The 144,179-nt window shown below is 31.9% G+C and overlaps 1 protein-coding gene across 1 annotated transcript; it reads right to left on the bottom strand.

The window, feature by feature from the left end:
- Window positions 1-64,186: 64,186 nt before the first annotated feature.
- On the bottom strand, window positions 64,187-111,164 carry LOC139484172 (uncharacterized). The gene is made up of 9 exons (XM_071267904.1): window positions 111,156-111,164; window positions 110,712-110,892; window positions 99,189-99,503; window positions 97,949-98,015; window positions 87,010-87,071; window positions 84,584-84,655; window positions 76,488-76,556; window positions 69,264-69,431; window positions 64,187-66,879 (listed from the first exon to the last, which is right to left on the bottom strand). The coding sequence occupies exons 1-9, from the start codon at window positions 111,162-111,164 to the stop codon at window positions 64,187-64,189; spliced, it is 3,636 nt and encodes a 1,211-aa protein (XP_071124005.1).
- Between the last annotated feature and the right edge of the window lie 33,015 nt (window positions 111,165-144,179).

Genomic DNA, 144,179 nt, shown 5'->3' with positions numbered 1-144,179 from the left:
TAAGATTGGTATTTCACTTGACCCATATATTTCATCTTTCATACTGTGATTTGTTTTATGTTATAAAGTCAACCTGTAGCTTTGATTATATAAAACTGAATCTGAAGTGAGATAATATATCAAATACTATTGTTTTGTACGTTTCAAAGACAAAATATACACCTCAAACACGCCAAAACGTAAGAAGGTGCACTCGATTTTTTTCTTTTCGATACAATTGTTACCCATTTTTTTTATTTTTTCTTGAGTCATATAATATAAGGACAGACACCAAAATTACTGAACTAAAAGATTGATATGTTCTCCCTCCGCAGTATTTTTTTTTAAAATCGGAAGTTATGCATTTTCTACATCCAACTTGATAGATACCCATGTCGTCGACTTGATATCTAATTGTTCTGCATTACTTTGTAATAGATAAATTAAAATGTTTTGCATATGGCGTTTTTGAAATAAAACACTTCTTAATTCATGTAATTGAGAAGAAAATTGTCGTTGTATTTGTTTCTTTTTACGTTTTAAATTTTTGTTACTTTAGTAAACATTGCAGCAAGCATTTATCGCCTTCTCTAACAAAAAGCTTCGATTCTTTTGTTCTATGTCAACGGGGTTTCCGCCTGTTACTAGAACTTTTAATTTGGATGAAAATTGTTATTAAATAAGGGGAGTTACATCAGTCAGGAAAGTATGGTATGTCCAACGTTAAAATAAAATAAACAGGAAAATTTATATATTTGATCAATATAAAATGGATATAATTCAAAACAAGTGTCATGTCTATCGTCCCGCAATAATTTGCTAGATCGAAAACAAGGGAAACTAAATGTGAACACCAAATCCCACTAATCAATCTGATACAACGGTTTGATTAAAATCCAATTTAAGATTCATACATATAAAACATAAAATAAAGTATACATTACTTTTCAAAAAAATAAAGTTGCAAAAAATAATTTAAACTCGAATTCAATTCAAAATGAGCAAACATTTCTTTTTTGTCTATCTTTAGTCTTGTCGTTGTAACTGTTTCATTCATATGTTGTTGCTCCTTACTTCTTTGCATGCACGTTTTTGTTGTCTTGTTCTTTGTTATTATAAATAATTTATAGACTTCTAGTTAGCAAGAAGAGATTATTGTGAACATGATGTAGTATCCATTTTCTTCCTTTCCTAACCATGTACACCAGAACATGTAGAATTTTTGCATTTAGATTAACTAATACACAGGTACGGGTCTTCTTTTCGAATGTCTGCTTACTTGTGATTTCTATCAATTTGAAAGACGAACGTCTTCATTAAGCCTGTGTCCCCAGGTTTGAGCACAGCTTCTTTTACTACATGGTGATAATTTGACTTCTAGTGTTTCTTGTTGAATGAACTTATATTCCGCATGCCATTTGTATGGAACGCCACAGCTGTCTTATGTGGAACTCTGATATTACTTTATGTTGTTTTATTATTATTTAATGATATTTTGTCTTTAATTAATATGGTTTTGACATTACGTAATGATGTTTTAATATAATTCAATATGGAATACTCATTACTTAATAATATTTCGATATAACACGATATGGTTTCGTATTGACTTGATATAGTTTTGTCATTACTAAATATGGTTTTGTCATTACTCGATGTGGTTTCACCATTATTTAAACATTGTCAATATGGTTGTGTAAAAAATCAATGTGGTTTTCACATTACTTGATGTGTATGTGACTTAAAGTAATTTAGTTGTTTCATTACATGATGTGGTTTTGTTATTTCATAATGTTGATTTGTCTACTCTTTATATGGTTTCATCATTTCGTAATGATGTTTCACAATTTGACGATTTTACACTACTTGATGTGTTTGTTTCATTATTTGATGTGGTCTTGTCATTCTTTTAAGTGGTCGTGTCATTCTTTGATGTGGTTTTCACCATAACTAGATGAGGTAAAACCACGTGACCAATTCGGAAAAACCTGTTCAATTTTTAGATAGATTTCGATCCATGTTTTATGTGCCTTGAATGCGTGCACGGTCATCCATCTAAATAGTGTTAAAAATTAAATTTCGGTTTACTTTTTGATTTAAACTTTAAGTTAGGTTTCGAATTAAAGTCATGCTTAGAATTAAAGCTCAAGTGGGCATTGAGTTTCGAGTTGGACTTCGAGTTTGAGTCACATTTAAAGGCAGAGTTCTAGTTACAACTTTGACTTCTTGAGGGAGAGTTTGAGTAAGATTCAAAATTAAGTCTCATTTAGATTTTTAGATTTAGAACTTTTTTATATATCTTTTTGAGTAAGTAATAAAATATTCAATTGCGAAACAAGTGCTTTTGCTCGGGCTTCTGAAAAGAGGCTCTGGGATATGCGTTCTAAATGAACAATGTTGCAGTATACAAAACGCAACACAGGAATTGAAATAAAATTAGATGTAGTGTGATTGCCAATGAGACAACTATCCACCAGAGTTTAAATGCAGTGGATGTAAGAAATCATTTATAGGCAACCGTATTGCTTTCAACACTCCGTGTAGTCAGCTACAATAGGCCACCATGCACTATGTAAAAGAAAATCAAGCGAAAAAAAACGGTCTATTTTTACAAACAAAAAAAATATGACAGATATGTTTACAACGACAACAATTAAACTTTATGCCCCTGACTTGGGGCAGGTACATAAAGAAAGTGCACGTTGTGGAGTTTAACATGTATGTGAGCGAACATCGGACTGTAACAGTAGTGTAACAGCACAACACGAGAAAAAAAAATGTAAACTAGACAAAGTGCTGCCCCCGCACTCAACCCATTTAACCGTTTATACCCCCAAAAAAAAACAAAGTTCAATTTATCTCCCATAAGAGGAAAAGAAATAAAAATAAAAACCCCTGTCCACATACACATCTTCAATACATGTACAAACAGCTAGCAGAGTGATAAATTCCTAGCATTCAAACTGTAGGAGGATTTATCTGAACAAGTCCTAGCTACTTATGCAAGTTAATTTCGAAAAGTTCAACTTTCTCCCAAAAGAGCACATATTAATTAAAACTAAACCCTGACCACATGCAGCACACCTTCGATATATGTACAAACAGACAGTCAAAAGAGAAAACTTCATAGGATTCAAACTGTTGAAGGAGTTATGCTGAATAACTATATACTCATAATGGGACGGAAAGATGGACGGACGGACAGAGGTTAAACACTTTGCCCCCAACTTTCAGTTGCGGTAAAGTTTCGGTGGCTTAAAAACAGTGTCAATTGGCTAACTCAATAGATCATTATGACTGGGTCATTTAAATCCATCGGGGTGATCTTGTGTTCCCCAGAAGGGTAAGGAGATTCTGCTCAACGTGTGGCACCCGTCGTGTTATTCGCGAAATTACAAACCGAGTGTTTTGGTTTTATTTAGAAGTTCACATTCGAGTAAAAGATGAAGTGATTATGGTTACGACAACGGGAACATGTTCGTCGTCACATGTCTAACAGATATTCCAAAAAGTTAATTTTTCAAAAAGTGCGAGGTAGATCAGAGAATTCAATTGATTATAAGTAAAAGATTGATATTCGTATATATGTTCATATGATCATTAACGCTAAAAAAAAATCCGGAGAATCCTCATTTTATAATATTGATGCTTTGTCGCTTAGTACAAGCCCCCCCCCCCCTCCCCCCTCAATTTTCCTGTAACTTAAGTGTGAGTTGATTTGATGTGTCTCATTTGTTAACAAAAAGTATTAGTCTTCTGATTTGTGTCGAGTCTACGACATCAGTGTAGCGGCAGTGAGACACAACAACGTCGTCAAAAGAGGCGTCATTTCGGGACCTTTTATAGCTCACTATGTGCTATTGGTTTTGCTCATTGTTGAAAACCATACAATTTTTTTTTGGTTAAATAAAATCAAATTAAACTGTTTTGACAAGATAAAACTATTACCTCCACGAAGTGTTTTATAACTTGTATAGGAGTTTTTCCTCAATATCAAGAAAAAGAATCTAAAGAAACAAATTGTTTTTAATTTTTTTGACCAATTAATGTAAAGCCGATCAACATTATGCTTTTACACTGAAAGCAGCAATATCCGGCGAGACACAGCGTTCAGTGGAAAATTTATAATACTGCTTCTATTTGAGAACTAAGAATCAAATAACAGGACCAAGTGGTTTGGGGAAATCCCAATTATGTCTGTAAAATATTTAGGATTTTATTTTTTATTATTGTCTGCCGTTCCCCTTTATCATACCAAATAACTCTGAGCAACCACTCGAACTTTAATTTGATCTTTAACTTTGGCGATACCCATCTAAAGCCCATTACACAAACGATATATTGAAATCTGTTAAAAAAATAGATTTTTGTTTTCACATAGTGCATGGTGGACCTGAGATCACCCCTAGTTTTTGGTGGGGTTCGTGTTGTTTATTCTTTAGATTTCTATGTTGTGTCATGTGTACTATTGTTTGTCTGTTTGTCTTATGCATTTTTAGCCATGGCGTTGTCAGTTTATTTTAGATTTATGAGTTTGACTGTCCCTTTGGTATCTTTCGTCCCTCTTTTGTACGGATGCCTATATATCTGACGTCTTACATCCACTGCATTTAAACTCTGGTGGATAGTTGTCTCATTGGCAATCACACCATATCTAACTTTATTCCATTTCCTGTGTTTAGTTTTGTATACTGCAACATTGTTTATTTAGTACGCATATCCCGGAGCCCTCTTTTCGGAAGCCCGAGCAAAAGACCTTGTTCCGCGATAGATCATTTAATTGCGTACTCAAAAAAAAAAAATAGCTCGAATTTCAACTCGAGATCTAAATTAATCTAAATGAGACTTAATTCGAATTTTATTTAAACTCTATTTCAAGAAGTGACTCAAATTCAAAGTTGTAAATAGAACTCTGCCTTTAAATGTGACTCAAACTCGAAGTCCAACTCGAAACTCAATGCTAGCTAGAACTTTTATTCTAAGCATTACTTGATTTCTGAAACTAACTCAAAGTTTAACTCAAAAAGTAACCCAAGCTTTAATTTTAACACTAATAAGATGGGTGGCCACACGCATTCAAGGCACATACAACTTGGAAATCTATCTAGAAATAGAACAGGTTTTTCCGAATTGGTTACGTGGTTTTACCTCATCCAGTAATGGGATACCAACATCAAAGAATGACAGAACCACCTAAAAAAAAAAATGACAAGACCACATCACATAGTGAGACAAACACATCAAGTAGTGTAAAATCGTCAAATTGTGAAACATCATTACGTAATGTTGAAACCATATAAAGAATAGACAAATCATTATTACGAAATAACAAAACCACATCATGTCATGAAACAACTACATTACGTTGAGTCACGTGCACATCAAGAAATGTTAAAACCACATTGACTAATGACACAACCATATTAAATAACGTTGAAACCACATCGAGTTATAACAAATCCATATTGAGTAATGACAATTTATATCAAGTCATTACGAAATAATATCGTGTAATATCGAAATATCGTTAAGTTTTAACTATTCCATATTGAGTTATATTAAAACATCATTACGTAGTGTCAAAACCATATTAAGTACAGAAAAATATCATTAAAGGGAAAATTCACGATTTTTTACTTATGGTTTAAATATGTTCATTATGACATAATATATATATTCACAAAGTTTTATCGCTATATGTGCAGTAATAAAGGAGAAATTCAATAATTAATGAAAAAATATCAACTACTTCCTGTAGGTCGTGACGTTTTCTCCTGATTTTTGCATGCCGGGATTTAAAATACAATCATTAAAAGTCTTGGTTTTTAATCATATTTTAACGTAATCGTAAGCGCGCCGATGACTTATGCTTTATCTAATAACCATCCGATAATAAGAAGATAAAACGCACAGACGTTCAATTGTACTCATTCGTGAGATAAATTATCTATGTTAAACGTATATATTCGAATTATTTTTGTAGACAACACAAAAAGTTATAAATTTATTTTTAATAAATGCATTTTCGGACTGATAAGGTGAACAAATTAAAGTACAATAATCTGTAAAGACAATATGTTGGTGTACTATTATTGACCTTTTACTATCTCTGCTATGGCTAGGTTTATACGATGTGTGTATTCACGGTTCTGTGGCAATACTCGTAGATGGCTTGTTGAAAGGTAAATTGTTATTTGCACTTCGGTATTTAACCACGCCTCTAGGGCACACCTTGCCAGGTGTGACTGTCTATTCGGATCAGTGGTAGCATTTAATACACACATTAAAAATACATATTCAAGTTGGTGACAAATAAAAATTGGTCGACGTGGAATTATTTAATTATATTTGGTGCTATTATTTATTTGAATTCAAATAAGTTAATTTACTAAGAAATACACAATTTTCGGTTAAAGACGGGAAACTTAATTCATATGTCAGAATGAAATGATATACAAGTCTTGTCCTTGATTTATGTCTCATAAAAAAGGGGGACTTAGAAATTAGAAATAGCTTTACTAAATCATTTTTATTTATTTTTATTAGGCGAAAAAATGTACGAGAACACTTACATTTAGACTTTTGAAAGCCATGTATTAATTAATATATGAAACTATCTGAAGACAACTCTACCGAAGCGGAATATAATATGTACGAATAAAGAAAAAAATATTTTTGTAATGGAATCGAAAAATTACGAATAGATATTCTTTTCAAGTGTGATAAAGGCAACCAAATTTATTCATAATGGGGAACGTCCTTATTAAAATCTGAGACAACTATAATAATCGTCGTCTCCCAACGTATATATATACTTAAATAACTATTTGATCAACGATGTTTAAAATTAAAAGACAACGAATTTAATGTTATCTTTCCCTATTTTTGAATGTTATTATAAGTCTGTTCAACTTGCAAGAATACCCCTAAAGCGGACAAATATCCGACAAGCAGTTTATTCTTTAAATTGCTGTCATTGAATATCAAGAAAGAAAATAAATCCCGAAATTGATACTCAATAGTTTTCCTAGAAAATATTCACATTCCTTGGGGATTATTAGTGTACGTCCAGTTGCATATATTTTACATGAATGTTGGAACAATTGTGATGATGACGAATTTCGTCCTTTATTCGAGAACAATTTAATTGATATATAAATCTGTGAGTTTACTATGTTCTTAACTTCGATGAACCAAAGCAAGTTATAAATTGACCTGTATTTAAATCAAATTGTTTCTTTTTTTTCTTCTTCTTCTTTTGGTATACAATAGTCTATCGAATTCGTTGATTACATACTGTTGGCATACATGGACTAGTCTATTTACAAAACTTTTACCACAATTTACACAAAATGTATGTTTCTTTCTTATGTTCAATGTATACATGTATACATATTTTAAATTGCGCTACTGACTATAGTTCCGTAACTTTCTACCAGGCGTATGTATACACGAATCGTCGACAAGTGCGCACATTTTTTTAGATCAATAATTCTGGTATGTTCCAATCTGTCCTAAACTATTGACAACGAGTATATATTACATTTTCCCAAATTAACCCTTGGAAAAATATGTAAATAGATTTGTATTTCTTCAATTATTTTTTTTTTGTATTATTTTTTTTTTATAAATAATATTCTTTACACCAGAAATGTTATTTATAAACAAGTGTATGAGTTCAGTAATGACTAGTATATTATATCACTTTCGGACACGCAAGACAAAAATGTATATTATACATGCACCTGATAGTTCAAAATGGAAAGTTATAAGTAACGGTCGTGTACACTGATCAATACCTACAGAAGTGAAACGATGCATGAACTTGCAAGCCCGCCGGACAGGAAATCGATTGAATACCTGGACGTGTCACCTTACACCCCTTCCAATACCTTTGGGAGTAATACCTTTAGCCATGCTGGTGATCAGATAAGGGAAGATCCGAATTTATTTAAATAAAGTTTATTACTTGAAAGAATTATGAACGAATTAGATTTTCGAAAACAATTTCCACGGAACACTTATTCATGATTTGAACTTTGACTTTTTAACTAATTACAATATAATCAGTTTAAAATTAACAAACTATATGGTTATTTAAAAATAAGACCATTTTCCGTATCAAGTTAGTCAGTCAGATAAAACAACCGTACGATTGACAAGATATCGACACGCAATTACGACTACATCGTTTACTGTAGTTTTGTTCCTTTGTGGTTTATAGACATATCGGGATTTTTCATCGGAGAAGGTGACAAGATGGCGGAGAGTAGAGAACTGATACTCAAAATTTAAAATCGATGGTGATCTCTTATTTAGCGGAATAAAACTTTAATATCTATAAATTTGAGCATTTTTATACAGAATGGACATAATATCAATTTTTGATTTTTTTGCGAAGTTTCCCTTTAAGTAATACCATAACAACATTAAGTAATATCAGAGTTCCACATAAGACAGCTGTGGCGTTCCATACATTTGGCCCGTGAGCTCGTGGTATAAAGTTATTTATCAGTAAGCAGGAAATTAAGGTAAAGATAAAAAAATGTGGTATGCTGTTCATCATTTAATTTTGAAATGTGTTGGTTCGGAGAAACTGTTAAAGGTATCGACATAAGGTTTTTGGTAAAGTGTAAGTTGCGAATGACGCCTCGCCAATACTTTTAGGTCGTATCGGTCTAGTTACTTTTTAAACGAGTTTTACTTCCCTTTATATATTTGAAAAAAGCTATTTAGGAGGAAAACTTATTAATCATCCATACATGTATCTCTTTTACCTTTGACAATGAAATTCAGGTTAAAGCCAAATTAAATATGACAATTGAAATAACCTCAAACCTGAACCTATACAAGCAATGCGATATTTCCCATAATACTGAACAAAAAATAAGCTATAAAATTCAACTTAAAGTGATCTTGTGTAATTTCGAAATAATACATTTTAGTATATTTGTAAATGTAAAAATACAATGAAATGAAATATTTTCAGAGTCAGTGTGAAACAACCACCATATAAACCGGAAGTGTTATTTTTTAAAACCAGAAATAGAAAATGATTTCCTTGATTTCAAGCAAAAGAATGGAAATCCATAAACTTGTTTTGTGTGCAATCATTGCAATGTAACTGAAGTCTTCACGTTTTCCATTGTATCCGTAAAGAAATATATCATAGAACTCATACTATTTTCAAAGAATTAGAGAAAATTCACCAAAAAAGCACAGAAATCAAATGCTAACAATATACAAAAGTATTGTACATGTTTTATGAATCTTAGTTATCTGCTTATAGAGTTTTTCCTGACGTATGTTACATTTTTGTATGATAAAAGTTTCTGCTAAATTTTCAACATGTGATGGAAAGGCTTTTTAATTATTGAATTAAGAATTGGTCTTTTCAGTTTTATTATGTCTATATTGCTGAATTGACATAAATAAGAACAACAGGAAATATTCATTATATCAATATATAAATAGTATTATCATTTCCTGGATGTTATGCATCAAACTATTTGTTTATTTCCTTCATGAAACTGTCATAGTCGATATTTATGATATTTCCACATGAAAGTATGGCATGGGTTGTACTGCATAATTTAATTTTTGTTTTCTGTGTTGCCAAAGCCACCACTCCAACTCCAGGAGTTTGTCATAAATACAACAGGTACGTGATTTTAAAATGCATGCACAAAGTAGCAAATAAAAAAAGGAATAATCTAAATGTTCAAAAATGAATTTCGCGATTGATTGTGTGTTGACATCTTAATCGTGTATATACAATACTATATGGGTACTTAAAGATAGAATTGAAAGAAAGAAAAATTCGAAACTTCATTCTGGTCATCATTCACTGTTTTTCTTTGTGTTGATTTTGCACTTTTTTTTACCGTGCGCAGTGTTGATATGCTGTTTTGTTGTTTTGTTTCATTTACCTTTCTCTGCTACCATGTGATAAATTACGAGTTTATACAAATTATGAAAAAGAAATGAATAGATAAAAAGCTTGTTAATAAATCACAGTCACTTCAAGTTATTGTAGCATGTTAGATTTCCTATATTTACGATAATTCTGTTTACTTTTGGAGTGTGAAACAGAATTGAAGAGACACATAGTCTCGCTTATTTGAACATGTGCATCCAAAACCTATGAAGAACAAAACAAGCAAATATTGAATGTCTTACCATATCGTTATCATTCATCATTCATTTCATGTTTAATAATTGAGACACAATACTTAAAGATTATTAGTAAAAAAACAGAATAAAAAAACAACATAGAAATCTAAACAAAAAAATGTAATCACGAACTTAAAAAAATTAGATAGGGATCGAAGATAACCCTGAGGGGTAAGCAGATCCTAATATAACATTGTCTAAAACCGTCAATCAACACTCTATCCGTCTAACTAAAATATATTTGAAAAAGGATTGTTGTTTCATATTATCCATATATAAATGTATAGATAGCATAAAACAAAGTGTGTGCGTTACTACGTTCTAATGATTGTTTCAAACCAATTATAAGCTTTTTACCGCCTTATAAGCTTCGAGTGATCACTATATAGGAATATACACACTTTTAACTTTCTGAGCACGGAAAATGTGTTGTTTTGCAAACTCAATAAGAAAAATAGAATTTTATTAGATTAAACTTGAATAAAAACAAAAATATGAACACAATTACAAATATGAATGCATACAGTCCTAGGATAGTGTTTACCTCCGACCAACACCATACAATATTAAACCATTCACCATTTGTCCTTACAGCAAACACTTTAAAACTTTGCACCATGCACCTTAGCCATTACACCATCAGAAATTACCCATAATTCAATGTAATTGCAAAGAAAGAATGCAACTATAAAATTATTTGATCACAATTATATTGAAAATTAATGTATAAAATTAAAACTTCCTTGATCATGGTAATATAAACAATACAGATTAAATACATATATTTGTAAATAAAATACGCATACAACTTTGATTGTAATACATATGCATCCATGATCTATCAATTAAAAACGATATGGGTAAAAATGCTCTGATCGTTTTAAAAATGTAGTGTACATCTTATTAACTTGGTTTTCAGATAAAATCGACAAACAATGCCAAAAACGAATAGTACATAAATCACCTAAAATCATCATGTTATAATGTGATTTTAAGAACAAAAATTGTTTTGCTTTATTGTTCAGCATCTTGTGTTGAGGTGTTTATATATCTAGAGAAAATGCATGCTTTATTCTATTTCAATGCATGTGCATTTATAAGATCACCGTAGAAGTGTATAAACAAACAAATGGAGGATGTGCGGGGTGCTATTTTTTATACCTTTAAGACTCTACTTATTTTATGTATATATTTATAACATGTATAACAAAACATGGATTTCTGGTATTTGGCATATATATGAATATTTTTTTTCAGGAAGTGAAATATTATGAAATCAGTCCTGATGTCTTGCATGAACTATTTTTTCCTTTGTTTATACAAATATCATACTTCACAGTTGAAGAACAAATTTCATGATGGAAGGAAAAAACATTCAAATAATGTCCTATAGTTGTCAAGGACTTCACATGAAGGAAAAACAGGGTGATATTTTTGATTATCTTAATTCAAAAGATTTAAATATATATTGTCTCCAGGAAACACACTTTATAGAACAAGATGAAGTTTTGATAAAACAAACAATGGAAAGGCCATTGTGTTTTAAATTCATTTGCTTCAAACAAACGAGAAGTTGCTATACTGTTAATTTTGACTATAAAATACACAAAGTTAAAAAAGATGGAGGTAGCAATCTGGTAGGATTGGATTTTACATGTAACATTGAAGACAAGAGATTTACTCTGATAAATGTTTATGGGCCAAATATTGATACTCCCTGCTTCTATGACAAATTAACAGAAATTATAGATCAGCTCTGTATTATTTGTAGGGACTTAATGATTAATTTAAGAAATTTTATACAAGGGTTAAAACTTACTTGGGTTAGAAGATTATTTAAGTCAAAATCTAAATGGATTCAATTATTTACTTCCACCCAAAATATAAATTTAACAAAGTTGGCTGATTTGGAACTATTAAAAAATCAAAAAACAAATGTTGGGATGAAGTTTTTCATCCCTGGAAAACTATGTCAAAACTCAGACATCCATTTTATTTTGAGGAAGTCATTTCTACATCTATACGACATAACAAACATATTAAAATTGATAATGTCAGCGTTTACTATAAAAATTGGGCACATCATGGGGTATGGACTGTAACTGACCTGTTAGATGAACATGGAAATATATTAACGTATGAATAATTTGAAATTATGTATAATTTCAAACCCATGTTTCTACAGTTTTATGGACTTATATTAGCATTAAAAAAGTGGCTACAAGACATTAAAATCAACACTTGAAAGAGAAAAAAATAACATCAGCCTATTATACCTTTTCACATTAATATTTTCTTCAAATCCGAAAAGGACATGTATTCTATTTTAAATCAAGAAGAAAAAAAATGGGAAGGTATTCTTAACAATAGAAAACAATACACGTGTGAGTTACCAAGGTTTCAAAAAACACTAGGTTATGTTGGTTTCACTATAGAATTATTCATTATATTTTAGGGACAAATGCTTTACTTTTTAAAATGAAGCTTGTTAATTGTAATGTGTGTACATTTTGAAAGGAAGAGCCTGAAACTATAGAACATTTACATTGGGGTTGTCATATTGTAGCCGATATTTGGCACAATCTAAATTTATGGATTTTCGATAAGGTTCTTCTCATCGAAATTCCACTTAATTTGAAAAATTGTAATTTTTGGCCTCTATGAAAATTATAAACTATAATTTATTTAAAATAAAGTTATCGTACTGACGAAGTACTTTATTTACAGATGTAAGATGCAAGATATAAAACCTAATATAAAAGGTCTTCAAAATTACATAAAACATAACTTGATTTTAGAGAAACATATTTCTTCAAAATATTTAAGTGTGGAAGAACACAACTTGTACATGTTGTACTGGAACCCCTGGGATAAGGTCATTAATTAAATTTAAACATGTATGTATATGAGCATTTGAAATTATTTGTATACTGTTATACCATACCATATGTATGCTCATATATTTCTTGCATTACTATTATTATATTAATGAAAATGTTATTACTATACTTAATCCTTAGATTTCTGAGAGTTATTTCATAGAATGCTCATTATGCTTATTTATTTCATTTGCTTGTTTATTGTGCCACAAGATGAATATATGTTGATACTTGTAAATTCATGAAGAAAAAAAATAAATTATAAAAAATTAAAATCATCATGATAATTGAAAGCTATATTGGTGTACAGTTTCAGATATCAATCATGTTTAAGACCGGTGAATTATTAATAATAATTCTTTTTATGCACCAATCAACAGTGCAAGTATGTCCTTTAGTATGAAAAAAATGGAATCATCAACAAAAATCTGTAGTTTTGCTACCTCAGGCTGACTCGCACAAAAAAATTATTTGAACGCATCAACCAAAACTAACCATATTTGCACCGTATTATAAAGTTAAGAATGGAAATGGGGAACGTGTCAATATTTTTATTTATAAAGCCGCCTTAAAAAAATGTAATTTTGTTTGTCAATATAGATTGTACAATACAAATTAAAATAATAATAATGACATCAATTTTGGAAAAAAATTACAAATTACAACAAAAACTTTTCCCCATCAATCTGGATTGCCTGCGTGTTCTCCTTTTTATTCAAAATATTGTCTCGCAACAAAATTTCCGTAGTTTTGATACCTCATGCTGACTCGTATAGCAGAAATATTTTCACGCATCAACCAAAACTGACCATCTTTGCACTTTATTATAGAAGTCTATATAGCCAAATAATAAATCAGCAACATTTGTATGAACTTAATGTAGATCATTGGTATATGTTTCCCGAGATAGAATTGTTTAATCTTTGCCAAAATGATGATTTTGCTTTGCTCTTTTCAAAAACATAAGAAAAAGGATGGGTTACCTTGCTTTTTTTCAGGCTATGAGTTGTTACAAATTGCCTATATTTTCTTAGAATGATCATGATAAACTAATTTTTGTGCATAAAAAAATCTAGGAAATATAATTTTGAAGTAAATAGTGAGAAAATCGGTTTTATAATATGTTTTAAGAAAGTAATCAGAAAAATTGGTGTCACCGAAATATAAATATTTTGAATAATGCAATAAATCAGCAAGTTTTCTTCATATAAATAAACAGTCTAATCAATAACATTGCACATATGTCAACACATTTGTAAATTTGGGCAAATAACTAAACTGATTGTGTACTGCAATAATTCAATCCAAGATGGCGGTATACCATGAATCCACCTTAAGAAACAGGACGAAAAGCGATGCTCCGCCGAGATTTTCTCTCGTTTCGAAGCGAGTGCAAATACATTATATATTTTACGACAATATATATTGTGTTTATCCTGAAATTACTCCCAACACTTGAAAATTTAGTCATTAAAATGTGTTCATTTTCTCTAAATCGACATAGTTGCTATGCAAACGCGAGAAGACCCTGAAATGAAATGGTTGGGAAACATAAATAATCATATCACCGCTTGCTTAATTTGGAAGTCGAGTAACAGGAAACTTTATTAGTACAAGTGCAAATAAAGGAAAACAATATTTGTATACCTGTTATTTATACAATAGATGGCTAATTGCAGGTCAAATATAGAAATCATTATATTTTTAAATTCAAGAGGGAACGCAAATTTTCTTATTAAACTTGCTTTATTCCCATTAGCTAAAACAAGATGTAAGCATTTATGTTACGTAAGTTTACTTTATTATACATTTTATGTATACAGTTTCATGTTTTTTTTATTGATATGGAACACTGATGTTTTCTATAGTATATGTGGTGTTAATTGTTTTATTACAATGATATCTCGAAGGTAAAGTGGCTACTGTCAATAACTTGATTATTATCTTTTTTTTTTAGAATAAAGGATAGTGGTTCTTACAAGATTGTTAAACTTGCGATTTGTTGCAACAATTATTACAGGAGCAATGATGGAAAGTGTGTTGGTTAGTTTAAAACATTCGACATTTAATGTCAATTGGTGACATCGTTCAATATTCATTTTTGTATATACTTATACGATATTTTTTCAAATCAATTCAACATTTATAGTGTTGTTCGTCAAAAAACGTGTGTAAAGTTGTTAACCTGCTATATACCGAAATTTAATGTAAACCAGATATTGTAAGGTACATAGGGTTGTCAAATACCCGGTGATACGTTGTGTTAAAAAATCGAGTTTATCTGGGTAATACTGCATGTACTGGGACAAACTGTTTTGTATCAACATTCAGTGATGAATAACAAAGACAATATTTAATATACTTGGTAGCTTTATGCATGATAAATACAAATAATTTACTTTTTACTACAACCAAGTCGATGTCAAGTTTCTTCCCCGAGGGCATCATTCACTTGTTAAATTTGTGCATGATGAACACAAATAATTTTGTGATTTTATTTTTCTCATATAAGTGCACTTTTATGAGAGACTTTTCAAAATAAAATTGACTGAGAGAGTACAAAAAAAATACATAAATACTATATACTTAAATATAAAAACAGCATATGTTAAAATTAGATTATAGGTAAAACAACTTTTCCAGCATACCCTATGGTAAACGTGCTTTTTAATACCATCGATTATCAGAACACAAATATTTCAGAGACAGCATTCAAAATAGTAGTTTCCTCATTATTTCGCTTTATTAAAGAAAACACACTTTGGCAATTTTTAAATCGTCTATAATTTATTTTTCAATACATTCGTTATAATATTGTTACAACGGGCTATCATTCGAACCTTTTTTTAGGCAATATAGTCCATATTAACCATAATTTCAATGAATGAAATACCACAAGGTTCTTATAAGATTTTACTTCAATACAGCAAACCATCTTATCAATAATTATAACATAATCTAATACGTAAATTGTTAATTCCTGTTTAACTTTCAATATTGACATTCCTTTCACTTTATTATCTGAACATGCAATATGTATGCGTAACTCATTTCAAGCTAAGGGGTATTTTTGAAGGTCACATGAATACAGCTTCATTAAAATGAACTTGCAAGTGAATAATTCATCACCGATGTTTCTAACGTGTAGTTTATTCTGACAAATTTTAACTCGGCCTGCTGCTCAAGGCGAATTGTTATTTCATTATTTCGTTTTCATCAGAGTATTAATGATTGAGCAAAACAAACAAAAAAAAGCATACTTTTTTTTTGTTATATCTCGTCACTAAAGCTCCTTCAACTTATTAAAGACGGATTCTCAGTATTGTAATAAAAAAAAGTATTATTAAAATGTATATGTATAGTTGAATACAGGGGTTTCACGTCTCTACTTCATTCTAAATATTTTCAAATGAAAAGCGTGTCCCTAAATACATATTTATACTTTCTATCAATTCGAAGAGGTCACATGAGATGTATAAAAAATGGATGTGTTATGCTTTATGTAATAGAAACATATATCTTGTACAAAGCAGACTAAAATTAATTAACCAAAGACAGTGGCCGAATAGTACTTTTTCATTTAGCTACATGTATTTATTTTCAGAATGTTCAATAGGTTACTATTCGAAGGGTGTAGTATGCACAAAATGTGAGAATGGACTTTTTGGACAAAAGTGTAGTTTTACCTGCAGCTGTAACACCACTGAAAGGTACAATCATGATCAGAAAAAAATATGAAATAAACTTATAGATTATCGTTGATCATCTCAACGAGATTGATTTTCTCGCTTGAGCCATACGGCGAAAGCGAGAAAAGCAATCGAGTTGAGATGACCAATGATAATCTGTTTATCGCTATTTCACCTATGACGACGTTGTCAATTCCATGTAAATTTTATTAGCAACGCCACGTGCCTCTTTAGTTTTTTACGATAATTACCCATCTCATGCGAGTAGCATGATATGAAAAATTATCATAAAAAAAAAGACCTAGAAAAATGCACAAAATAGCGATAAATACATTTATATAAAAGGAGTAGGGGCATTAAAGCCTAGTTTTGGCCCAAGAAAATAAAATATTTGATAACCATTTCAAGTTGGCACATAATGTTTAGAACATGTAGAAATGCATCGGGTAAAGAAATATAAATGAAAAACATAAAGATTTTTATCTGATGACGTCACAATTACGTCATTATGTTTACTGTTTTCACAAAAACGATGAAAAGATAGAGAATTTATGCAGTCTTCTATCTTTATTCCCGTTGAGAAAACATCCTGCGCAGCCAAGAAACAACAAAATGATTTAACAGCAGCTATATTATAACTATTGGCATAATCTCACCAAATATAAAGTTGTTTCTTGGGTGCACACATACTTTTTCAATCTAAAAATTCGGTAGGTCACATTCATGAAAGGGAAGGGGGTTGTAGTTACGACGTAAGGAACATATCCGATATCATTTGTGAAACGGTTATTCCATAACGATCAACCAACTTGTGATGGCGTCCGTAAAATTTACGAAGGGATGATTTCAACTTCACCATTTGGAACTCTTGGTTTAATAGCTTCCTTGTAAGCACCAACCCTCTATCAAGAAAATCATGACAGGAAATGCAAGCACGGGAATATCGTATCAATTGGGATATATATACCCCGTATGCAGGTGCTGCTGGAATGTTGCTACTTAGAAATGGAAAGTGCACAATTGGAAAGCTGAAATCGTCTCTTTTTGTCTCTAACTGCTTTGATTTTTTTAGATACAGCAAAACAAAAGCATGTTCAATTTTTAGCAACTGCTGCTATGTTTGTTAATAAATCAACACTTTGAATTATAATTTATAAATCAGTTATCCTAACGAACATTCAGTCTCAGTCTTGCTGTTTCAGAGGATAAGATTTTTTAATGATAGCAAATATGACGAACAAATTGTGTAAAATTTCTTTAAAGGGCAATACCTTCCCAGGGGTCCAATTTTTGCAGTTCTTATTTCTCTGAAAATTTTTGCTATTTACACTTTATCTTTGATAAAATTCAAGATAATAACCAATTGTCTTCAAATTTCTAATTTAGTAGCAGAAACCCAACAATGGGATAATCGAATAGTCTGCAAATGTCAGAGATAATAGTTAATTACCTGTTGAACATTTTTACTAATACAGTACTTATAACCTTGGGCGTTACTAGTTGACGTGAACTGGATTGATTCGTTAATGTTCGGTGGCGGATGTTTGACTGATTGGTGACTGATCGGTGATCGGTGACCCTTACAATCCGTCAGATAAGTAAAATAAGCTATGAGAGAGTTACCATGACAACGGTCAGTGATATATCAGTAAATTAATGTTATTCACGGATAGGACGGATATGATATATTTAGAATTCTTAGGTAAACCGAAATCTACAGGGTTTACATTCGACGAACGCGGACCTCTTCGAAGACACATTTACTCTTTAATTTGTAATAAACTAAGTTGAAATAACAAATAAAAATATACATTATTTTTCACACATCATATGTATGTTTTCATATTCTTTAATTTAAATGCTATATAAATAAATTGCATAAGTGCAGAATATCGATATGCTCAGAATGTTTATGTATCACTTATAAGCGATAACATGTTATCATTTAAAATATGAGAACTGTATTTAGCAATTTTATGTCACTAGATGATAAAAGTAAAGATAATATAACATTAGAGATGTTTAGAGCTTGATTTGTGCTGAATTACCTTAATTTCTTCTTCTGATAAAAAAGTAAGTACTGTACAATGTGTATTACAGATTTACTCTTAATGCTTTTGTTCTTGAGATATTAGTAAAAAAATGCATTTTACCTCAATGTTCTGTGTTAAGCAAAAGCGGCCATGCGTATAAACGGATCACATGTTCAAATAAAATGTTAACTAGATACCAGAAGAAATTAGTTTAAGTTTGTAGGTATTAGGCCCAGTAGTTTCAGAGTTGATTCTTGAAATAGTTTACGACGATGACGACGGACTCCAAGTTATGGTGTGAACTCCTATCGGGCCCTTTGGGAACAGTAAGCCTGAAAGGAAGGCGAACACAATCAAAACTCGTGTGTTGTTTTAAGATATATTTACAAATATATCAACTGTATACACATGATACACTGGAATTTAAAAAAGAAACATTTACAAGATTAGTATAGATTGCAGAGAAATTTATGAAGGTTGTTTGTTTTATCACTTGATTGTTTCATATACAGATGTGATCATGAAAGGGGATGCATTTTTAAAGATGATGGTAAGACTTTACTAATAGATGCATGCTAACATAACATTTGCTGAGTGTTAATAGCTGTAACGTTAAATAAGATTCTAGTTACAAGTGGATCATGCAATTTTCATTATTAATATTCTGAAAGTATTCTGACTGATAACTGACAGTTTTCAAGCACTTGATGGAAATGTGAGACGTCAAAGCACTGTCTATGTATAAATAATGCATGTTGCCCTTCAATACTTTAGGCGGCACTTGTATGTGTCGTAATCGTAATTAAGTCAATCCCTCTAAAGTCCGACTCCTCGCGTGAACATATTATTAATTGACATGTCGAGTTTATGCTATTAGAGATTTACAATAGCTACTAGACACCGAGTCTGAGTACGAATTCGACTACAATTTATTCAGGTAAGCTAAAGGGGTGATCTATAATTTGTACACTAATAATTTTACCGTGTCAAATCTTACATTTGTTCTCCCATGGGACTTAACCATTTATCAAATAAAGTTTCTTTACTTATGTTCTGAAGGGTTGAAGTAAGTGTTTATCATGGTCTTCGTAACAGAGTTGTATTATCAGAATATAAACATTGCACAACTTTAGTGCTCGTGTAATCTGAGCACGTCTCTATATTTTTTTTTTTTGGGGGGGGGAGTTTTTTTTTAAATATCATTTAAATAAAACTTCTTTTCCATTGTATAAAGTCTTACAGGATAGGGTAAACATTTTTTTACAGAAGTTGTTTTGAAATTTTTTTGCGATTGATTTGTAATGGATACTCTATTCGCAATTATTACAAAGAAGAAAGAAAAAAACACTACAAGTAAATCAAAATAAATATCAAAACAAATAAACCTTCTAAGTCATACTGGTCATTCTCCTTTCAAGTTAGCTTGCGATAGTTTTTTGTGTCTGGTTTTAGATGTGTACAAATATAAGTCTGACAAAGATCAAAACGATGATATTTTTTTTTCCAAATTGACAAATTAACAATAACTTTTACCTTTCATCATTTAAATTACCATTTTTTTTAAAGCTTTTAAAAGTATGTTCTATGTTAGATGTTCCTCGAACAATTACAAAAAGAAAATATAAATTTGAGAAGAAACGACACAAATGGAGACTGCCGTAAAATAATGACCAAAATCACTCTTTAAGTGGATCAAAATGAAATAAAACAGGAAGAAAGAATCAAACCACGGCACGGAGCAGTGTGTCGGATTTATTTTGACTGGAACTTGAGTTTGATGTGGTTATCGCAGGTATTGAAAAAATGAAAATTTATGGTAAAATTGCCTGCAAAAGGAATGATAATTACAATATTTGAATAATATCAGAAAGTTAACCACCCTCACCTCACCAAGTAGCGAAAATTGTGGTTTTGCAGTTCATTCAAACAAACTTCAACCCTTAAGGAATGTTTTAACATAAAAAGTAGCTTTACAAAACAGAATTTGAAAAATGAGAAAATAGGGGGGCCAAAAACAGGCCTTATCATACCTTGTCCTTTTCATGTGTGCTAGGTGCAACCAACAGATCATCAACAGAAATATATCTTCATCAGACATACCAACAACTCTATTTTTCTACCCCCAGACACTTCCATTGCATTCACAAACAGGTTATTATCACCAATCAATGAAAATACTTTTAGTCAGGTTATCTAGGACATCAGAACTATTGCGAACAGTTTAAATAAATGCGTCACATCGGGACAAACGAGAACATTTCTTTCCCATTTAGTAAGTAAGATCCCGATACTAAGGAAGAAAACGACGCTTAACTGATGTACAAGTGGTTCCCTGTTAAAATCTTAGGATATATCGCCTATATTTTTGGGTCACGGTAACCGTTCCGTTGTCGTCTGTCGATAACGTATGTAAACAAGTTACAGCTGATCGTGTGTGTGAGGTATAGATAAAGCTTAAACGTAAACTATAAATACTTGTGTTCTTTAAAAATGAAGAATACGAATAGCTTCAACTTATAAGATCATATGATACAAGTTTTTGTGAGTTGAAGACATTATGTATCCCCTGTGGATACTGTCTGCGAACGGAAATACGACTTTGGACCAGGAGTAGAAAGCCATGGAGCCTTTTGTCCATACCATACCGCAGTAGCTGCAGTGCATGTAAACTGCATATCAAGCCTGTGGAACAGCGAATAAACGAGGAAAAGAAATGGGACTGGTTAATTTGTTATCAGTTCAAAAGCTGCACATGGTAAGAGATTTAAATTTTCCCTGTATGTTCTCTTGACACATTTCACTGGTTGGAGAATGTGTATGGTTTCATGTCTTGTACAAATGAACCTGATCCACACCTCTTTTTTTCCTTCTTCAATTTAATTCCCCTCTATTATGGTTTGGGGTTTATGTGGTTTGTGGGTAAACAGCATCATTTTGAGTGGAAAGTGCTGACCAAATTTTTTATGAAGCTGGACTTAGTATTTTTTCTCAAATTTGCCCCTTGAAGTTATTTATCATTTTTGCAATGTACAGAAAGACATAGATCTATGCATAAGGGGCTTTTTGGTTCTGCACCAAAAAAGGCGAGTATTTTTTTGTAACTAATTATTTGGTAACAATTTATCTTAAATGAAATAAGAATTGAAAAAAAAACAAATACAGTTCACAATAATGTCTTAAACTCAAAATATTAAATCATATTAGTTCATGTTTTGCATGTGATCATAGACCAAGTGGTCTGATACCTTACAGATTTAGTCATTTAAAAACACACCTAAAATGATGTGTCGGATACAGGAAAATGCCTGAAGGCAAACAAGAAAATGATGAATATGATTATTTTTTTTCAGATTCAATGTGAGTTATTTTTTAGTTAATTTATTATTAAATAAAGGGCTAGTTTATCATTATTTTCATTATTTCCAATTTGTTATTGAACAACTAAAGTTGATAACAAGTAAAATAAAAATATCACTCGTTATAAATCCTATAGATATATAAATTTACTACATTTTTATTTATATTTCTCATCCATTTCAGGTATTATGGTCATCCTTTAACAGCAGGTTATTAGCAGTAGTTTTATAGAAAAATGAAGGATATAAATGGCTGTTTATGGTAAATACATACATTTAAGAATAATTACATGTAGTTACCTTTGAAAAATAACTTGAGGCTTGATTTGACACTGAAAATTGTGTTTTGCTGGCATAAGCATTTTTTTTGGACAATATAATTAGTAGATTCAACTTTAAATTGTAGGATCATGTAAACTTTGACACAGATGTCACTGACCTACATTATTTTGCCAATTCACTGACTTCAGTTATGTTAAATATCCAATTTCATATTTAACTCAGCAATTATAAGGTGTCAGATCATGCAAACTTATAAACACAGGTGACTTTCAACTGTATTGATTTAAGGTAAATGAACAAGGTCACAACTATTAAATATAAACATTGAATTTGCATTTGTATAAGACACTAAAATGCTCCCAATATTGTTACTTATATTTCATTCCAAATTGACATTGCACTTAAAAACACTAAAAATGATGTAAATCATCATTATATGCAGAAGCAATATACAATTGCATACCCATCAAGTGACCTTATTAGTGCAGTCACTTCAAAAACCTGGCCATATATCACATTATGATAGTAAATGCTTACATGTAATGAGTGGTTTTGTTAGTCGGGTATATAATCTTTTTAAATTGGTGTTTTTATGCATGTTAGGTTAATTTTGCATTGTAATATTATATATTACACTTTTTCATTACAAATGCATTAAACTTTCAGGTAAATGCAGCATCAGATGATCCCCAGGTAAATTTATGTTGAAAGTTTTTAAAAGCATGAATAAGAAATTAGAGAGGCAAAGAAATAACCAGAATACACAGAATTTTAAAGAGAAGAATTGAAATGAAAAAGAATTGAAAAAAATGAAAGAGGCCCCATATACATGTAGTTCAAATGTTAAAGAAAGAATAACATATGAAACAGACATTGAGGTAAACGCTTGCGTTATTGCTTGTGCCATTCAGCAAATTCCGTCTCATATTCTTTAATATAGTGAAGCCCAGGTGGTCGTGTGATCTAGCGGGACGGCTACAGTGCAGGCAATTTGGTATCACGATATCTCAGTAGCATGGGTTCGAATTCCGGCGAGGGAAGAACAAAAAAAATTGCGAAAGCAAATTTAAAGATCTAACATTGTTGGTTTGATGTTTAGACGATTCATATATATATACGAGTCTAAATTGAACACTACGTTCAGCTCTATGATTGCGTTGGATAAAAACCGCAATTTTTATACGTGTGTATGTAAAACAAATTTCGTTGTAGAAGGGTCTAAATACAGCACAAACAACATTTTCCAAAAGACCAAAAAAGTGAAGAAGTATATTTAAACAAAACGCATTTGACTAACAGGTCGATCGAGTGATGTTCTTTAACCCTGCTGACTGCTATTGGCGATTGCCAAATAAAATTGATCACAATAAATGTCTCTTCAGTGATGTTAGGGATCGAAACGGTATTTGGAAGGCATCTATATATAGATCAATGTCTAGATCGTGATTTTCGAACAATACGTCCTTCAAGAAATAGTAACATCACCCAGGTAGCAGCTGTCAGTGGATCAAACCTATTTCCGGGATTTTGTATATGAAAATGTGACATTTTAAATGAAGCTAGCAAAATAACTGATATTTTCTGTTCGTAATGCCATTGATAGCAATATATGATATATTTAATTTGGTAGTAATCTGTACTATTCAATATGGAAGGATTGACAATTTGGACTGAGAACAAAGTGAACTCTTATTATGTTTTGACTATCGCTATCAATCAGTATTTGAATAAATCAGTAGAGTAAACTATATACATATTGTTTAATAAAACAGTCTATATGTTTGCTTTATTCTTGAGGAAAGTTGAAAAATCTTTGAAAAAAGATATGATTTCATTATTTTGTTTTTGTTTTGTTAGTAACACAACTGAAAATATAAAAAAAATATATAATATCATTATGCTTTATCAAACTTTATAATTAATTATGAACAGGATGACAAAATCGTGACATTTTTATTTACCTATTTACTTGCATGACTGGTCAGGTATCTATTAATCGATAATTGAAAGAAAAAAATATATGGTGATTTTCGCTAACTGCAGTGTAATTAATTTTGCTCATTTGAGACCACAGTATATGCTTATATAAACTGCATTATCATTATATTGGTTTACATTTACATAGAAACCATGTGTTGTAGCTCTGAAATCATGGTATTTGATCTCTTTTTGTCTGTTAGTAAGTAAGTCTTGCACATCACAAAAATGCATAAACCTGATTTTTCAAACTTCTTGTCCTGTTGCCATGATAACTGTTGTTCATAGTAACAAATAAATGCTTTCATTTGATTGTCTTGTGAAACTATATTATTCTGTGTATTTTTAACAAAGGGTATGACAACATGTGTCACACTTTGAACACACAGTTTTAAAAGATATACAAAACACAGCTATTTTCACTGCGTCGTTAGGGTTCACAAAAAAGTTTTTAGGTAAAACAATAATCTGGCGAACAATTTCTTTTTTTTTATAAAGCTCATTGTTCTGACCATCTTATGTCAAATTAAAAAAAAATCAATGGACAGTTTTTTGGAAATTTAAGAAAAATGGAAATTTTTAACAAAATCTGTGCTTTTTGTATGCAGCAGTATTGATGAAATTGAAGCCGTTTTTGAATGAATATAAATAAAACTGCCATTATTTGTGTTTTAATTACATTTGTAATGTTAGTTTTGTAATACATGAAGAACAAATCTTTCAAAATACTTTCAATGGCTAAAAAAAAATACAGACTTTGTACATCATGTATGTATTTATGCAAACACGTGATGTACCAACTTTGGTGACCGTTACCATGGAAACAAGTCTGGTGACATACTATTTTTACCTCATTTTTTTACAAAGGCCATTGCATAGTATATGTATGCAAATTTTCAGAAAAATTCAAAGATTGAAAAAAATTGCTATATTTGTAGGGAACCTTAAGTATATACTAGTGATAAATGATTTTCAAAATGCTATCCATTAAACGCTGTTGATTTAAAAAAAAAAAAAAAATCGGAAGTGAACACGACATTGTTGATAAATATGCCGTCATCACTTCACAAATAATACATGGTGTCTTGAAGAAAAGATTTTAGTTACTGAAGTCTTTTTTATTTTTATTTTTCAGTACATATTTTTACCTTTCTGTTATTTATTAACTTTTGGTACTACCCTCTGCTCGATACTAGCGTTTCCTGTCAATATGTTTTTGTGATCTAATCTTTTCTGTGTGCTTGCCTTTTATTTTTGTTAATTTGCTGCGTTAAATGAGTGTCAACATGTCATTTTTTTTTATTTATTTATTTTTTTTTAATTGATTGCGATATGTTATCATGAAAAACAGCTAGCAGTCAGAGGACAGGTTGCACATCGACAAATACTAAAAGAAAACTAAAATGAGATGTCGTGGCATGTCATATTATTTGTGTGGTAATTTTTCAAATGTTAAAACAAATCTTTTTCAGTCAAAAAAGCCACAAACGATACATTTCAAAGGTATCCTTCTGGTGATCAGGACACAAGTAAGTGTATAATTTTTTTTGTACTATGTAAACGTTTTTAAACTTTCCACTTATTCGTCTTGATAAAAATGATTCATGTCGCTTATACAGGATTGTCGCCATTTCATGTCATCAGAATATACATGGCATACTTGTCTGTAGGTATCCTTAAAAACTACTAAAAAAGTTTATCTCGAGTTTTGTTCAATTTTTTAATGAAGCTGCTAGAAAAAATAATTGTTAATTATAAAATGTCATTTAAATCCTTTATGGCATATTGGTTCTAAGCATTAGAAGATCGGCCGAGTTACATTGATGCTAAGTTCAGGGTATTCAAAGTAAAAAATACCAAACTAAGAGGAAAATTCAAAAATGAAAGTTCATAATCAATTGACAATAACTAAAACTTAGTACACATCAAACAGATGGATAACAACTATTATATACCTGACCTTGTTCAGGTATTATCTTATGGCGAAAAATGGAGATTATACCTGGTTGTATAGCTGTTCAATTTTATAAGGAAGATTTAAAAAGTGTTTTCTTCTCAATTTCCTATAGCATGTATATATAGTAACAAACATATATATATCCAAAGTTCTTATAATTGGGATAGAAATAGTCATTCATTTAGTTATTAAATGAATGAAGTTTTAGTTAAAATTTGACATGTACGCGGATACAATAATGCCAAAAGAACCAGCTGCAATATCATTTTGAAAGGTTTGAATTTACAATTTACTTTTTTAAAACAAAAAAAAATGTGCATAATATATATTGTGTTAAGGATATATACATAAACTATAATAAGTGATAATAGAAATATTTTTTGCACACTTACAAATGTATCATTTGCTGTTTAAGATAATACACATAGCGTGGGTCTCTACTTAAATATATATATATTATGCTACTGTGAAACGTTTTGTTGCTTGTCTTTCCTTTTTTATGTGCTTTGTCAATATGCCTTTGTATGTTTCTTTGTTACATATATGTGTTTTTTAGTGATTAAGATTATTACACAATGTTTAGTTTTTTTTCATGCATCGTTGTTAATATTATGAAATTTGATGCGACTGTTATAATACACGTAGAACGTTAAGCTAGGTATAAAACCAGATTCAATCCATGATCTTTTGCATATGAAAATGTTTGTACTAAGTCAGAAATGTGACAGTTGTTATACATTCGAGTGATGTGTTTGAGTTTTGGATTTTGCCATTTGATTATAACCGCATCATTTTAAATGATGTTTTTTAATTAGCAGATATGAAATCTTCCAAAAAAAAAAGTACTGTCCTACCTTTTGTTGTGATTGCAACGTATAATCCTGACCTTTACATTTTCAAAGATTATTTAATTGTAAAACTGTCATTTTGGTTTCTATGAGGATCCTTAATTAACATAACATTCGTTACTCTACGGTAATGGCGTTGTCATTGATGTGATACAGTTTCCCACCCTTTTTGCATGAAGCAATAAAACTGACGAAAAGATCCGAGTGCTTCGAGAAAATGATTGCACGTGGAACTCCATGGTACAATGTCCTGTCATAACAATGTTCAAAATAATCTTGGATTATGTGATGGTCAGGATTATAGTGTGCAAAGATAATAAAAGGTATGACAGAAGTTGACGTTTAGAAAGACATCTGAATCCGCTAATTGAAGAATGTTATCTGAAATGAATGCGGTTTTCGTTTCCAAAACCTATATTGACTGAATATTCACGCATCCTGTGTTATCAAACATGTTAAATGTGATGCGTTTTTTTAAATTTTCATTTATCCTGTCATTTTCAGGTTTCTGAAAGAATAAAAAAATGTCAATCGAAAAATTTGGTCATTCATAGATAACCTTAATTTTTACTGCGGTTAAACTAAAAATCAAGTTAATTTACCTGTAGGTTTTGGAGAATTCAAACATCATAAAAATGGTCAGTAATACCTTATAAGGATGTGAAACATGTATTACTAATATAGTTAATATCACTCAATTGTCTGCGTGTAAAGGTCAACTGACTATGCAATGTAATCAACACTTTGATGTTAATTTCGTACGAGCGATAACATGCACTAAAAATAAATCATTTTGATAGATAATGAGAGAAGCACACCATACGTTACAGACGAAAAAGAAGATGGCATTTTGATTTGTAAGTATGTGAAAAGTATATATTATATATATATATACAAGGCCTGTATTGTTGTCAATGGTATAGCATTAAGCTTAAGCATTTACTGTTTATACATCAATTGCAGAAAGGTAAAACCATAATCCAATTAAAAATCACTATTTAATGTCCAAGCATCCCTTACATCGGTCTGACAACAGTGCCTTTTACTTAATTATCTGATTATACATATCTTTACATCTGCTAACACAATTATTGTTATTAAATTTTATAGATGTGCATTATTGCCACAAATTAATGCAATTATAGTGTTCAAGGTTCAAACGCAAATTATCTTATAAGTCCTTAAATGCAAAATGTAGAATGACAAGTTGCCATTAGATTAGTTGTAGAACATTTACTAGAGAAAAAAATGATATTTTACTGGTTGTCTGGTGTAGTTTTAGGTAACCAATACAGAATAAGGACCTTCAAGTATTTACAAGAGGCATTAAGCTGTTGTATGGTTGTGGTACATGTTTGTTTGTTAACAATATAACTCTCAGTGGAGCGCACAAACTTGAATTAAAAATGTTATTCTTCCTACCGTTTGTATAGAATTAACGGCATATCACCACCACGGCTATTTTATCGGCCGATATAAACAGAACCATTTTGAAATTTCAAGAAGTTTCTTATTCTAGAAATAGCTGTATTATGTATTTATTTATTTATTTTTGAATTATTTTCAAAATGTGATATTCGAATATCCACAACATTCGAATATTCCTCTAAGTAGGAATCAAGATATTGCATATCTTTTTTAACCGTTTGCACCATTTGTAAGAGTGTTCTGAGTCTATCTGTTGCAGCTTGTTGTGCTTCTCATGTGTTATCCATCCAAAATATGTTCATTCATTGTCTACTATTCGTCTCCAAGTTTCCTTTGGTTTTTCTACATTTCTCTTTCCTGATGGTGTTCATGTCAAGGCGATTCTACAATCATTTCATGGCTCCATCTTCAAGATTTGACCAGATCAACTCCATCTCCTGGTCTTAATAGTGTTGGTTATGCTGCGTATGTTTTGTTCTTTGCAGCAGCTCGCGATGTATATCTTAGTTGGCCAAAGTATCTTGAAGATTCTACGCAAGTTCCTGGTGTTGAACATGTTAAAGGTCTTAAGTCTTTTTGCATATCTCATGTATCTTTTGCTCATCTACCAACATTCTGCCCCATATAACAATACAGGTATTACTTTGCTTTTGTAAATCTTCTTTTATGGTTGTTCTACTGTATTTGGTTTAAGTCCATAATTTTCTTATTTTATAGTATGCTGCTCTTGCTTTTTTTTATTGTATACCTCATGTCGGCTTTTGCCTCGTCTATGACCGTTCCACGGTATGTAAAGCTGTATACGATCTCTATCTTTTCGTTGGGCAATGTAATAGGCTGGATATTGTTTGCCTTTACACACATTTATTTACTTGTATTTCTTATTTCTTGTTTATTTCTAATCCAGTTGTTTTAGCTATATTTTATATATCGTCTGTTTTGCCTTGCAGTTGTGTACTTGTTTCTGACATGAGAGCAATAACATCTGCAAAATCAAGATATTCTAACACTTCTAGTCTGTCCCAGTAGATACCATGATTTTTCTGTGTTGTTTGCTTCATTGTCCAGCCTATAACTAGTAAGAACAGGAATCTAAACATTATACATCCTTGACTGACTCCGGATTAAATGTTGAATAATTCCAAATTCTTACCCTCATGTTCGACTACACAATTGAAGTGATCATAAAATGTTTGTAACATCCTGATTATTTTACATGGGATTCGATAGTTTTCAATGATCGATGGATAGTGTCGAACGGACATTTGAAGTCGATGAAGTTGATAAATAGAAAGACGTTCCTTTCAATGCATGGTTCTACTATAAATCTCAGGATAAATATTTGGTTGATACAGCCACGACCTCTTTGGTACATTCGTTACGTAGAATGTTCTCAATATCATCTCTCATTGTGTTGATGCAGAAAGTAAGGTTATTACTTTCCAGTTGTAACATTCTTTTAAATTTCATTTTTTAAGAGTTTGATTATAATTCCCTTCTGCCAGTCTGTAGATATATGACAAACAACGTTTGCTGTTGTGCCAGCATCAGTTTCAATATTTCAGCTTGCATGTAGTCAATACATGGAGCCTTACCATTACTGAGTGCAATTATACTCTACATTATCTTTTCTATGGTTGGTGGTTCAATATTCATAGCAAGAACATCGCCAGCTTGAACATCTGCTAGTACTTGTGGATCTTTTGAGTTTACAATCTCTTCAAAGGGTTCTTTCCATCTCTCTAATTGTTCCTTATTGTTGCTAAGTACGTGTCCATCTTTTGAATTTACAGGTTTGTTCCTTCTCGTGCCACTGTTGGATTTTCTTGCTCAGCATATATAGCTTGTTCTGTTCTTCCTTATTTGCTGTATTGTCTGCACGTTTTGCTGTATTATCAATATGATTCTTTTTATCATCTCTTGTATTAAATTTTACCCCCTTGTTCTTTTCTTTATCATTTTCTCCAACTTTTCTTTCTGTCTTGTGATCTTGTAGCATTGATTTTTTATGTTATCCGTTTACGTTCTTGTATTTTGTGGATTATTTTGACAGTGATCCATTCTAGTTGGTTCCTGTCTTTAAATCCTAGTGGTTGCTCACCATTATCACATATTGCTTGTTTGATATCTATCCACTAGTCTTCTTTGTCTTCCTTCTGTGTTTCTTAACCTGTTCATTAACTCAAGTTGAAACTCTTGTGCGACTTCTGGTATCGTTAGCTTATTGTGTCATATCTGTTCTTGCCCAATTTACTCTCTGTCGACAAACTTTAAGCTTTACTCAGGAAATCAGTAATTCATAATTACAACCAACAACAGCACCTCTTTATGCCCGTACATCTTACATATGTTTTCGAAATCTTTAGTCCATCGTGATGTGTTCAATTTGAATCTTGATGTTTCCGTCTGGACGTCAATTTGTATTTATGAATATATGCATGTTGGAATATGCTGGAGGCAATTAAAATCTAGTTCTCCGTTCTAATTGATAACACCATACCTGTTGATCCCCATCACATCTTCATATCAAACATTATCAGATCTATCTTTGCATTCATATCACCCATTACTTATATCATATGTTTATGGACGTTTGCTGTTCCGCCATCCAAGGTTTGATAGAATTCATCTTTCACTCCATCGGTAGCTTCGTTCGTTGGTGCATAATTCTGTTTAATGGTCAACGTTATGCGTCTAGAAAACAATCGATCTCTTATAATTCTCTCATTAATAGGTTGCCATACCATGAGTGTGTTTCTGTTTGCTTTGGATATAATTGGACAACTCCATACTTATGGTTTTCTGTTGTATTCAGAGTATAACATAGTCTCACCACCTATGAGGTTGATCATTCCTGTTGCAGTCCAACTACATTCGCTTATTACCAATACATCAGTTCCATTTTGGTTAATTTCATGTAATACCTGGTTTGTCTCTTCGGGTGCATACATTATTCTAACATTCAAGCATCCAACCTTGATCTGTTTTAGTTTAAACATATTTTTTTTTATAGTGGATTGGGAAACAAGTTTTGTAACTTATATTAATCTCTTTCCACTTTGCGGGTGCGAGTGCTGCTTTTAGTGGCATTAGTCTGGTTTTATTTTTCTAAACCTACAAGGGTGTCCTTAACGTGCAAGATATATGAGTCTCTCTTAACACGGGTCAGCCATTTATTGTCCCCTACCGACAGACTATCATCGTTTCCTCAAGACCATAGTCACAAATGGTGTCAAGGGAGAGCCGAAAATCAGTCTCTGAAATTTTCATCCCGAAACGGAAATCGAACCAGGAACCTTTGTGTTAGTAGTCCGATGCCCTAACCACTACACCATGGCTCTCTGTTTTATTCGGTGAACCAAATGTTATCTCCTGATGTTTGCTTCAAACTGGTTCTGTGTTGGGCCAACATAATTCATCGAACCTTCTAACTGATTTTTGTTTTCTGACATCGGTGCTAAAACCCATCAGAAAAGTCGTTCTCCTATTTCTGGTTACTTTAACTTTTAAGGTTTTTTTACAAGAATAAGGTGTTGGCATATCTCTCAATTCCCAACCTTGAGAACTAGACAATTTTTACCCAAGGTTCTTTCAATTTGATCCATTGCCGATCATGACTGACGAGTCAAAGTAAACCGGAATTTCACATCAGAGTGTTATTCTCCTAGATGAATTGCCTTCCAAGGCTGACGACTTTTATCTATCCAGCTATTTACCCATAGCTGGGACAATGTTGATGACTGTTAGGACATGACCACACGTCGGTGGGCGTACACACTGTAACTCTAGGAAGCTTGCTACTCCGTTATTCACTACAGTTAAGCCTAGGACACAACATCATAGTTACCATGTGGTGTCGCGGAAAAGCACGGTAGAAGTCTTAGTGGAGAGTCTATGTACAATCATAAAAGACTTACGCATTCGGCTTACGTTTCGTCTATTAATATAAGCGATCCAGCGGCAGTGAAAGAGTCTATGACTTCCATCTGCACTAGACGCATACACAAACATTTGGCAACACCACCAGCACATGTCCTGTGTCACACTCCTTCAAATTTATTTTAGATAGAGGACGTTATAAATAAGTGTTAAACCTCTCTATTTTGGACTATATTGAGGTCACCGTAATAACATGATCAAAGGGATAATATGTAAACTTCGAGGGTTAAAAGTTTCAAGTTAGAGATGTATTGTTTTCTATATATTCGACCGATGTACTGAAGTATAATTAAATATGAAATTTCTGCTAGGTTTTTAAATGTGTAATGAATGATTATTGTTTATGTGTTATTAATATAGAGAGGTTACATTTTTGAAGGGTAGAGTCATTGAATACACTCGATAAGTTGATAAAACTATAATCCTGTGCATATATTTAATTTTCAAAAATATACACAATAAGATATTCAGGTTTATCGATATGCTGGACTGCCTATGGTGGCAAAACGATGTAGACATAGTAAGAAGCTGTGTCATACTCCTTGAAAATAGCATGCAATTAACTAATTGGTATTTGACCTAGTTTTCATAATAATTGATGCCTATCATTGATTTAAAATAATGATAAAATATTATCGAGCGTTTAATTTATACGACGTCTAGTTCGTTGATATCTATTGATACATTTGCTATGAGACCTGTTGTTACGTTTTCTTCTTTTTTCCGACGTGGTGGAAAGCAAGTGAAAAACTATAAATATTTGAACTAGATCTTACAAAGATTTATATTTTTATTAAAATAATTGTTTCTCCAATAGCTCTTTGCATCCGTGACAGCTGTTTATTCGGGACAATTATATAATTTTTAATGTAAACTTTGTTGTACGAACGTACATGACTTTTAGAACGCACCTACGCATGTGAGATTTCCACGGGGTTTTGGTGAATGTAAACAGAAAGATATACGAGGACCGAGAATACTGAACACAAACAGAGAAAACGTTATTTAAATGGTATCTTTGTGCTTCTGAAGGTTATGATAGTTTTAAACATATACTGAAATTTAAATACGTCGGATATCTTTTTTAAAGATAGTTCTTGTTTATCAATATTCATGATATCAATAAAATAAGTTTTAGAAATGTATCTTTGCCAACGTATATTGTGATTTAGACCCATACGATAAGCTGACTGAAGTCGTTTTAGTCCACGACAGTTCGACAATTTTCCACCCGAGGATATTCCCACGTATCGATAAACCTGATGATTATAATCGGCTTTTTCTGATAAAATTGATAGAAGATTATCAAGTATATAATTCATGCGATGTTTAATTTATTTTCAATTGACATGCTTGCCATGAGGCCAACATTGCCTTGTCTGTTTTCAACAATTTTTATGATTATAGATTGAGTTTTTAAAATAATCCCTTGGTCAAGTATATTGTCATTTAGACCCAAGGGATAAGTTGACTGAAGTCATTTATTAATCAAAGAAAGTTGGATAATTTTATTGGAATCTTCAAATTGTTTATGCGTAATATGTAGTCATAACAATACTTAAATCGAGACAGGAAACGTTTTTAGAAAATAATACAGACTTAGGTAAATGTCTTATACATGAAGTACTAAGAAACATGTATTGATGTAGATAAGATTGCATGCAATACCTCAAACTAATATGCACGGGAATTGTACGGTTGAAAAGACGCACAACACAGCAACACAAGGTCTTCTTTTTTCAATTTTAAATATATAAACAAATCCAAAAAAAAATTAAATGAACACCCGTTCCAATTTTACAAACCGATTATTTACATTTGAAGATAAGTAGTGCTGTAAACTCTGTGTTTAACAGGACTCAATCAAACAAAACCAGTAGCTTTTGATATTGATTGATGAAAATCAGAACAATACACGAAGTACAAAAAGGAGATAAGTTCAAAACTTGAACGATTGAATGGACAGTATGTGTATTAATCAATTATCGTCGTTTACCTTTCATATGATCAATATGAAATCACCAATTTATATATTGACTGATTTTTTTTTCGAATGACTCAGGATTTTCTAATCAAAGAACATATATTATCTCAGATGTATTTGTAAACTTTCGGAATATTTATATGGTTCATAATGCTCTTCAACTTTATTGGACCTACTAACTTTTTATTCGAGCGCCACTGATTCATTCGTAGACGACGAAACATGAGATGGTTTCTATAATAGCTGCAAATACATGTATACCGATATATTATAAAAATCCTTATAATGTAGCATAATTGCCAATTTTTATGACTTTCCCTTTATATCATTTTTATGTTTGGGCGTTTCATGCTGATTAATGCAACAGCGCGTATCCAAAAACAAAACAAAAATGTAACCCTTATTCGATACATTAGTTTCTGGTGTATTTTTACAAGCTAAAATTATATTTACTTAGATTTAAACCAATTGTGTAGAGAAGTTACATACACACACCTCGCATCAACAAGGAAATATTTAGACTAGAATAGTCTGTGATAAAAAGTGTAAAAAAGTGTACATTTGTACCTTTCACAAGACTATCTAGGTGTCAATACTTTTTTTATAATATACAGTAGTTAAGTGCAATTAACCTGCGAAACAACATACATTTATATGACTTCCCACATTGAAATTCTAGATAATCGATTAGCAGATAGATGCGGTATACCTAAAATTAATATTGGTGTCCAATCACGGGTTTCTTCATATTGATTACAGGAAACATATGATTTCATTATATTTTGTCTGAATTAATGACTTTATTCGCTAATTACGGTTTAAAGAAAATGTTCCTTTCGGACTCATATTATATCTTAAGAACACTGATTACAAAAAGATATGGTTTATAATTAAATTTGCCTAAGAGTCAATTAATTTTGAAATATAAGTGGGCAATAAAACACATATACAATGTCAAAACGCTCATTTATCGAACATTTATGATATGCGACATGCAGTTTAAATAAATGTGTGTTACATATATTATCGATGTATGTTTTACTCATTCTATGGACAAGCAAATAATTCAATGAGAAAATTAAATACACGACCTTGATCTTTTACTTTGACCTTATTTTTTTTTAATCGTGGTCCAAGGACTTTACAAAAGAAATAGATTCTAATATATGTCATTATGTTATTGTTCTATTATCAATTTGATGATATTTTGAACGACAAACGACAAAATTATATTACTCCCGTGGTGGTATAGACCATATATGGATTCTTAAAAATTCTAAAGAGTTTTAGGATAAATTTAAATCTTGCTCTGTTTCTGAAATTATGTCTAACATATTTTTTTTAACACGGAACACCACCATTCCCGATGTGAAATTATTTTTGAATATACATTGCACGACAAAATTTCTTCCTATGCGACGTTTATATTTTCTGGTGCCAAACGATTGTGTTTTTTAATTTGATAGATGATTTTTGTGCTTTTGTGTGGTGTTTTTTAGAGTGTAACACAGTGATGACTGCTGTAACAATATTTTGACTATGTAACCGATTATGTCTGTTTTGTTCACGAATCGTTGTAAAAATAACGGAATTTGGTGCGACTGTCATACATGTGAGAGGATTAGCGCTAGAAAATCTGGTTCAATTCACCATTTTCTACATTTGAAAATGCCATTACCAAGTCAGGAATATGACAGCTGTTGTCCATTACTTTGATGATTTTTATCATTTGATTTTGCCATTTGATTAGAGACTTTCCGTTTTGAGTTTTCCTCGGAGTTCAGTATTTTTGTGATTTTACTTTTTTGCATTTCTGGTTTGTGAGTTTCTATTATATTTCACTTGTTTCAATACAGAAAAGCAAATGACACTCATATTTATTTTCCAGATCGCTTTGGTCAAAGTTGTTTCCGACAACCCAGTCAAATATTTTATTCGTATCTGTTAACATGTTTAAGGCTACGAAGAAGAGGGAATCACAAGGAAAACGTATTTAGGGAGATGACTCTTAAATAGAAAAGTGTTCGGTTAAACTCTGTCAGTTTCAAAATTTTCAGCTGTGCGATATCATATGTGAAATACCTGATCTTTCGAAACCAAATCTTCTCATAAAAAATAAAATTGGCCGGAGAAAAAAAAATAATAAAAACAAAATCAATATGTCTTTCCAAGAAACCGTAACAGAAACTCAAACTATGACTCCAATACTTGAGGGAAGTTTTTATAAACAAGGGGGTGTACCGTTTTTCAAAATAAAACGATAAACTGAAAACCCATACAATATTTTTTACTATTTTTTTTAACAAAATTGACTGCGACTGCAAAACAGATTATGTGTTCAAGCTTTGCCCACAGGAGCAAGACAACGCAATATTTTACTCTTTGTTTTCGTAAATATTACGTCAGTTAAAGGAATTTCAATCAACAAATTATTGATGGTTAAAATCAATCAGACAAAATAAAAGGAATCTTGAAGGATTTTAAAACAGAAAGTATAATGAAGCATTATCAGATCCTTATACAACTTGGACACATTTTAGGTATTTAACTCATATAGCTTTTGAAAGTCACGAACATGTTTGTGTTAGGAGGAGTCTGTTAAGATTATTACAAAACACTGTGAACAATATATATGAATAACAGATTTTATTTATATGATTCGTTATACTTTGCTTTTAAATTATTATTGTCTAAATTCGTGTTACAGTACTGGTTTTAGAAATCAAACATTACTGTATCGCTGGGTGAATTTTTTATACTATTTTGGACAATCTAAACTACCGATGAAATGAAAAGCGTCAACCTTAATATATGTATATATAAAAGCAGGTTAAGCCCACAACTTCCTTTTGAAAATGCACTGTCCAAGTAAAAACAATGACAGTGTTTTTCACAAGATCATTTGACGGTTAACGTTTAATTTTGTTTTCCTTTTTATACTTACCTTCAAGTTGGTATTTGGTACCTTTGTTTACTGTTTGTTCATTTTATGTATATTCAATTTTATATCAATTTTGGTAATCAAGCAACATTGTAAAAATATAAATAAAGTTTGTATCAACATAATTGACCATTCTGTAAATCGACGATGAGATACGACATAACTCATGCGACAAGACAATGCTTAAGGATTATGTGCACTTGTACTGCTTCAATGCTAAACATATGGAAATTTTATAGAAAATCCACATCCTTTATCCTTGTTCTATCATATTTGGCAATTTGATGACCGATGGATATAGGATTATTACATGCAGTGCTAGCATTGATTTCCTTAAAACAAGTTTATTAATGTAGTTATTGGTTAGAACAAATAAAAATATGGACCAAATCAAGTACACCTTTTAGGGTGCGCTCGAATTTAGTTACTCTGCACGAGGTATTTTGGAATTTACAGGTTGGTTAGAACTTTTTGTAAAAAACAAACACTAGCACATCATAGAAAAACAAGTGAGTAATCTATGTTTCAAATTTTATAACAAAAATCTCTGTATTAAAGGCTGTGGATTTTCTATAAAAATCTTGGTTTATTTGCCACAAAGTACTCCTTTTCTATTAAATGCAATGCAACAGTAAATAATAATGCTTTGCATCAAGTTTCCCCCTAGTATATGTTCAAAATGGCCTGTCTCTATTATTCGTTATATCTGTAGTTTTGATACAATTGATGTTTTAAAAAATCGTACAAAAATGGCTACAGAAGGGTACATAAACCTTAATGATTGCATAGGTCTCGAATAACTTCGCATACATATAGATTTTTGTATATACTGAATTCTTTTCATTATGTTACCTATATACCTTGTTATGTTAACATGCCGCTAAAAATGTTAATTGTGCCTAAGTATCGCTATACGATGTTATCCAATTGGCATATGAATGAACGAACCTTGTATACATGACAAATAACTTACACAGTAATTTTCTAAAATAAAGTGTAGACTCGAAAGTCGCATTGCCTTTTATTAGTAAAGACAAATAATCAAATATTGGTACAAATACAATTTAACATGGTTACCTAGTGAATTTACTAAAACGTTTACAAGAAAATCAAAAAGATGTAACAACAATTGGTACAGCATAACTAAATAATTCATAATATTCAGTTATTCGTGTGTTAATGTTGGAGACTTTCTTATTATTTAGCTTTTGGAACGAACGATGAATTAATTATATCTGTTAGTTTTTTTTTTTAATTCAAATTGCCATGGGGTTATCCTCTTGATTGATTTCTCAATAATTGATGATGTAGGTGATATTTTTTCTAGACTAAGCATTTATAATTATATTAAATCAATATATACGAACATGTATATTCTATTTTCAGCAATAACATTACGCGAAATCATAATTTTTGGAATTATTATATTTATTGGTCTCCTGATTTTTCTTGGATCTTTACAAGTTTGTCGGAAAAGACAAAGAAGGATCTTAATAACTCCGATTGAAAATAAGGAAATGCACGCTATTAAAGTAAGACAACAACATATAGAAGAGAGAAGTGAAGGTGTGTATGACGAAATAGACGAATCAGATATGTCAATAAAGGAAACACCGTCAACCGTCAAACAGTCCTTGCATAGCTCTTATTTAGACGTAATAGATAGTCCACGTAACACGATGAACACCAAATGCAATCCTAGCAGCCTCTCAGTGGCAACGTTTTCGTCTAAGTTCGAACCAGTCAGACAAATACGTTTACGACAAAGTCTAGATGAAAACATTGTTGACCTTAATATACAAAGTTTGGTAGGAAATGAATATTCGGATGGTTATTTAAAGCCTAAGGTCATTACTAAGCATATTTCTATTGACAATATGTTGAAAAATCAAGGAAGATTGTTTTTAAACACGAACAAAGTGATAAAAAGAGAAAATAGGGATATAAGTTACGATTTACCCTCTTACGATGGCATCAGTAAATCGGTCAGCTATGACAGACTCTTTTTGGTGAACAAAGTTGGAAATCAAACAAACGGGAGTGTATTCATACACAATCCAATTGAACCTACAAAGGTTCATCTTGACAAAATATGTAGTCAGCCCAAATGCAAAGCACTGCCTTCAAAGCGAAAGACTGTCTAATTTGTAAAACGAACGCCATTTGATGTTTAAATTTGTTATCTATGTTCCTCGTCTCAAACATGTGCGTCGCCAAATGTGACTAAACAAATGAATTATAAATGGAGATTTCAAAATGTGTCAATATTCAACGGAAAACTGATAATCTTCCCTGAATATCTGACACCATTCCCTTCATTTGAACCAATTGGTAATTTATTTATGATTTTATGAATTCAACGATTTGTCACAGGACATCACACTAAAATGTTTTATATTACTGGTACCTTGATAAATAAACATTAAGCCAATATATTATCAATAAATTGACAGTAGTCATCTTTTATGAAACTGTTTGTACATAACTCATTTTGTAGAACAAATGATATTGTCTATGGTATATGTATCAATATGTTCTTGTTTCTACTCGGAATAACCAAAAGGGAAATGTACAGTTTAAGTTTCAAAGACGTTATTGAATATAAATAAACTCATCATAGATACCAGGACTAGATTTAGTATATACGCCAGACGCGCGTTTCGTCTACAAAAAATTCATCAGTGACACTCGAATCCAAAAAAGTTAAAAAGGCCAAATAAATACAGTAATGTTAAGAAAACAACAAAAACTTGTGTTTTCATATGACATTTCTTGATGTTACGATGCTATATAATTAATTTATTAAAGCTTAGAAAATTCTCATTTAACTGTGCATATCTCCTGCAAGCCACCAGTATTTAATTAACGACAAAATTGTAACACAGGAGGTGCAAAGATTGTCAACCATTGACTCGGAACAGGTTATCTCCACATAACACCTAATGTCATTTTATTTTGGTTGGGACTCATGTTTCTCAATATTTGGTTTTGTTTGTTTGTATTATACTGACAGTTTCGTAACCTTAGTATTATAGAACATTCATTGGTTTTACCATTTGAAGTGTTTTTCAACAGTCATTTGTGGGGCTATTAATAGCGTGTGTTGAAGATCATACTTTGACCTATAATGCTTTACTTATACACATTGTGATTTGGATTGAGTATTGACTAACCGACACTCATACTACAAGTATAAGTACTTATTTGATATAAATACGTTTAAAAACGAAAGTCGTTTTCTACTTTTAATGATATATATGAACAAAGAAATTAAATTCAAAGTTAAGACAATATGTAATACTGTGGATTTTTTTTTTAGGAGTACCAATTTTCATGGATTATAGAAATTTTTCAAGTCGAAGATATTTAATTTCGGTGAAAATCGAGGAATCCACGATAATTGATATACAACCAAAAATAATGAATCCTAAGTATACACCGTGTCCTTTTCACATGCATATACCAGTATGAATCATGTTACACTTAATATGCAGCACTGCTTTTTTGCATTCGGGTTTTAATTTAGATTTTACATTATATACATCAATAGAAATGTATGCACGTCATGAAAAATAAAATATTCTAAGGAAATATATTTCTTCGATAATGTACATACATGTTTGTGGTAGGAGCGTTACTCGCTGATGAAGGCCGTGCAGATACCTATAGTTGTTTATGTTCGTGTCATTTTAACACGTGTGAAGAGTTGTCTCATTGGTATCATACCAAATTTTCTTTTTATGTGTATGCTTACTTCTGACTTTTGAGATCTGTATAATTAAATTGCTTACTGACAATTTTTCTGAAAAGGAACTGAAACAACTACGTAACAATGCAAGCAAAACAATAAGTAAGACGAGAACCTGAAAATGGCGAGTAAAACTGTTGTCAATACATATGCGTATTGTCAATGTACAATCTTTATTTATGACTGGGATCAAGCAATCAAAACATAATTCCATTGCTTGTATCATCAAAAGAGGTAAGTCTATCGTAGATAGTCGATCTTTCGATGACATCATAATCAAGGTTATCGTAAATATGTTCATCATATTCTCTTTGTCCTACTTTTTTCTTGTTTGCCAGACATTTTCCTTGCTTTTCCATCGGTTTGTAAATTACTTTTTGATTTTCAATAGACATTACCTTCCACTAAGACAAATTGGGAACACATCTTATTTGCACTAAATAATCAACCTTTTAGGCACACATAGCATGAATTTATCCCACGTGGTAGTGCGTCGATTGATAACAGCGGAAATACCTGTACAGAACAAAACATTGGTTTCTTTCCCCCTTACTTATATTCCCTATAAAAAAATGTTCGTTGTTAGAATAAAGTACAAAGAACTTCTGAATGATTTTCCTTCAACTGCAATTATATTGTATGCTGGCAAAACAAAACTATCCATAGCCGCTGCATGTTTATGCACCTGTCCTGATTGATTCAGGGGTCTGTCGTTCATCATTTCTCGTTTGTTGATGTAGGTCATTGGTAATTTCCCGTTTGGATATATAAATTAGATAGATGGTTTTCCTATTTGATTTGTGTACACTTATAATTTTTGGGTCCATTATAGCTTGCTGTTTGGTCTGGATCAAAGCATTGTGTAAAAGGCCGTACTTTGACCTGTGTTGGTTATAATCAGGTTGAGAACAGCCCTCCCTCAGACAAGGGGTCATTTTACTGTTGTAGAAAAGGAAATACAAATGTGCTACTATACAAACCTTTGAAAACTAAGAAATTTTTACTCAAAAAGAGGAGAATTACATCGTATTTTAAACATCTTTTCTAAAAGAGGGGTCCACTTATTTTGAATAATATGAAAATGTGTTAAAGTTAATGTGACTGTTAACATGGTTTAAGTCCAGAAATATTACAAAATTCTTGGACATATTTGACCATTTAATACAAGATAGAGATATAGTTCTTTGGGAAAATATGAGCCCTGTTGTACTAAAAAGTGTTTTTTACAAAGAAATATATTATAACTTATATTGACCCCTCATGAAACGGATATCTATAACATTAAGGGGTTGTTCCCAAACTGATTATGACTTAGATGGAGAATTGTCTCATTGTCAGTCACACATACATTGTACATAGACCAGATTTAATTATACAATTATTTCTTGGTGAACAGGGTAAACATACTTCATAAATTAAAGAAATGTCAAAGTACAAGTGATCAATCAAGTTTTAATATTTTCAAAACCTACTATTTTATGTTTACAAAACAAAAATATAATCGCTCGCCTTTACTTTTCAAATTTGACAATTGAATATTTTTTTATTAAAATTTACAAATCGCTCGCTCGCCCAAATTTTTGGAGTCTAAAAATCCGTAGAACAAGAAATTAAATTGATGTGGCCTTACACCAACTTTCAGCTAAACCCCACTGCCGTGCATAGTTATTAAATGGTGAAAAACTGACTTTAATTAGAGAATGGTATCATGAAAAATCTAGAATATAATATGTTTAACAAGAAGTCCCCTAATAGATATTCCTGAAGAGTTCCTACTATTATCGCTTCGGGTTTTTTAACGCTCTATCTCTCTCTCTCTATTTCTTTAATTTGCCTTTTGCGTTAAACAGAATATTCTTTAAAGTATATATATATATATATATATATATATACAACTCGTCTAAACATCAACCCAACAATGTTAAATCTGTAAATTTGCTTTCACAAATTTTTGGTTCTTCCTTCGCCGGGATTCGAACCCATGCTACTGTGATATCGTGACACCAAATCGCCTGCACTGCAGCCGTCCCGCTAGACCACACGACCACCTGGGCTCTCAAGAAAGAGATATATATATAACAATAACATAACATCTTCATGCCTTATATATCATGTACAGTAGTACGCCGCTAGATTAAAACTGACGAGGAAAGGTAACACACGGCCAGCGAAAGCTATTTTTTGAGAGCCCAGGTGGTCGTGTGGTCTAGCGGGACTGCTGCAGTGCAGGCGATTTGGTGTCACGATATCACAGTAGCATGGGTTCGAATCCCGTTGAAGGAAGAACCAAACATTTGCGAAAGCAAATTCACAGATCTAACATTGTTGGGTTGATGTTTAGACGAGTTGTATATACATTATGTACACAGCCATGTATCACCATCATTGATGGCGATCCGATGGATACATCTGTTGTAGAGTTGTCACTGACTCAGACGTACCTATAAATATAATTATTTTCTGTGACTGTATATTACATTAATTTGTAGGATCCTTTACTATAGATAATTTAGCTGATCTGTAACAATAACATCTTCATGCCTTATATATCATGTACTGTAGTACGCCGCTAGATTAAAACTGACGAGGAAAGGTAACACACGGCCAGCGAAAGCTCCTTTTTTGAGAGCCCATGTGGTCGTGTGGTCTAGCGGGACGGCTGCAGTGCAGGCGATTTGGTGTCACGATATCACAGTAGCATGGGTTCGAATCCCAAAAAATCCAGGGAAGAATCTAACATTGTTGGGTTGATGTTTAGACGAGTTATATATATATACGAGGTTAAATTGAAAACTACGTTCAAACCTATGATTGCGTTGGATAAAAACCGCAATTTTTATACGTGTGCATGTAAAACAAATTTCGTTGTATAAGGGTCTAAATACAGCACAAACAACATTTACCAAAAGACCAAAAAAGTGAAGAAGTATATTTAAACAATATATATACATAACGAATCCCGGCGAGGGAAGAACCAAAAATTTGCGAAAGCAAATTTACAGATCTAACATTGTTGGGTTGATGTTTAGACGAGTTGTATATATATATATATACATACATTAACGTAACAAGTCTAATTTGAAACGCTTATAGCACAAATGTAGTGTTTATGAGACCAAATATAGACATCTAGTAAACCAAAAGAACTTACAAACGCATTATACTTTGCAACCTTGATAAAATGAGGATACGTCTTTACACTTTACCGATAAACTATGTATTGATTATGTGTATTACTACCATTTAATACACGGTAGGTATAGTGTCCTATTAAAATCGTGTTTTGTTGGGTTAATTGATCTTTTTTTTTTTCGAGTGTAATCTGTTTTTCGAGTGCAACCTTTTGTGTTTTTTTCATTTTTTTTTACGAAACTTTTCATTAATACCAGTTGAATATGTATAGTATCGGTGAAATATGTTGATTTTCTGCTTCCAATGAAAATCATCCATTTTCGTAAACTATAATATATTATTCCTTTTGGCTACGACGCATTGTTTTTTTCCTGAAAATCATGCAACATGATATATTATAATAATGACTTTTTTTAAATATATCATATCTCAATTTAATTGTTCGTGTAATCCTCTAAAACTATGTTTCGTTTAGATATACAGCGAGTAACATTAATGCATCATTATTCTTGTACATTGAGAAAAGCAGTATACATGTATGTAGGGCACTCTATGTTATTTTTTCCAAATTGTATATAACATTATTTACAGTTCGTTTAAATATTATTTTTTTTTGTATCCTTTTGATGTGATAAATTATTCCAGTAGAGTCAGCTTAATTTCAGCAGCAGTGCTGAGACATTATCTTCATAAATTGTTTTTTGAAAAATAATTTTATTTAATTGTGTTTTACCAAGATATTCCGTATTTTCTTTTTTTTCACCATTTTTGTAAACTATTAGTTAGCGTTTGTATTAATCAGAAATAAGTTATAACTTAATATTTTTTTAACATCTATCAATTTTTGTCAAAAGAGAATTCTTACCAATTAAACTCATTTGTTATTTAAACTTTACCGTAAATATAATTTCAATTCTAGGCCGTGTTCACATTGACCTAAACTCGGTGTTGTGTAAGTGTAATTCACACTTATAAACAATAAGTGCCTTACTTTATTGTGTTAGGTAGACGAAATTGACTTTAACACGATCGTATTGACTTTTGATATCCAAAAATAGGCAGATTGGACATAGTTTGACTTTTGATCACTGACTACATAAGTTTGGGATTAATTGTTTTTGATATATTTCAATGAGACTGAAAAATGCTTTTTTTGTTAGGACAAATAATAATTTTACCTGCCGTAGCCGTGCGTTAAAAGTTATTTGGCATTTCTCTTCGAAAAATAGCTTGTTTAATGAAATTAAATGTTTAATTTGTAAACTTTATCTTTTTTTCTCTACAATAGGCTTTAAAAAAAAATATATCAATGTACTGTGTATTCGAAAAAAATTGTGAAAATAGATGAAATGGCAATTCTTACCGTTTATACCTTAACATTCATTGATAAAACATAATATTAATTCGTCCAGTGTCCAGTTTGAAGGTCAATTAAGTTACCGCACACATTCATGCACGTTCTGATTACATGTAATCAATAGTCCTGTATTACTAAGGTTATTTCATCGGATCGGACGGACCTTACGTTTCAATTTGCATATGGACAGTGCGTATTGCTGTGTTTTTGTTTATTTTACATTGGCTCGCGAAATAGAAGGAGGTTTGAAATCTCATTGAACATGTTTCACCCCGCCGGATTTTTGCGCCTATCCTATGTCATGAGCCTCTAAACTTTGTTTGTCCTGAATGTTTTTTTTTTTTGTTCATTTATATGATTCGAAGTTCATTGTGACGTCCATTCTAACTTAACTAGTACACATTTTAAAATAGTATTTATATGCCAGCTGATGCCCTCCTGGTGTCTCACTGTTTTTCAAACCCACTATTCTTCGGTGAAAATGGCCTGTTTTCTGCTCTTTGGGTTGTTATCCCTTTGGAACATTCCTCATTTCCATTTTCCATTTTGTTTTAAGTTTTAGATATTATTTTTCATATAGGTAAAATTACAGAAGCATAGATAAGTAATAAATTTATACCTTTAACATTACGGTGAAAAAAAAAATCCAGAAAATTATAGACCGTCCACAATTTTTAGATGTTAGGGACAATTATTTACCTCAGTTCTGATTTCAAAACTTTCCACATTTTGGGAAGCTATTTATTGTTGAATAAAAATCATTTTTTTTTTATAAAAGGCTATGCTACCATGACTTTTTCTTACATAATTTTTTTTAATGATCACTCGTGTGTGCTCTTATAGTCTTTGTAAATTCAGTTTACGTACCAATGGCATATATGTATATTTACTATAAATCTTGTTCAATATCAAATTTTCTGTCGATAAACCTTTTTGTTTTATTTTGATATATTTCTGGTTCGTTTTGATATATCATTTTTTTCCCGCCTTACAATTTTGTTACGCTGTATTGATTTTGGCATCACCCCAACACTGCGTTTTTTTAGTATACGTCGCAACCATGAAAGACTATAACAAAATGATTTTAACATATAATAAACCTGAGTTTTTCCCTTTATGTTTTCGACGTAAGTGAAATGTAATAGTATCTCATTAACTCATCAACTAGATGATAAAAACACTTGGATCCTTTTTATTGAGCCCCTTGGTCCACCAAAATAAAGTCAAGGTCACAGGTCAAAGCCATATTTCATGTATTTGCTTTGCTTGTACACACATATTCTTAGGAGCTGCAGTATATAGCGAGAAAAAATGTTCTTTTCACGAAACTGTAAATTGCCATATGTCCTAACAGGAAATGTTTAGACCGAGTCGATACGTTTATATTTTGTAGAAGTTTTTTCACCTTGAATTAAAAAAAACCCATGTATGGTTTTATACAGTAGTTAATAAATACTATCAGATAATATAGTTCAGATCTAAGATCTTTTAATATGATGTTATATATTTTGATGTTTACTATAACTTAATATTGATACATATGATACAGGCATAGGGTGTTTTGCATTTAAACGGGATTACACTTCGAAACAGTTAACCTGAAAATACTTGAAGTAACCCGAAGTGTCAATGATTGCATTAATTCAATATAAAAGTATCAAGAATCATGTAGTTTTGGATCAATTTCAAGTGATCTATGATATAACACTGGAAATAAAAAATTTCAAAACCGAAAAACCAAATAATTTGCCTCATTTTAAGCAAAAGTGTACAGAAGCCATATATATTCTGACGATATAAGTCAATACCTACTCTACCGCTGACGACTGATCGAAAAAATCAACATTACTGTGCATAATAAATGTAATTATTCGTCTAACGAGTGTTGAGCTCAAATTTGAAACAACGCAAAAAAACAATTAATATTTCAGACCCTAAACATATTCGTAGATATATCTTTGCGTTTTAATTTATTTAACAACTTGTGCAATTGACTATTTTGCAAAATGAATGATGTAAATATATTTATACACATGGAAAAAAGTATAGCAACACCGAATTGAAATTTAAATTAAAAAATCACTCTTTATTTGTTTGTGATATAATTGATGAAATAGAACAATTTGAACATTATTTAACTTTCACCTATGTTTTATCAATAAATAGCGACTCGATAAGTTCTTATCTGCACATGCAGCTACTGTACCCGTAAACAATAAAACACGTCAGATGTTTTATCCTCATTATTTTCAACACTTCAAATAACCAAGTTTATAAAGTTTTGTGATTGACACCTTGTAATGGGTCCTCCACAACTCTTAACTGCAGCAAGATGGCAGATTATCAGCATGCGAGAAGCAGGTATGTCGGTGTGGCGATTGCACGTATTGTTGGGCATCAGCATTCCACTATAAGTCGTTTTGAGAATAACAAGAAGGCAACAATCGATGTTAAAGTCCTTCCGATATCAAGAAGACTCTCTATAACATCTGCTAGGGAAAATCAAACAAAATGAAGGTTGATCATGTTGATCGGAAAGAAACCCATTGCAAACAATACAATTCTAAAAAGAGAGTGGTTGCCATGCAGGAGACTTTGAAAAAGAACTGTTTGAGATCAACTCATAACTATTGGTTAACGTGCATAAAAGACATATAGTGGCCCGTATCCAGTGTAATGCAGAGCTCCATAAAATTGGAAATTAGTGTCGTAGAGTAAGACCAATTGTTCCAATGGAATTCGTTTATCTTTCTTGGCCCTATCATAGCCCGGATGTGAACCTCATCGAGCGTATATGGGACACTATTGGGCGTAAAGTGCGCAAAAAGACACCCCAAGTTCAAACGGGTCATGAAATAAAGAAGGCCCTTCATCAGGAATGTTTGCGGTTACCTCAGCAACAAATTAGTTGACTGGTGGCAGGAATCAGAAGACGTTAAGAGGCGAGTTATCCGTTTGAATGGAGGTTGCACCAAGTACTATTTCTTTGGCGAATTTTGATCAACTATGATGTCAACAATATCAATCATCTTAAGATAAATTTTAAAACGTCTGACATTGTAAAGTTCGACTACAGTTAAAGTTGTAAAGTTAAACAAAACATTTTGTTCATTCATTTTATTTTATTCGTTTTAATGCCAATGTTATCATTAACTATGTTTCAATATTATTTTACAAATATTTTATCATATTCTATCCAAAATAAGAGGCTGATTTTTCAAGGTTTAAAAAATCAAGGTGTTGCAATACTTTTTTCCATGTGTATACATAAAATAATTATATTACGTCTTGTTTTGGTTTAATTTTCAATTCATCCACTGCACTATTGATACAAATGCTCGGTCATAAAAAAGGTTGAAATTTTCTTTTTCTTTTATGTGTAAAAGAGGGACAAAAGATATCAAAGGGACAGTCAAACTCATATATCGAAAATAAACAGACAACGCCATGGCTAGAAATGAAAAAAAAGATAAACAGACAAACAATAGTACACATGACACAACATGGAAATCTAAAGAATAAACAACATGAACCGTCGTATTGCTTATGTGATAACAAATTCGGTAATTAGTATAATTCGGTAGTTCACATTCATGAAAGGGAAGGGGATTGTAGTTACGACGTACGGAACATATCCGATAAAGCTTTGTATTATAAAATATAACTGATATTAAAGTAAAGCTTTAATGTAAACTTATGTCAAAATCGTTTGCATGATTGTAACAAAATACAGATAATGCCCAAAACCACCTCGTTTTAAGTGTTCATCGCATTTCATTAATCATTGTGTTAAGGATGTATTCTGTTGACGTTACAGTCTCGTTGAAATCTCGTTCTGTAATAATTTCTAAAGCATGTGATACACATGGAAAATATCAATGAATTTTAAAAATATTATAATCAAATATAACTCTGTAAACAAACTGTGTATTTACAATGAATGCTTTTTTAGTAATCCAGTTTTCACATTTTGCGACCAATCAAGTCAGTCTTTTTTTATCCAAAATTGTTAAAAAATAGGTGAGGTATACAAATATTTCCCATATGAATTTTGTCTTTTCCTTAGATAGGTATGTTTTCAATCATTTATAACAAAAAAAGTTGAAATGCATTTTGTTCTTAAACCTGAGGAAAATCACAAATTGACAAAATTGACAGAAAGGTAAATTTGACACAAAAAAGCATCAACATATGATAAACATTCTTATATCAACACCTACCTATAGTTTTACATGTTTTAATAAGTTAGATTTATTCAGATTAGTCCACGTCATCATAGTTGAAAGTATTAACACAAGTTTATTTGTGGATTTTTTTCACGATAAAAAGCCAAAAATTAGGTAAAAAATTATGAAAAATGAGAAAATCATCAAAATTGGGTACTTTCAAAGCGCCGTAGCAAATAAAGAAGTATACCACCATAAGTTTTTTTTCACCAATTATGTTTTTACATTCACTTAAACCCACAACTCAGGTTAAGAAAAGAAAGTTTTATTCTAGAAATATTTGGCTCCTCAGAGGTGTCAATCCTTAATTACTTGACACATGAATAAGATATTGACAATTCATTTGATAAACTCAATATTAGCTCACGACACTGACTGAGAAGGAAATCCTGGATTCTCGTAGGTGTGTTTTATTTTCCTTCGGAATATCAAAGTTGAACAACTGCATCTTTCTTCACTGTATTGGATACATGAATTACAGAAAATAAACTCATCATAAATACCAGGACTAAATTTTGTATAAACGCCAGACGCGCGTTTCGTCTACTAGAATACTCATCAGTGACGCTCGAATCCACAGAAGTGTCCCGAATAAGACTTATAACTGGGTTTGTTCTACAAGAGCAACACGCGGAGCCGGATCTGTTTACCGTTTATTGGCATCTGAATATTCCCGGTTATTTGGTGTGTTGGGTGTTGTTCCGTCTTTAGATTTCTTTTTTGTGTTTATATATTGTTGTCAGTCTTTTAATCTGTTTCTTTTTTCACCAAGGCTTTGTCAGGTTGTTTGTTTTACTAATGGATTTGAATTTTCTTTTCAAATCTTTCCAATCTCTTGTTCATGAAATAAGAGACGTACAAACACTTTCATACCTTGCATGACAAAAATGTGCCATATTTGTTATATTTGTTTTTTACTATGTTCTGGTCTGTAAATTTTAGCTGGTCCCTTTTACATTTTGTTTTTCAAAATTTTAATAAATTCAGAGGAAATGTAAAACAATACCCGAAAATTTCAGAAATTGTCATTCAAAAAGGGGGACGAAAGATACCATAGGGATAGTCAAAGTCATAAATCGAAAATAAACTGACCACGCCATGACTATAAAGGAAAAAAAAGACAAACAGACAAACATAGTACACAATAGTACACATGACACAATAAAGAAAAAACTAAAGAACAAGCAACACGAACCCCACTAAAAACTAGGGGTGATCTCAGGTGCTCCGGAAGGGTAAGCAAATCCTGCTCCACATGTGGCAATCATCGTGTTGCTTATGCGACAACAAATCCGGTAAATAGTTTAATTCGATATCAGTAGGTCACATTCATGAAAAGGAAGGGGATTGTAGTTACGGTGTTACAAACATATCCAATATCATTTGTGAAACGGATATTCCATAACGGTCAAACAACTCGTGATGGCGTCTGTAAAATTTACGAAGGGATGATTTCAACTTCACCATTCGGAACTCAACGTTCGTGATAGAGAAACAATTATATGAGTCATTATTATCTAAATTGTTAGTAGTGTCATTAAATTTATAATTAAAGATAATGCCATATGAGCTATTGTTATCACTTAGCGTCCATCTTCTTTACTTTTAAAGCAAATCATTTCCTTTGACTTTGAAACAAAAAGATGAATCTCACCTAAAAAAATGTGGTTAAAGATCCTTGTATATCTAATGATAAGATTTTTTTAGGTCAATAATAAACCATGGCTGCCATGGCTAAGAAAAAATAATTGGGAAAAACATAATTCTTGAAGAAAAAAAAAAGAAAAAAATGGCCAGAATATCAAGATTCACCTACTATTTATATTCCCGATTATTATCAGAAGACTCACGAGGGAACAGCTATGTAACTTTAACGAGGGAGATATGTGATTTTTTTATATATGTGTTGAACTTAACAACAGATGGAACCACTTTCTTTAAGTATGCGAATCTATTAGTTTTAAACGATTAATGCCATCGTGATATTATAACCAAACACATATTGGTTATCATATGTTGTTGTATGATGTTGGAAAGTCTTTTGATTTGAATGACATATAGAATTGCACACATTTACAATTTTGAATACGGAAAAAGACAGTTTGTTTATACACAATTCGGAAAGATTTCTGATCAATAAATACCTTTTCATATACTGGTTCACCTTGCTATACAAAATTGGAAATGTGGAATGCATATGTATGATATAATTTCGCGTTAACCTGTATTTATAAATAGACGTTTACAGTTCATGTTCCAGAATGGATAATGTATCTCATACGAACGAAAATATTAAAAATTACAGAATGGATACAGCACATATTTACATAACTCCTTTGCATTGGTTACTTTTGTGAAAATCCAAAACACAATTATAAAAATCCGTTGGGTAGGGATTGTACTTGAAATTGGTACAAAGCAAAAAAACAAATACCAATTCAAAAGTCACAAACTATCGATCCAAGATTAGTTATATTTAACGTAATCTAGTTCAAATTTTAATTTCCACTTATTTTGTAACATGTCCTTCACGACTTAAGCATCAATCAATGCATCTGCAAAGGATTAAACTTGGAATTCGTTTTTATAGTGATCAAAATCATATCACAACCTTGACTGATGTACCTCTATTTTTGACATTTGTACAGTTTATGTTTGTTTGTTTTGTTTACAAATCTTTGTCAATATAATGAAATATTATACGACTGTCATACATGGGACAGGCTTAGCTAGTTATAAAACCAGGTTTTTATCACCATGTTCTACATAAGAAAATGTTTGAAGTGTGACAGTTGTTTTCTATTAATTTGATGTGTTTGAGCTTTTGATTTCGCCATTTCTTTATGGCCTTCCCGTTTAAATTTTCCGCTGAGTTAATTTTTTTTGTGATTTTTTTGTTTCGAAATATAACCATGCGCATATGACTTCATTCATTCATGACTACATTAAAGACCCAGAGTAAAAGTGAAATACATCAGATTGAAAAGAAATTTGTCGAAAAACTATATTCAAAAGTAAACAAAATTATCGCAAAATCATGGGAATATATTAATAGTACAGAAGTAAAAGAATAATTATCAAAACATGAAATTCAGACGTGTGACTACCATTTTCCAAAAATGATTCACTTTATCTTTCAAATAATAGGTCAATCTCCTTATTAAATTTAAACTTTACAATACTATCTTACACATTAGCTCAAAGAATAAAAAATATACTTAAGTTATTCATGTTATTAATAAATGCAGACCAATCAGGGTTTATAAAAAACCAATAGATGGGTTTCAACCTCAGACAAATACAAGAAACCTTTGCAATATATCATGGGAATATATTAACAGTACAGAAGTAAAAGAATAATTATCAAAACATGAAAGTCAGACGTGTGACTACCATTTTCCAAAAATGATTCACTATATCTTTCAAATTAAAGGTCAATCTCCTTATTAAATTTAGACTTTAAAATACTATCTTACACATAAGCTCAAAGAATAAAAAATGTACTAAAGTTATTCATGTTATTAATAAATGCAGACCAAACAGGGTTTATAAAAACCCAATAGATGGGTTTCAACCTCAGACAAATACAAGAAACCTTTGCGATATACACTGGTTCTCCGTTAAAGCGCCCATTTTATGACGTTATTGTGCCAACCATTAGAAAGCAAACCTAACAACTTCGAGTAATATACACTACAAACTCCTCAGAGTCTGAATTGACCAGTTTTTGTGCTCGACCAGTAAAATCGAGCACACATTTTACTCGACTAGTCTCGACATTGTCTCGACTGTACTTAACTGTACTTAAGTGTACTCGACTAGGTCTCGACTTTACTTAATTAGTCTGATTCAGTACTTGATGATCTTTGTGTAGTCTGAAATGGTCTTGACCAAGGCTCGACCTGTCTCGACCTGTCTTGACTAGTCTCCACCTGTCTCGACTAGTCTCGACTCAGTCTCAACCAGTCTCGACCTGTCTCGACTAGTCTTGACCTTCAAATTTAGTTTTGACTGGTGTAAATTAGCCCATCTAACTAAATTAAATATTGATCTTACAAAATTCAAGCTTATTAGGTAGTTTGATTTATTGCTGTGAAATGAAAGAATTTAATTTTACAATATGTAAAAAAAAATAATTATAGAAAAATTCAGATAGGCATCTTTAATTTTTTTTATAACTTTTTCAAATCAACTTGGATTTTCATCAAACTATGCAGATATCTTAGATATATATCAAGCTTACTGAATCCCATCTCATTTAGTTTTTTGTTGTATTGCTGTAAAATTTAAGAATTAAAGTAATTTTGGTAAAAAAAGCTAGGATTTGCAATTCGGACAAGATAGAGATAGTACACTTTAATTTTTTTAATAACTTTTTCAAATCAACTTGGATTTTCATCAAACTGTGCAGCTATCTTACATATATATCAACCTTACTGAATCCCATTTCATTTAGTTTTTTGTTGTATTACTGTAAAATTTAAGAATTAAAGTAATCTTGGTATAAAAAGCTAGAATTTGCAATTCGGACAAAATAGAGATAGTACACTTTAATTTTTTTAATAACTTTTTCAAATCAACTTGGATTTTCATCAAACTATGCAGCTATCTTACATATATATCAAGCTTACTGAATCCCATTTCATTTAGTTTTTTGTTGTATTGCTGTAAAATTTAAGAGTTAAAGTAATCTTGGTATAAAAAGCTAGGATTTGCAATTCGGACAAAATAGAGATAGTACACTTTAATTTTTTTAATAACTTTTTCAAGTCAACTTGGATTTGCATCAAACTATGCAGCTATCTTAAATGTATACTAAGCTTACTAAATCCCAGGTCATTTTGTTTTTTTGTTGTATTGCTGTCAAATTTAAGAATTAAATTAATCTAGGTCAAAAAAGCTAGAATTTGCAGTCCGAACAAAATAGAGATAGTACACTTTAATTTTTTTTATAACTTTTTAAATTCAACTTGGATTTTATTGAAACTATATAGCTACCTTGGTGATATATTCTTCTTACTGAATCCCAGGTTGTTATAAAGTTTGTTGTATTGATGTCAAATTTAAGAATTAATTTAATCTAGGTAAAAAAAAGCTACGATTTGCAGTTTTGACAAAATAGAGATGGTACACTTTAATTTTTTTCATAACTTTTTCAAATCAACTTAGATTTTCATCAAACTCTACAAATATCTTTGCAATATATTGATCTTACTGAATCATCGGTTGTTATTTTGTTTGGTGTATTTCTGTCAAATTTAAGAATTTAATTAACCTAGGTCAAAAAGCTACGATATTAGAAATATATCTTTTCTCATAATTTGGGAAAAAGTATATATAAAATATTAATATAATTCCTTTAATGTTTTATTCCTTTTGATATACACTATATAAATATATCAAAAAGGGATGAAACATTAGAAATTATTAAAATATAAATATAAAATTTGTGGTGATTTATAAAGCAATACCTTCTGCTTGGGACAAACTTATTAAAAAGATCACATCTACCAGAGAGTTTTAAATTCTAAATAACATTTATTCAAAGTTGCAACATCCTGTTAAATCTAAATCGCAGGGCTTTTAATTCACTAGATAAGTAATACACGAGTTTAAGAAAAGTTAGGGCTTTCTTTTTACCTGTAAAACTCATGTGTACTGATGTAATTAAATCATGTATACTGTCATGTCATTAAATTTGACAAAAAAATATTTTAAAACTTCATAACAACCTGGGATTTAGTAAGATCACCAAGGTAGCTATATAGTTTTAATAAAATCCAAGTTGATTTGAAAAAGTTATAAAAAAAATTAAAGTGTACTATCTCTATTTTGTTCGAACTGCAAATCCTAGCTTTTTTGACCTAGATTAATTTAATTCTTAAATTTGACAGCAATACAACAAAAAACAAAATGACCTGGGATTTAGTAAGCTTAGTATACATTAAAGATAGCTGCATAGTTTGATGAAAATCCAAGTTGATTTGAAAAAGATATAAAAAAAATTAAAGTGTACTATCTCTATTTTGTCCGAATTGCAAATCCTAGCTTTTTTTTTACCAAGATTACTTTAATTCTTAAATTTTACAGCAATACAACAAAAAACTAAATGAAATGGGATTCAGTAAGCTTGATATATATGTAAGATAGCTGCATAGTTTGATGAAAATCCAAGTTGATTTGAAAAAGTTATTAAAAAAATTAAAGTGTACTATCTCTATTTTGTCCGAATTGCAAATTCTAGCTTTTTATACCAAGATTACTTTAATTCTTAAATTTTACAGCAATACAACAAAAAACTAAATGAAATGGGATTCAGTAAGCTTGATATATATGTAAGATAGCTGCATAGTTTGATGAAAATCCAAGTTGATTTGAAAAAGTTATTAAAAAAATTAAAGTGTACTATCTCTATTTTGTCCGAATTGCAAATCCTAGCTTTTTTTACCAAAATTACTTTAATTCTTAAATTTTACAGCAATACAACAGAAAACTAAATGAAATGGGATTCAGTAAGCTTGATATATATGTAAGATAGCTGCATAGTTTGATGAAAATCCAAGTTGATTTGAAAAAGTTATTAAAAAAATTAAAGTGTACTATCTCTATTTTGTCCGAATTGCAAATTCTAGCTTTTTATACCAAGATTACTTTAATTCTTAAATTTTACAGTAATACAACAAAAAACTAAATGAAATGGGATTCAGTAAGCTTGATATATATGTAAGATAGCTGCACAGTTTGATGAAAATCCAAGTTGATTTGAAAAAGTTATTAAAAAAATTAAAGTGTACTATCTCTATCTTGTCCGAATTGCAAATCCTAGCTTTTTTTACCAAAATTACTTTAATTCTTAAATTTTACAGCAATACAACAAAAAACTAAATGAGATGGGATTCAGTAAGCTTGACATATATCTAAGATATCTGCATAGTTTGATGAAAATCCAAGTTGATTTGAAAAAGTTATAAAAAAAAATTAAAGATGCCTATCTGAATTTTTCTATAATAATTTTTTTTTACATATTGTAAAATTAAATTCTTTCATTTCACAGCAATAAATCAAACTACCTAATAAGCTTGAATTTTGTAAGATCAATATTTAATTTAGTTAGATGGGCTGATTTACACCAGTCAAAACTAAATTTGAAGGTCAAGACTACATTTTAGTCGAGACAGGTCGAGACTGGTTGAGACTGAGTCGAGACTAGTCGAGACAGGTCGAGACTAGTCAAGACAGGTCGAGACAGGTAGAGCCTTGGTCAAGACCATTTCAGACTAATTAAGTAAAGTCGAGACCTAGTCGAGTACACTTAAGTACAGTTAAGTACAGTCGAGACAATGTCGAGACTAGTCGAGTAAAATGTGTGCTCGATTTTACTGGTCGAGCACAAAAACTGGTCAATTTAGACTCTGAGGAGTTTGTAGTGATACCCGTAGCTTGTTATACTTATATCTGAAAATGTTAGATTTCTTTATCATCTATATTTTTAATTTATATAAAGTTTAGTATAGTTTTCACAACGATAATGATCGTACCGGCCGTCCATAATGTTTTCTTCGTAAACCCGAAATTTCTGTAGATGGATAAAAGACCAAACAGTACAAAATATTTAGTACAACACAGAGTGTGATATAAGTAAAATTTGATCATAAGGTTACCATAAATAGTTTTGTTTATAACAATGGTCATTTATTCCAAATTGTATCAGTCTGAAAAACTAAACAAAGTTGACAACTGCAGATATTTGTTAAGCATGTAATCTCCGTGGAATGGTCAATTTTTAACAAACACCAATTTTGTAAATTAACTCCACATCCAACAGATCGATAACAGTGTCAACATTTAAATTTAGAACAACTTTTATCTTCAGATACTCATATTATGGTTCATATATGACGAAATCGTCGAAATGTAACCACCGAGGAATGTAATCTCCGTTGACGTTTTGGTAAAAGGTGCTTTTTATCACGTCCGCACTTTTTATCGAGTATGACAAGCCAAATAAACATATTAGATATTTATAACGGATGGTGGATATATCACCTAGATATCAATAATATATTGTTATCAGAAGACATACGAAGACACCATGTACCAATTTTTATTAATCAATTGTTTGAGTGTAATAGAGTTGCTTATTTCTCAAATCTAGAAGCAGAAGAAGAAAAACGGACGTTTTTATAGCAAGTAAATAATTTAAACCTGTTATCAATATTCAAGATATTAAACTTCTATGAATAATATAAATTTGATATTAAATTCAACAAGATTTAACAATTATGCAACTGCAAGTAGCCATACAAATTGCTCTTCCTTATGAGTGTTTTCGTATTGCACAAGGAGTGAAGCTTTAAATTACACAACAGCCCGGTCGGATTTTGCTTTTTCCATCGGCCCACCGTGGGCAGCCTACCCTAGCTATAATCTCATTTTGTGTACGGTAACCTATAGTTGTTAATGTCTGTGTCATTTTGGTCTCTTCTGGACAGTTGTCTCATTGGCAATAATACCACATCTTCTTTTTTATATTATCTGCTTTTTTCAATTGACTGCACTTGCCAGTCTTTTAATTAAACAAAAGAAATTGCATGCCCACTCCTATGGTTGAGCAGAGTTGACAAGCTAGAATTTTGTCCACCTGGTGCCCACTCCCACTGTGAACGGGTGGACAAAGCAAAATCCAACTGAGATGTATTGTACTTTCTGTCATTAATAAAATGAAATTACAACGTCGGCCTAAAGGGCATTATATATATTATTAACAAAACCTTGTACAACATTCTTTTCGAAAATAGATTAAACAAATTCAAAATTTGGTGACTATGTGGAACGCATCTATCCCATCGAATTGGAGATAAAGGATACTACAGATACAGTTAAGTCAGCTTCATATCTTGACTTACATCTAGAAATTGACAATGAGGGTCGGTTGAAGACAAAACTTTACGACAAAAGAGATGATTTCAGCTTTCCAATTGTGAACTTTCCATTTCTAAGTAGCAACATTCCAGCAGCACCTGCATACGGGGTATATATCTCTCAATTGATACGATATTCCCGTGCTTGCATTTCCTATCATGATTTTCTTGATAGAGGGTTACTGCTCACAAGGAAGCTATTAAATCAAGAGTTCAAAATGGTGAAGTTGAAATCATCCATTCGTAAATTTTACGGACGCCATCACGAGTTGGTTGACCGTTATGGAATAACCATTTCACAAATGATATCGGATATGTTCCTCACGTCGTAACTACAATCCCCTTCCCTTTCATGAATTTGACCTACCGAATTAGACTATTTACCGGATTTGTAATCACATAAGCAACACGACGGGTGCCGCATGTGGAGCAGGATCTGCTTACCCTTCCGGAGCACCTGAGATCACCCCTAGTTTTTGGTGGGGTTCGTGTTGTTTATTCTTTAGTTTTCTATGTTGTGTCATGTGTACTATTGTTTTTCTGTTTGTCTTTTTCATTTTTAGCCATGGCGTTGTCAGTTTGTTTTAGATTTATGAGTTTGACTGTCCCTTTGGTATCTTTCGTCCCTCTTTTAAACAAAACTACCCGTTACAATGATACAATGTAAATATATTACGGTCTGTTTTAAGTGAGGGATCTACATTTCTGAACTTTGTAATTCTTTTAGCCATTTTTCTCTAGTCAGTAAGAAATATATGCACTTTTCTGTAAAATTCTTATGTTCACTTCCTGTATTTGAAAACTTCTGTATACAATAAAATTTTGACAAGATATATTGTATTGCCTGTATCAATAACACGTATGACGACACTACTCCATATAACCCCCTTTTTATTCTGTCGCTGTACTGCTTAAATGATACCATATATCAATTAGAATTAAAATCAATCTTGGAGAAAAAAACACCAAGTATTTCATTTTTTTTCGAAATAAGTTGGAAAGCTGAGATAACTTACAAAAATAAAGATTATATGAGATATATTTGATCATATTTTCATTGTGAGTACGAGTAATGTGGAGCTGAACGTTCAGAGACAGTACCGGTGTAGTTAACCGATATGAAAGATACCTGAAATCGGAGAGAATAAAAATTTGATCATCAAAAATAGATTGTATCCTTAATTACTTATCTGTCCAACACAATATAGAAAGAAATATTGCTTTACAATCAATTGTTTCGGGAGCATATTAAAATTTATCTAATATTTTTGGTACTAAATAAAAGAGTATACCCCCAAAAAATCGAAGACAATGTCAGCCGTCCTCAAGCAGCAGTATGAAACTGAGGACGCAATAATATGACAATGTTTTGATTTTTCAAATCCCTACAGTTCCAATTAATTGTCCATTAATATGTTTTAGAATTATGAAGATACCTAAGGTTTCACCTCAATCAATCAATGTTACAATCGACTGATTTGACTATTTTTGTCACAGTCCTTTTCGTCATATTGCTCATCAACTCATTCATTTCTTTGACATATTTATATTTCAAATACTCGTCGCTGGGCGTAAATGATGAAGATAAATTAAAAAAAAAACGCTTCGGACGCATGGAATTTATATCTTGTTGTTCACCAACTATTGCAGATCTTTTTGTTGCTTATGCTTATCGTGGTCTGACATCTGTCACAAACTATTTTGTCAAAGTGTGTAAAACTGTAAAAATAATTGTTGACACAATGCAGGCGGATGATGTAAGGTCAAATTTGCCTGCAATAGGAGACGAAATGATACTTTAACTCGTGAAAGATCGGGAGTTTAGCGAAAAACACCGATGCTTATGAATGTATAAAATAAGCATCGTAATTGCATTTGAACGGTTGCGTTTACTGCCAATTTACCTAAATTTGTGTTGAAGAGATAAAAGAGACTTATATAATAATGAAGACATGACTGAATATTATGCTTTAAATTTAAACTAACAAGAAAAACGAGAAACAAGAAATAAAAGTTTACGTGAATTAATAGAAAACAAATTGTTGAGCAATTTGGTATTGAAAATCACGACGTCAAAGGTAATAAAATGACGTTAAATATATCTTTTTTTTAATTTTCTTTCATCTAAACTGTCGTGATCATCATGATCATTACAAATTAACGGTATAATATTACATGCTGAAATTTATAGGGTTGGTAGAATACACTATGAGGATGTTCTACGTTCTTTATAAACAAGTTTTGATGCAATTTATATTTTATCATTGTTTACTCTGACATCGGGCGCTTTAACGGAGAACCAGTGTATAACGCAAACTTTGTCGTGATAACGTAAACATCTTTATTTCAATTTTTTATGTTTTGTTTATATGAACGTCTCTCATTCATTTCGGTTGTGATTAATTCGTCAGCTTATGTTTTTTTTAAACAAAGCACTAAACATTTTAAATATCTAGTTTTGGGCAGGAATTCAGTTTACTTTGTGAAAAATCATGCAGATCCAAACAAAAAATACACCGAAGAAGATATCACTGCCATGCTAGACATTTTATTTGACAACATATTTGATGAATTTGGAGGTTATTGGAGTCCAAATTGGTACCAATTGCGCTCCTCTACTTGCAGATTTGTTTTTGTATTCCTATGAAGCAGAATAAAATTGAAAATGGAAATGGGGAATGTGCCAAAGAGACAACAACCCGACCATAGAGCAGACAACAGCAGAAGGTCACCAACAGGTCTTCAATGCAACGAGAAATTCTCGCACCCGGAATGTATGAAAGGGCTTGTACAGAAAGGAGAAAAGAAATTAGCCAAGTCTTTTAATTTCACCTTTCGGTATATTGATGATATTTTGTCTCTTAATAATAATAGATTCAGTGATCACTTACATTTAATATATCCAAGTGAATTTGAAATTAAAGATACTACCGACACAGATAAATCTGTTTCATAGGTTACATTTTTCTCGAAATGAATACTGATGGTAGTTAAATACCAAAATTTATGACAAACGCGATTATTTTAATTTTCGTACAGTCAACTTTCAATTTCTGTGTAGGAACATCCCAGCGGAACCAGCATATGGAGTATATGTCTCTCAATTCATACGTTACTCTAGAGCTAGCTCACAGTACGTTGATTTTGTTGGACGTGGAATATTGCTTTCTCAGAATTTGCTAAGACATGGCTATGAATAAATCAAATTCAGGTCATTACTCAAGAAATGTTACGTTCGCCATCATGAGCTGATTGGCCATTATGACAAAAGTGTGTCAGAAATCTTATCTGATATTCTTCCTCAGTCACAATTACCTTCCGTCATTATTGAACTGAACAAAGTAATAACACGACGGGTGCAGTATACGGTGCAAGAAATGCTTACCCTTGTGGAGTACCTGATTTCATTATAGGTTTTAGTGTAGGTCGTGTTGTTTCTTATTTATTATCTATAACTGTTGATGTAAATGTTCTTTGTGTGTATACTAGTTCGGTGGTAAAGAACGTAATACTAAACTCCGAATCATACACAAGAAGCTAAAATTAAAAATAATACAAGGCTAACAAAGGCTAGAGGCTCTTGAATTGGGACCGGCGCAAAATTGCGTCGGAGTTATACATGTTTTTGAGATCTCAACTCTCCCCCTTTACTTCTAGCAAATGTAGAAAAGTAAACGCATAACAATACGCACATAAACAAATAGTTCAAGAGAAGTCCGAGTCTGATGTCAGAAGATGTAAAAAGAGAAAATAAACAAATGACAATGAATAGCAACAGATTACTAGCAGTTAACTGACATGCCAGCTCTAGACCTCAATTAAACTGACAGAAAGGTTATGTCTTCATCATATAAATATCAGGCATAATCCCTCCCGTTAGGGGTTTAGTATCATACTATCAAAACATATATGAGACAAACATAACCCGTGTCATGCCAACAACTGTTTTTTTAATAAATGTGTTTAGTTTCGATGCAAAGACCCTATAAGTGAATCAATAGTAAAGTCAAAATATGCAATTTTTATGACCTGACAACAGTAACGTGACTATATCCATTCTAAATAAGTCTGTTGGTTTTGTAAGCTTTTGATGAGAATGCTGACATTTTTATGCTTTGAAAATATATTTACATTCGGTTATAGCTATCTTAGCAGGGTTGGTTTTTTTTTCTACGGTTTACTCAATTTTCTTTGTAATTTATATACTAGTAGTATCATGTTTATCATTTTTGTGAGCCTTTATAGTTTTCTGTTCAGTATCAGCCAATGCTCCGTGTTAAAGACCGTACATTGACCGATGGTGTTTACTTTTACGAGGAGTGACTTAGATGGAGAGTTTTCTTATTGAAACGCATACCACATCTTCCTATATGTGTTATTCTGCTCATTATTAGTGAATGATATGTTCTAATTATTCAAGCATTTTACTTTGCAATGAGTACAAAGGTGATAAATTGTAATATATACAGCCTCCTCTATCAATAACGCTGTTTCCGTTGAATCCTAAATAAAAAAAATAAGATCAAACAAATGTTTGCGTTATTACACAAGTGTTTGCGCTATAACGAAACAGGTTTGTGATATAACGCAAAAGGTTTGTTCTATAACGCAAATGTATGAGTTATTTCGCAAATGTTTGCGTTTTAACTGCTGTTTCCTTTGAATCTTAAATGAAACATAAGTAAGACACAAATGTTTGGGTTATTACACAAGTGTTTGCGTTGTAATGTAAACATTAGAAGAAGTTTCAAAAACAAGTTGTGTGGCGCTCATACGCCTCTGTCAAAAACTCGTTTAATCAATACATAATAAACATAAAACAAGCAATCCCATGCATGATATAGTAAATGTCTGTCATTTGTAATATTATCGACACAAAATCACACTGTCATGTCACACCATGAATGAAAATCAAATCTGTTGAATTTAAAAAAAATCATGTAAAGTTCAATAACCTGTCCATGTATTTTATGATGCAGTCTCTCAATAGAAATCAAAATTAATATGTTGTACGCTGAACGAAAGTTTGGCTACATGTAAATCGAAACAAGGAAAAGAAAAGAGAAAATGACTGTGCTAAACCATTTGGTGCTGCATGAATACCTACTTTCGAGAAGACAATCATAACTATGTATACTACTTCATATTGCATAGTGTGCATCTTCACACTTGTAAAGTTTTGAAGTCATATAGTGTATCTTCAAGTAATGTGCACTGTACTGAATGTTATTATACATGTGATCAGCATAATCAAGTTCGTAAATAAAATTACCATTAATATATTTATTCATTTCCTCAAAGTTAACATTTTCGCATTGTTACTGTCCTGTATCTATTCTAATTAATTTTCTGATATTGTCTGAACACTTCAACAACATGTCTATGCCCATTTCTTTCAGCAATATCTATTGGAGACACCCCTGATGTATCACGTATATCGACGGATGCTCCATAGCTGAGAAGGATCTCTACAATTTCGATAAATCCGTTGCAACTTGATTTAAACAGAGACGTTTGTCTAAATTGGTCAGCAGCGTTTATATTCGCCTTGTTTTTTAGCAGTTCCAAAACTATATTTGTTTTATTGTATGTGCATGCCGTATGAAGAGGGCCCATCATATATTTGTCGGTCAAATTTATTTCAGCACTGTATTTCAATAATAATTTAACCAAATCTATATTTCCGTTTATACAAGCAAAAATAAGTGCTGAACGATTATCTTTATCGCAATAATTAACATCTGCCTTTGAACGCAACAATACTTCTACCACATCTGTGTGATTCTCCTTGCAGGCAATCATTAGTGGAGTTATTTGATCCTCATCAGAGATGTTGATATGTGCCTTGTTCGCAAGTAGCAAATCAACCGTGCTAGGAAAACCTTTAGAAGAACTATAGTAAAGGGCAGTCAACCCATGGTTGTCTTGTTTATTAACTTTTGGTGTATTGTTCAACAGTACGTTTACAACATTGTCATGCCCTTTCATGCAAGCTTGATGCAGAGGTGTTATTCCTTCTTTTGTTTTGTGATTTATTGATGCTTTTGCTTCAATCAAGATGTTTGTTATACTCACATTGCCTACTTCGCATGCTTCATGTAAAGCTAAAATGCATGATTTATGACTGTTGACTTTAGGTTTTCTCTCTAAAAGCATTTTCACAATGCTAATATTTTCATTTCTACAAGAAACACGAAGAGGTGTCATACCAATATTAGTTTTGTGATTAACTACTGCTTTTTTGTCGAGTAATTGTTTCAAAACACATTCATGATTTTTCTCACATGCAATATATACAGAGGTGTTGCCTGAGGAATCTTTTGCTTCGACGTTTGCCTTACCATTCAGTAAAGCTGTAACTGTTTTGGAATGACCGTTGTAACAGGCCAAATGTAATGGTGTACATCCATCCTCATCTTTAGCATCTACTTCTGCATTGTTTTTAAGCAATAATGTAGTAAGATTCGTATATCCATTTGCAGAAACCACGTGAAGAACACATCTTCTTTTCTTTTTTGTATATCTATCATTTACTCTTATTCCCCTATTCGAGTACTGTAACAAGTACTCTACAACTTCGAAAAATCCATTTTCGCAAGCATAAAAAAATGGGCTTAAATCCTCATTGTTGGGAACATCAATGAAAGATTTTTTATTAACAAGGTCTTTCACAGTTTGTAAATGCCCTTTAATGCATGCCAAATGTAATGGTATGTTGCCAGCGGTGTCCCTTTCATAAATCATCTGTTTTTCTTGGATAAAAAATGAAGAGTATTCATGATATCCTAGAGCGACCACAATATGTAGGGCTGTCATTCCGTTTTCTGTTTTTTTCAATTGATCACGTGTTTTATTTTGTTTTATATGTTCCAGAAACTTTACCCGGAATTGTGGAATTAAATTTTGTTTACTTTCGAAAACCTCTTTATAAAATCCTTTATTCAATTCAGAAACAAGTCGTTGGAAATATGCATCCTCACTTTGCGCTTGAACATGAACTGCATGAAAATCTGTTTCTCCATTCAAAGATTCTAACTTAATTTGATTTAAAAGTACTCCAATTTTACAATGTTTAATAACTGATTGGATGAATGTTTTTGCAATACAACACAAAATCATGTTTTGCATAGTTTCATGGACAAACTCAAAGCAACTGTCCGATTCTTTAACATATTCTGCCTTGAAAGCAGATAAAGTCGAAATTAATATTTTTTTAGAAGGATATTGAAGGAGCGTGGATTCATGAAATAAATCTTCCAGTAGTTCTTTATGCTCATGATTGTCGATAGTGAATGAGTTCGTTGCAATCCTTTCCTTTATGGCAAGAACAGCCAAAGCAAATAAGCTAATATGGGATTTGGTCTTGAAATTATTTATATCGTCTTCAATAATTTGAAAAGGAACTGTAAAGAAATGTTTAAGAGGGACTGTTCGCGAAGATGAATACATCGAGCATAACAATGGTAAACAATTAAACATCATAATTTCGTCATCGTTTAAAAATGTTGCATCATCTGTGTTGATAAACAATCTGAATATATCCCTTCTCTCTTCCAGTGATAGCTTCAGTTCTTCCGATAACAAATCGCAGGTACAAAATGGTATACTTAAACATGTATACCGTTCTGGTTGCCAAATATATGTTCTGATTGTTAGAATAAGTTTTGATTGGTTAGTATTACTGAACAACATTTTTAATAATGGTCCATTTTGTTCCCATAAAACTACATCCGTTTCATCAACAACATACTTTCCGATAAAATCATCAATGATAAAAACTTGTTGTGTACCTGGTATATGGTAGTTTATAATGTCTATCGGTTTTCTGACAGGAATAATTGTATAACCATGTTCCCTCTTTAATCTGAATGCAACATCATACGCATTTGCTGACTTACCACTACCAGTTGCCCCTACTATTAGGACCACGTTATTTACCAGGATGCGAGTAAATAAAACGTTTGTCGCTGTTGTATTCACAAACGTTTGAAGCACACTTTTCCAGTCTTGAAGCGTTTTAATTTGAAACTCTGTAAAAGAAGTTTATAAAAATAAAAACTATGATTGGTAATATATCAACATATCATAACGAAATTAATACTTCTGGTATAGATATGATAATGAAATTGCAAAGTGTTCCTTGCGCTTATTTCATATTTGATGTCTTTATCAAAATAGGGAGATTCGGTATGCAAACCATTGAGATAACTATATGCCAAAATTGAAATGAATTTGATAGGCAAACGTACGGTCCTCAACAATAAAAAAAACTCCGTATATTTTCTAACAAAGGACCCGTGATGAAAATTAGAAAACCATTCTATTGAGAAAACTATCGACCTAACTTATATCAAATTGATTCGAGCGTCACTGATGAGTCTTTTGTAGATGAAACGCGCGTCTGGAGTATATACTCAATTTAGTCCTGGTATCTATGATGAGTTTATTTATATTCAAAACAATTCACGATAAAACAAATATGACAAACATGAACCAACGACAACTACTTAACTACGGGGCCCTGACTTGAACAGGCACATAATGAATGTGTAGGTGTTAGCTATTTTTAGCGCTCAATCTTCCCCTAAATTGGGACAGTGGCGTTGCAGCATTACGTTAGAAAACTATAGAAATCAGTCTTTAAGGGTCTAGCACATCAGATTGACGCAAAGGAGAAAAATGTGTTACAAAGACACACACTTGACGTGGCAGGATATTTATCAATCCCTCATCCCACACAACAAAAATGGCAGTGTACTCGTACTGACAGCTTATCTAAAGCCAATGACAATTTTATAAAACATCATGTATTTTGAAAAGAAAACATCAAATAGATAACAAAGGGGGACGAAAGATACCAGAGGGACAGTCAAACTCATAAATCAAAAATAAACTGACGACGCCATGGCTAAAAATGAAAAAGACAAACAGACGAATAATAGTCCACATGACACAACATAGAAAACTAAAAAAAACAACACGAACCCCATTAAAAACTAGGGGTGATCCCAGGTGCTCCGGAAGGGTAAGCAGATCCTGCGAAAAACCTATATCCAATATATTAAGTGTAACGACGTCATTTGAAGAAAAGAAAAACATGACCTAGTGCAAAACAAATATATGTTTATCGAGAGATTATAGTACCGTAAAATGCATACGGATATAACAATAATATTTAGTTTGGTTTAATTTTCTGATAACGAAATCAATATCTTTACCAAAAACAAAATTCAAAGATCAAATTAAAGTGTTACTCGGATCGTCTTTAAATTTCTGAGATCGGTTAATTACATCACCTTGGAAATACAGTTTGCTTTTCCGTCAAAAAAATACGTTATCTACAGGTGCGGTCAAACTTGCAATCCAAATATTTGTGTTTATGGAACAGCTTGATAAAGTTTTGAGTAACGTTTGGTAACAAAAGCACTGACTTAATAGTTTACCATGAATACAGTTCACTAACATACAACACGTCACTACATACACGAGCATAGCGAACGAGTTGGGATGTATAAACACCGTCAGACAATAACAAAGTAACATCGTCCTCCAGAAAATGAAAATTTACAATAATATTATATCGAAAGAATTTGTGGATTTTCCCGTTAAAAAGTGAACATAAGATATCTTACGTGTCATGAATATAACGGCAAATTAGAACACTATCAATATACCTCTCCCCAAGCTTATTGACAGACGAGAACGTGAATGTATAATGTATATCTTTTAAAAAATCAGATGTGACAGAAGGATTATTCGGTTCCATTTATTCCAAATATTTTACAAGTAACAAATCATTTGATAAATGAAATATAACAATTACAATTGTATGTAAAGGTGCTCATTGACTATTGTTGATCACATCTGTTATCTTATTGAAAATATACCGTTCATTTACACGCATAATACGAACATTTTTAATACAATATTTACGTCTAAACGATCCGTAATGTTTCAAGATAAAATGATACATACATTTAGTCAGGATAACCAAAACCTCCACATATCAAATATGTTATCACCAACCAGAACGTGTGTGTGTGTGTGTGTGTGTTTATAGTTGTTAATGTTCAGCTTTACGTTATCAAATACATTAACTTTTATCAAAATGTCCTATATTTCTATTATGATATGAACACATTATGTTACAGTTTTAACATGTTTCAAGCGTATATAATTAGGTTATACGAAGACAATTTTCGAACGCGGTATACTTTGCAAATAGAAATATTATTTGATATGTGATATTTAATTTGTGGTCATTAAATGTGATCGAACACAAAGGGAGTGTTGACAAACTGGCGATACTGTAGATTATTTATTAAGACATCTTGGCCATTCCAGCAAAAAAAAAGCAAGTGTATTATGTACAATAACTATTTTTTAAAAGGTATCTTATGTTTTTTATCTATACCTTGTAAGTTTTCAATTTCCAGGTTTCTTATTCTGTTATGTATTTCATCTTTTACAGCATCATTACTTCTTACAAACTGATGATTTGTTTTGTTTATAGCATATGCAACAGTTGGAAAGTTATCCTGATTTTCTTCGTCAATATAACTAAGTGGTATGTTTTCTAACTCTGTGAAATACAACAGATTTTACATATTAAATGCATTAAATAAATTATACAATAACCTTAATTCTATACATTTGAACTATATATTTTTTTCTTTAAAAAATGCACAGTAAAGAATTAAAACATAATAGTAGTCTAGGAGTATTAAAAGTTACCCAACGGTCACTGAAACTATGATACTGGTAGGTCGATTTTGCAAAACTTTTTTTAGTGCTGCTTTTTATGTTAAAAGAGCGGAGAAGGTTCAAGAGGGGTGATAATGGCCCTAAATATTATATGTTTTTAAATTTTGGGACACACGTTTGACAAATTTCATATAGAAATACTTGTGATAATACTATTAATACAAATGTATATTTTCTTCACCTGTTTTGGAAATTCATGAAACATTACATGTATTTAAGTCAATATTGGTAATTGTTTTCCGCCTTCCACGATCCAGAAAGTTTTTTTATATTGATGAATTATATATTAAAAATGGAATCTTTTGGTCACAAACCATTTTAATCGTAGGTGACGGCTAAGGTTTTCTAAGAGCTTTTAGGTATGCAAATTGCACAAAATCATTATATTATGACAAAATGTCCAAAATAGGCTTACTTTGGAGGATATATTGTACTGATATATATATAAAAAAAAAACTGAATTATTTAGCATTAAGACTTTTAAAAAGACCCATTTAAGAATCAAATTGTGACCTTTGGGTTGTTTTCTGATGAAGGGGATATTTTAGGACTTTTTGTGTCATAAGCCCAAATTAATGAACAAATGAAAGAACATACTAACTTAATATAACAGTTGTTATCCCTTTGTTTGAGTGTTTGAGCTTTTTATTAATTTGATTAAGACTTACATCTAGAGGTTGACGGTTGGGTTTAACACAAAACTTAACGACGATAGAGATGATTTCAGCTTCCGAGTTGTGACCTTTTTTATTTTTAGACCAAGAGTTCCAAATGGTGGAGTTGAAATCATATTTTCGTAAATTTGCGGAGGCAATCATGAGTTGATTAACCGCGATGGAATATCCGTTTCGCATATGATATCGGATATGTTCCTTACGTCGTGACTGCAATCCCGTTCCCTTTCTACGAATTTAACTTGCAGAATTACACTATTTATCAGACGTTGTAATAACATGAGCAACACGATGACACTAAATTATTAAACCATCAAAGTGAAATCCAGGTTTGTAAAATTCTGTTTTAATACGTTTTTCATCTATTTGTAATTTGTTGTATAAATTTTTGTTATGCAAATATTTCGTATGTGTTATCACACATAAAGCAGTAAAGATATAGAATACGTGCCAACTCTTCTTCCAAGGCACAATTTGTAAACCATTATTGCTAATAGTATGACCTTTAACATGGAGCCTTTGCTTTCACTGAACAACAAGTTGTAAAAGGCCCCTCAAAACGACTTGTATAAATACATCAAATCAGAAAAACCAACAGTCTAATCTATTGTATCCAAAAAAAGAGAAAAGAGGAACACAAATAATTATGAACCACATGGACAAACGAAAAATTCTGAAAAACAAGTTTGTGACTTAGGACGGATGCCATCAATAACAAGCGACATGTAAAACTACTGTTTTTTTTAACTTGAACAATATTCTATACAACTGTTCTTTAGTCTGATGGATCCAATACATCAAGAAAAAATTCATCAAAATAATAGTTTAAACAAACTAAGTTATCAATTGCACTGCCGATCTTGTGACTAATTGTTTGATCTTAAACTTGACTAAATTAAATTAAATCACAGAAGCTTCACGTCAAGCAGATACACAAATGTTAACGTGATGTTTTGTAAATGAACAACCCCTTAATGAGACCTTCAAATTCAACTAAAAAGTCTCGCAACCATAAATTACAAATTCCAGTCAATCTTACACCACAGTTAGTAATTTATTAACAATCTTTGTAACTGAAATTTTATCCGAGTGGTCGAAGTTTTCCCTTACGCTCAGCTACAAAGATACATAAATCTGGAGGATGACATGCACAATTTGGCAGAACCCTAAGAATTAAAGAATAATTTGATATCAAACCAAATGGACATCGAGGAGGACTCGCGTTTTAAAAGACAGGTTCATGCGTTGAAAAACCTAGCAGCTCTGCTCCACTGGAAAAGCTTATCATCAAAATCAAACTGGATTTTTTTTCAGCTAGCTACAAACAAGTACTTTCGTTTCATAACACCTTGATAAAACATCCATACAATCCCAGATGATATTGAGCTAAAACCAGTAGACACATATCGATGTTTATCTTCTTCCCGTAAACAACCCATGTTGATAATGTTACGTGTATGCTTGTTTTATTAAATGCTTTGGATTTATTGAGGGGAGGAACTGTTATTTTATATAGATCAAAATTAAAAGAAAAGGTAAAACTGAAAAAGACTACATATTTCTTCATCAGAAAACAGATTATGATTCAAATTAAACTTTGTCTTTTTTTGGTTTCAACAAAGATGTTTACATTTGTGCATGCATTGTTCTTACTATAAGATCCAATTATTATGCTGATTGCTTGAATCTAGAAAATGAAATATGTGATATTCCAAAGACATTTAATAAACTATTTCTTGGTGATTTAAATGGTTGTAGAGAAAAGATACATTCTATTGATAATGAACCTCTCATGTGACTCTCTTCAACATTTGTGTCTGATGATTATAGTGAAGATTGTACTATTCTCAGATATGATATATACGAGATAACATTTTTAACACCAAAGTTAAAGGTCTCATATAATTTTTCAGCTCCGTTTAATTAATGGTCACTTCGTAAGTGATATTACTTAAAAAGAAATTAATAGGTGTATAAAAAAATTAAAACTTGCAAAAAGTGTATGACAAGAAATAATTGCAAATGAAGTCATGAAATGTATTTTTTAAACGGGATAATACCTAATTTGGAGAAAGTCGTACACAATATTGATTTTAAATCTGGAGACAGTACTGATCTTAATAATTGTAGTGGTATGCCTCTCCAAAATTGTATTGCCAAAGTCTTTAACTCTTTTTGGTCCTCAATGCATTTCAACTTCGTACTTTATTTTGCCTTTTAAACATCGACCGTCACTGAGGAGTCTTTTGTAGACGACACGCGCGTCTGGTGTAAATATAAATTTTTGGTCCTGGTATCTATGTCAGAGATGGGTCTGATTACTTTCAATGTAATTGATTAAATTACAATAATTTTGTCATTTGTACGATTAAATCAAATTACCGATTACGTCATTTCTGAAAGTATCTGATTAAATTAATGATTACATTGGCAAAGTAATTTAATATCACAGTAGCAATTTTGATAAAGAACTTTTGTTTATATATTATAAAATGATAACTACAAACTGTATCTTTTTAATAGATCACAAAAGTTCACTACATATACATGAACATTGTGTCACTGGTTATGACCAATTACATATTTATCATCATTGATCTCTGAATTGTTTCGACTTCAATTGTATGAACATGATAAATGTTAATTTTTTTATAATAGATTCTATGATGAGTTTATCTGCAACCACTGGGTCGATGCCACTGCTGGTGGAGATTTATTTTCCTCGAGGGTATCACCATCCCAGTAGTCAGCACTTCTGTGTTGACTTGAGTTATCATTGATATGTTCATAATCATAAATAAATTCATCATAGATACCAGGACTAAATTTAGTATATACGCCAGACGCGCGTTTCGTCTACAAAGGACTCATCAGTGACGCTCAAATTCAAAAAAGTTAAAAAGGCCAAATAAAGTACGAAGTTGAAGAGTATTGAGAACCAAAATTAATAAAAGTTTTGCCAAATACAGCTAAGGTAATCTATGCCTGAGGTAGATTTACTGTAAACAAAACTTTGAATTTTTGAAAAACTAAGGCTTTTCTACTTCAGAAATAGATTACCTTAGTCGTATTTGGCATAACTTTTAGGAATTTATGGTCGTCAATGCTCTTCAATTTCGTACTTTAATTGGCCTTTGAAACATTTTTTTTTATTCGAGCGTCACTGATGAGTCTTTTGTAGACAAAACACGCACGTCTGGCGTAAACATAAAACTTTGGTCCTGTTATCTATAATAAGTTTAGTTAACTCTTTAGCTCTGCATTAAATAATAGACTTATTTACATTATGAAAACATTTGTGCTCGTCTAGTTTGAATTATGAGTCAAACATAGAACCACATATAGTTTGTTGTTACTTAAATCTTGAAATTTAAAATATGAAGAAAAAAAATAAGAAGAAGGATCATAATATTTGCCTGCTTTGATGATTAACATAGAGCATTTGACACAATGGGTTACGATAATAGAAACTAAAAACAAAATCGGTTAAGAATAATAAAAAAAAATGATTAGTGATATGTATAATTTAACTGAATCGTCAATTAAAATTGATAATAACATTTCTAAATCCTTTACTTGGAAAGAGGTGTTAAGCCAGGGGTAGTTTATGCCCTACTTTATTTGATTGTATTATCATTAATATACATCAGATTTTTGACAATGTTTATTAAACCTTTATAAAGTCCTTCAAAAATCTAAATTCACAGATTTAGTGTTTGAGATGGTTTTGTAATAATGTCAAGTTCACATATATGAACTGATGAATGAAAAATTCTATAAAAAAATTAAGAAGGTACTGCTGTTAATTGCCGGTAACAGTTGATACTAAAAATAATAAAGTTATGACTCTTCAGAATAAATCTTCTCACACCCTTGTGGTAAACTATAGAAACATCCAATTAAATGAGGCTAAATTATAAAATTATTTCGGAAACATTATAAACTGTAAAGGGCATTTTAAAACAAGCTATCGAGGAACTTTCAACAAAGAAATTGATGGTCATATTTGCTTTAAAATGTAGATTTTCTAACTTTCCATCCATCCCTGTAAATTTAATATGAAAACTATTTGATGTCTCAAAAAGACCTGTTTTATAATATAATAGTAAGGTATGGTTTATAGAAGAATATTTAACTATTCCTAAATCTTTGAAACGACAAGAACAACATGGATATGGTAGTGGTTCTTTGTCTTTAGAAGATAAATCTTGATATTTGACCCTTAAGCCCCCAGTCCCGCCTGTAGGCGTGATGGCGACAACCATTCTTTGATGGCCCGTATGACCCTACATACTTTTTTGGAACTGCCGCAGCTGAACTGTCATGAAAGTAGGGACATCAACCAAGCAGGTCATGGTCCATAAACTCATCCCTGATGTCTGTCCATGAAAATATGGCACTTTGAAAGCCGTTTTAGAGTTCAAAATCGGAAAAACCGTGAAAAGTATCCAAACATCAGGTGGGGTGGGCATCTTTTGATGGCCATTACGTAACTGGAAGTGACTGTAGGTATAAACTTTTTTCATAAATGCATGCATAGGTGGTACATGGACACAACGAGGTATAATATGGCCAATAGGAATCTAGTCTGTAAATCTAGGTCACCGTTTTGTCAAACATCAGTAAAAACGGACATTTCGGCAGACCCGACTCGACAATTATAATTCCCCAGCAAGACCCTCAAGTCCCACATACTCCCAGTTAGCATATATGGACTGCTGTAACGATAGGGTAATACTTAAATGACAAAAAAAAAACAACAGTGTTGTCAATGTTCACCTCTCAAGGTTGTTTTAAAATCAAAAAATAGACGGAAAATTACCATTTTTCAGTGGGGTGAGATATTCCACCTCCCACCCGAACCCCTTCCCATGCCCTCCGCCCCCAAATCCCAATATATAGTTTAATAGATAAGCATCAGTTACAGCATCAAGAGTCTGCTAATTTGCATATGATTGCAAATTTTCGAAAATGCCTGATTTTCCAGAAATCTCTTGGGGACGAATGAGTTAATAGTTCATAATAAATACGTTTAATCTTCCCTAGTGCTTAAACAAACTGTTGTTAATATTTCAGCAAAAACAGATCTTGACAGATTTTTTTTGTTAAGATATGAAAATCTTCCCGGAGTTCAAAGGTAATATAAACTTTGTAATAGACTTGATGATGAATACCATTTCTTTCTATATTGCAAACTGAACTAAACTCTAAGAGATTGCTTATTTTCAAAGCTAAAACAACTTTTAAGTCTTGAAGATGAGATTTTGACATAAGTTGGTAACTTTATAAACCAATCCTCAGAGAAACGAAATTTCCGATCATGTCAATCAAAGATTAATTTACCATTTATTACTATGTTTTTGAAATGTTTAAATATTTAATTACGGACTATCTGTATAATATATACAAAAGAAGATGTGGTATGATTGCCAATGAGACAACTCTCCATATGAGACCTAAATGACACATAAATTAACAACTGTAGGTCACCTTACGGCCTTACGGACAATGAGAAAAGCCCCTACCGCGATATGACAATTTATATGTTTGCATTTGTGTTTGCTAGAAACATATGGGTGTTTTTGTTTTTCGAAATATAATTATTATTATATAATACGTTCATAATATTTTGACTCGTTGTATTTAGACTCTTCTACCAAGACATTTGTTTTGAATACAGACGTATGAACATTGCTGTTTACATCAAACGCAACTTCAGTCGTAGCTGTAGACAAGACAAAAGACACGTTTTAAAATAATAACGTGAAAAGGATGGTAATTTACTACGATGGTGATTGATACGGAAAGAGACTCTGTATTCGACGTCTGTTTGAACATAAAGAGTCTTTAAGTATGTATATGTTATATTCAGAGACTCTGTGCCAACATAATAGTTTCGCCAGAGCTAATTGAGGACCATTTGAGGAGGGTGTGGAGAGGGAAATGAACAACCCTTTTATATAACTACAAATATAGTGTGAGCATATAACTGATACACAATCCCTTATGTTGTTTTGTTAATAATCCGCATTTACACGTATTTTAACGACGAGCTTTGCACTGTATACATATAAACGAAGATCTAGTTTATCCTGTACAATGTACGTAACAGGTACATTTGTAACAGAATTTTAAAAATCAAAATCATTTAGTATGTTGTGTTTTTCAAATTTGTTCATTATAATGCTTATGATACATACCTTTTGAGAGATTTTTTATTCTAAATGCAACATACTTTGAAGCCAGAATCCAAAATATCAATGCAATAACTGAAAAAAAATAAACAGAGTTACTTTCTGGAAGTTTAAAAATAAGTTTTGTCTTTGATTTGTTTTTATTACCATGCTGAATGTACAGCGCCTTCGAGTGATTGTTATTGTTTATATAGGGCATTTTATACAGTTTCATTATTTTTATGAGTTAAGTAGAAGATGTGTGGAGAGAGCAACGTCTATAGCCTGATTATGTTACAGCAATACAATATCTGAAATTACAAAGATTGTAAACTAAGTTTGCATGAATAATGCACATCTTTAGATTATAGATATAAATATTCTCTTTTTAGCAGGTCTTTGTGATTGTTATTTTAGTCTTCGATACATGATTTTTCAATAATTGTTATTTGTATGAAACTTTCGTTAGATGTCAGTAAGTTTAAATACTCTCAAATGTGTACCCAGTGTCTATTTGCTGTGGCGATTTATAAATACCCTACAACGTCCGGTCTGTGGTTTTGTTATTTATTTTTCTTTGTATCGATATTATATGTTTAGACTCTTTCAACTGAGTGTGCTTTTATATTAAAATTAGTGTAAGACAGCATCTCCAGTACCAGTTTATTCTAAAATAGTTTCTGTGATTTAAACTCGTCAAGGGGGGGGGGGGATTTTATTTACACTTTAAAGAAGAGTTTTGCTTAGAACCATATCTGTTAAAAACAAGGCGGGGTCATAGAGTAAATATATGTAAATTAAGGGTAAGTAATACAAAGTCTCCCATCGAAACAGGAAGATGGAGACGTGTACCACGAAATGAGAGAATTTGTCCTCTTTGTAAAGCTGGTATTTGGGGATGTATACCACTATATATGTAAATGTACCAATTGTGAAGTTAAGGATTTAAGGGGGAAGTGCATACATCTTTTACCTCCATATTATTTAAAATATCCAAATGATTAAAAAGTACTTGACATGCTTAAATATTGTAATAGTAACGTGCTGTCTAAGCTGTCAATTTATTCAAAAGGTAGAAAAGATGCTTGTCTAACTTAAAACTGTAATAAATACAGATTTATTTCTGAATATGTTTAATCTAGAAAATAAAATTGAGAATGGAAATGGGGAATGTATACTGTTTGTTTTATGAACTATGTTATAATAAATATTGTGTATAATATGTTCCTGTTACGCAGTCTTCTGCGGCTGGGTTTTCTTTAATAAACTATAAACTATGAAACACAACCTCAACATTATCATGATCAATGACAACAAGGTCAAGGTCTAATAAATAATTTCAAGTGAAGCATGTATATCTTCCAACCTTAACTTGGTAGGAATATTGGTAACCTATTGCATATAGTATCTTAGAATCAGACTTTTAACAGGTTTTAAGAAAAACCTTTTATTGACTATTTAGCCATGACAATGAGGTCAGGGTCAAATAATGGAAAACTGATATACACACTATATAATCATTTTATACACAAGTATTGTTAATCTATTTTTACAGAATTTATGAAGAGAATACAACCAACTACAAAAACTTGTCACTAATGAAAAAAATATGAAATGAAGTCAATGACCAGTTATGAGGAACAATTAACAAGCAGCTCAGGTCAAATAAGCCCTGCCATACTGACCTTATGACGCATTATTATCATTCATATCGTCCAATTCAATTTACCTACTAGTAATACTTTTTTTTTGGAAACTGACGAAATTAATTAACGATAGCCTTGATAATTGATTCATACAATGATATCGAGGTCATTGACATATGTACCATTTATTATAGATAGAAAACCCTGCAAGGATCCCAAATAATAGATCCTTTATATTTGAATCAGATTCACAAACAAATACATTGCAACGAACCAAACAAGAGGCTCTCAAGAGCCTGAATCGCTCACCTGTAATTTTTTGCTTAAATCTTTCATTGATGGTTATTTTTTATGGTTTTTCAATATATATTAATGGATGGCTTAATAATACCATTGAAACGTTCTTTGTATCTTTTTATTTTCTTCAAAATCAAAGAAATGCGTTTTACCACTATATTCTACTTTAGCCATATTTGCCATGTGTCTTGACATTCAAGAAAATAAAATACGAAATTTACACTAGAGACTCTGAAATTCATTCAGCCAAAGTTTGCCTTAAATTGATACAGCAGTTGCAAAGGAGAATATTTTTTAAGTAAGCAAACTAAGTGAACAAATTGTGAAAAAATGATTTTAGAGGGCAATCACTCCCTAGAGTGAAAAATTGACAATTTTGGTCACATGCACTTATTTGTAGATCTTACTTTGATGAAATTTATTGCTGTTCACAGTTTTTTTTTCATTCAGAATATTCAAGATAATAACCCAAAACTGCAAAATATCCTCAAAATTACCAATTTATTGGCAGCAAACCAACAATGGGTCATCAGATCCAACAGAAAATTTTCGGGCTGAAAATGCTTTGGTTTTTGAGATATAATGCAAAAACTGCATTTTACCTCTATTTTCAATCATAAGCCATAGCAACAATGTTTTTGACGAAACAGTAAATAAAACACCAGCTTTATTCAAGATACTCTAAAGATTCGTTAACTAAAGTTTGGTTGGAATTAGGCAGTAGTTTCAGGGAAGAAGATGTTTGAAATAGTACACCAAACAGACGACGACGGACGACGACAGACGATGACGAACGCCAAGTGATGACAAAAGCTCACAGCTCTAAATATTCTCTGATTATCAATTTTAAAAGGAAGTATTTTTTCTTTCTGTAATGCATTATTATAACAGAATACATTTGTAGTTTCATCCAAGAGCAATTTATATAACAAGGCTCGACATATTGAGTACTGCTAAATTCTGGTGTATGTAATGCAGATGTTGATGTTGACTGATGTCTGCCATACTTGTTATTATCAAAGCATTTACATGTTTTCGTAAATCAGATAGTTTGTTGCTTTGTTTGCGTAAATCAGATATTTTGTGGCTTTGTTTTCGTAAGAAATGGTTACTATTTTGTTTATTAGTTGGCCTGCATCCTTAACTATACTGTAAAAACTTTGCTATGTTTTGTATAACATGCGTTGACCTATATAGCATCTCACACAATCTTCTTTTTTGTCTGCTGAATAGTCTTTTATAGGAAAAATACATACTACATTTAATCATGTTTTTGTATTTGTATGTTATATGAAGATCAACACGTAGTAGAAGCTAAGTTGACATAAAGTACACATATATATGAGTTATGACCAACGATGATGGGACGAATAACTACAGCACGTTTTATTCCAGATAAATTTGTCTTCCTGTTTTTTATTGCTTTATTTATCATTTGGTTAAAGGAATGCACATGTCCTTTTGTCCCGGCGACTGGCAAACCGTTTGATTTCATGAATTCATGGAAGCCATAGATTTGTTTGAAATTTACAGATGGCTGGGCCGTGATATTCGAATTTAATGTTGACTTGCTGAAATCAGCAAATATGCGAATAATGCGATAACATAGAAAATAAAACAACACTTACCTCAAAAATTAATTTTCGTGTAATATTTAACGAATTTCGATGGTCTCAGGTAACGGAAAAACCTTCAGCTTTAGCGTTTTCATTTGTATGACGTCATGTTTTGAAATGACTTAAATGCGCGAAAAGCATTAATAAACTTCGGAGGATTTCTAATTTGTTTTGTTTTGTAGATTTCTCCGAGCTCTTGTGCATTAATTCTTTTTGTCATGCATCCGAATAAGAATAAAAGTTCTGTAATCTTTTTTCAATTGTAATTTTTAAAACCATAGAATCGGCAGAGCGTTTATAATAGGTTCCGATACATACTCTGAGTCTGCGATAGGTATAGATATATCTGTAATGTTATCACGGTGTTGTTAATGCGGGGTTCACACATTGCCGATTATTGATGCCGTTTGAGATCAGACAGCGATACGACACGAAAAGTGAAAAAGTCGGATTACTGTCCTCAATTATCTGGAATATCATATCATTGCCTGAACGCAGTCGTTTAAGTTCGTAACAAATTCCTAAGGGTCGGGAAGGGTCCGAATAGTTCGGCGAAGCTCCCTGACAGTACGGTGCGTCCCGTAACTCTAGTTTTTGTCTAGTCGGGTTACAATCGTGCCTATGTCGTGACAGATTCTGCTGTATCGGATCAAAATCCTAACAATGTTCTGTGTATTTTTAACGGTGTCCTGTGGAACGGGAATGCTCTGGGGAAATTTGTCATTGCGGTTTTTCTGCCGATTGAGTCCAGATTGCATCCAGATCTTGTAGATTGTGAACCGCTTTTGCCGAAACCGTTCCGAAACAGTCCCGTTATTAATACGAAATTCGTCAATGATACCCAAATCAGAGTCCCGACGATGACAGAATACAATACGACTGAGACCAGATAAAACCGTTTTCAATACAATAGAGTGGACCGTGATAGGATTACGAACCGGCAGTACCTAATCATCCCGAGTATGCTGACTGTTTTAGGACGGATAACTTCCGTCAGCGTCGATTCACTGTCTGTTCACTGTCTGATCTCTGTCGGATTACATTCGGTAGAATCGAGACGCAGTCGTGACAGACTCGGTCGAATTTTATCAGGCGAAAGATACAAATTGGATTTACAGCGGATTGAGAACGGGATTATCGGGATAAATTCGCTTGGAAACGGTTGAATATCGACGCTTCCTGAACAATAACTGATTGTTGTCGTGATTAAATGATTTTTTTTACAAATTTTAATTAAAATCTGAATTTCCATCCAGCCTATTATAATAGTCCAAGTTTGGCATTTTAAGGCTTGTCTGTGAGTATTCCTGGCGAAGTTTGTTTTATAATAATCCAATAAATAGTATCTACTATCGTGTTTGTTATAACATCATATTAAAAAAACCTTCTTGATCTTGTTGAATTGAAAACCGATGATTTCTTTATTTTCTCTTGATGTCTCAGAAAGTAATATTGAGTGATTCAGTTTGAAATGACCAATCCTGTAACTCGAACCATTGAATAATCTCAACTTGATTTATAACATTCACGATGATTTGCATTTCACAATTTTCGTTTCAAGTTTGACAAATATAAAAAAGAAGATGTAGTATGATTGCCAATGAGACAACTATCTACAAGAGATACACAAAGCGTGTACGATTGAGGTTGTATATTCGGATGTTGGTCTACGCAATATTAGATACAAAATAAAATAATGAACTAAATTGCAAAATATCATTTGATTGCTTATGTAAAGTTACTGTTTTAATTATTATTCTTATTTGTATACTAATTGTGTTTACTTAAGATCTTGCACCAACCTGATAGACAAATTGTCTAAGTTCTAATAAATTTGCTGTTTTTCGGATTATTAAAAACAGCAATCAATATACTGGATAAAGAAAGGCAACAGCAGTATACCGCTGTTCGAAATTCATAAATCGATAGAGAAAAAACAAATCTGGGTTACAAACTAAAACTGAGAGAAACGCATCAAATTTAAGAAAACTACGACACAACAGAAACACAACATTAAAATGTAACACATACAGAAACGAACTATATTATAACAAAGGCCATTTCCCTGACTTGGTACAGGGCATTTTAAAATAAAAATTGTGGGTTGAACCTGGTTTTGTGCCATGCCAAACCTCCCGCTTTAATGGCAATGCTGATGATAACATTAAAATGACAATATTACATGACAGGACTACAATACAAATAAATTGGAGGAAATATAGGACAGAGAAACAAATGAATTCAACTAATACGCCTGGGACAAGATCATTATTATTATTTATAATTTAGAATAATTCATACCTTTGTGAAGAGTAAATTATATAAAATGACTATATAAACGATCTACATGATTAAACTAAAGTGGTGACTAGCTATAAGCCTATAGAATAAAAACGGACACATTACAAAAATCCACAGACGTGTTAACTGAAACTCTGTGTAACGCTCAAAATGACGTCACATTTGAATTTGTAAAACGGAACCCATATGCCTGGGACAAGACCATCATTATTATTTAGTTATCAAAGGTACCAGGATTCTAATTTAGTACGCCAGACGCGCGTTTCGTCTACATAAGACTCATCAGTGACGCGCAAATCAAAAATATTTATAAACCCAAACTAGTACTAAGTTGAAGAGCATTGAGGATCCAAAATACCAAAAAGTTGTGCAATTTAGAATAATTCTTTTTGTGAACAGTAAATTGTATAAAAATGACTATATAATAGGTCTACATGATTAAACTGAAGTGGTGACTAGCTATAGAATAAAAACGGTCACATTACAAAAATCCACAGCCGTGTTAGCTGAAACCCGGTGTAACGCTCAAAATGACGTCACATTTGAATTTGTAAAACAAGTTCTCAAGAATATGTTTAAGATTAGATTTGTATGACTATCTAATATTTATTATTAACAGTGAAAATTACAATACTAACTGATATGAAATTGAAGTAGTAATTAGATAATTGATAGTATTATCAAGTTATGTCGGTGTTTCTTCTAAAATAAACTGTAAACTAAATATATCGTGTAAATTTCGTACATCCAACTAAAATTTAATAAATGAACTGAATGATCAATTATCATATACTTAGACTAAATAACATATGATTTTTACCGTATGATAATAGCATTCAATTAAAGTATTTTCCATATTTTTTGAATTGGTGCTTAGCGGGCTGATATGAAAAGTTTATCACATGCTTCGATTGTTATCACATGCCTTTCCGAAACGTTATCACATGGCATTCCGGTGATACTCGGCAAATTCCGGAAAATACCCCTCAATGCTACGTTTTCAGTGAAAAACATTACAAAGTAGTGTACAAAACAATTATTTGAATACTGGAAGTATATTGTGTAAAATAATTAAATTGTATTAAAAAAAAAATTAAAAAAAAAATTAAATAAATGCATTTTTTAAGCTTTTCTGAAACTTTATTTAGAAAGTTACTTTAAAAAAGTTGACTTTTCCAAACAATGTTCATTATGTATATTGTTGAATTATTTTTTTGTCGATTCGTCCATATTAAAATGTGGTTTTTTTTTCTCTGTTGAGGCATATGATAGAAAGATTTCATATTGACTATCAAATTTTGGGTCCGACGTCGGTGAACTTTTTACTCTTTCAACTTCTTTTCGGGAACCACGTAGAAGGATCAATATATGAATCTGTTATTTTTTTCTATTGTTGAAGCATATGATAGAAAGATCATAACATGTCATTTTTCATATCGCATGTATTATCAGCCCTCGGTCAATATCAGCCCTCGAGCCATGCGGCTCTTGGGCTGATATTGAACCTAGGGCTGATAATACAAGCGATATGAAAAATGCCATGTAATAATCTGATATTATCTTTACCATATCAAACGAATACAACAAAAAAATAAGATTAACAACTACAAACGTCAAGACATTTGAGAAATCCGATGACCATTACAAATATAACATCAAAACTAAATAAAATAATGACAATTGTTTTGTCAAATAATTACCACGACGATTGTTTTGAAATAAAACAGAATTTTTTCATAATTTCAATACACATTTATCATGTTTATATCCAATCTATTAAAATTTTTAAAAAATGCCCTGTTAACCCGTGAACGTATTTTGTATGCGATATTCGGTCCTTCCGACGGTTAAAAACATAATGAATATGGTGGTTGATATTCATCTACGACAGTCAGTTTTGATAAACTATCGCTTTTTAAATTTGACAACACTTGTTTTTTGGTTAAGGATAGTAACAACATAATTATCACTTAAAGCATTAACACATGAACAAGACGTAAAATAAATATAAAAAGGGATAGTCTATCAAAACTGACTGTCGTAGATAAATATCAACCACCATATTCATTGTGTTTTTTTTTAAATCAAACGTTATCAATCAATAAAACAAGGGGGAAACAGCTTGCAAATTCAGGTACAGCCATTTTCTGAAGTTAAGATTGATTAAATTTGCGTATTACAGCAAGCTAAGCTCTACAGGAATTTATTTATTTGTATACCAGTTATTTTAAGTTCTGTTTTATTACATAAAAAAAATACTTACGAATACTTGACCAAAAGAGCACAAATACTGCGACACCTGCTCCCTTTCTATACTTTCCAATACCATAGTAAACTGTATATGTAAAAGAATAAACACATATATTGGATATTAAATTGTTATAAGCAGTAACGAAAGTTTATTTTAAAAACCTATTAATGAAACTTTCACAGTTACGTTCCCTTGTCACCATCTTATGGTTTTTATAAATCTCAACTTGTACGATTCGCTCGTGTATGTAACAACGTATTAGATTTAAGCGAGAGAAATTTGTGTATTACTGAAAAATTATTACACCAGGGTTTTCGTTATAACAAACTAGTCAAAACATTCATTAAAGAAAAAAGTTCGGTAAGGACTGTTTTGGCCTTAAATTTCCGGTTCATCTGATGTAATATTTTGGACACTTTTTAAATACTTTAGTGTCTTCTGCAGTCGATTAAATTAGTTATTGAGAAAGATCCTAACTGATTTTGTCATTAAATATGCTCATTTTCAAGCTAAGTTATCAAAAATGTATCAAATTTGCCATAATATGTCACTTTTCAAATGTGTTTTGTTAAACATGAATGTGGCCGCATGGGAGTTCACTCTAAACCTTTATATATGTTATGTATTTTCCTAAAACACAACTTACATTTAAATATTAAGAATGTACACAAATGCGAGCACTACCATTTAAAATGAAAACCGTTTACAGTTTAACTCAAATGATAAAGACTGCAGTAATTTAGCATGACTTAATGATGATAGTACCTGATATATGTGCATTATATTATCCCAATCAGCCAATTACTATGTACATGTAGCAGAAGTATTCTACTTGCAAATAAATAGCTAAAAGTTTACCTTTAATCAATTTTGAATAACTGCTATACTTTTGGGCCAAAAAGATGTCTTACTGGACCTACTAGTTTTATCATCGGTACAAGGACATCATTCGTAAATATAACTCAACATGTAGACATCTTATATGTGCTGGTATTTCACATCCAATCTTTTATGGTAATGTTCTTTACAAAGCACAAAAATGTCAGTATTCACCTCAAAAGCTACTAAAACCTTTAAACAGACTTATTAAGAAGGGATAGGGGAGGATTAAGATCTAAAAAAAAAAAAAAAATGTTAACCCCGTCGCATTTTTGCGCCTGTCCCTAATCAAGAACATCTGGCCTTTGTTAGTCTTGTTTGATTTTAATTTTAGTTTCTTGTGGATAACTCGGAGTTTAGTATGACGTCTATTATCACTGAACTAGTAACATATTTGTTTAGGGGCCAGCCGAAGGCCTCCTCCGGGTGTGGGAGTTTCTCGGCGGCCTTCGGCTGTTGTCTTCTCTATGGTCGAGTTGTTGTTTCCTTCTTACATTCCTCATGTCCACTCTAAATTTTATCTGAAGCGGTAATTTTTATCAAAACAGCTCTAAAACAGTGACGAATGTAAAATAAGCCGTTCTAATCTTTAAATAAAATTTAACGACTAACTAAATGTAAATAAAGTACTGTTTAGACAATTCAACCAGCTGTTTAAACATCATCATGGCACTGTTTGGAAAATCCTGAATTTATCATAAAAGATGCGACTGCATATCGACGCGAATAATATTCAAGACTTAAACATCTCAGTCAAAAACATAATACTTGAAGCATTATGTATAACCATATAGAATAAAATTGAGAAAGGAAATGGGGAATGTGTCAAAGAGACATATATGAAATAAACAACAGCAGAAAGTCACCAACAGGTCTTCAATGTAGCGAGAAATTCCCCCACCCGGAGGCGTCCTTCAGCTGGCCCCTAAACAAATGTATACTAGTCCAGTGATAATGAACGCCATACTAATTTCCAAATTGTACACAAGAAATTGAAATTAAAATAATACAAGACTAACAAAGGCCAGAGGCTCCTGACTTGGGACAGGCGCAAAAATGCGGCGGGGTTAAACATGTTTGTGAGATCTCAACCCCCCCCCCCCCCCCATATACCTCTAACCAATGTAGAAAAGTAAACGCATAACAATACACACATTAAAATTCAGTTCAAGAGAAGTCCGAGTCTGATGTCAGAAGATGTAACCAAAAACAATAAACAAAATGACAATAATACATAAATAACAACAGACTACTAGCAGTTAACTGACATGCCAGCTCCAGACTTCAATTAAACTGACTGAAAGATTATGATTTCATCATATGAACATCATGCACAATCCTTCCCGTTGGGGGTTTAGTATCATACCATCATAACATACATGAGAAGAACATAACCCGTGTCATGCCAACAACTGGTTTTTTAATAAATGTGTTTAGTTCCGATGCAAAGACCTTATCATTGACTCAATATTAACGCCAAAATATGCAATCTTTAATGACTTGACAACAGTATCGTAATTATATCCCTTCTTAATAAGTCTATTCAAAGGTTTACATACCTGATAAATGAGGTCTCAACAATGGAGTAACAGTAGATAATATTTCGGGATATTCTGGCAACCTAAAAAAAAATTATCAATACGATACAGATATTCAACAAATAGTCCCTTTACATGAAATACAACAAATAATGTGTGTTAACTCTATCCTGAATGACAGAGACAAAGAATAATAGACTACCCACTAATTTTTAAACAAATTGTTTATTATATGATATTATTACGTAAGTATTTCTGTATTAGCCTAGTTATTGGTCCGCGGCTTGCTGTATTAGCCTGAGGCCAATACAGAATTACACGTAATACATGCAATAGTATCTTTATTAATTAACTACAGTGTTACAATATATTTTTTTATTTCATTTCCCAAGAGATAAATATTTTTAAATCTATATTGGCCGATTTTTTTCTGTATTTGCCGAATTTACACCTTATATTGCTTATGCAGTTTTCATTATATTAAGTCCAATAACATTGTAGTTAATTAATAATATGAAATAATAGAATTTAATTCAATAATAATTAAATTCAGTTATTGTAATTATATAACTTGGTATGCCTATTATTGATTTAAATTGACGGTGTGTTCGATTCATTTTATACTGGTCACTTTAATATGCTAATTAGTTTAGCCCGCGAAATGTTAGTCCGTGCAATTTACCTCGTGTGGTTTGGTCATTTGAATTCAAACCTTACACGGAGCTTGACCAAAGCTATAGAATTTAAAACGCAGAAGAAAAGATGAGTATTCTTTTTTAGTTTTAGAATTAAGCAACATTTTATAAAAAATAATAGCTCAACAATTTGAACTGTTAATCTGGTTTTTCTTTCTTAAATAATTTTAACTTTGTTAAATGCTTTAAATAGTCGTGAACTTTTTCTTTGGTGTTATAACTGAATTTAAATTCTATCATTGTGTAAATTGTCAATCTTTTCTTGGATATTATTTTATATTTATATTTGTAAATTGAGTAGATGGTTATACTTATTGTGCGAGTTGTTATATCTAATTGTTTAACTGTCTTAATACGCAAATGAACATTTACCATGTTATTTATTCTTAATCCAAATCCAAATCTTGCAGCGCGAAGTAACCGGTGAGTAAGCCACATACTAATTTCAACATAAATGTATATATAAATTCTTTAAGTCCTAAATATGCATGAAATAGGTGCCACTGGACATAAAGAAAAACAATCTATGAATCTAGGTATGGCAACGAATGCTATTCACATTCAATGCATTTTGAACTTCAGTCCTGAATGAGATTGGTTTACAGATTTCACTGCATAAATATTGTAACTGATATACAGATGAGTTTACTTTACTTTTATACATACAAGAATTTTAATACAGTTATCTGACATAATTATTTGTTTGAAATTTCTGGAATAAGAATATTGTTATATTATTTTCATTGTTTTTCAGTGCAAAAGGTATTTTAGTCCAGTAGAATAATTGTTAAAAGGTTGTTGTTTATCTTTATTTATAAGCATTCACTATACATGCTATATAAGAATAAGAATATTTCATTAAATGTTAATGAAAAGGGAACATTCTAAAACTATCATGACAGTACAAAGACAGATGACATATTTCAAAACTTTTCTTGTCTCTCATGGTACAACTGATTTTTATAGTTTGTTCTTATGTTGTACTGTCACAGGTCAAAAGGGGGGGGGGGGTGGATTGGGCGCCTGCTAACATGTTTAACCCCACCATGCACATTCTGTATGTATGTGCCTGTCCAAAGTCAGGAGCCTGTAATTCAGTGGTTTTCGTTTGTAGATGTGTTAAATATTTGTTTTTCGTTCATTTTTTGTACATAAATTAGGCCGTTAGTTTTCTCGTTTGAATTGTTTTACATTTGTCATTTCGGGGCCTTTTATAGCTGACTATGCGGTATGGGCTTTGCTCATTGTTGAAGGCTATACGGTGACCTATAGTTGTTAATTTCTGTATCATTTGGTCTCTTGTGGAGAGTTGTCTCATTGGCAATCATACCACATCTTTTTATACACACACACAAACATATACATTTGTATATAAAGAGTAATATTTCATATTTTGTTTCTTTACATTCAAATGTTAATAAAGTTTTACTTTACATTTTCAATATACCAACTGATGCTCTGAAAAAAGGAATAAACAAAAATCGTCATGTTCTGTGACTTTGGACGATAGAATTTCATGATAGTGGTTGACATTTTCATGCTTTAAGCTTCTATTTTGACCAAAAAACTTAATATGGAGGATTGAAATTGACTAACAAGATGTAAAAGAAGCAAAATAAACAAAAGCTATAACCCAAATGATTAAAAAAAATATATATATATATATATTATTAATTTTTAAAGAGGCAACAGTTTTTCCAGAGTAGTAAAAAATTACCATTTTGAAAATTTGCTATTTCTTCGTTGTTATTATGTGTATTGATAAAAGTGAAACTGTTTTGAAAATGTCTGACTTCACAATGCCTTTAAAATGAGGTCAAGTTTTCTTAGATCAGTTGATTAAAAAAAAAAAAAAAAAAAAAAAAAAAAAAATCACTTTCCGTACCTAATGAATCATTTCTTTTTGTAAACTTTTGCGAGCCATCAAGGATGTTAGTTGACTATTTAAATATATATACTTTTCGATTTAATTGTTTCATAGTTTTCATGTATTATAGTCGATTATAGGATAGGAATATTTCTCATTAACGAAGGCCACTTCAATTGATATTCGGTAGATACAATAATTATTTTATTTTATGACTTTCGTTATCAATATGATATTATCATTATGAGTATACTTGAAATATCTGCCACTGGACATTGACAGCCACAATCAAGCATTTGCGGCTTTTTCTACTTTGGTTATTGCCATTGTATCTTAATACTAATTAGTCAATGGTAAAAATTGAAATATTTGTATTTCAATATTGATTGAATTGTTTGATTAAGGGATATAACATTGACAAATGATATAATATTTTACTAATGCATTGACTAACATTGTAATTATTTGTTTAAGCCAGTATGCCGAGAGGAAAAGGGGAGAGGGTGCTGCCAAATCGTGCTGTACGTAGGCAAAATCAAATAAAGCTACCGGTAAACAGAAGGCTTCGCCCAAAGAGAGCTGAAATTGTAAGACAAAATATAACCATTCCACAACAGCCGTTAATACCACCACAACAGCCATTAATACCACCACAATAGCCATTAATGCCACCACAACAGCCATTAATGCCACCACAACAGCCATTAATGCCACCACATCAGTTATTGCCACCACATCAGTTATAACCACAACAGCAGTTATTACCACAACAGCAGTTATTACCACAACAGCCGTTTGTACCACTACAGCCAATTCTACAACCACAACTCATTTGAACTTCAAACTTCCTCTGCAGCCCGCTGAACAACAAGTTCCTGATCAGGGATGTGTACACCCAGGGCAGCCCACAGCTCGTAATTCTGTACAAAACGGTGAGATTTTAGTTATACCTACTAGTAATGATGTTGATGTGTTTGTACCACAAAAAAATTATAAACCAAATATGAAATTTAGAATATGTTGATTTGGCACAATTACTTTACAAAAACATTTTGTTTCAAAAATTGATCAACCGAAAAAAGTGCTCGGTTTTGATGAAGATGGAGACATTTTAATTGACAGAAACAAATATTCAAAAGTAAATCATTATCTAACTTAGGTGAGTGGACTGAAGGGTTTTTAAATTATATGAAAATTTTATTGCAAAGATTCCCGGAATTGGCAAATGAATTGATTAGCTACATGACGATTATAAGGGGGTGTACCTTTTGAGAACGTTTATAAATTTGACATGCAATTTCGACTTGGAAAAGCTCGTGATCATATGCGTACATGGGACGGCATTGATGGGCAGCTATGGCTTCAGTTTATTGCAGTAGGCATAAATCATGTTCCACAGACATCCTCTTATACTTCTCACACAGTTATTAGTCCTTGCTACGATTATAATTTTAAGGCCGTTTGTACTCGTATGAATTGTGTATACAGCCATGAATTCAGGTATAAGATGTAGCCAGTTCCATCCTTCGCTGTACTGTACAAATTATTCATATAACAAGAATAATCCTCGAAGTTCTGTAACTTCGGACTATTCTGCTCCTAGGTATTAAAACTACCCTAGGGCACCTGATGCAAACAATTTTGCACCAAGGTATCAGTCCAGTGCTAGAGCAGTCAAACAGGTTTTTGAATACACATGGAAATTTTAACCCAAATACTCGTTTTTCGATAAATAATTAAAGATTTCCCTGTGAGCAGGCAAATGTTCCACGGATGCAATTTAATCATTTCAAATTTTATAATTTTGTTTACAGCTTGCAATCACCGTATGATATTTGGTATTTTTGGTTGTTCCCCTGTTAATACTACGGTTTAAAGGAATATGTTGACTGACTACCCCGTTAAAATGTTGGCAAACTTATTATATAATGGTTTTAAATATGGTTTTCGAGCACATCATACAAGCAAAATATTAAAGTCTGTTTTACAAGATCCAAATTTAGCTTGGAAAAATCATGAGTGAATTGAAATGGTAGAATTGCGGGGCCTTTTTATTATCGACCTATTTCTAATCTACGTGTTTGGAAAATAATTTTAGAAATTATAATGGCATTTCTTATATTTTGAGTGACAAGTGGTTGTCGAGTTCTGTTTTAAATCTCTTCATCGGTAGTGCAAGAGTTATTCAAATACTTGGCTTGCGTATCAAATGGACTAAATTAATTTCAAAACTTTAAACATAAACTAAACCTGTATGACGTATGGCCATGCCCCGTTTCACATTTAGTTAATAGTAGCTGACATGTTTAAAGATGAATATTCTTATTCCACTGGGAATGCGTACCTTTCAGGCATTAGGTTTAATCATAAGATCAATGGTTTATTGGACAACACTCATTCTTTTATTGTTAAAAAGATGCTCAGTGACATAAGCGACACGTCTGTCGTAAGCCTATTACTATTGGTATATTAACTAGACTTTTAGATGCGCTTAATTTAGTTTGTTATTCAGTATATGAAACATGTTTATTCAAAGCTTCATTTTCAGCTAGAATGTTGGGTTTCTTAGTTTTGGAGTAATTGCAAATTCAAATTTTAATGAAAATCTTATTGTAAAACGATCCAAGATATAATTTGATGCTTATTCAGGGTCACTTAAGTTATTATAAAAGTTCCTTCTTAGCAAACAGATCAGCTGGGTAATTCAGTAACGACAATTCTGGAAAAGAATAAACTACTTCAATTTGTCCTGTCCGGTTGATGTCGGACTACATTGCTGAGACACAAAGACGATGGACATTTTCATACACTTTAAAAAAGGTTATGCAAAAACAAACCTTGCATTGTATAGTTGAAACACTTTATTTCAGGGTACCTGAATGATATTTGGGTAATTGGCTCTTTTATTGTTATAGGAGCTGTCATATTAAGCTTATATGTGCATCGTTTGGATTAGAGATAGTTGGGTGTATTCCTAAATCAGATTCAAGGAGCTCTGAAAATGTTATGTATATATTTTCTTTAAATTTCCTCATTGTTTGGTTTTCCCTTACAATGAATAACATAGCTTAGATGTTGACAGTATTGCATTTTAGCTGAAGTTTATGTTGATGTTGCCACATGAATATCAATTTAATGAAGTTCAAAGTATTGAATTTAAGTTGATATTGAAGTTTTTGATGTTTGTGTTGAAGTTGATAATAATGTTGTAGTTGATAATATTGAAGTTGATAATAATGTTGAAGTTGATAATATTGAAGTTGATAATATTGAAAGTGATAATAATGTTGTAGTTGATAATAATGTTGTAGTTGATAATAATGTTGTAGTTGATAATATTGAAGTTGATAATAATATTGAAGTTGACAATATTGAAGTTGACAATATTGAAGTTGACAATATTGAAGTTGATAATATTGAAGTTGATAATAATGTTGAAGTTGATAATGATGTTGAGTTGATAATGATGTTGAAATTGATTATGATGTTGATAATGACATCGAAGTTGATAATGATGTTGAAGTTGATTGATGTTGATTCTTGCTGTTAAATTTGTCATGCGGTAAATTTTATGGCGGCTTACAAGTTGTGCAACTAGTTACTCAACTTGTAATTTTGGCGGAATTTACTTTAAGCTGCTATGGACTACCCAGTGGCTCCTGATATAACTTTGTTACTGCTGGATCGCCCTTCAGTAATTCCATCGTCATCAAGTTTTGATTGACAAGTTGATTGTGTTTCTTTCTTGCAATAAATGCCATGACAAATTTACAGCCAAATAAAACATAATTTCTTTAGTGATTTTGATTTATAGTTTATTCGTTGGATTCATTAATTACATCATGAGGTCAAACAATGAGAATACAGATTTAAACAATACAAGTACACTTACATTTTATCTAGGCCCCCCTTTCAATCTATGTGTATATATATATATATACAATAATAGAATTTAATTCAATAATAATTAAATTCAGTTATTGTAATTATATAACTTGGTATGCCTATTATTGATTTAAATTGACGGTGTGTTCGATTCATTTTATACTGGTCACTTTAATATGCTAATTAGTTTAGCCCGCGAAATGTTAGTCCGTGCAATTTACCTCGTGTGGTTTGGTCATTTGAATTCAAACCTTACACGGAGCTTGACCAAAGCTATAGAATTTACTCGCCCTCCCTTTTCCCCATTATGAATATTTTCTGCTGCTTTTCATTTATCGTTTCAGTTTTGGAAGAATGATTATAGAACCAGCGTCATGGCATATATAACAGACTGAGTTTGGAGCTTTTTTGTATTGTGAATGGACAGGCGGAATTTACTTTAAGCTGCTATGGACTACCCAGTGGCTCCTGATATAACTTTGTTACTGCTGGATCGCCCTTCAGTAATTCCATCGTCATCAAGTTTTGATTGACAAGTTGATTGTGTTTCTTTCTTGCAATAAATGCCATGACAAATTTACAGCCAAATAAAACATAATTTCTTTAGTGATTTTGATTTATAGTTTATTCGTTGGATTCATTAATTACATCATGAGGTCAAACAATGAGAATACAGATTTAAACAATACAAGTACACTTACATTTTATCTAGGCCCCCCTTTCAATCTATGTGTATATATATATATATACAATAATGATCACAATTGTATTCACAATACCTTAATTTTAGAATAATTTCTATCTTATTTGCATATTAAGGAATATGTTGATATGATTGGACGAGATAACTTCTGGTAGTTGATTTTGACGTTGGTTATTTCTTGATAGACGACGTCGACCGAACTTCTTTTCTCAACCAATGTAAACAAGATGGCGGCGTCCTTTATACCGACGTTTATAAAATTTAATTTTACTGCACCTTAATAGTTAATAAAATAATACACAAAAACATTCGTTTGAATGAAAATAATAGTTTTTGCAGTTTATTTTAAATCAGATAGCAAATTTCATTGAGTACATTTTTTTGCGTTAACCAACAAATAAATTCATGCGCCAGGCCTATTTAATGACATAAATATACAATGTACGTGTGATAGAGGTAAGGGGTGTGGAAAAATATATTCCCTTTCTCCAATTTAAACAAATTATAAGGATTAAACGCCTTTTTAAAGGAATTTATTGGTGTATGAACTGGACCAAGTCACTCACAAACATATCATAAAGTCCTTTGGACTTTTATCTATTTGTGAGTGACATGGTCCAGTTTATACCATAAACTATCTAAATACGTTATTGTAAAAAAATTAAGCATGTCACTATTTCAGTTTGCTCCGTTCTTTTACGCTAATTTAATAGTGCATTTATTTATGGGAACGGCAAATATTTGCCTCCACCTAGAGCGCTTCGATCCAAAACAATATCCGTATTTGTCCTATTAGAATCGAAATAATTCATGGGGCTATCGCTCAGGGTAAAGTATTTGTCATAAAGGACCAACCCGTGGTAATTCACGATCTATTCCAGCCCCCATGAATTATTTCTTAAGCCTAACATAACGCCCTTTAAACGCTTTGAGTACAAACCCGTGGTAAAATATGAATATATTGTTTGGACTGTTCCGATGATACCCCATGTCATATGCTTTTTATGAATGAGCTACCCGACGTCATTAAATGGTTACGTATAAGCATTTTACGGGAAAATATACGCTTTTGAACCCGAAAATCATCACAACAAGGAAACGTAAACAAACTACATGTATGCTAAAATGTGTTACATAAGCCATTTTTGTATACAAATAAGACATTTAAGTACAATTATCATTTCAGATTTATAAAATCTATCGAAATATGTTTTGGTACATGGTTTTAGCATGTTACTTATTCGGTTTTCTCCGTTCTTTTCCGCCAATTTAATAGTGCGATTATTGTATGGGAACGGCACATAATGCCTTCACCTAGAGCGTTTCGATCCAAAATAGTTTTTTGTCCTATTAGAATTGCAATAATTTATGGGGGCTTGAATATATCGTGATTATCATTGATATTCAAAAAATTATGAATATATTGTCAGGCTGTTCCAATCGTACTCCCACGTCATATGTGTTCTTGCTTTTTTGTTAACGAATGTATGGATTTAGTTGTGGAAACTTCTACTTATTCTACATTAAATACTTTTAACGATAAATGATTGAGGTCATCTTTGACATTTCAATTGAATGTCAACGTCAAGTTTACGTTCTTTTTCATCAATAAATTTCGGTTATAATGATCTAGTATCAAAGTCAATGTATAGTAGGCAGCGGTCATATTTTATTTATTTTAACTGTGTCAAGTTGCGTCTGAATGTATCAATATCTTTATTTGATCACTAAAATTATGCATCATTGTTTTCTCAAATATACACAGTAAGCAAACAAGAATGTCTCGCTTGCTTATAAGAGGAAAGTTTTAAATTGATAACTTTTTTTTTATATTTAGGCGTATTCTAAAATTGTGATTTGGTGTTAGATTTTTTTTTTAAGACTTTAACAAATTGTGTTTGAAAACAAATCATAACTGAAAGGGTTATTGAGTTTAGATTAATTGCTTTTGAATTTCTTTCCCTCAATTATATGCTTAGAGAAAGATGTTATATTACCTAACAAATGTTAAATAAAAGGGAAATACCTTTCTCTTTAAAAATTGTTTAAACTATCTTTCTGACTTTAAAACACTGATTTAAGATTTATGTTGTACAAAAAATATTATAAAATATGTCCCAGCTTAGATTAAAAACATTAATGAGATACCTTTCTGTTTTCCTATTTTGAAACTACGATCTTAGTACAAAGTTTAACTTTGTCGTTAATTCAAGGCAGATGGCAGATTTGGAGGTAAAGGAGAATAGGTTGTCCGCTCTTGCATTGGACAACATATCATGTTTAAGCATAACATCGTCAATAATATATTTAGACTCGCTTCACTCTGTGATATTATTTTAATTTTATTGAATAACGCCCCCTCAAAATCCAGGAACCACCCCTAAAGGTAAAAATAGATTTCACCTGTGCAGTATATCTGAGTTAGTTAATGCACACCTTTGCTCTGCATTATCACGATTTAGCACAGTAAGAACAAAGGAATTTTACCCATGTCATGTGTTAAAACAGATTAAATTTACTAGGCAGACAGTGCTCCAGGCTAGCAATTCAAACACCAATACTGGTCTCATATTCGTAAAAAGTAAACATTGATAAAATGACCATGATTTTTTACCATTATTAATAAATTATTCTTTCGTGAACTTTTCCTGAGGTACCAATTTTTGTTATTGCTTGGGGAAGTTGGTTTATGGGAGTTATATGCAGTTGGTGCGATCTCTGTGTCATGGTCATTCATATATCTCCGTCACCTAAATTAGTTTACACATATTCATTTATAGTGGATTGGGAAACAAGTTTTGCAACTTATATTAATCCCTTTCCACTTTGCGGATGCGAGTGCTGCCTTGTAGCGGCATTAGCCTGCTCTTTTTCGAAATCTTCAAGGGTGTCTTTAACGTGCAAGAGATATGGCTTTCTATCTTAACACGGGTCAGCCATTTATCGTCCCCTTTCCGACGGACTATCATCGTTTCCTCGAGACCATACTCACAAATGGTGTCAAGGGAGAGCCGAAAATTAGTTTATGCTTAGGCTTTAAGGTGACTCGAAATGAAGACTACATGTATCATAAAACAAAACGTTATGAAAAAACTGTACTACATGCTTAATTTTAAAAGGGTTAAGTTAAAAACGACATAACGATTCCAATCGCTCGAATGCAGGGTACCTTATACTGGAAACTTAAAATTAAACAATGCAAATTTAAGATGTTGTCATGGTTAATTGTGCCCTGAAAGACAAAACATCACCTCCTCAAATAATTGAACAATCATTTCTGATATGTGGTAAAATGGACGCTATTATAATAATTCTAATCACCATAAAAAAAAACGTTGATCACTTTGCCATCTCCGGTGGGCATTACTATGTTGTCAGATTATATTAACCTCTTTGGATGAAGCTATCCTAATAATTGAAAATCAAGAAATATGTTTTGGATCCACAGACTTTACAAAGTTTTATCACAAATTGATATGTTTTGTCTGTATTATAATTTGAAATCAATACTTAAAATTGAATTCGTTTGCAGTGCATTCCTACATCTACGTTCATCCAGAAAAAAAATGTTTTCTGTATAACTTAACAAATCACGAGATAAAACAACCATTTATTTTTAAAGCGCCAAATCCGTAAAAATATAGTAGAGGAAAAATGCAAAAAATATGTATACACTAAACATTAGGCATCATGCATCACATATTTATGTCTCACTCTGTTTTAAACAATATGCTCCGGTACAATAATAACGACAACTGTATTATATAAAGGATAGCTGTCTAACTGCTAAACGTTATACACAATACTTACACGACAGTTACACTAGGAACACAAATAAAACTTGTTTTCCACTCATTCCTATCAAGACATTCGTAATCTGCAAGGAACAATTGGATAAAAAATGTTTAAAAAGTGCTATCATGAGTATAATAAAAACATAATTATTCAGTATCTTTAAAAAAAAAAAGCATTTTTTGAATATGCTACATCATACTAAAAAATTACTAAACATTGAAATGCACAAGAGACGTGATTATAATTTTGAATTTTAAAAGATGTTTGCGTCTCTAGTTACATGAGTTATGACGTATTGTATTCTTGTTATATCTTTGCATTGTTTGCAAAACCCTATTTCTTTTTATAATTTTATTACATAGACATCATAAAATTGAGAATGGAATCATAGTTAACAAATCCTTATGTTTGCATAGTTTTTCTTTAATAGTTTTTGGACGAAAACAGGTGCCAACGTTAAATGTAAGAAAAAAATAGATCGCATAATTTCCCGCCAAATTTAAAAAGGCTTATACCTCGTAATCAAGCACACAAAGCCTTCATTGTGTTTTGCATATTTTTTAGTTTCTTTTGGACTATATTTTAGAAATTATAAACTATTGCCCACATGTTTACAAATGTTCATATGATGTTCACTAGATATTATAAGTCTGTCTGGAATTAGTTTAAAGTTTGTGAATTTTGTCATCGAATAATAGCTTCAAACTTCTCACATTGAGTGGAAAACAGTACAAACTAGTCTCATTTGATGTCTTGTCATTCAAATTGCAACAGCTTTACCCATTACGATATATTGCTACAGCCAGTACTTATTCGAGTTTTAATATGTAAACACAATTTTTGTTAAGCCTTTGTTCAGACACCAATATTAAATTAGTCTGACCCAAAACTATGGATAGAATGGGCGTTGTAGGTCATATTAGTTAGTAAAAATGTTCAAGAAGAGAACTTGACGGTTTAAGTGACCCTTTAACACTATAGTTTCTTGAATGGTTTAGTCTGATCATTTGTCAGTTGAATAAACAGAATTTGTAAATTGTAATTTTCAGTTTACTTTTCTGCAGGGGTAAGACTATAGCTTTCATCATACCTCTTAATATTTGCAATAGACCAGAAAGGAGAACAATTCTACGCTTTTTTGTGCTTTTCCATTTGGAAATTCTCATTTCATCAACAAATGTAAATGGAAGTGAAACAAAGAACAAAATAGAAATATTAGTTAACAACAAACATTTATTTTCTTCATTGTACATACCTGGTGATAAAATTTCATTAGAAGAACATGACTTAAGGTAACAAGAGCAATCTTCCTTTGCTGGTTCACAATAACATCGATGGTTGGGCCTGACTATGAAGTCAAAACCTCTTGTGTAATCACAACGGCATACACTGTCCGTTTTCTCGGTACCATTACTTGAAATGATTTGTCCCTCCTCGCTGCAGTAAGATTTTTTATAAACACAGCGACTGTTCCCGGAAGACCAAAATTGAAATGGCTGGTAGAAATCATTGTCACAATCCGCTCCTTGCAGCGTCCCTTGAAATGACCCAGCGACTATCAACTTTTGACCTGCACAGCAAGAGTAATTCAGCAGTAAGAACAATGTAAACAGGGTTTAACTAAGAGTGTTGATCAAAGGGTTATGCAAAATACAGGAAAAATGTCCAACTTAAAGTTACATTTTGATAAGTCCATGAAAGTTTTCTAAAGGTTCGTGGAGTGCATTTCAAACTTTTAAAATCAATTTGACCTGCATTTACAAGTAAGGCGGTATCACGGCTTAATTATTTATAATCATATGCCATTGACTTCATCTTTTTGATTCAGACTTCACTTACTGTTATCGTTTTAAGTAAAGAAAAAAAATGAAAGCTAGCTAGATGTTATCTAGAATTAAACTTACCGTTAGACTATTTGTTTGAAAAGCTATTACTATTATTATCTTGAAACGTAAAATATGAACTAAAGATTGTCTTTAAAACAATAGTATAAAAGGTGTAAAAAGGGACGTAAAGGTATAATTCAAATAAGTCAAATTCTGAAAGTGACACGAATTGAAGATATTGATAGTCAAGATGTTAATCGGTTTTAAATTATAAAAAGAAGTTAAATAATGGTCTATAAGAAATTTAACTGATACCAAATGCTGTTGAGTTTTTTAAATTCATTTATGATTCCCATCATAAACAATTATAGTAACACTGCGACGATTTAAATGTATTTTTATTATATTATTTGTCGAACCCAAAACATACTTTTATTTAAATTCAGATAAGATATACTACTTAATAATCTATCATAAAATGTAAGAGACACTATTTATTGAAAAATGTCAGACCTTAATTGATCTACTTGTAATGCACTTTGTGCAGGTAATCTGTTCCACATGATTGTGAATGCGTCTGGTGTTGTTAGGGTCGTAGACTCTTTATCATCGCTTGAAAGCCTGCTTTGGTGAAAAGAAAGCCCAGTGCGTAAGTTTGTTTGCCAGTACATAGCCTCTACGTTATTCAAGAGTCAAGACTCCTACAATGCCTCCCCGCGACAGCACATGGTAACTAGGATCTAGCATCCTAGGCATTATTGTAGAGGATCTTGGAGCAGCAGGAGGCCTAGATATGCAGTGTGTAGGCCCATCGGCACATGAACATGCCCTTGCACGCATCAAATTTGTCCCAACTATGGGCAAATAGTACCACTGCCTTGTGGTTAGATCTAGGAAGATCGAAAGGCTATGGAAGCAGACCCAGAAAGAAAAGCCGGGAAGATGGATCTCGTCAGCCATGGAAGGCGGTCGTCTGTGAGAAGGAACACCTAGACAACAAAACTCCATCCTGCAGGTAGTGGGTTTCTCGTATGGCTAATCACCAGGCAGAGTAAAAAGAAGCTGATTACGGAAACCCAAGATACATTTAGAACTCAGCATTAGGATTACACCTCTGCTGTACAACATGGTTTTAGGGACAGGATGCTGGTGGATGAAAGCCCAGGGAAAGTCCACAAGCTGTCACCCTGCTGTACAATAAAAGTTAATATACTTCTAGACAATTGGAATGTAAGAAATATGTATGCAACACGTAAAACTGCAAAAGTGGAGAGGGAAATAGATAGATACCATATACATGAAAAGTAGAAATATTGGCCTAAAACGAAGTCAGATGGCTAGACAGTGGAAAATACACTTCAAAATAGTAAAGTATTATTTTACTCAGACAGGAGTTGGAATGATGCTGTCATACATAGCAAAACAGGCACTAATTGAATGGAGCCAATCACTGAGAGATTAATGTATGACAAATTTCACACAACAACCATTTGAATAAGTATCATCGCTGTATATGCACCAACCAACGATGCTACAGATGAAACAAAAAACCCTTCATAGAACAGCTAGATAGAGTCATATCAGGAACAACTAAACCTATACATCCTCTTAGTAATGGGAGACTGTAATTCACAGGTAAGGAGGAACAATGAAGATCATGAGAACATAATAGGAAGGCATGGAATAGGGAGACGAAATGAAAATGGAGAAAACTTCTTGATATTTGTCAAAGGAACTTAGGCATTACTGGCACAATCTTTCCACATAAATACAAACACAAAGTAACATGGATATCACGTGCACCATACAAGAAAACTGAAAAACAAATAGACTTTATCCTGGATACTAAACAACATCGAACTTCAATACTGGAAACAAGGACAATAAGAGGAGCAGACATTGGCAGCAATGACGAACTCAAATGCAAAAGAAATAGAAAATAGTTACAGAGACCTCAAGAAAGAGATTCGATACCACCAAACTATATAGCTACAACGTAAAGAAGTAAGAAAAGCATTCTCAATTGAGCTAAAGAACAAATCTTTACTTTTAGACGAACTAGAGGACATATAAACTTTCAGGGAAGGAAAAACCAAATGCTATAAAGAAACAGCAACTAACACCCTACATAGGTTTCAAAGAGCGTTAGCAAAAGCCCTAGATATCAAATGAGTCATGATACCTTGTAGATGAGAGAAGACAACTAAAGGAAAGAACTCAAAACAGTTTATCAGAACGAGTTAAGAATAACTTAAATGCCACGTAGACAAGGAAGTTGAATAAAGTATGGAAAATGACAAAAATGCAATGGACAGACAACTTTATAAAAGAAGCAGAATTGTTATCAAAGGTACCAGGATTATAATTTAGTACGCCAGACGCGCGTTTCGTCTACATGAGACTCATCAGTGACGCTCATATCAAAATATATTTATAAAGCCAAACAAGTACAAAATTGAAGGGCATTGAGGATCCAAAATTCCAAAAAGTTGTGCCAAATACGGCGAAGGTAATCAATGCCTGGGATAAGAAAATCCTTAGTTTTTCGAAAAATTTAAAGTTTTGTGAACTAGAATTTTATAAAAATGACCACATTATTGATATTTATGTCAACACCGAAATGTTGACTACTGGGCTGGTGATACCCTCAAAAAGCAGCAGTAAGCAATTGTACGATGAATACAGGTTATGAAGTAACAGGACCAATTTGCAATGAAAAATAGAAACCACCTCAAGTCATCAAAGATTAGTCTGGAAATCCATTATCTAACCATGACGAAAAACTTAAAACTTAAAAAATGGAAAGAACACTTTCAAGAAGTATTGAACAGACCAGAACCTGAAATACTATTTGACGTCAATATAAACTATGAAATCGAGGAAAGAGAGATTGACACTGGTCCAATCAGGAAAGAAAAAAATACAAAAGCCTTGAAAAACGGGATGTCAGGAAGATGGCATTACAGCTGAGATACTAAAAGCAGATACAATAAAAACCAACAAGTATTTACATAAGCTTAACAATAGGATATGATTTGGAGATAAGAGCAGAATAAAGGTCTTATAGTTAAAATTATAAAGAAAGGAGATCGAAAATGTTGCAATAACTACAGAGACATAACACTACTTTCTGTGTCAAGTAAGGTATTCACAAAAATCATCATTCAAAGAATACAAGACGGAATAAATGAAGAGCCGAGATAAGAACAAGCTGACTTCAGAAGGGCTAAAAGCACTACAGAACATCTTTTCACTTCAAGAAACATCATAGAATAATGTTCTGAATAGAATGCAACTTTGTACATCAACTTTGTAGATTTTGAAAAGGCATCCACAGGAAAAGCTTATGGTACATCTTTAAAGCTTACCTCATCCCAGACAAACTCATCACAGATATGAAACTATTTGACGATTCATTTGAGTGTGCAGTCATAGACGTAGGGATACACTCGGAAAATTAAAACGGGAGTTAAACAAGGATATGTGATGTCTGTTTTTTTTTATTATATCTGTTAGCCATTGACTATGTCATGAAACAAAATTCAATCACAAGCAACTCAAAACAGCTAAACTTCAAGAAAATGCCACCAAAAAAGGACCCTAGATAAACAAACACCTCTAAAACAAACGTAATGCAGATGAACACAGTAAATAACAACCAAGTGAAGTTAATAGTTATCAAAGGTACCAGGATTATAATTTAGTACGCCAGACGCGCGTTTCGTCTACACAAGACTCATCAGTGACGCTCATATCAAAATATTTATATAGCCAAACAATTACAAAGTTGAAGAGCATTTGTTAAATGAGAAAGACATAGAGGATTTCGGTACCTTCACTTACCTAGAAGGAATGGTAACAATAAAAGATGGCTGCGACAATGACATGGACAACAGGTTAAAGAAAGCTAAATGCCAATTTAGCAGGCTAAGAAAACTATGGAGATCATCGGTAATGTGGTTTAAAACAAAGGTCAGATTTCTTAACAGCTTAGTCATATCAGTCATACTATATGGATGTGAAACCTGGAAAACACCGGAACAAGACATGAAGAAATTGAACACCTTCCAAAACAGATGTCTAAGATAGATACTTAAAATAAGATGACCTGATACTATATCAAACGAAAACCTCAACATAAAAGCTGGAACAAAGAAGCTAAGTGAAGATGTAAAAGAACGACGTTAGGGATGGATTGGCCATGAACTAAGGATGGATACCAACAGAATATGCTCAGTTGAACTGACATGGAAACCACAGAGGTAAAAAAAGCAAAGTTTGATGTTCCAAAACCACCTAGAGACGAACTGTAGAGACTAAAAAAACATCACTTGGATGGAAGAACTGGACTACAGCAAGAACATCAGCTAAAGACCAAGTGAAAAGGAAAAAATGTATCAGGGCCTTAAATGACGATCGGTGTAAAGAGGATGGGTGAGGTGAGTAATGCACTTTTTATTTTCACTCATTCGGCTTCCAATATTTTCATTTTAATATAATGACACATTACGGTTATTGTTCCTAGGTAATAACACTTAGGGTACCTTATCTCAAAGTGAAGTGACATAATTAATTACAGATACGCAATTTTAATCGTATTTTTTTTCAGCATCTTTAGTCCACACGTTATTGCTATAAGAAATGATTTTGGATTTTTGATACTGAAAATTTACTCATTTCCACTTGAGTTAATTGTAAGATCTTGTACATGTTGTATGTACTACATGTGTATAATGTATTGTTGTTTTTTCAAATTTGAGTATAGAGTATCAAAAATTGTCCAGAGTCAGAATTAGTTGAAGTACTGTATTTATGATCTACTGGATTTCATTATAGTTTCAAAACTTAATTGATAGAGATGGCGCTGGGGTTCCATTACACACACTCTTTTAAAAAAAATAGATAGTAAAAAATATACCTTTTAATACATTGCGGAGGTAATAATATAAACTTTATCCATATTATTTGTGTCTAGTGTTGTACAATGTAAAAGTAGAATACTAAAGTGTTGAAAGAGGAATGTTTTTTGTTTTCTTTCATAGAACAACAGCTGGGAACACCAAGAATTAAAGACGAAATAATGGGCATTCTATTGTGCATATCATATATTTTTTAGAAATTTCCCGACCTATTCACATATTTTCAAGCTTGAAAAGGTGACCTATTCCAGCGGCACGTCATATGACCTTGTATATAGGAGGTGCCACAATCCTCTGCATTAACAATTAATAAAAGCATATTTTTCTTTAATTTTTTTTTTCTTTTTAACAAAAATAACCCCCTCATTGTTGGCTATGACATAATTATTTATCTTTTTTGAAAATCTTCATAGTAAAGAATAAACACTAAACATTGTCTTTTCAAAATAGACTGCGAAATGGCAATATAAATCACGAAATCATAATATTTGACTTATGGGAACACGATATTCGTTTTAATAAGTTTATTGGATAAAATTGAGAATGGAAATGGGAAATGTGTCAAAGAGACAACAACCCGACCATAGAAAAAACAACAGCAGAAGGTCACCAACAGGTCTTCAATGTAGCGAGACCTTCCCGCACCCGGAGGCGTCCTTCAGCTGGCCCCTAAACAAATATATACTAGTTCAGTGATAATGAACGCCATACTAATTTCCGAATTATACACAAGAAACTAAAATTTAAAAAATACAAGACTAACAAAGGCCAGAGGCTCCTGACTTGGGACAGGCGCAAAAATGCGGCGGGGTTAAACATGTTTACGAGATCTCAACCCTCCCCCTATACCTCTAGCCAATGTAGAAAAGTAAATGCATAACAATACGCACATTGAAAATTCAATTCAAAAGAAGTCCGAGTCTGATGTCAGAAGATGTAACCAAAGAAAATAAACAAAATGACAATAATACATAAATAGACTACTAGCAGTTAACTGACATGCCAGCTCCAGGCTTCAATTAAACTGATTGAAAGATTATGATTTCATCATATGAATATCAGGCACAATCCTTCCCGTTAGGGGTTTAGTATCATATCATCATAACATATATGAGAAGAACATAACCCGTGTCATGCCAACAACTGGTTTTTTAATAAATGTGTTTAGTTCCGATGCAAAGACCCTATAAGTGAATCAATATTAACGCCAAAATAAGCAATCTTTAGTGACCTGACAACAGTATCGTAACTATATCCCTTCTTGATAGGTCTATTTAAAGGTTTGTTAGTTTCTGAGGTGTATACTGACATTTTTGTGCTTTATAAAGAATATTTCCATCAAAAATTGGATATGAAATACCTGAACGTATAAGAAGTCTGCATGTTGAGCTACATTTACGAATGATGTCCTTATACCGATGATAAAATTTAGTAAATGTTTTGACTAGTTTGTGATATCGAAAACCCTGGTGTAATAATTTTTCAGTAATACATAAATTTCTCTCGTTAAAATCTAAAACATTGTTACATACACGAGCGAATCGTACAAGTTGAGATATATAAACACCGTAAGATGGTGACAATGGAACGTCACCATCTAAAAATGGATAATTAACGATAGGAAATGAAAAATCATCTCTTTTATCATAAATTTTAGTATTTAGCTTTCCGTTAGTGATATAGATATCAAGATCGAGGAAAGGGCAGTGGTCATTGTTAGTATTAGCTTTATTAAAAGTAAGTTCAACAGGATAAATTTCGTTAGTATACATACTGAAGTCGTCATTATTGAGAGCCAAAATGTCATCCAAATATCTAAAAGTATTATTAAATTTGTTTATGAGATGTTGTTTCGATGGGTCTTTGCTGATTTTTGTCATAAATTGTAACTCATAGCAATACAAAAACAGGTCCGCAATAAGTGGTGCACAGTTAGTCCCCATTGGAATTCCAATAACCTGACGATATACGGAATCTCCAAAGCGAACAAAATTGTTATCTAGTAAAAATTCAAGGGCATATATAGTATCAAAGCATGTCCAATTGACATAGTTTTTTTGTTTATTGCTACTAAAAAATTACCTAAAAGAGTTTGAACATATATATTCACATTCTGACTTTTTAAATGCCCATTTAATTAGGTGGGTGAATTTTTTCTTAATTAGAATGTGAGGCAATGTGGTATACAGGGTAGAAAAATCAAAACTTTGAACAGATTCAAAATCACCAATATAAGCATGTAATTTATCAAGTACTTCCAACGAGTTCTTGACACTCCAAAAGTAATTAATTCCACTATTTTCGAAGGCCTTATTTGATCAATTTATTATCAGGTTTTAGATTGTACCAAGTGTACTTGTAAGAAGAATAGACAATTTAGTAGTGGAACAATGGCTTGAAGACGAAATCAATCTATATTTGTATGGTGTTTTGTGTAGCTTCGGAAGCCAATACATAGTAGGGACTTTCATTCTATTCGGTTCTACTTGTAAAGCGGTAGCTAAAAGTTTATGTTTGTTACAGATGTCGATTTCTGAAAATGGAGTCAGTTGGAATGTTGGTGAATTGGCAATTTCTTTTTTCAGAACCTCAATGTAAAATTTACGTCAAACAATAATAATATTATTAGCAGCTTTATCGGCCGGGACAAAAACAAATTCCTTGGCTAGTTCTTTTAGTTTATGTTTGATACGAGAAATAGGTTTATTTTGGTTATTGTTAATAATAAAATGTTCTTTAAAATGTTGAATACGTATATCAACTATGTTCATTACTGAATTAAAGAAAGAGTCCAAAGATTTTTTGACAGCTTTTTCCCGTTTTATCCATTTCAAACAGTAAGTACGGAGTGAGTCGTGGATGATATTACGACACTCATTCCAACTAATAACTGACGGGGGACGATATTTAGGTCCTTTACTGAGGAATGATTTTAACTCTCGGTCTTGAACGATGTTAAGATCTCCTGTTATAACATGGGAAATGGGTCCATAAATGTATGCGGAATTACTACAATTACATGAAGTAGGTGTATTTTCACTGATATTAGCATCTTTAAACAATTGGTTATAATGAAACACAAATTTCCGGGTATATTTCTTGTAAATATAACAAATAAGAGGGAGCTCAGTATTGTCAAAATATCCAGGAATTTGTTCTTTAACAGAATGGTCGTTAAATATACCGGCAATATTTACAAAATCAAAACCTTTATTGACATACTTTATTTTAATAAAATGTTTTTTATGATCTTCAGGGCGATCAATTTTTGGAAATAGTTTAGAATAACAATATGCCATAATAATTTGAACTATTTCATACTTTGGACTGTTATATGAAATTGTGTTGCAATCCTCCAAAATTTTATTTAACCTATTAACCGGTAATGACCAGAGCTTTGTTAACAGGTAATGTCTGCCGTTGTTTTTTGTAATAGAAATTAAGTCCGAAATATTGGTATGATTGGTCCGAAATTTTCTTTGATTGCGATTTTTTCTAAGACCGTGAGAACGGTTTTTACGAACAGGTTTAGAAACTATATCCAAAATGTTAACGGAATCGGTTCTTGATATATTACCAATTCCCATGATATGATCATTAAGACCGAGAGGGTAGACTGTCTGTAATTTTTTAATCCAATTTAATTCAATTATTTTCCGTGATCGCACAAACTTTGAATGAGATTCACCAGGTTGCTTATTTACTACTTCTAAAGGTTGAACTGCTAAACATTTAATTGGATGATTGTGCTTCTTAAGGTGCTGATAAATGATACTTTTGAATTTATTGGGTCTTTTAAAACGATACAGATGTGCTTGAGTTCGTTTAGATAAATATCTTCCAGTTTCACCTACGTACTGAATACCACATCCCGGTTTGTTTCATGTGAGTAAATAAATAATACTGTTTGTTTTTCAAGTTATATCAGTTTCAAAATTTAAAGAAAATGTGCGACCATTAAACGTGGACCTTACTGTATTTTTGGTGGAAAGACGGGGACATGTAAGTCATGTTTTGGCATGACACTTATCGATAGCAGGGTAACCACGATTTTTATTGTTAAAAATGTTAGCGATGGTAGTATTTTTAGATAACCGATTTTGAAGATTGAGACGTGTAGATACCCTTTGAACGAGTTTAGTATTTAATATTTTTTCCATTTCTAAGCTTCATATTTGTTTTTGTTTGTGAAATATATTATAAAGGAGCAAAGACTGGCGTCCAGAATATGAACCAGCATACAATAAATTAAGTTATGTAAAAATGATAAATCTGTTCGGCTACAAATGTCAAACGCTATTAGTATTAGGGACCCGGAAAAATAGGGTATATCATGGTAGCGACTGACGGCTGACTAAATAGTAGAATGGGGCTGAATATTGAAATACTTCTTTTTGATAAATATTCCTAAAGTAATGAACTAGAGAAGTTCTCGCTCGGTCACACACTCCATAATCTAGTATATTATAAGAGCATAAACCTTAAGAACGGGGAGGCACTCTACTGTCTCCACACGGCACTAAAGACAAACTCTGTAAAAAATAAAATTGAGAATGGAAATGGGGAATGTGTCAAAGAGACAACAACCCGACCATAGAAAAAAAAAACAGCAGAAGGTCACCAACAGGTCTTCAATGTAGCGAGACATTCCCGCACCCGGAGGCGTCCTTCAGCTGGCCCCTAAACAAATATATACTAGTTCAGTGATAATGAACGCCATACTAATTTCCGAATTGTACACAAGAAACTAAAATTTAAAAAATACAAGACTAACAAAGGCCAGAGGCTCCTGACTTGGGACAGGCGCAAAAATGCGGCGGGGTTAAACATGTTTATGAGATCTCAACCCTCCCCCTATACCTCTAGCCAATGTAGAAAAGTAAATGCATAACAATACGCACATTTAAAATTCAATTCAAGAGAAGTCCGAGGTTGATGTCAGAAGATGTAACCAAAGAAAAAAAAACAAAATGACAATAATACATAAATAACAACAGACTTCTAGCAGTTAACTGACATGCCAGCTCCAGACTTCAATTAAACTGATTGAAAGATTATGATTTCATCATATGAATATCAGGCACAATCCTTCCCGTTAGGGGTTTAGTATCATATCATCATAACATATATGAGAAGAACATAACCCGTGTCATGCCAACAACTGGGTTTTTAATAAATGTGTTTAGTTCCGATGCAAAGACCCTATAAGTGAATCAATATTAACGCCAAAATAAGCAATCTTTAGTGACCTGACAACAGTATCGTAACTATATCCCTTCTTGATAAGTCTATTTAAAGGTTTTGTTAGTTTCTGAGGTGAATACTGACATTTTTGTGCTTTATAAAGAATATTTCCATAAAAAATTGAATGTGAAATACCTGAACGTATAAGAAGTCTGCATGTTGAGCTATATTTACGAATGATGTCCTTATACCGATGATAAAATTTAGTAAATGTTTTGACTAGTTTGTGATATCGAAAACCCTGGTGTAATAATTTTTCAGTAATACATAAATTATATTTTTCCGTCTAGTTGAAGGATAAAGAGAAAATTCTTTCTTTTGAATATATTTCTTATCATCTAATAAAATATATATTTTCTGTCAAAACAAAAACGAGTTCAATGTAAATTCCTAATATTGTCTGATCCGGTAAATAAGTGTTCGAGAAAATTCTTACAAAGTACACAAGTTGGACAATATCATCATCATCATGACTTTATATTCCTTACGCCAATAATGAATGTTACATGTAATCGCCACGGTTTCTATTGTTTCGTAAAATGCTAAAATGGCGAAAACCCTGCAGAGTTCATCTTAATTAGGAAAAACAGTATATAATCGTAAGCTTTCGTGGAAAGATGTGCATTAGCATCTCTGTACTCCATACACTATTTTCATACATATTTGTACCTAGGGATTCTAATGTTTGATCTTTAGCATTGTTTAGTATTACATGATAGTTTTAAATGTTATAGATTGTACAATTACGTTTAACTTAACTGACGTAAAGAACGTTTAACATAAATTTACCTGGTGCTTCAAAATCGGGTTTATTTCTGCAAAATTCGGTAAAAATATGTTCATTCTGATCATACAAACAAAAGTAGCTGTTGCCGGAATAACACAATGATTTTTCTCTATGTTTCCAATTTGCATTTACAGGACATTGAAAGCTGTACATGGCTTCGGATATCTTGCACAATTCCATAATCTGAAGAAAAGATTTTAGTTAATGTTAATATAAGTTGTAATATTATGTAAAGGTTGAATTGCAGTTTCCGAGATAAATTTATAGAGGCCCTTAACAGTTCCGGTGGTGTACATTAAAACTGTGTGAAACGTCATCAATGTTCATAGTGGTAAAGTTTCGTTCAAAATAAACACGGTTCCACTGTAATGACTATTTATAAGTGTCACATTATGGTTTTGATAGTTTGATTTGACAATTGAATGATAAAATATTTGGATACTTACTCTTGCCATGCATGTACAGTGGAGATCAGTTCTAACCTCTCATAAATTCTGTCAGAATCTGTCAGGAACACTGTTCTAGAACAGTATGTAGAACTGTCAGCCTGACACCTTTTAGTCAGTTATAGGTTAGAACTGTTCTAGCTAGAACTGATTTGGTCAGTTCTACCTAGAACTGATTTAGACAGTTCTAGCTAGAACTGATCCTGATAGCTCTACCCTAGAACAGTTTTAGTCAGTTCTAGCTAGAACGTTTGGTCAGTTCTACTTCTAGAACAGTTCTACGGTTAGAATTGATTTCAAATTCTACGGCTAGAATTGATTTATAAATTCTACGGCCAGAATTGATTTATAAATTCTACGGCTAAAATTGTCGAATTTATAAATTCTACGGCTAGAATTGATTTATAAGTTTTAAGAAATCTTTGTCTAAATATAAAGGCTTCGGCAAAATAGCGATTAATATTATATAGAGTTTTGCTATTTTGCCGGTTTTATTTCAGATTTAAAATCGGCAAGAGAACATGTTTAACCCCGCCATATTCTGCATGTATGTACCTGTTCCAAGTCAGGAGCCCGATATTCAGTGATCATTAATTAGGTCGTTAGTATTATGGATGGGGGGGGGGGGGGTATTATTTAAATTGTTTTAAATTTGTTATTCCGGGAGTCACGATGGCTCATTATCACATAAAAAAATTATCTGACCTCATTAACCAAATGTAAATTCTGTTTACGAGTAGTTTTCATACCTCGGACGGACCTGTTTAACAAAAATCTTTTGACCACATCAATCTAAACTGACATTATTTGCTCTTTCTTTCTTCAAATTTATATAGCTGCACTGTACTTCAGTTTTAATTTTAGGTCAAGAGGGACTATACTTTACAAGTTACAGCAGTATTGGAAAACAATTTTGTTCGCATCAATTTATAGTGCCAGCATGCAGGGGCAGATCCAGCCATTATAAAAAGGGGGTGGGGGGTTCCAACAATGAGTAAAAGGGGCTTCCAACTATATGCTCCCATTCAAATGTATTGATCGTAAAAAAAAGGGGGGCTCCAACTACTGGACCCCCCCCCCCCCTCTTGATCCGCCAATGAGCATGTCCTCTTTTTATTCAAAATATTGAATCAAAAACAAATATCAGTAGTTTTCATACTTTAGACTGAGTCGTGTAATAAAATCTTTTGACCGCATCAACCAAAACTTACCATATTTGCTTTTTTTTATGTAAATCTAAATAGCTGCACAGTAATTCAGTTTTAATTTTAGGTCAAGAGGGACTGTAGTATATAAATAACTTCAATATTGGAAATCAATGACCACAATTTGTTTTTCTCACATCAATTGAGAGTGCCAGCATTTCCTATTTTTATTCAAAATATCGCATCAGAAACAAATATCAGTAGTTTTCATACCTCAGACTGACTCATGTAACAAAATTATTTATCAGCATCAATCAAAACTGACCATTTTTGACAGCATCAACCAAAACTGACCATATTTGACCGCATCAACCAAAACTGACCATATTTGCTCTTTTTTATGTAACTCTTATAGTCGCATAGTACATGTAGTAAATATGTAATATTTTGATGTAAGAATGGATTGTAAAATCATAAAAATACAAATGATAGAAATATTGGAACACAATGCTACCTTATTTCATTTGTATCAATTTATACCATGACCTATTTTTATTCAAAATATTGCATCATAAACAAATATCAGTTGTTTTCATACCTCAGACTGACTGGTATAACAAAATAATTTGTCCACATCAACCAAAACTGACCATATTTGCACTTGATTATGTACATGATGTCAATATTAATAGCCGCATAGTAAATCACTTATATTTTTATATCAGGTGGATTGTTTAATATAAATGAAAGCAATATTGGAAAACAAAATTATGCTCACATCAGTTTATAGTGCCAGTATGTCCTCTTTTCAATAAAATTTTTTAATCGTAAACTAATTTCAGTAGTTTTTATATCTCAGACTGACTCATGAATATAACAAAATTATTTGTCCGCATCAACCAAAACTGACCATATTTGACATCATCAACCAAAACTGACCATATGTGATAGCATCAACCAAAACTAACCATATTTACACTTTGTTATGTAAATCTTAATATATATATAGCAGAATACTTAATCACTTATAGTTATACATATTACGATAGATGGTATAATTCAAATGACAGCAATATCAATGAATATTAGAACACATTGGCTACAAAAAAATTTCCACATCAAGTTAGAGTATCACCAAGTCCTCTTTTTATTCAAAATATTGAATTGTAAACAAATTTCAGTAGTTTCGATATATCAGACTGAGTCGTTTTAACAAAATTATTTGACCGCATCAACCAAAACTGAACTAATTTACTTTATCATGTAAATATATATGGCCTCATTGTAAACCAATAATCTTTCTATGTGAGGACGGATCGTATGATAAAAATGACACCAACTTTGAAACACAATACACCTTATAGCTAATCCTGGCTGACCCGGCCTCTTGAACTTTTGAAGCATACAACAATCACTTTTCCATAGTGGCGTCAGATATTTTGTTTTATGACGTCAAAATTTTACGGGAACCTGTGTGATATCCAGTAATGGCAGACACATAGCGACAAGGTGTATTTATACCATATCTAAGAATTTAACACGCCGTTATTTCCTCTCTGTACCCATAATAATACACCTTATCGTTAATCTCAGGCTGACCGGGCCGCTTGAACTTTTGACGCATACAACAATCACTTTTCCATTGTGGCGTCAGATATTTTGTTTTGTGACGTCAAAAAATTTACAGGAACCTGTGTGATATCCAGTAATGCGGACAAATAGCGATAAGGTGTATGAACCGTCACTAAAGTGACTGTTCAACATGTTTAAGTCAGTAGTTTGTGATGGTTTTTTTTTTTAAACAAAACTATTTAACGGCATCATCCAACACTCACATGACTGATTCATATACTTCATTTTAAAAATAAAAAGTATATGTATGGGAAGTTCTCTTCTTGGAATAGTATACTGTTAATATAATTTGAAGAAGGCAAAGAAAAATGCATGACTTTTTGTGTAGGCGAACGTCCAGGGGCAATTGTTTCATTCATGTTCAGATCGAGTATATTTTTCTGAGTTCCATTTATAATCGTTATGGATAAGTCTGGCTAAATTGACGAGATGGTGCAAATGTATATAGTTTTTTTTAAGTAATACAACACTTTTTTCATTAATATCCTATAATTCATCCACTGTACAATTTTCGTTTGAACATTTGTCAAAACAGAATCTTAAATGAATGTAAATCCAAGGCAAACAAGGTAAATTACGATTAAAATTCCATGAATTAAATGTAGAGTTATATTTAGGAAGAGACTGTTAAAAACGGGGAACGAAGAAACGTAAACAATGATGTTTTCGTATGCAATCTTATAAAAAAAATTCTCCGATGAGTTGGATCACCTTCTATTCACTTCGTATTTGTACATGGAACGTTTGATCAGTAAAAAATATAGAAAATCTGCTATTATATAGCAAAGTAATTGGAAGTGATTTATTTCTTCTAAATTCTAAAGTGCCCTTACTGCAGTGACGTCATTTAGAACTGTTCTACAGTCCTGACTGATCTAGTCAGTTCTGCTGACAGTTCTACGGTTAGAAGTGATTTGGACAGTTCTACCTAGAACTGATTTAGACAGTTCTACCCTAGAACTGATCCTGACAGTTCTACCTAGAACTGATTTAGTCAGTTCTATCTTGAACTGATTCTGACAGTTCTACTTAGAACAGTTCTAGGGTAGAACTGTTCTAGGTAGAACTGTTCTAGGACAGGTTAGAACAGTTCTATGACAGAATATTCTGACAGTTCTAACGAGAGGTTAGAAGTGATCTCAACTGTATGTATTCATCGAACATGTTCAAGGTGTAGAGCAAATAACTGATACTAATCGTTCATAAATTTGCAAAAAAGTATAAAATTCAGAAAACGGGTTAAGACTTAACGGAATGTGAAATAGTTTTAAAAATCGGAATATTATTTTATATTTTTGGTAATGGGTGTGTGCTTTTTTTTAAACAATGACATTTTAAACGTATTTTGTATGCATTTATTGATAACTGAAGAAGAGCAGTGTGTATTCCTGTATCATCATGACATGCATACGGCTAGATTAGTTAATTTTAGTTTTTTGTGTATAATTTGGAGTTTAGTATGACGTCCATTATCACTGAACTAGTATACATATTTTTTAAGGGGTCAGCTGAAAGACGCCTCCGGGTGCGGGAGGTTCTCGCTACATTGAGGACTCATTGGTGGCTTTCGGCTGTTGTCTGCTCTTTGGTCGGGTTGTTGTCGCTTTGACACATTCCCCATTTCCTTTCCCAACTTTACGTATAATACAACTTAATTGCAAATACCCGGTCCGTGTAGTTGTTTTGGCTGTTATAGAAAATTATCAATAGATTAATCACTATAAAATATCCGTCTCTGTGTTTTGGGAAAAATTCGATCACTAAATCAGGTAATCAAACTAACCAAGTCAATCAATTGGTTATTTAAAACAAAGTTTGTAAAATTTGACAGTAAGCAAACTTTGAATAAATGAATAACCATAAAATAGAAGATTAGGTATACTTGTCAAAGAGACCACTCTCAAAAAGATAGTTGTCTCATTTGCAATGTATAAAGAATTGGGCACTTGATGTTATGCAAAATAATTATTAAAAAAAAGTTGTGTTATAAAAGGTGAAAAGATCTTCACTCGTACGTTGTTTTTTTTTTGTCTTTTATATCTAATGTTAGAGACGCCATTGATGAGTAAAGTTTGTGAATAAGTTACTTAATATACATATATATGTAGGACTCGGAGGTGCGATGGGGATGCTGAAGTGCGACGGTCACGCTGAAGTGCGATGGTCCGCGCCGAAGTACGATGGTCCGCTTCGAAGTAAGATGGTCCTATCACTGAAGTGTGATGATTTAGTTTGACGTTTTTAAAAATATTGTTACGTTTTCAAATACAACGTTACAACAAATACAACATAATACAGAATAAAACGGGGATTCGGAGATTAAGATTTTGTTGAGTATCATGCGAGTAGATGAAAGTTGGATGTGATGAAGTAAGGGATGAATACAATAACCAACGATTCTAGTCTCGAACAATTTAACACAATGCAGTTGGATATTAAAAAAAAAGTTTAAAACTATGGCAGGCGTAAAACCATGGGAACATAGCGGCAACAAACTTGGTTCGTTGCAAACTTTCCGTACGACAAATGAAATGTCTTGAGCTTAACATTAATTTTGACTCCTTTTAAAGTATGCCTCTCTTTCTGATTAGATTTCCCTCTAAGTTCAGCATTTTTGTGATTTTACTATTTTCTCACGATTTTGTGTGAACAATATAATAAAGAATTTACCTAATAGTATTACCAATACGCGACGTACAGTGTTGGTGTTAGTTTTGGTAACGTTAGTTTGACGTTATTTTTCATGCATTGTATAAATAACGTCGTACTTTTTTAATTTCGTGCAGCTCAATCATACAGCATAAATTATATGAGCGGTTTGTTGACTTGCTACGTATAGAACCGAAATGCAAAAGCGGCACATACTTTTTAAGTACATTTGAATTAAAACGGAAAAATAATATTCTTTTAAATATAGTATCCCCTTGGAGAAAAAATATTTTCTCTTTCTTTTGATTTTTAACAGGCTATTTTAAAAAAGTTTAAACCACTCTCTTTTCTGCTGCTTTTTTCGTTTAGTTTAAACATATTTATTTATAAAGGATTGGGAAACAAATTCTAACAACTTATATTAATCAGTTTCCACTTTTAGAGTGCGAGCGCTTCCTTGAAGCCTTAGACTGCTCTTTTCCAAATTTACAAGGTGTCTTTTACAAGATATATTGCTCTCTCTTAACACGGGTCAGCCATATATCATCCACTTCCGACGGACTGTCATTGTTTCTCAAGACAATACTCGCAAATGGTGCCAAGGGCTTATTCTTTTATCCGCTTTTGATAATTTCTGAATAAACATTTTATTAGTTGAATCGTTTGTTTCATCACCTGTATTAAATGTTAAAAGAAAATTCAAAATTAACAACAATAAAAATAATTTAATCGAATTTTCCAATTGCATAAACAAAAGGAAATTTGAACTCAACTAGCTATGCACAAGAAAACAGATGGGCGCAAATGGTTTTAACGAAAAATGTTAAACTACTAGGGACATTAATTTAAGCGCAGACATTAGCGCCCGTTTTAGCGCAGGATTAATCCGTTCACCTGTACATGTATTTTCGATAGCCAATTTTAGCAAAAACTTACCTAGTTGAAGAATACTCTCCTTACTAAAACAATGAGTATTAATTTATGCTGGCTTAATATTAAAGTTGTATATACGTTTACTTTGGTTTCTCATGGAAATAAAAGTGATTTTGTAGTTGTCACTCAGCTATTTATGTTTTTCTTGATACTATCATCAATTATATATTGTACAGGGGTTATACCCAGAGGCCAATTAATGCGTACGTTCTCTGGGATATAAATTCCAGGCTGAAACGGACTTTTATTTGATTTAACCTTTAAACTTTTAGTGCTGTATTTTAATGGACATCATATTTTTTAAATTGTGCTGTCTTGATTCTCTTAAAAACAATATATCATTTATCATCAATCATAAAATGGATTAAAATATTGCACTAAAAAGAGCATTGATAATTTTCATTTCCGCTCAAATGGATTAATAATCTTGCGCTGAAATGGGATATACTTTGGCGCTAAAACGTCCGATTTTTTTTCGCTAAAATGACAGATACAGTTATTTATTTTAATTAGATTCGATAAAAATCTGTTGAGATATTGTATCCAAAAAAATATACATTCCCTTTTAGATCTCGCGCATGGGTCTATGTTTTGAATAAAATGTGTCCAAACAAAATAAATATTGAAACAAATATATATAAAACAAAATGCGAGGATAAAAGTAAGGCTGTTTTATTTATCCTTGCATGTACCCATCGAAATTGATAAAGAAACATGCCAGGCTATTTGAGGAAAGAGAGATTTTTTATCCTTGCATGTTCCTATGTTTCTAGAAACACAAATATCTTAATAGAACTATACATTTTGTTCTGACTTGAAAATGTGCTATATAAATTGATCCTTTCTTCTATTATAATCGTTCGTTGTAAGACACAGGGTCCCATGCACTGATTAGATAATTTTCAAACTAATTCCCAAAACTGCCTCAAATAATAGATAAAAAGGGAGGGAGAGGGTTTAAGAAACAAGTTTTGAATAAGCATTCAATGACATATTTGTCGCTGAAAGTCATATAAACAATCAATCAATACCCCAAAAAATGCGCCAATTTGGGTTAAGCAATGTATCAATCAATCTCATTATTATGATTAAATCATACTATTGGTAGAGAAATTCACAATTTGTTATATCAAATTGGGAAAACAGTTAATTAGCATGGCACGTAAAGGCTTCCGTAAGTTGCGACGTTACATTACATGTCAAGTTTTACAGAACGTAACGTCAAAACGAGTAAAAAAGCATGGTGTGATATTATGAATAGACAAAAGTAGTCTCTGACTGTGTCGTTAATACTTTCGACATGTGATCGAAAATTGGTTCAAATAAATCTCTGAAAAGTAGATTTTAATGTTATATAGGTTTTTTGTGCTATTATTATTTTAAATTTTCACCCCTCCAAAACTGTGACTCATCATACTTGTAACAAAAATGTAAAAAACGGCGTTCATGTTAGAATACAATTTGATATTCTAGAAAAGACTGCAAATGCCTATTTATTTTCATAAGACACTTAGCAAATACGCCAAAACGTCAACAAACGGCGGGCGTGACATTTCAACGGATTTAATAAAGTGAACAATTTAGGACATAATTTAAACAATACTTACTAATTGAAGACATAGAAAGTTATAATTTATTGTATAATTTTGACACCGGAAGGGTGGATATGTAAATTGTAATTTTGGTCTGCAGCATTCGTTTAAATTTTGAAGAGCTCTTTAAAATATGGATTTGGGTTTTGTGACAGAAATACAAATTTCAAAAAATCATTAATTCTGCCACGATCTTTCGAAATGTTGTAACAAAACATTTTATTTTTTTTCCTTGTCATATACGGAATAAAATGATATATCATTTTCGGAATAATCTATTCGAAATACTCTTCAAAATCACTCTTAACCTCTCCCGTAACCATATGTTTTACTATTTTCGGCTGGGCCACAAAACAAAGTTAACTTTTCTTCCTGGTCAGACGCGTCCAGTTAACAATGATGTCATAAATAAAACATACACCATTAACACCAAAGACTACTCTTGCTAGGACATGTAGGAGTACAACTATTTTTTAATAAGTTTAAAAAATGACAAGAGTAACTTAAAAGCAACGCTGATCATATGTCGCGGTGTTACACACGCTCAAAAACGGTATTTTTAGGGATCCTTCGAGTAACAAAATGAATAAAAGTATTGATTGTAAGGCATACTCCATTTCTACTTTTTATTACGCACATGTTGATATATACATTTATATAGTTATCAATTCCGAAACTTCGAACAAATGCAATAAAGCCGAACTGGGAAGCAAAACCTGTATATCACCAACACCGTACGCGACGTCTATATGAAATTGATATATTGTTCTTTTAGTTCCGAGATAAATCCAGATTTGGAAGAATACTGTCACTCTAGCCTTCTTTTTTTTATTCTGGTTACAGAATTTAGCGTTCTACAACAAGTAAGGCCAAAAATAACCTGACTGGACCCTATACGTGTACTTCACAGTTTATCTTATTCTCCTTAGCGGCAAATCAGCTTATTTTAAAAATTTTGATCGTTACAATTACTGTGAAAGTACTTTTATTCGTGGGGTACCAATTTTCGTGGTTTTCGTGGATGACTTAATCCACGAAATTAAGTGTCCAACGAAATAAAACAACCATTGTCCAAATCAAGAAATGGAAAGATTCCCATGAAAGTTTGACTACTGATATGATCTAGAGAATATATTGAATAATCTGAGAATACTTTAATAGCAGTCACAGAACTACAAACTACAACTGCATGCAGGATTATACCCATTTAATCTTTAATGACCTAAGCTGTTCAACCTTTGATCTTTTAATTCTCATAAAAAAAGTTTTTTTTCGACGAAAGACAGATTTCCGGTATTGATATGCAAGTAAGATAAAGTGTTCATTTTATATCCTCATAGTTCTGGTACATATGGGAAATAATAATTTCATGCTGGGCTTGATTTTGATAAGAATTATTTGACAATTATAGATATGTTTATATCATTTGTTTATTATTCTGATGTCTTGTGGTGACATGTTTATGGCCTAATTAACACCTTTGATGGTACTTAATCTGTTGATCACTTTATCTTTGGTTAATTAGTGTTGTCACTACGATTTACACAGGTCAATGTTTACTTTGCAATTTCCTTCAATCCAGGCTATTTGTAACCTTCGCTTCTAAAGGCTTTAATTTTTCAATTTTTTTTTTAGAAAACTAAAATCCACGAATTTAAAACCCCACGAACATGTAAATATTGCCCAAACCACGAAAATTGATACCAACGAATTAAAGTACTTTCACAGTACTATTTAATTTATATAGATCTACACTCTGAATCTTTTTTGTTCTACACCATATTTTCTGACTCCATATTGATTGGCAAAATTAATAATGAATTAAATTAGATCAAATTAAGATAGTAAAGTCTTTGGTTGGAATTGAACAGAAATTAAAAGATCATAGTTCAAATGCGAGGCTAGTAGCTACTTTTGTCAATTTTTAATAATGTAATTTTTATTTAAACATTTTTTTACTCATATGCAGACATACCATTGTACTTTAGTGAAATCATCATTATCGCACTTCAGCATAACCACAACAGCGTATAGTTATGAACAAGTTAGCGTCACAAAGTCACCATCGCACTTCAGCGTGTTACCGAAAGAACTTCAGCGTAGACCATCGCACTTCAGCGTGTTACCCAAAGAACTTCAGCGTGGACCATCACACTTCAGCGTAACCATCGCGGTTCGGAGTACCATCGCACCTCCGAGTCCTGCACACACACACACACACATATATATATATATAACTCGTCTAAACATCAACCCAACAATGTTAGATCTGTAAATTTGCTTTCGCAAATTTTTGGTTCTTCCCTCGCCGGGATTCGAACCCATGCTACTGTGATATCGTGACACCAATGATATCGTGATATCGTGATACATATATATATATATATATATATATATATATATATATATATATATATATATATATATATATAATAAAAACTATAACACACATTTCGGTTGTGAAAATTAAGCGATAACAAGGAAAACAGTGTTCGGGGAGATAACTCTTATATGGGAAAGTATTCGGTTTCGCAGTGTCAGTTTCAAAAGCGCATAAACTGTTCGATATCATATTTCATTAATCTAAGCGACATCATAAGCACACAAAAAACAGCGAAGGAAAAAATTTAGGCGGAAGAAAAAAAAATAATAATAATCAGAACAAAAGCAATAGGTCTTTCACCTGAAAGGTTGAAAGACCTAATAATAATAATAATAATTGATGGTCTTTCCACCAGTAATGAAAATATTAAAATTTGGTTTTGAGGTCAATTTCAGCGTCAAATGACAACTTATTGTACGCTGATTCCAAAAATATAAGGTTTCTATACAAAAAGATATAAATAAGGGAGATAATTTTCTACTTCCGGTTCAAAATATGATACTTCCGGTGCTGTCTTATAGTTACTAGACGCTGATTCTAAAAATATATGGTTTAACATACTTTTACAATATTTATTATAAAAATTAGCTACTTCCGGTTTACAAAAGGTCACTTCTGGTTAGCTTTTTCAACGTCATATTGCTTGCAACCTAATGCAAAAAGTTTAATAGCTTCAACATGAATACATATGAGGTAAAAGCAAAGGTCAAAATCTAGAACGTTGAATTAACATATGACCTTGTATGACCTTGAGCTCAATTTCAAGGTCATAAACCAAGGACCTCAAATCAAAAGACTCTAGGTCTTTACTTTATATTGTTAATGAGTATATTACCATACGACTGATATTAGATATAATTGGGGGAAAACTCGCATCAAATGTTTACATACCCTTTCGACTAAAATTTATGTGCAACTACATGTCGTGACTAACAATTGTGTGAACAAATTTTGTCGATATCTTCTAAGATTTCTGAAAATTAGAGATAACAAGCCAAAATAAGAATTTTGAACATGACCTTGACCTTTGACCTTGACCTCATTTTCATTTTTTTGAACCAAGGACCTCAAATCAAAAGATTCTAGGCCTCTATCACTTATGGTTTTCCAGTTAGAAATACATTTCACTTATATCAAACGAAAAAGGGGAAATATCTCTCATATTGAGTCTCCGGATAGCTTTGGTCAAAATTGATCAAATTATCCTGAGGATATAACGAGCAATTCGGTAAAATAAATTTGTCAGTTTCTCATCAGTTGCGCAAAAGCGTAATAACTGTTCGATATCATATACCATATGTCTAAGCGACATCTTGCGAAACAAAAAAACTGCGAAGGAAAAAAAAGTTGGCGGAAGAAAAAAAATATTAATAATAATAATAATAATAATTAAAAACCAATTGTTCAGAGAACCATTGATGGTCTTTCCACCAGTAATGATTTTTTTTATATGAAAATATTAAAATTTGGTTTTAAATGTCAATTTCAGCGTCAAATGACAACTTATTGTACGCTGATTCCAAAAATATAAGGTTTCTGTACAATAAGATATAAATAAGGGAGATCATTTTTTACTTCCGGAAAAAAATAATAATGATAATAATCAGAAGAATCCAATAGGTCTTTCCACGGAAAGGTGGAAAGACCTAATAATCAGTAGAAGAAATACAGTAAGGTCTTTCCTTATAGTAAAAGGAAAGACCTTAATTACGTGTAAACAATTGACAACCCTACGACAGATACATCCATTAAATCACCAGTGAAGGTGATACAAGACTGAATTGGTGAATCTGTGATAGAGTTGTCACTGTAAAGAAATACATGTTTGTACTTATGAAAATTATTATGTAATAACTATATAACTGCATCCTACGATCCTTTACGATATTTAGTTAATCTATAACCTAATATATCATGTATTCTACCGACGAGGACAGGTAACACCTGTCGTAAAGGATCTTAAATATATACGTTTTACTTACGAGAAAAAAACTGATGTAAACTTTCAAGTATTGTGACAACATTTTTAATTCCTGAAAATTGAAGAAATATATTGTTAGCTAAGAATATTGTTAAGAATGCTTTTTTTATTTTCTAAAAGTATCAAGATATGAGACCCAATGTCATGTCAGTGTTCTTCAAAAAACAATATGTTGATATATGGATCACGCTACCATTGACCAACATACATTTGTACAGATGACAACCAACCAACACAAAAGAGTTAAAAAAAATTACCATTTACTTTTTTTTATAAATCGATCGTTTTTTCTTTGTATTTTTGAAATTGTATTCAAGGGATATGTTTACTTGTAGTTAATTTAGAAAAGATAGTTTTAAACGTTTAACAGATTGTGATAGGTAAGCAAATACAAGATGACAAATTTGACTTGTGGACTTTGTATTTCGCTCTAACATAGTCGTTGTGTTTCTATAGGAACAGTTTTTATAAGTGTGTCTTTATCAAAAACGCCAAGTGTTAATACACTATTGTGTTGTTTTCTGCAACGGTTTGGTGTCATATTTTGCGTCAGGTTTTGCACCATAATTTGGTGCTAGATAGTATATAAAAAAGTCAAAAGTTTACATCAATGTATGTACGCTTCATTTAAATAGTACATTTTTGTATTTTATCTGGTTTATTTTAATCACTTTTTAGTTCCTTCTCTCTTTGGCACCAAAAATACAAAATAGAAAATATTATCTTCTATTAACTATTCTTGATATTAATTAGTATTGTTATTTTCACTGTTAATAATAAATGTTAGATAAGTCATACAAATATAATCTAGAAATTCTTCTAACTTTTTTCTTGATCTTGGGAACTCGTTTTAGATATTCAAATGTAATGTCACTTTGATCGTAACACTGGTTATGGCTAACGAGGCTGTGGATTTTTGTAATTTATCCGTTTTTGATCTGTAGCTAGTCTCCACTTCAGTTTAATTATGTTTATCTATTATATAGTCATTTTGTAAAATTTTCTGATTGCAAAAGTATGTATTATTCTAAATAATATGGATGTTCTTGTTCCAGGTGGATAATCCTGGCCAAATTTCACTACTTTTTTGAACGTTTGGTCCTCAGTGCTTTTCACAAAATGTTTCAACTTTGTACTTGTTTTGGCTTTCAATTTGTTTTCATCTGGTTAGTCTTGTGTTGACGTGGCAGGCGTCTAGCTTATTAAATATTTAACCAGGTACTTGTTGTTGGCTATTAATAGTTTGTTTTTCTGTCGTATATTTTCTCCCATTTATTTGTATTGTAGTCCTTTCATGTAATGTTGTCATTTTAATGTTATGATTTACATTGCCATTCAAGCGGGAGGTTTGGCATGCCACCAAACCAGATTCAACCCACCATATTTATCTTAAAATACCCTGTATCAAGTCAGGGAAATTGCCATCGTAATATTATAACTCGTTTCTGTGAGTGATACATTTTAATGTTGTGTTTCTGTTGTGTCGTAGATCTCTAATATTTAATGCGTTTTCCTGTTTTAGTTTGTAACTCGAATTTGTATTTCGAACAGCGGTATACTACTGTTGCCTTAACTTTCTATTTTATAACAGACACGGCATATATATTCCAATTATTTATTAGTATGAAATCATTATCTTTATGAAAAAAAACCAAGGTTGCTTACTTCTGGATCCTATTGACAAAGATCTGCGAAAAAATAGCAATTGCTTTGTAACGTCATGGTCGTCTTTGTTCGTCGCTTCACAATTGAACATTTAGAGAAAATCATTAAATGTGACGTTTAATTGAACTACGACCAATAAGGAAGTGAAAAAAAAGGAAGAATATGCGTTCGTGATTAGAAAACAAATCAACAGACCTGTAAGATGGTTAATCATTTCGCCGAAATAGAGAAAATATACTATTCTGTTCAACATGATTTAAATAACTTATAATTATTGTTTAGAACCCAGAGACCACTCAATATCAATAAACATGTGCAAATATAATTGCTATAAACGAGGACTCTTTGTGATTTAATGTTTATCTTTTCTCATTTGAATGTTCTGCATTTGTTGATATCACGGTTTTTTGAAGTTGAAAAGTTTATCGATGATTTCTTTAAATAACCGTTACAACAAAGGTTACAGCAAAAATAAATCAGAACATAGCATTTAAAAAGTTATATACTTTGGCACGTCATTTGATCTCTAGACGTATATCTCTTTGGCAAAAAAACACATTTCCTTATCTTTAGAAATCATTGTCATCTAACTTCAATAAAGTTAGAGTCTCTAAACTATAAATATCACCCAATTGAGCCTTTTCCTGTACGTTTAAAATGATTGTCATTTGTTAACAAACAATACAAAAGTATTTAAATAGGTCGTTTAAAACCCTAAATGCATGCAACATGTCATTCTTCAGGCATATTGTCGTCTTATCAAGTGACGTATGCTAAAATTATTTTAAAAACCGACTATTTATAATATTTGTTTATTCATTTTTTGTTATATGCAGAAACATGTTTCGTACTACTTTCATTTCAGAAAAAAAATCGATTACTTTAGCTTTCTTTAACATGTTCACTGTAGTCAGAAAACTTTTAGTGATCAGAAATGTTTGATGTTTAAATTATGTAGTCATTTATTTCAAATCGTCTAATTGACAGTCGTTCGGATGTTTCTCGTACGTATGATTCACAAATAACTGGGACGGGTAAATTAATACCAATACAAAAGATGAATGAAGTATGTATTTACTTTCGTTCTGATTGTGAGGGGAAAGTGGATAACTTTGAAATATATACACGTATACATAAATATAGATATATAAGACTAAAATGAAAACAACGTTCAAACCTAAAATTAGATAAAATAAAATTATGCGTGAACGTGCAAAACAAAGTAGGTCCGGTAAGGGGCGATTTTAGTCTCAAATTTCAGGTTCATCAAACGAAAGCTTTTGGAGACTTTTTAAACACTTAAGTGTCTATTTCGATGGATTCGATTAGTTTATGTGTAAGTTTTTAACTAATTTAGTCATTAAAATGCTCTGATTTAAGCTTAGATATGTAAAATCTATCAAATATATCAAAAAGCGTCACTTTTCAGATGGTTTATGTCAAAAATGAAAGTGGCCGCATCCGTGTTCATCCTCAACCTTTATTTATGTTTTGTATTATCATCAAATACAACTTAAATTTTAATAGTGTGAATGAACACGAATGCGGCCACTTTCATTTTAGACGGAAACCGTCTACAAATTAACCAAAATGCTAAACTTTTGAAGATTTCAGTAATTTAGCATGACTTAATGATGATAGTACGCGATATATGTACATTGTATTGTCAAAAACAGCCCATATTTATGTAGCAGAAGCATTTTACTTTCAAAATATAGCTTAAAGATTACATTTTCACAATTTTGTAAAACTGCTATATTTTGGGGCCAAAACGGGGTCTTACTGAACCTACTCCTTTCTTCGTATAGGGATCTAAATACAGCAGAAACAACATGTTACAAAAAATGAAAAAGTAATAATAAATGATATATAACAAAAAACACAAAATCAAAAGCACAAAATAGAACGAACTTACCGACGCAATATAAAAGCAGTAAATTTTGTAGGCTTCTTCACCTGTATCGACTATATTTTATTGAGCCGACACATTTTTACCTGTGCATAATTTAAACCTTGTGATATTTTTGTGTACTAACGTATACTACGTTAACACTGATAAAAACCAATGTGTACAAGTAGTTTAAATCATGTGCTGATAACAGGTAGTTAATAGTCAATAAAGATATTGTGTCAAATCATAAATTTTATGTTTTTTTCAAAGCAGAAAAATCTTTTGAATACAATGGTTTTAGAATCTTTTTTATAACTGTTTCTAGCTTGTTACACGGATTTTTTTTTTATAGATTATAAAGTAGATTTTCCCGTTTGAATAGTTTTACACCAATTTTGTAGGAGGGGGTGGGGCTTTATTGCTTGTTGTTCTTTGTGAGCCAATGCTCTGTGTTTGACCTATAGTTTTTTTTACTTTTATAAATTGAGACTTGGATTGAGAGTTGTCTTATTGGCACTCATTACAAATCTTCTTATATGTATGTATAAAAGGTAATAATCAACAATTTCTTTTTTCTAAAATTCTAAATACGGGCTGAGTTATGACAAGACTACCTTTAAAATGCCTTATTAACATCAGTTTTGAGAACAATGCGATCAGCATCATTCACTTGAAATGTCCAGCCACATTGTACTCACTCACCAGATACTGGGGCATTTATACAATTATGGCATGAGGAGAATGTTTAAAATAACTAAATATGTGCAGGATAAAGGCAATATGATAGGACACATAGGTAAAAATGACTGTTGTTTTTTATTATCTCAATAACTGACACGAAGACGATGTTTTGTTTGCTAAAACTCAATGTTTTCTTTCTAATGTCAAATGCCAACAATCATTTGTTTCCATCTCTTATGAAAGTTATTTTTTAATTTGAAACAAAACAAAACAATACGCTTTAATCAGATGAATTTGTCAGTGCCTTACTGCTACAAACGTTAATGAAGACATTTTAAAAGATTTCTAAGTGGTATAAACTGAACGAAGTTAATGTCTTGTATCGTAAGTACTTAATGTGATTAGTCGTTTGTCTTAACGTCTTGTTATTTCTCCTTTATATTATATGTTAGTGCCTTTATTCCACGACATGGTTTGTCAAATTATGTGTTAACTTTTGTATCTGGGCGTCACTAGTAAGTCTTGTGTGGACAAAACGCACTTATGGCGTATTAAATTTTAAACCTGGTGCCTTTTGTTAGCTATAATTCGTGTGTTTCGTTGTCTTATATGTTCTACTATTTATTTGTATTGTAGTCCTGTAATGTCATGTTGCCATTTTAATGTTATATGAAACAATGCCATTATAGCGGGAGGTTTGGCATGCCATAAAACCAGGTTCAACCCACCATTTTTTTTTTTTTTTTAAATGTCCTGTACCAAGTTAGGAGTATGGCCATTGTTATATTATAGTTTGTCTCTGTGTGTGTTACATTTTAACGTTGTGCTTCTGTTGTCGTTTGTTTTCTCTTATAATTGAGTGTGAATTCACATTACTATACGACGTGTCACGGTACGTTTCTATCCCAAATTCATGTATTTTGTTTTGATGTTATATTTGTTATTCTCATCGGATTTTGTCTAATGCTTAGGTTGTTTCTGTGTGTATTTCATTTTAATGTTGTAAATTCGCATTACTATAAAATGTGTTACGGTACTTGTCTATCCCAAATTCATGTGTTTAGTTTGATGTTGTATTTGTGGTTCTCGTCGGATTTTGTCATATTGTTGACGTCTTTTCTATTATATTCATGTGTTATGGTAAAGAAAATTAATCACCGCCTTCATTTATTAGATTTGATTCTGTTCAACGTAATCTGTACGATCATTTACGTTTGAAGTTGGATTCATAACAAACTGGACATATATATTTTATAGTTAATTGCTATTAATAAATATTGCAATATGCATTGTGTTTAAATGTAATATCAGTATTTAGTTCTATTATAATCTTAAATCAATCCTAATTCTATCTTACTTTTGAGATATAGTTTTTCAAATGTGACGTCATTTTTGTACTGTTTCAGAAATTTCAGAAATTCAAATGTGACGTAATTTGTGTGCCTTTTCACCACTTCGTATGTGACGTCATTTATATGATTGTTTGCGTTGAGGCCTGGACTAAGTCGGGTGTGTCTATTTTTCTGTGTTGGTCTTTGCATTATGTATTCGGGTTTTGTTTTCTGTAATTAGTTTATACTTCAGTTTTAGTATGTATATCTTTTATATTCATTTGTTAAAATTTACTGTTTGCAATAGCATAAATTGTTCTAAATAATAAGGATGTTCTTATCCCAAGCATAAAAACATAGCCGTATTTGACACAACCTTTTTCAACTTTTTATCTTCAGTGCTGTACAACTTTGTATATTTTTTTACTTTCGATCTTTTATATCTGGGCGTCACTGGTGAGTCTTGTGTGGACGAGGCGCGTTTTTGGCGTATTGAATTTAAAACCTGTTGACTTTTGTAATCTATTAATTATGTGTTTCTTTTTCAAATACGTTCTCCTATTTATTTGTATTGTAGTCCTGTAATATTATGTTGTCATTTCAATGTTATATTTAATGTTCAACCCACCATTTTTATCTTTAAAAATGTCCTGTACCAAGTCAGGAAAATGGTCATTGTTATATCATAGTTCGTTTTTGTGTGTGTAACATTTTGACGTTGTGTTTCCGTTGTGTCGTTTATTTTTTCTTATATTTGAGTGTGATTTCACATTAATATAAGACGTGTCACGGTACTTTTCTATCCCAAATTCATGTATTTGGTTTTGATGATATATTTGTTATTCTCATCGGATTTTGTTTAATGCTTAGTCCGTTTCTGTGTGTGTTAAATTTTAATGTTGTGTCATTGTTCTCCTCTTATGTTTAATGCGTTTCCCTCAGTTTTAGTTTGTTACCCCAATTTTGTTTTTTGTCCATAGATTTACGAGTTTTGAACAACGGTATACTACTGTTGCCTGTATTTGTGTCGTTGTTCTCCTCTTTTATTTAATGTGTTTCCTTCAGTTTTAGTCTGTGAACCCTATTTTGTTTTTTCCATCGATTTACGAGTTTTGAACAGCGGTATACTACTGTTGCATTTATATATGTGTGTTTTGTAAAACAAGTGTATGATACGTCAATGCTATTCTTTGCTATGTGTAATATTACATTGTCTTGTATCTACAGTTTGTTCTATTAATAACCTCTAAACTTTATAAACAATATTTGTTCACATAACATCTATGTTGTGTCTATTGTTCATTTAAGTAAGTCAGACTATAGTTGAGTCCTGACTCAAATGTGAAACATCGCAGCTTTTTTATTATCATATGAAACTATTTTTCTACAAACAATATTCAATCAGCGTACATAAAGTTCATGACCATCCTGTTACCGCTACTTAAACCAACTGTTATAATTATCCTCCCTATGAATATTGAACTAGTCAGTGTTGATTTCAAAAGCCTAAATTAACCTGAACATTTGAAGCAGCACGTTTATTGTATATCAGTGTAGAGAAAAGAAAGGAATAGGGGCATTAAGGCCTGGTTTTGGCCCAAGAAAAATTAAATGTTTGATAACTATTTCAAATTGGCACATAATATTCAGAAATGCATAGCCCAATAAATATAACAAAGAAATAAAGATTTTTATCTGATGACGTCACAAAAAACGTCATTATATGTACTGTTTTCACACAAACGATGAAAAATACAGAATTTATGCAGTTTTATTTCTTTATTTCCGTTGTGTAAATATCGTACGCAGCCAAGAAAAAACAAAAATATTTGATAGAAGCTTTATTATAACTATTGAAATAATCTCTCCAAATATAAAGTTGTTTCTTGGGTGCACAAATACTTTTTCAATCTAAAATAATACTTAAATATTGATGAAAAACAAGGTAAATCACGAAATTTTACAAAATATTCAAACTAAGTCATTATTTGTTGCCATAGTTACTTGTTAAATGTTAAATTTGGTGTTTTTTTTCTGAAAACCTTGTACCTTAGTCAAGTTTTCAGTTATTTTAGTATAACTCTGAAATTTGCAGTAATTTTGGGACAAAAAACATTAGAGCGTACTTTTTTCATGTCTTTGCTGTATTATACTTGTAAAAAATGCAATTACTATTAATCAAAATCACATCATCAAGGGGAGTAGTTATTTCACAACAGCATTCAAAAATGAAGAAATTTGTCTTACCTATTATGTCTAAACTGTTACTATGGTTGATATGGTTACAGTAACAGAATAGACAATAGCAGACAAAAACGTCTTTAAAAGGGTTTCTGATAACGTATAGGTGCACACATAATCAAATGATTCGATGTTTGAACACATCTAAAGGTTTTAACGACGTGATCTTCGCAATTTGCACATGCAATACTGCTATCAGTAACAGGATAGACATTAAGGTAACAGGATAGAACTTTATATTGTGTTATACCTGTTACCAATAGAATAAACACAAAAGTAAACCAATATGCGAGGGATTTACTTGATGTTGGGTTTATTTGAAAGAGAGAGAAAATGTTCAATAATATGAATTGCTATCTTAAACTTGCAGTACTGGTGGTTATTTTTAGTGGCATCGACCTAATGGACAGTGTAAATAGTTATCAAAGTTACATATTTCAGAACAACATGAAAAATTGACAAATAATCTATTATTCCACAAAATAAATATATAGAAGTAATTATTTTTGAACACAATATTGTTGGCTACAAAAAAGCATGCTTAAATTTTTATCGGAACCTTTTCTAAATCACTCGAAATTTCATTTGAACATGGTAACAGGAGAGACAAAATATTGCAGTATCTATCAAAAAATGTATCAATATATTCTGGTATGACTTTATCAAGATTCTATAAGTACTTTTTGTTTTAATTTGCTTATGACAGGGGTTGTTTGAAAAAGTAATTTTTAATCAATTTTATAAGCAATTTCAAAATTCGACATTTTTTGAAAATGACCCATATATGTACGATGGCCGGAAATAAATATATTTTATTAATATTGAACTAAACTATATAATCATTTCCTGATTGAGATATAAAAAAGTCGAAATATTCATTTATTTCCTTAACTTCCTCATGAAAGTATGGAATGGGTTTTGGTCCATATTGTGATTGTTGTGTTCAGTACTGTGCAAGCTACAACTCCAACTCCAGGAGTTTGTCAGAAATACAGCAGGTATGTGATTTTATTTATTTGCAGTAATAAATTCTAAGTAAGAATGAAACACTAAAATTGAATTTTGTCAACCATTTTCTAAATCAGGAAATGCCTGTACCAAGTCATGCATATGTTGTTTCTTTTCCATTTGTTTAAGCGGTTAAGCTTTTGGCTTTTTAATTTAATAAGGGGCTTCCTGATTTGAATTTTCCGTGGAGTTCGGAATTGTAGTTACCTTACATGTACCTGTGTGGGAGGGTTTCTGTTTTCCATTTTTGTTAAGCGGGAAAGAGATGAAGGACAGACTAAAGCATGTGCCCTTCGTCTCCTGCTGGACATAATGTTGTCGATCTCTCACTGTGGTTTACATGTCTCTTTTACCATTTCAACAATAAATTGTAATGCGCCATTTATGGGAGTTATGTTTTCCAGTCTGTTCGTCCGTTCTTCCGTCCGTCTGTCCCGCTTCAGGTTTAAGTTTTTGTCGAGGTAGTTTTTGATGAAGTTGAAGTCCAACCAACTCGACACTTAGTAAATATGTTCCCTATGATATGATCTTTCTAATTGTAATGCCAAATTAGAAATTTTACCCCATTTCACGGTCAACTAAACATAGTAAATGATAGTGCCGATGTGGCATCCGTATACTACGGACACATTCTGGATTCCACTTGTTTTACTTATTTCAATATATATGCATATGGTATGACCCCTTAGATAGTAAATATTTCTGAATAAAGTAGACAGAAAACAGAGAGTCTCTGTATATTATAGTAGAATAATCGTAGTTTACAGGTGGATAAACGCGAAAACATAATTGTCTCTAAGGAGGTATAATAGTTGTGGTTCTTGCAATTTAAAAACCAAGATATATAGAACGATCTGATTGGCCTATTTATTTTTTATTTTTGTAAACTATCATAGTACGATTGGTTGTTCTTGTGCATGTTTATGCATGTTACCTGAAGAACACAGAGGCATGATGATTAATTTATTGTCGAAGGAAGAGAAGCGACACACAAAATGAGGTCTTCTCGTTTAATAGTATAGATGACACGTCCATATATGACTGGCTTATTCAACAATCAAAATGTATCCATGAAAAAAATATTGGTATGTGAACAGTTTCAATTTGTTCAATATCTTCAGATTAATATTTTTACATAGTTTTGGGTACTCTATTTGAAATTATATAATACTCTATTTTACGACCATTAGAGGCAATCCAATTGGTTGGTTAGAAAGAATCATAAGCGGACAATAAAACAAAACGTATATGCCCAAGGAGTTATTCTACGTTCAATGTAGGATTCAGGAAGTGAAAGTATAGTGTAGTAGAGTCTTATGCCGGTGTCACACATTGGCATATAGACCGGCGTGCACCAAACGTACAGAGAAAATTGATAAAGTCGGTATACGTTAGTTGCATGCCAGAGCAACGCTAAGCAATCGTTCAACACGCGTTGCATAAGTTTGAAGTACGTCGAAATACAAAAGTATACGCTTGGTGAACGCTAAAACTCGAAGAAATTTTAATGCTGCCTTAAAAATTTTCATCCAGCTCAAGCGTGCGTCTAGCGCACGTAATACAAGCGCATAAAAAACGCTGCAGGTAAGTTTGAGACACGTTTAGGGCACGTTCTATAGGCTTCAAGAACGTTTGACAAACGTTTGTGGAAGCGTTTTTAACATTTCTTCGATTAAATAGATTTACAAAAATAATGAAAAATTATTTAACATGCTACCTCTATCTATAAGCATTATACTTATCATGCTTATATCATACTTGGTACAAATGTAATTACATGCTGATTTACTGTAACAGCTTTATAAATGAATTTCAACGACTGTTGTTTGTGTAATTGAACAATGACCATGTGATGCACATGTTTTACAGTACTAATTTTTAACCAATGATACAATCATGTACATTGAATTTTAATGCTATTAAAAAGAAGTCTTATTTTAAAAAGATATTGAGATCACCATTCAACTGTTATAGAAATGACAAATTAACATTTAAGAAAGACTTATATATTTTATAACACTTGTTGTTTTCCAAGAACTGTCTTTCTGTAACTTTATATAATATGCAAGCAGGGCCATACTCTGTGTTCCATGTGCCAATTCCCCGTTTGTTTTTATTTTTTGTAGTTTTTGAAAACACTATAACCTATAATTTATTTACAGAAACAGTTCAAGAGCATTATGTTTATCAAAGTAAGAATCAGTCCTCAAAGCCGTTATTTATGCGCCTTTGTCACTAAAAGCTAGTCGAAATGTACACCTCTAAGAAATCAGTCACAGTGGCAGGTTTAAAAGTTTGTCTGAGTAGCCTGTATTTTTTTTTATAAATAGGGCACCCTGATTTGTTTACTATGGTATGTACAAAAATGTAGTGTTTCAATACAGTGAGGTTAATTGGGAGTTAAACAGACTAATGTCATTAACCCGGTTATTATCTCTTTTTTTTCAGAATAAAAGATCATGGTTATTACACTAGTGTTAAAATTGCGATTTGTTGCAACCAGTATTACAAAAATAAGGAAGGCGTGTGTATTGGTTAGTTTCAGACATTTGATGTGAACTGGTGACAACATAACATTTTTAATGCTTTTATTTATATATTTATGTTGTACATTTTCAAAGTTATTGTTTAATTTTACATTGGTTCTGTTGTCTTACCAAAAATGTTTGTAAAGTTGATATTTACAAGGATAATTTGAATTTGAAAAAAAAAGAAATACTGTAATGTGCACAGGATTGGCAAACAATACAAGTAAAATAGTGTTCCCAATCAAAGTTGTAAACACTGGAAACTATCGGGTTTAACAAGAAAATATAGGAAGGCATTAAACACGGTTTTTTTTCGGATCATTCGGTCGTAATTTACAAATGCATCACTTTGAAGATATGTATCATATATGTGTTCACTTGTCGAAGACTTTTATTGGTTAACTTGTACAAGTCTGAGAGTGAACTAGTCACAAAAACTCTACGAAATACATGAACAACATAGACAAGTTTGGAAACTTAAACTACAATATAATTTAGAACGAAAAGGGGGAATGTGTCAAAGAGTTAACAGCCCGACCAAAGAGCAGAAAACAACACAAGGTCACCAATGGTTACCACTAAGAGTACCGGTAATAGTCATACTCAAAATGTATTGGTAGGCATTCTACCTAAATTGGTCAAACTGTTTACATAACGCAACAGTATATATATTTTGTTCAGATATCACCTATATTTAGGGTAAAAATCAAAAGTAAGATAATTTGTGCGCATTGCCCAGTATAACCGTTTTGTGAGTATTTCCCAGTCTAGATTTTCAAGTTTCTTCACATTTACCTCTTTTAAAAGATGCACACACTGTAAAGATACAAATAGGGTGGCTACCAATATTCAACACAAGAAAACACCACACATCCAAATGTTTGTAGTGATAGCTGTTTTTCTTTCTTTTTTTTAAATATAAAATATTGCTCTCAAGTACAAAACTTATTTAGAAACAGCATTCAAGACAGAGGTTTCATCGTTGTTCAAAGTTGATTCGATGGTCTAAAAAATATATATTGCACCATATTTAATTTGTCGATCATAAGTTGCCTATCTTGCGTATTATATAGACAATAATAGTGCATTGACTTGACATATCAACGATGTAAGGATGCGGCTTAGAAACGGGATAATGCGAGGCTGTGCCGAGCTATTTCCCCGTTTCGGGCCGAATCCTTATATCGTTGATATGTCAAGTCAATGCACTATTATTGTCTTTATACTGCAATCTAAAAAAACATTTTCAATTGTTGTTTAAAACGTTAAGGTTATTTATTTGATTTAAATATTTGGGCATGTTGGGGAAATCCCCTTTAAAAAGGCCTCATATCATGCTCACGGAGACATTTTCAACACAATGAAATGTACATTTACCTGTTGAAACCCACACTCGATGGTGAACGAAATCATTTAATGAATGGCTATTATTTATTTTGATTTTATTGAACCATAAAACTAATTTTTGACTCTTCACATTGAATAATCCGCGAAGCGGATTATGTAAAATGTGAAGAGTCAAAAATTAGTTTTATGGTTCAATAAAATCAAAATAAATTATTGCCATTCATTATAAATAAATTTCTATCAAAAATAAGGCTCAAAGAACTTTTTATATTATTTATATTAACGATAACAACGTACACACATGTTGGCGTATGAATACTAAACGTCAGAGTGGGCGTGTCGCCATCAAAATTGACAACATTGAAAATAAAACTAATAATTTTAACCAATCAAAAGACAGTAAAAACACTAAATTTATTTATTTGAGTATGAACTAAAATATCAACTATAAGCATAACAAATTAATGATTTATAGGTTGCAAACAAAAAATACTAATAAATGAAATATGTTTTTCCAATAATTGCAAAAGAAACAAGGTTGAGTTGTTCCACGCATCGTTGTATGCATTGGAAACAAGAACAGGTTGAAGAGGTCGTATGAATTATTAAATGTTATTTCGGCAACTTCTATTTAAATATTCATGAGGAAAAGTGATATCGGGTCAGTGACTGTATATGACATAGAAATATACAGTCAACGCATTTTGACTGCTCAAATAGAACGAGTGCAGTATAAATAAACGTATTGCTAAGGATATCAAAATACATCGATCTTTTTACATGAACATCAATCAACGTACCGTTAATTTAAAAATATGTTATTGCATTAATCAAACAACAGACATGACAGGATTGAACATAAGTTATTACAACTGTTTTTAAGTCCTCTCCCCACATATATACAATACGCATAATAGTATAGGATAACAGCAAAAATTTAACTAACATATAGCTCCAGTTATAGAAAAACAAAGGAAGGAGTCACACACTGGTAAACCGTTTATTAATCAGAATAGTCTTTTAATCAATTAGTATCTAAATAGTTTTATTTGTGTATTATACTTTTGTGTTATTTGTCGATTTTACGTTTATCACGCGTCACCCACATTCGTAGCAAATTATTTGCAAATGGTCAGCATGCCAAGAATTTGACATTAATCAGGACAAGAACGACAATTGATAACTAATAGAAAGAAAAAAAATATGTGTTAATTTTTACGTAATACACCATATTCTAATATACTAATAGCAATGAACCAAAGGAAATGGTCTTAACATTCTTTCTCCTAAACACATTGTTTTCAGAATGTCCCATTGGCCACCATTCGAAGGGTGAAGTATGCATACAATGTGAGAATGGACTTTATGGACAAAAGTGCAGTTTCACGTGCTACTGTAACTCCACTGAGAGGTACACTCATTGCAGTAAATAAATATAAACATATGAACTTATTTATATTAGTTTTTTGAAAATGAATTGAAACGAAATCCAATCAAAATATACTTGGAAAATATAAAAGTAACACCTTTTAAGCTATCCTATGTTGCTCGCTACAGCTATAGCTTGAATACTTTATCTTTTACAATTATCAATGTCAAGGTAAACGTGTTACTCTCCTAGAAAAAAATTGTCTGTGCATCAATATTTTTATACGACATGAATTCCTCCTGATGATATCGGTATGCTTTATGTAAGTCTATCCTCTTAAAAAAAGAGGATAGTATTATGAGAACTGGCATTGAAGAACGCTTTAAACGCAAAAAATTAATGAGTAACTAAATAAACATTATTATTCAAATTAACTTCTAATCGTGCATTACCTCTAATCGATATAGTTAACTGAAATATATATTTCCAGATGAACAATATTCGCTTCAAAATGGCGGAAACTACCAAGATCATTAAATAAATGTAAACGGATAGCTGCTGCCTTCATAAAATTTTTAATTTTTGTTAAAAAAAAATAAAATCTAAATTATTATACATTAGAATTATCCATATCTGTAATATACAGAACTTTGGCAAATTTAACATGGTTTGGAAATCAAAGACTAACATCTGAGAGAGAAAAAAATAACGTTGATGCTAGTAAACTGCCTCATAGGTGCCAATGTATGTCAAAATGTTTTAAAAAGTTATTTCACCATTTGTGCTACTGAATGATAACATCTATCTGAAATCACATCTGAATCAATTGAAAGTTTAGTAAAACAAATATGTGAGAGTTCGTTAAAAGACATAACATTAATAAGAGTTTGATGTATTCACAAATGCCAGCCAAATGATAGGACAAATTGATTTGATTGTTGTTAAAAGAATGAACGAAAATATGTATCACAGATAGCAACAAACGACAACACCGATATATCTGTTCACTAAGTATCATCTGATTATTTTATTACCGACTTTTATTTTTCCATATCCAGATGTCACCATGTGAAGGGATGCGTTCCGAAAGACATGCTAGACGGTAAGAATTCGTTGACTTATTGCTGCAAAAATATTTTTTTACGATCGAGGACAGTTTTTATGCCCCTATCTACGATAATAGAGGGGCATTATGTATTCTGGTCTGTGCGTCCTTCCGTCTGTGCGTCTGTGCGTCTGTTCGTTCGTCCGTCCCATTTCAGGTTAAAGTTTTTGGTCAAGGTAGTTTTTGAAGAAGCTAAAATCCAATCAACTTGAAACTTAGTACACATGTTCCTTATGATATGATCTTTCTTATTTTAAAACAAAATTAATCTTTTGACCCCAATTTCATGGTCCACTGAACATAGATATTATGAATTAAAAGTGTGAGTTTCAGGTTAAAGTTTTTGGTCAAGGTAGTTTTCAATGAAGTTAAAGTCCAATCAACTTGAAACTTAGTACACATGTTCCCTTTTGGTTGATCAATTTACTTTTAAGCCAAATTAGATTTTTTACCCAATTTCACGGTCCATTGAACATGGAAAATGATAATGCGAGTGGGGCATCCGTGTACTTTGGACACATTCATGTTTAGTTATGGCTTTATAATGTCAACCTATGCGATTAAACGTCATGATCCAATAGGCATAGAAGAAAGGTTAATCTTCGTACAATACTTTTTTTTCTTAATGCAAGACGTTCATCACCGATCGGGCCCCCTCTTAGGTCAGTCAGTGGGCCCCCACTTATGAAAATTTCTGGATCCGCCACTGATATGTTACAGTAACTTTTTGAGACAATATTAAAAAAAAGAATCCATAACTTAACAACTGATGTAAAGTTGACTGCTCAGTTGTATATTGGATGGGGATAGCACTAAATGTAATTATTATGGTACCGTATAGTACATTCTTTAAATATTTTCAATGTATTTGCCGTATGATTTTTGTCACTGTCACCACGAACGCTTGCAGATGCTTGATAGGTTATATCGATGACATATCGTCTCTTAATATGGTCATAATTATTTATTTTTAGTTACATGACTTTGTATAATTTGTGTTGTGAAATTACATTCAATTGCATCATATATGACAATATAAGTTCTTTTTTATTTTTTTTGTTAAAATGAAGATGAAACAAGGACTGCTGTAAATACTGATAAAAGCCCCAATTCTAATCCAAAGGAAGCAGGTGAGACAAACAATTCGATAAAAACATAGCATGCATTATATGAAACTAATAGTTTAACATGTGACTATCCCTGAACGAATGAAATTAGTAACGAATTCACAATACACCAGTATCAGTCATTATGGTATAATCGTCTGATCTGTAATGGACCGATTTTGTCCTATTCCCAATTGAATTTGCATGACGGCTAATGCATACTTAGTAAACATGATGATCCTGTCTCCGCGCGCGCTCTACTCTTTCTTCTATGAATTGCTTAACTATATTTTGTTATAGCGGGAACTACACAGTTTGTTTTGGTTGTTTATAAATGTCATACGATGACCGATATATTTTAACATATTTGTTCTGTTTTTCTTTGATGATAGACTGATAGTTGTCTGATTGGTTATCATAGAATATCTCCTTATTATTATGTTCCCAGGCATATGAATTTTCTTGTGAGTAAAGTAAAGTAAAGTAATCTTTATTTAAAGTCGGGTTGCATATATAAATAATAACAAAGAAGAGTAGGGAAATAAGGTCGTTATCCTAAATTTTAATAAAGTTTGGTAACAAGTCATAAATAATATTACAAAAAGCAAGGCATTATCCATATCTGGTACTTGTGTTATCCGACAAGATTACAAATATGAAACTGATTGATGATTGATCGTTGAAATGAATAAAATTGATGGTAACATATAAATTCCAGTAATAATTTGAGTGTTTTGGTCGTTCTGTTGTTAATGTGTTTTGCATTAAAATTACTCATTTCTAGTTACTCATAAATTTTCAATAGCAATTATCTTACCTTGCTAATTGATAATTTTATAATTTACAAATATGAACATCATAAGCATAATACAATTGTTTATAACTTCCAGAAGACAACAACGTTGTTATTTACATGACCTGTGTTGCAGTTGGAAGCGTTTTAGTTGTCGTATGTGGTCTTATTGTAAAGAACAGAGAGGCACTATGTCGATGTGAACAAAGCACCAAAGCCATGAAAACTGAAATAAAGAAGAGAAAGCTGTCCAAATTTAGTTTTGGAAAAACAAACGTAAAAAAAGAAAGTCTGTATGCTGATATCAATGAGAAATACATGCTCAATTTCGATGGAGAATGAATTCTTACGTCGGAAGTATTTCAAGACAATTAATGTACACATGTGTATATATATTGGGTTTTTTTTTCCTTATTTTTTCGTTTTCTTTTTTTATAAATAAATAGCTGATAAAAGATAGGATTCTTTATTTTTGGAGTAAACACACTTCACATTTAAATGATAAACTGTTTTACAAAATGTATACTGCAACTAGCTGTCTTTATTTCCTAAATAAAGTAACATAGCTTTATTTTGTATAATAAATGTCAATTTCATCATGAAACACTTTCTCCACAATCAGGGGTTCATTAAGGGATGAAAATAAGTTTGACATTTGTGTTACTATTAAACAAGCTATCAATGTATTAATTCAATTTGCAGTATAAAAACAATATTAGGTCAATGTCATAAAATATAAACTTGTTTGTACTCGGCGTAAAACTAGAGAAGGTTCTACTTCGCCCTTTCCCATTTTCTCATCCTCATTCAAAAAAGTGTATGATTTTCTGACATTGACCTTATATTTTATATATATTATACATCTGCTATATTTATATAATCATGATAATTATGTTTTAGTTATGACAGAACTGTCTACAGTCTCAAGGGCAGTATGTTTTATTTTTTTATACGGAATGCTTTAAGGTTTATATGACCCTTCTGTAGCCAGAAGTACGAACTTTTCAAACTACATGTACAATAGTATCAAAACAACAAATATAATGAATAATAGAGATAGACCATTTTGTACATATACCAAGAGGAAACTTCGTGCAAAGCATTATCATTTACTGTTTCATTGCATTTAACAGAAAAGGGGGACTTGTGGCAAATAAATCAACATTTTTATAGAAAATCCACAGCCTTTTACTTCTTCTTGTCTCCGTATGAACATACTTTACAAGGATCACCACCATGAGTTGTGGCGTATAAAGGAGGACATTTGGAGCCTGTATCAATACAGATTAATGTGAGCATTTGCCTACCCAATTCCCGTGCCAGGCCGTGATGGGTCTTCATAGCAAAGTTAACCTTCCCCAAACATAATACAGTATTAAAGTAAAAAACTGTAACAGGTGACTGTATGTTTTCTATGTATCAAATATCCTTTTTAAATATGTGTGTGTTAAATGGAACAAGGTCACCCCTGATGCCCCACAAATGCCTTGGAAAACTACGTCTGCCCTGCTGTATCAATGGTAGAGGAGAGCCAAAAATCCTACTGAGAAGGATCTCGGAAAGAAACTACCGAACCATGAGGAGAACAGCAAGAACTCTCAGACTTCAAATGATAGGTCTGATAGTTTCCAATGGAAACTACTAATGGATTCCATCTGGGCAGAGCATATGTCTCAAACAACCTTGAAAATATCTGCAGCAGTTTTCCTCAACAAGAAAATAATTACCGAAATTGAAAGTATTCAATCCATGGTTGATAAAATGCATCCAAGAAAACAATTTAGAAAACTAATTTGGATGATGTTGATGGATTCTCTCTGAAAACATTTCACGTCCGTTCTCATCGACATCCACCGGCTCTCCAGCCTTTAATACAGAGATTTTTGTTATAAACTTTTAAACATAGATAATAACTCACTTGCCTTTCTATGATGTGCTAGTGTTTATTGTTTACAAAAAGTTCTAAGCAACCTTTAAATTAAAAACAAAATCGTGCCGGGTCACTTTAGTCTAGCGCACCCTAAAAGGTGTACTTGATTTGGTCCATATTTATATTTGTTTTAACCAATAACTTATTAATAAACTTGTTGTAAGGAAACCAATGCTAGAACTGCATGCAATAATTCTCTATCTATAAGTCAACGAATTGCCAAATATGAAAGTGCAAGGGGAAAGGCTGTAAATTTTCTATAAAATTTCCATATGTTTAGCATTGAATCATCACAAGGGTACATTATCCTTAAGATTTATGTGTGCACTGTGTTATTACAAAGACACTTGTAAAATATATAGTTATAGATTAAGATATAGTACCCATAACAACAACAAAACAATGGAAAACATGTAGAATTGCGAATCGGCAAACTTCGTTCAGAGCAGATGTTGTTGTTTCGGAAAAGTAAACATCGGGCTCAGCGGTTGGTAATATGAGACATTATAACCCGTTGCTTATATAATCGCTTTTTTACAAAATTTTCTTTTAATCTTAATGAATGACTGATAATTATATATTATCGTTGATCATCTCAACGTAAACATGGTAAAGTGAGAAGAGCAATCGAGTTGAGATGACCAATGATAATCTTTTATCGCTATTTTACCTATGACGACGTTGTCAATTCCATTGTCAATTTTGTTGACAACGCCACGTGCGCCCTAAGTTTCTAGCGATTATATCACTCGACTCGGCCAAGAGAGAAACTTATCAGTCGGTAAGACCAAAAGGAAATTTCGTAAAAATTGTCAACTAAAGGCACAGGTGCGGCTGTCAATGAAATTAACAACGTCGCCCTAGGTAAAATAGCGCTAAACAGATTATGGTTTGGCAATTTAACTCGATTGGTTTTCTCACTTATGCCGTGCTTGCTCAAGCGAAAAAAATTAATCTCGTTGATATGACCAACGATAATCTTTAACTAATGCATGTTACTATACATTGGTTGGTGTTTAAGTGACAATTAACAAATTCAGCAAATCCAATGAAATGAAAGGGGGAAATGATACACAAGGCATTGAGCTACATTGTTTTGTAAAACGCTTGTTAGAAGACAAAAAAAAAACGTATGATGTTGTAATGTCTCTCTTTGAGTCTGTATGTTACCCTTTTGATATATTTTTTTCGATGGTCACAGTTTATTGTCTCGTTGATTACATGGAGTGGTATGCTCACGAAAATAAGGTTTGTACCATCTTTGAATACAACATCCGTAGTGTTACTACCATGTGGATGAAAAAACAAGTTGAATGCCCAATTGGTAAAGACTATTCCAACACAACTTTTAATAAAGTTGTCGCAATGACAGAATAAGTCTTCAAGTAAAAATGGGATACATCATTCTTTGTTTAGATAACTACAGGTCTATGAACCATTTACAGTAGCTCATACTGGTATGGTCCGTGTAACACTTATCAATTCAAAGTTTTAAAAAGTTTTCAAATTTTGGATTTTTGAGATTTTAATCAAAATTTTAAAATATCAAAATTTCAATTTGTGTAAAAGTTTTGAAATTTTGAAATTTTAACCAAATTATTAAAATATTAAAATTCTAAATATCGTTTTTAAATTTGATAGTTTAGGAATTTAATCAAATTTTTAAAATACTAAACCTTACGTGCAATTTTGATTATTTCACTTTTTGAAAGTT

Source organism: Mytilus edulis, chromosome 8 (genome assembly GCF_963676685.1).
Source record: "Mytilus edulis chromosome 8, xbMytEdul2.2, whole genome shotgun sequence".
Taxonomy (NCBI): domain Eukaryota; kingdom Metazoa; phylum Mollusca; class Bivalvia; order Mytilida; family Mytilidae; genus Mytilus; species Mytilus edulis.
Note: the sequence above shows the minus strand (reverse complement) of the source record. Positions and strands in the feature narration are given on the sequence as shown.

Bases quoted from the DNA above. Each gene is read 5' to 3' on its own strand.
- LOC139484172 (XM_071267904.1), bottom strand. The intron at 99,504-110,711 runs GTAAATTTATGT...CTTGCTGTGCAG, and splicing joins ACCCGATTTTGAAGCACCAG to GTCAAAAGTTGATAGTCGCT. The intron at 84,656-87,009 runs GTATGTAAACCT...TTACATATACAG, and splicing joins GTTGAGACCTCATTTATCAG to TTTACTATGGTATTGGAAAG.